Source organism: Dreissena polymorpha, chromosome 15, assembly GCF_020536995.1.
Source record: "Dreissena polymorpha isolate Duluth1 chromosome 15, UMN_Dpol_1.0, whole genome shotgun sequence".
NCBI classification, from domain to species: Eukaryota; Metazoa; Mollusca; class Bivalvia; order Myida; family Dreissenidae; genus Dreissena; species Dreissena polymorpha.
The window spans coordinates 19136909-19281087 of NC_068369.1; the positions used below are offsets into that span (position 1 = coordinate 19136909).

Genomic DNA, 144179 nt, shown 5'->3' on the forward strand with positions numbered 1-144179 from the left:
AGAAGTCCCGGGTTCAAACTGCAATTTGGGCACATTTTGAAATAGCTTTTCCTAAAATGTTATTGTAATTATTTAAACCTAATCCTAATATTTAATTACAGTTTTAGTAACAATTGTCACAAGTTTATAAGTCCCTTCAATTATCCCTGATCTTTTTCAAAATATGTTTACTTTGAATTTACACTCTGTTCTATCAGACATTTTACAACCAGGAGTCCATCTTATTAATATCAAAACATGTAAAGACAAATTTAAGTTATGATGCAATTTGAGAAGAAGTTTAATACCTAAGCAACAACTTATTTTATTAGTTTTTTTTAAAGTAATTATGTTAATTTCCTTTCAATCTTTCACACTGCGTTTATTATAAGAACATACTGATCATACATGTCAGTTTGCTGTGTGATTAGAATTCAGTTGCAACTGAGACGTGTCATAAGTACTTTGATAGGTCAGGGCCCAGTACTTAAATAATCATATTTTAAAAATTGTTGTTCTTATCTTATGCTAACTGATCCCTGTTTCTAGAGGGTGTGAAATTAGGGACCCAGGAGTACCAAAGACCGATGAAACTGTGCAAATTCGCCAGCAGCGCGTTACAGTACGAGGACGCGAACACTGCCATAGACAATCTTACCAAGGCTCTGAGTCTTCTGACAACTGGGAAAGAGACATAGGGACTGTGATTTAATGGTGTCATTTAATAAGTTGATCAAAAACATGATCTTGGACAGGTTAAAATTGTGATGTTTTGTGTATTTATTTTTGTTTTTATAGTGTGATGTATTTTTATATAGGTTCTGAGAAATGATTCATGTATTAATAAAATTAAGAACAAAAATAAATAAATATGTATATATGTGAGTCTTACTCATATGGTTGTTACGTATAAAATTGTTGTTGTATTCTTATCTCAATATATTTATGTTTTTATTCAGCGTAGCTTTATAAAACTTCTAACGTAACATTTTTTTGCAATAATGTATGCAGCGTTGAAATTGAACATTAATCAAATTGGTCAAATTTTTATTAATTTAGGAGAGGTTATCTAACTGCAATTGTGTAACGAATATAAATAACCTTTGCATACTTTTGGTAATCCTTTCTGGACGAGACCTATTATAGGCACAGCCTTTGCTGATCTGAGGTTTAATTTTTTATTATTTATCTTAATTTAATGTGTAAATCATGAACTCATCACACGTGGGCAAAAACGCACTGGAGGAAAATGTCCAGCCTGTTTACCGCAATAAAGTTAATTAAATATACAGATAATGAGGTCGCCGTGGTGTAATGGATATGGTGTCCGCCTAGTGACTGGGAGGTCACGGGTTCGATCCCCACCGTGGGAGCGTTCTTTAGATCTCCGCCAAAGACACCAAGTACTGGTTCTAGGCCCAGGAAATGGACTCGAGAGCGTTTATATAAGCCCTAGGCTTTCGATGCAATCAAACTAAAATAAATGGGTTTAAACTAAATATACAGATGCCTACCATCAGAATGCTATTTGAATCGACCATGTGTGTGATTTTGCTAGAAAAGCATTGTTCTCATGAATTATTTATAATCAGAAATTTTTTGCATTGGGTCAATGCCCAAGTCAGCATGGAAATTCAACCAATGAAAACAAAACTGTTATGTCTGGGTGGTTTTAACCTGTACTGTTATCGTGTTTACGGTCACTTGAAACATATTTAGAGCTCCACACATTAGCAGGTCGGGCTCCAAAGACGTCGTGAAGAGGCAGGAAGGTCCTGAAAATAAACTCTGATATACACACACTCGTTTAGAGCTATACTTGATTCGAAGATCATTGAAATCATTTGTGTAAATATCACCCCGTTACAAAATAACGTGAATGTACTTCTATCACCATTGGCGTCTGTCCATCTGTTTGTCCCTCCGCCAACATTCACCTAAAATTTTCAATCGAAAACAACCAAAGAATTAAGAGATTGCTACTAATGATATGAAATTGTTCTAGGTATTTGTATCATCCTATTTAAAATAACAAAAGCAATGCTCCTTTTCTGACTTAGACGTTCTATAACTGCTTAGTTACTAATATTAAGATATTACAAATAACTTCCCGGATATTTGGTTTGTTACATCGCATATTAGTCCTCAACAAAGTTTTGTTTTGTAGTTACATTAGTTTTTATATTGTTTTGCACATGTCGGTCCGTCCGTATGTCCGTCTGTCCACCAGATGGTTTCCGGATGATAACTCAAGAACTCAAGTACATTGATCATGACTGGCAGATGACCCTATTGATCTTTAGGTCACTAGGTCAAAGGTCAAGGTCACAGTGACACGTTCTTGGATGCAGTTTAGGACCACATTTGCAGATTATATTGTGTACTGGTGTCGTGGGGTCTCCGTTCCCACCAGATGGTTTCCGGATGATAACTCAAGAACGCTTACGCCTTGGTTCATGAAACTTCATAGGTACATTGATCATGACTGGCAGATGACCCCTATTGATTTTTAGGTCACTAGGTCAAAGGTTAAGGTCACAATGACTCGAAATAGTAAAATAGCTTCCGGATGATAACTCAACAATACTTACGCCTAGGATCATGAAATTTCATAGGTACATTGATCATGACTGGCAGATGACCCCTATTGATTTTCAGGTTACTAGGTCAAAGTTCAAGGTCACAGTGACTTGAAACAGTAAAATGGTTTCCGAATGATAACTCAAGAATGCTTACGCCTAGGATCATGAAACTTCATAGGGACATCCTAAAAGCATAGCGATGATAAAGGTATCTGTATATTTTACAAACTTTACAATGTTTAAGTGCTTCAACTACGTACTATTGAATATTTTTTTATGAAGGTAACAAAAGAATATGAAAGATGTTGAAAATTTGCGTTGATGTTCATTAGGTTTTTGGCATAAAATAAAATAATTATCTTGAAGCAAACACACTATTTGTCGGAAAATGTGTTTTTAGCTCACCTGAGCACAAAGTGCTCATGGTGAGCTTTTGTGATCGCTTTTTGTCTGTCGTCCATCGTGTGCCGTCAACATTTGTCTTGTTAACTCTCTAGAGGTCACATTTATTGTCCAATCTTCGTGAAATTTGGTCAGAAGATTGGTCTCAATGATATCTTGGATGAGTTCGAAAAGGACTACGTTTGCTTAAAAAACATGGCTGCCAATGGGCAGGGCATTTTTCCTTATATGGCTATAGTAAAATCTTGTTAACACTCTAGAGGCCACATTCACTGTCTGATCTTCATGAAACTTGGTCAGAAGATTCATCCCATTATATCTTGGACGAGTTCGAAAATGATGCCGGTTGGTTGAAAAACATGGCCGCCAGAGGGCGGGGCATTTTTCCGAATATGGCTGTAGTAAAACCTTGTTAACACTCTAGAGGCCACATTTATTTTCCTATCTTCATGAAATTTGGTCAGAAGATTTGTCCAAATGATATCTTGGATGAGTTTGAAAATGGTAACCTTTGCTTGAAAAACATGGCTGCCAAGGGGCGGGGTATTTTTCCTTTTATGGCTGTGGTAAAATCTTGTTAACACTCTAGAGGCCACATTTATTGTCCAATCTTCACGAAACTTGGTCAGAAGATTCATCCCAATAATATCTTGGACGAGTTCAGAAATGATGCCCTTTGGTTGAAAAACATTGTCGCCATGGCGGGGCATTTTTCCTAATATGGCTATAGTAAAACCTTGTTAACACTCTAGAGGCCACATTTATTGTCCAATCTTCATGAAATATGGTCAGAAGATTTGTCTTATTGATATCACGGATGTAAATTCAGTCGGTATAGCCTCAGTGAGTCCAGAGCTATGCCCCAATTATTTATTGAAATTGAGGAATTGTGTCTGTTCGGAGCTGTTTCCCAGTAACCACTGCGTTGACTTTCATTAAACATAAAAAATACCTTTTATATTGTGCATTCATAAATTTTGTTGCAATCGACTTGCTAACGCCAGAGTTGGGCACCATTTATTAATTGAACGGTTTCTCAGCCATAACAAAGAAATGCATACTAAATAAGTATCAACTATTTGCTTCAGGATCTTTATTTCCATCGACAATGATCAAGACCTGAAATTAACAATGATGATAATTAGATCTATAAAATGATAATTAGAGAAATGATGCTATACTATCCTCTACATACTAGCAGGGCGTTTCTAATCAAATATTGTTTGTCAAGCCACCTTTCGGAAAGCTCAATATGGCAGTCACATCGGTAGATTTTATATATGCACATGCGTTTATCTGCCTGCGCTTTTTCCGTAGTGTAACTTGTGTCATTTATTTATCGTGCAATTAAAAAATAACTTAAAAACAAATTATTGTCCAAGTATATAGACAGTGTTTCACATGTAAACCCGGTCCGCGCATCCCAAAGGTAAAGGTCACACTCATTGGTCAAAGGCTCACTTTTGAAGTATGTGCAGACTATCACTTCATCATTCAACATGCGATTTCAAAATACATTTGTTTACCATATATGTTCATCACGTGGAGACAGCGTATCACGTTAAACAACGGTCTCCCGGGATCTTGGGTCCATGTCACAAATAGAGGACGTGAAAGGACGTGTCTTATATACAACTTCATCACTCATCATGCAATTGTTAATTAACTTACAAATACGTTCAGCATATTATTACAAAGCACGTCTCTTGTAAGAGCCATGCCTCTAGATTCTAGGTCAAGGTCACATTTAGAATTCAAAGTTTGTAGTAACCAAATGAACTAATGAAAGGTTGTGTCATATTTGATAATCGTTGTACCCTGCACATTGATAAATTATACTCAATCATAACAATTCCTTGAATTTCAATAAGCAAATCGGTATAAAGTTTCACGGCATTTTGAATCGCGCGACGCTCGAGAGACGCTGTGCACAAACTTCGTTGAAGTTTAACCCATTTATGCCTAGTGGACTCTCCCATCCGTCTAAATTGGATCAATTTATTTCCAAAATTAGGGATGTCTAGTATATTTATTTCTATATTTAGAATATTTCTTACAGAAATCCCTTTAAGCAAACCCATTTATGCCTAGCGTCTAGAAAAGAGGCCTTGGCAAACAGACCCTGATGATGCGACGTCTCATCTGGGTCTGTTTGCCAAGGCCTCTTTTCTAGACGCTATAAAAGCCTATTTTTCTCGCAAGTTTAAACTCTTAAGGACGTACAATCTAGTGGCAAAATGCTTCTACCGTAACAATGGTATAATATACATAGCGCTATTTGGAACAAATACGTGTTATGTACTGTCAATATTCACGTTTTTATACAATCATGTAATCGCAGCCATTTATTTGCACACCGCGGATCTATTGACAGGATCTCTCGTCCCATTATCGACACACAATGCAGATATAATGGTTATCCCTTGCCAATTTTCTGCTCGCTCATTGTATTTGATACGTTTTGATACCTGCTGAATGGATAACATTTATTTTCGTGCGTTTGGTTGTCGTGCATTGTCCCTCAGGTGGTCAGAATTGAATCGAACTCAAACAAGACGCATGTAAGTGATGAAGCACGAATCTGGCATAACACTACGCTCTCACATATTGTGGATTAATATTAAAGTTAATGCACATATATTTTGAACCATTTTAAATGTGTGCGTGTGTTTGTGGGTTGCATTAGTGAATGAATCTATCGTTTATTTATATCTAAACCGTTGAAAATTATGACATGATGAGCGAGTTATACGTGCATATAAAAAGCAAATTTCAGACGAAATCGTAGTTGGTGCCCGACATTGGACGTGCGATATGTACTTCTGTGTATATATTACAAACCCTGTGAAAATTCATAATCTGCACCATTTCAATAATAATAATATGACATATGATCTGGACTCAATATCGCACCCATACCCACCGTGCTCGGCACTTTTTTACCATGCATCAATACTGGACAACGAAATGGAAAAGTTACCCAATAATGTGTAACCATGTGTGATATCCACACTGACAGAGTGCCCGTGATTCTATCAATATACGTGGTCTTCAACCTCACACGCCGTGACGCACATCCGGCCACATGACGGGCTACACGAGCCGCAGTTCCGTGGAGCTCATCTCGTCCCCCGAGCGAGTGCTCATAGGTACATATGCGGACACTTCCGCTAGCCGGGTTACCAGATCCAATCATTCTCGTAAAAAATATGTTTGATAGTTTTTACTTGTCGTAAAAAAAAAATACGATTATCATAGCAGACGTTATCACGTTTTTCAGATTATCGATACTTTATTTTTAGATTTGTTTTATATTGATAGCATTCGTTACAAATCAATATTATGTAAGAAAATTAATACAAATATTTCATAAAATGGAATGCAATGTGTCGTTATATTCGATCATTTCTTACTACACAAAGGTTATTCACAAATATCTAAATACGGAATGCGTAGCCCGAAACAACCGTCATTTACACTTATTTCTGCTAGCACGTGCTGACATGTAATGACTTTAGAAAGCCGAAAAATTTATAAACATCGCAATATCCATATGTTTATTCAAAGATGCTATAGTAAACGTGGTATTGGTTATGTATACATACAATATTATCGGAAATCTGCAAATATATAAGTGTAAAGAAACTATAGATTCCATTCAAAATACATTCATTGTTTATTTCCCTATCCGTTCTATACAGAGGTTCCGAAGATTGTATGGGTTTCAAACAGTAGTCAAACATTAATCCGTCGCTAAATATCCTGCTTTGAAATAAAATTACAATGAGCAATTCAATGGTGTGGTCCACAATGGATGGCGCATGTAACGCCGTTAAGGTTAGTTACATTGATTTACAAATATGAATTACTTCCAGTATTTTTTTTCACTCATTACTACAGTTTTATTACGTCTGTATTTTATTTTGTCGATGTGAATTAAGCAATAAGAAAACGTTCTAAACGCGCTGCAACTTTTAAGTTACTTGTATCATCGGCGTCATTGTAACATTGAAATCGTTTGAAATTTTCTAAGCGTGTTTAGTACAATGTAGGTTTAATATATTAGCTAACATCCTAATGATAACGTCAATACAATGATTTCAATTTGTTGCGTAGATTTTTTTTATTTGATGGGTTCTTACTTTCGTAGCGTCTATAACACACGCATACAAACTTGGCAATTAGATTTGACCATAAAAATCTGACACTGTTTTTTTTATACACGCTGTCATTTATATAATATTTTATAAGACTAATTATGAACATCAGTACTCAAAATCATGAGAGACTTCATCAACGTAATACACGTACACTATTATAACCGTGCGCGTTGTGAGACTTGCCTGTACGTGTCCATAGACGTGAAAAGCTAATCTGAACACTCTTTATGTCAGGTCGGCAAGATGTGAAGGCGGGACGGGAGGAGATGTTTATATCGCCCCGCAGCTTCCAGACGGACTTCCACCCTATACGCAGATCGTGTAAGTAGCTACGTCATATGTGGATGTGATTGAAGTTATACGAACTCCGGGTGCTCCGAGGTTTCTGTTTGTCTGGAGTAGCCGATTCGACAAGTGGTTGTCGTTGGCATCACTTTGGTGATATACATGTACTTGCATTCGCCGTCCCTTAGCCGAATTGCTGAATGCATATTACCTTATTCCGACAGTAATTTGAGAAGAATTTCAAAATATCAAATATGTGAAGTATCTTCATAAAAATTGGTCTTCGCCGGACATACTTTATCTCTCGTTTATTTCGGTTCCAGACCCGGACCCCGAAGTGGAGCGACGTATAGTTCTTCTAGGGCGCGCGGGCGCCGGAAAGAGTGCGAGCGCCAACACGCTCGCTGGCCGCCACGTGTTTCTGGAGGCGCGATGGGGCCGTTTCCACACCTCAGAGTGCCAGCGCACGACCGTCTCGAGGTTCGGACGCAAACTGGACATCTTGGACACGCCGGGCTTTCTACTGGACGCGGACATTAACGGGCCGAAGGTCAAACGTGAGTTCGCTAAGGCTATAGGGATATCTTCTCCAGGACCGCACGTGTTTGTGTTCGTATTTCCGACCCCGCACATGCATAGGTGCGATTTTGAGATTTTTCAAAAATTCATCCACGTGTTCGGACCGGAAGTTGTGAACTACACGATCTTGCTGTTCTCCAAGGTGGACGATTTGGATTATTTTTCTCTCACAAAGCAGGCGTTTATACTTTCCGCGCCCCCGGAATGGAAGGCGATCATGAAAGTCTGCAACTACCGGTGTGTCTGGTTCCAGAATCGCTCTCCGCAAGCGGAGAAAGAGCTCATGGTCCGCACGTTCGTGGAGACGCTGGAAAACGTGATCAACCAAAACCTCGGCCAGTATTTCTGCAACGATCTCTTCTGGACCGTCGAGAAGACGATCATCGAACGAGATATCACGAGAAGTAACCAGAATGCCAGACTGAACTCGCTCAGACGGAAGCTCAGGGTGAACTTGGACGCCGGTATACAGCACAGATACGGCGACACCACACGGAAAGACCCTAACAGGACTCGCGAAGACTTCCGAAAAGATTTGGCGGGAAATAATATGAAACTGATTGACACCATTTGGCATTCGATCAAATACTTCAACTGTATGAAAATTTTACGAATACCCAAACATTTGTCAGAACATCAGCATGAGGCGGCGAACGAGGGTTTCGACCTTGACATTTCCAACCCGGTACGTGTCAACGAGGAAGTGAACAAACGTCACACGACTACTGCGCAGCCACAAGAAGTGCAAAAGCGCGGGAGATTTCCGCGACTACCGAAAATCGACACGAGCAAAAATCAAGGCCCGAGCCACAGACTCGAACCTCTTACTGAGAGAAGTGAAGGAACAACGAAACTACCGAAACTGGTGGCGAAATACAGATAACCAAGTCTGTTACTTAGCATATATTTTTTCTGCCGACAATGTCGGCTTAGTTGAAAAGACAAGGGTACGTCATGCACACAAGTAGGAAAGAGTTTTGGTTTTGGTCAAAGGGTCTTAAATTATCGTTCACAGCACAAAGATGGAGGCGGAGAAATGAGATGCGCTCTGGGAAAGCGGGGCTTAATGCATGTGAGCAGTGTTAGAGCAGATTAGCCTGTGACATCCTCACAGGCTTATCAGGGACATTTTCCGCTTTTTTTTCGTTCAAAAGAAGTCTCTTCTATACGGAAACCCAGTCGTGGATCAAGAAAGTGTCGCCCCAGATTAGCACGTGCGGACTGCACAGGCTGACAGGAGACGACACTTTACACACAGGAATTAAGCCCCGATTTCCCACAGCGATGCTCCTATATTCATGTCTAAATGATTGCGCTCAAAACAGAAATTGCTGCCCATGGTATGGTGCCTCAGTTTTTATGCATCTATGACGGATTTGTTAATTGACATACTACATTAATAATAAATAAAAGTGTAGTTGATTAATGTGCACATAGCACTATTTTGTAAGCAGGAATGCAATTGTAGCTTGAATGATATACCAACTTACAAGAGAAAAGTTCAAAAAAATGTATCGTGCATAATGAGAAAATCGTCAATTATCTTTAAAGCACAGCACTTTTAATGCTGCTCAAATACGAATGTAAACCAAGACATTTAACATTTGTCAAAATGGGGACAATTGGCTTGATGACTAGTCAAAATGGGTGTCTATTGAAGTTACTTCACACTGCCAAAAATGTAACACTAGACTGATGTTTTGTTTACTGTTCTTTGTCTCTAATCAATTAAAAGGTTGTATCAATAAGCCAGAAAACTGACGTAGGGTATACAGAATTTCATGAAGCAATGGCTATCACAATGTATTGAATAATGATAATGGTTAAAAATAGTTGGTTTATCAAAAGAGAGGTACATTTTAAGGCAATAATCACATTGTTACAATTCACCTCAGCTTTTCTTGATATGTCAACTGATATTAAATAACCATGTCAATTATTAGCATTTTGTATTAAGAATTGTTGATGATAGCAAGTAAGTCTATGTGTGAGGTATTTCGTATGCAAATGGCGCCATTGTGAAGCGAAAATTAACATCATTGAAATGACAAATAGCAATCGAATTGTCTGTGTGTTATTGTTTGTTTCAAATACATGCATTTTTATAGGTATCCTATTTGTATTACATAATTACATAGCTAAAACATTAACTATGCAAAAAAGTGTACTAGTAAGATTAAACATGATCACCTACAATACTCTTTAAGTATATTTTATACAAACACATAGAATTGCAACATATTAAGCTGTCTTTAAATAAGAAATACTTAACAATTAAGTTTTAGCGCATGTGCAAGATTTTACATAAACCCAATAATCTGGCAAAAATAAATCCTTTCAAAACGCAAACTCTATCAACTGTAATTAAACAAATAAAACTACCATTGGTAATTAAATTGGCCAATTGCTGTATGGATTCGTGGGTTAAAATAAGCGCATTCCAGGATAAGTCCATAGATAAAACAAAGCAATTTCTATTCAATAACAATCTCTTATCTCTTATCCCATGGAGAAACAAAAACTACATCCATTTGCATACACATTTTATTCAAAACTCATATTATGATTGATCCAATCATCTAAGAGGGCTTGGCGCTGGCAAAGTTATACAAGTACATCGCTAAAAACTTCTCAAACACTTGCGGATTGTAATCCCATAACTTCGGGGGCCCATACTTGCGCTTCGAATGTAGCCAAGGCTTGCACAAAGTCTTTCTTATGAGGTGATTGGCCGAGTCGGACCAGACAAAGTTTTTGATGCCGTTGTCGGACGTGAAGTCAAGGGTATTGAGCTGCACCACGAGAAAGTTGAAGGTAAGAGGGGAACAGTTGATGTTCAAGATGGTCACTGGCTCCTTGAGGACACCTGCACTGGGCTGAAAATGGGCAATGTCATCCCAGATAAGTCTGCGCACGCTTATCAGGGACATTACTTTCCAATTGTATTCTATTTTTTGTTTAATTTTCTTCTTAGAAGAATTGTGGTCTAGGCATAAAGTGGCATCCTTGATTAGCCTATGCAGACTTCAGACAGACTCCTTGAGGACATCAGCACTGGCCTGCACGGTCGTATGGTGACAGTCTGATCATTTGTTAATGATGATTGAGTCTCGCTTTGGAAAAAAAGGGCTTAATGCATGCGCGTAAAGCGTTGTCCCAGATTAGACTTGCAGTCTCCACAGGCTAATCAGGGTAGACACTTTGAGCTTTTATTATCATTTTTGAAGGAATTCTCTTCTTTGTGAGTATTATGTTTGTGCAGAAAGTGTTGTCTCTGATGAGCCTGTGCAGACACAGGCTTATCTGGTACGACATATTAAGCACATGCATTAAGACCCATTTTCCCACAGCAAGGCTCAAATTGACAGTTTTTTTAATGTGGAGAGGGAGGGAAGGGGGTGATTTTCCTTTAAATATTGAAGGGCCAAAAAGTTGCGATAACAATTACAATGTGACCTTGAGCATTGAGCTCAGGTCACAAGTACTGTCTAAATAGAGGCATGATATTTTAAAAATGGCCGGTTTATTGACAATTGAAGTCTCCATAAGCTGTATCATGCCCTGATTTGGAACACTGACCTTTAAACATGACCTTGACATTTGAACTGCTGATAAATACCTTACACAAAACAGATCATTTGAATGTTTAACAGTTGAGGTAGGCAAGATGTAATATTAACAGATGGATGAAAAAGGTTATAATCTACTCCTATTTGAGCATTAACATGTGAACTTGACCTTTGGACTCCGAAGTAAGATCTATCATGTGACATGCTGTCTCCATATGGAGAACAGTTGTGGGAAGTAATTGTAAAATTAACTGATGATTGAAGAAGTAACTGTCTGCATTATGCTCAAATTTTATCTTTGACCCTTAAGTGTGACGTTGATCTTTGTGCTAGGGACATGGGTCTTCAATGTGAACAGTTGCACCTAATTATTGTCAAAGTGCCCGATGAATGATTAAATTACAGTGAGTAAAAGCATGGACGGACACGAGCAATTGATGCAAATAACATCAAACTGGCATTAAGATAACTTACCGGTACTCCGAAAGTAATCAGAGCTTCAGATAAGGTTCGTATTTTCGTAATTACAAATTATTTTCAAGTCCGTTGCGTATTTATTTTAAAATCTTGTCGTACCATTAAGAATTACAAAATCAATTTACGAATATTATTTTAACATCGGTTCGTATCGATTTTTATTGAGTTCTTTTCGCGTATTAAAGATCTTTTCGGTGCTTATATAGAATCGTTATCGGGTTTGTTTAACAAAGCACATTTTTTTCCAATAAAAACGGCGTGTACAGTCTATCTGTCAAAAAGCAATGGTGGCGCCCAGAGAGCGTCCTAAAAAGCTGCAAAGCGCGAAAAAACACGCTTTTAACATATTGTACGCAAAGTGAGCCGAAGTTGAATGTTAAGAAACACATTATAGAAAAGATCTTATACGATGTTGTATGGTCAGTTGCCGACACAGTCGGAAAAGCTAAAAAAAAACGCGACACGACGGGTCCTAACTTAAACAAAAAACAAGGGACAAAATTGTCACAAAACCAGGTTTTCATTGTGAAAAAAAAATCTGATAAAGGGAGAAAACTCAAACTGAACTTTTGAAATGACCAAAAAAAATTAACCCCCTTTGTAAGTTTTTTTTTTTTTTTAAATCTATTTTTAGTCGTGGCGACCTTGACATTGGAGATATTGACGTGATTCTTTCGTGGGACACACCGTCCCATGATGGTGAACAAATGTGCCAAATGATTTTAAAATCTGACGATGAACGACATAGTTATGGCTCGGACAAGCTCATTTATGGCCATTTTTGACCTTTGAACTCAAAGTGTGACCTTGACCTTGGAGATATCGACGTAATTATTTCGCGCAACACACCGTCCAATGATGGTGAACAAATGTGCCAAATGATTTTAAAATCTGACAATGAACGACATAGTTATGGCCCGGACAAGCTTATTCCGCCAGCCCGCCAGCCAGCCAGCCAGCCAGCCAGCCAGCCAGCCCGCCCGCATTCGCCAATCTAATAACCAGTTTTTTCCTTCGGAAAACCTGGTTAAAAACATTGAACGAGTGGAAGGGACAATTCCCGTGATTGAAGGGGAGACCCGCTTTAATTGTGAAATATGTAAAAATTCATCGAAGGCATGCAATCTAAGCACAGTTTGGGCATATGAGGGTATTTGAAAAACAAAATTGTATAATAGTAATACTGAATAGACACTGTTGAACTCGAATGAATAAAGTTGCTAGTATGTTTATTATGATTTTTTGCATGAAAATAACCATTATTATTTATTTTTAGGTCATTTAGAAAAGTTAAGAAATATTTTCCAAAACTTAGTAGTAACGTTAAGAATAAAATTTCAGCGTTAAGAATTATTTTTGAAAATCTGGTAGTAATGTTAAGAATTTCACAAAACCTTATCTGGAGCTCTGGTAATTAAATATTTAAATTGTTGATACTTTCTTTCAAACAAATAATACAAATTATAAACAGTTAAACCCAAACCACGAGTTTTTATATTGAACAAGCAAATACGTTGAATCGATATCCCCCGAAAAATAAATTGTGTTAATGGATGAGTGCACATTTCCTGATATATGGTATACAATCATTAAAAATAATCAAGTGTAGGGCAATTGATTTTATGAATTGCTACCCTCTTTGATAGCTATACACCCATGAAGTTTCATGGTGAAATCTTGTAGCATATCTGAGATATAGCCTTGAAAATTTACATCATACAAAAACAACAAAAGGCAATAACTCTAAGTTAAAAAAGTGCAGGGTAATGGTTCTTGTGCATGGCACTTCTTTATGATTTTTACACACCTGTGGTGTTTGATGTTGAAATGTTGTATTGTATTTGAAATATAGCCCTGAAAAGTTCTATCAAGCGAAAACAACAAAGGGTAATAACTCTTATTTAAGAAAGTGAAGGATTATGGTTTTTACGCATGGCACTTATCCTCATTAAATAATATTTATACACCTATAAAGTCATATTGAAGTCTTGCATGGTATCTGAGATATAGCTAAAAAATTTACATCATACAGACAAACAAACAAAGGGCAATAAGTCTTATTAAAGATAGTGTACAGTTATGGTTCTTGTGCATGGCACTTTTCCTCATAGGATTCATACACCTATGAAGTTTCATTTTGATAACTTATATAGTTTCTGAGATATAGCCCTAAAACGTTTGGCGACAGATGGATGGATGCACTGACTGACAGATGGACAAGTCAACACCAATTCTATTACCCTCCGCCTTTGGCAGGGGCTAAAAAGCAACAGAGTAGTCAGAAGTCTAATTACCCCAAAGCAGTCTCATTATCCCAAGGCAGTCTAATTACCCCAATGCAGTCTCATTACCCTAATACAGTTGAATTACCCCAATGCAGTCTTATTACCCCAATGCAGTCTCATTATCCCAATGCAATCTAATTACCCCAAGGCATTCTCATTACCCCAATGTAGTCTCATCACTCAAATTCAGTTTAATTACCCCAAATCGTCTCCTGGCCTCTTCTACAGCAACTGCGAATGTGTTTAGGAAGCTGAAAGGTTGGGCAGTCTTGTCCATGTGCAGTAGCTTGCCTGGGAACACGTTCAATGTCAGCTGGGGGTAGCAACAGCGTACACTGCTGTTGGGCCGCAGGACTGGAAACAAGGAAAAATACGGTTAAAAGTTTGGTAGGTTCTGTTGTATACACTATACAGATTAATTTTTCAATAACAAGAAGACTAAATACACTCTACAGGTGATTTTTTTCAGATAAAATACACTACACATATGAATTATTCAAGGTTTACCGTAATACTCTATAGATGAATTATTCAATGTTGAATACTCTCTACAGAAGAATTATTCAAGACTAATTACACTCTGGCAGTCTGCACATCAATTACCCATTCAAGGTATATAAAACTCAACAGATCATTCAAGGCAAAAAAAACATTGCAGGTGCATTAATAATGGCGAAATACGAAAGAGACGAATTACTTCAGGTTAAATAGACTCTACAGATGAATTATTAAAGGTAAAATAGACTCTACAGATGAATTATTCAAGGTAAAATAGACTCTACAGATGAATTATTCAAGGTAAAATAGACTCTACAGATGAATTATTAAAGGTAAAATAGACTCTACAGATGAATTATTCAAGGTAAAATAGACTACAGATGAATTATTAAAGGTAAAATAGACTACAGGTGAATTATTCAAGGTTAAATAGACTCTACAGATGAATTACTAAAGGTAAAATAGACTACAGATGAATTACTCAAGGTTAAATACTCCTCATGTGAATTATTCCAAGTTGAATACAATATACACTCTACGTGTTTATTATTTAAATATCAAATAGTCTAAAGATGAATATCCAAGGTTAAATACACTCTACGGGTGATGTATTCAAGGGTAAATATACTACATGTATAATGATCAATTGTTCAAGGTTAATTAATGTCATACAGATTAATTATTCACGGTAAAATGCACTCTACAGGTGAATTATCAATATCAAATACGCAATATGCAGATTAATTGTTTGAGGTTAAATACACTCTACAGATGAATTAATACAGGATAAATACTCAACACATGAATTATTCACTGTTAAATGCACTCTCAATATGAATATTCACGATAAAATAAACGCTTAATTATTAAAAGTTAAATACACTATACAGATGAATTACTCAAGGTTGAATACACTCTACATATTAATAATTCGAAGTTTAATACACTCTACAAATGAATAATTCAATGTTAAATACAAATCAATTATTAATGGTGAAGTACACTCTGCAGATGAAATATTCAAATTAAAATACAATCTACATATGAATAAATCAATGTTGAATACCCTACATATGACATATTCAAGGTTAAATATACTCTGCAGAAATATTATTGAAGCAATTATACTATTAAATTATTAAAGGTTTGAAATAACGTTCTGATGAAGAATTACTGATAAGATTAAACACATTTTACTAATAAGTTATTCAAAGTTTAAACAAGAGCACCGCCTTGCGGGTGCAGACCGCTCATCTATTTTCTTTTTAAAGGTGAAGGGACTCTCATTTTCAATCACAAAGGAGGGAGGAGTGGAGTGAAGAGGGGTGTATAGTGTGGGGTTGTGGATATTTATTACATTATCTTCCAAAAAAGCGAAAAAAAAAAAAAAAAAAATCGGGGGGGGGGGGGGGGGGGGGGGGGGGGGGGGGGTTTTGGGTGCGATGGTTGGACGGTATTTCAAACATAACCGTTTTAAAAAAAAAATGGGGGGGGGGGGGTATAGTGTGAGGGTGTGGTGATAATTTGTGAGATGATCTTAAAAAAAAAAAAAAAAAAAAAAAAAATCAAAAAAAAAAATTGGGGGGGGGGGGTGGGGTGGGGTGGGGGTATAGTGTGAGGGTGTGGTGGTCATTTGTGAGATGATCTTAAAAAAAAAAAAAAAAAAAAAAAAAAAAATTAGGGGGGGGGGGGAGGGGGGAGGGCACGGGGGAGGGGGGGAGGGCACGGGGGATGGTTTGGGTGAAGTCTATTGTGGTATGTCAGGTAAGAGTAGTTTCATCAAAGTATCAATCAAATCTAATCATAAATAAAGAAGTTATGGCAATTTTAGCAAAATTTAATAATTTGACCTTGAGAGTCAAGGTCATTCAAAGGTCAAAGTAAAATTCAAGTTGCCAGGTACAGTAACCTCATGATAGCATGTAAGTATTTGAAGTTTGAAAGCAATAGCCTTGATACTTCGAGTGGATCGAAACACAAAATTTAACCATATATTAAAAGTTACTAAGTCAAAAAAGGGCCATAATTCCGTAACAATGACAACCAGAGTTATGCAACTTGTCCTTTTACTGTACCCTTATGATAGTTTGTGAGTGTTCCAAGTATGAAAGCAATATCTATGATACTTTAGGGGTAAAGTGGACCAAAACATAAATCTTAACCAAATTTTCAATTTTCTAAGTATAAATGGCCCATAATTCCGTCCAAATGCCAGTCAGAGTTACATAACTTTGCCTGCACCGTCCCCTTATGATAGTTCATAAATCTTGCAAGTATGAAAGCAATAGCTTTGATACTGTATGAATAAAGTGGACCTAAACACAAAACTTAATCAAATTTTCAATTTTCTAAGTATAAAAAGGGCACATAATTCTGTCAAAATGCCAGTCAGAGTTACATTACTTTGCCTGCACAGTCCCCTTATGATAGTTAGTAAGTGTTGCAAGTATGAAAGCAATAGCTTTGATGCTTAAGGAATAAAATGGACCTAAACACAAAACTTAACCAAAATTGTCAATTTTCCAAGTATAAAAAGGGCACATAATTCTGTCAAAATGCATGCCAGAGTTATCTAACTTTGCCTGCCCAGTCCCCTCATGATAGTAAGTAAGTGTACCAAGTTTGAATGCAATAGCATTGATACTTACTGAGAAAAGTGGAACTAAACGCAAAACTTAACCAAAATTTTCAATTTTTTAAGTATAAAAAGGGCACATAATTCTGTCAAAATGCACGCCAGAGTTATCTAACTTTGCCTGTCCAGTCCCCTCATGATAGTAAGTAAGTGTACCAAGTTTGAATGCAATAGCATTGATACTTTCTGAGAAAAGTGGACCTAAACGCAAAACTTAACCGGACGCCGACGCCAACGCCAACGCCAACGCCAACGCCGACGCCGACGCCGACGCCGACGCCAAGGTGATGACAATAGCTCATAATTTTTTTTCAAAAAATAGATGAGCTAAAAAATCATAATACACATTATTTTATTTGGTAAAGATTGGATGAAAATTGTCAACCGCAAGGAGTGCCATAACTCAAAGATATTATATCAAGCTTTAAAAATTCAAGTCCGTGAAGAGCAAATTTAGTGTTTGCACAAAAGGCACAAAAACTTAAAAAGGCATGATAACTTAAGATAATTCAAGGCATTCTTGGGATGATGTTGTTGGTTACTGAACTGAGTCCTTCAATTATAATATTGATGTTTTCAAGAAGATTAGTAAAAATGTTAGAAGAAAACAGCTTACATATCAACGTATTATGAGATATCATGGTAAAGGACATTATTAAAATCTCACTCTTGAGGACTTTGTGCTATTGTGAGTTGAAATGACAGATATAACAGACTGCTTGATACATGTAGATGTATGCCAATTATAAGTATATCAGCAGCGCTTTTGAAAATTTGGCTAAATCCAAATGGGTAACATATCGTCCCAGATCAGACTGTGCAGTTTGCTCAGTCCAGCCAGGTATGACTGTTAGACAAACATTTCCGTGTTTATGGAATTTTGCTTCTCTTCTCAACAAAAACCCAGTCTAAGTGGAAAGTATCCTTTTAAATCACCGTGTGCCTAGCAAAGACAAATGTGAGGAGATACTTTAAAAACATACATTAAGCCAGTTATTGAGAGAACGACTCATATTTAGGTACAAAACTGTGTTATTTTAAATCTGAGATTTTCCCACACAGAGTCTGCAGGCAACCATAGCTTCAGTTTAGCTGTTAATTGTATAAAATTTAGTGATACACTTAAAACAATAAACATTAAGTTTTTAAGCAATGAAAACCATACACTTAAGAAGGCGAAGACAAAGCCAGTACACAATACATACAGCCATGTGTTTCCTTTGTGCTCAACACCTCCTGTTCCTGTAAATCCACCAATGGGCTGATGGGATACATGTCAAAGGGGGTGTGTTCTTTGGAGGCCTCAACTAGGGCACTGTCTCCCAGGGGTGTCAGCGGCCTTGACCCCATGACCCCTGCCTTGAACTTGCAGGCCATGTGGATATTGTCCTCTGAAGATCAATATAATAGATTATAGGGCCAAAAAAAACTTCTTCACAAGGGGCCTCTCTATCTTCCCCTTGACCAAAAAAGCCCTATCCCCTTCAGAAATCTCTTTAAAATCATGCATTTTTCTCTAAATTTCCAATCTACCTCAGTATTTTTCATTCCAAAAGCTAAAAAATTGTGTCTTTATTTCCCCGAAAACAATGCTGTGGCCCTTTCCCGAAAGTTGGTGTTTTGGCCATGTATTAATAGAAACAGATATGTTCAGGTTGTAAATAATGACGTTTGATGTACAGCAGAGTGAATAGCCTCCTAGTAGGAAAACTGAGAAGACAAAATTTTGTCCAAGAAGAAAATCAGGACACCAAAGCAGATCCTCTGAACAGTACTGAAAATATGCCCCACTGGGAAAAACACAGAAATACATTAACATCTGTACCAAATCTGCTAAACTGGAAAAACGCAGAAAAACATCAACATCTGTACCAAATCTGCCCAACTAGATAAAATCACAGAAAAACATCACCATCTATACCAAAGTCCCCAATTTCACCACAAAAGATGAACATAGTGCCGGGGGGCGGGGGGGGGGGGGGGGGCAATAAAACCCCTAATGCTGGCCATGCTTGAAGAAAGATACCCATTGAACATGCCTTCACAGGTGGGTCAGCAACATATGCAGCAAAGAGAGGGAGGGGGGGGGGGGCTTCTGTGTACATGCAGTGCCGAGACAGAAAGGCAGGAAGAAGCAGTACCAACAGGCCTTTATGGCACAAACTACAGAACTGCGGTGGAAGCCTTCATCCATGCTGCAAACACTATAAGCAGCAAAGTAGGCCACAACATATTGTCCTCCTAACAGATGCTTTGTCAGTCCTGGATTAAGCCACAGACAACAAAAAGCTTCGACTCATAGCAGAAAAGGCCCACAGGACAACTACCATCACCTGACCAGACAAGAACAGGTGATCACTTTCTTACTGCTAACATGGCACCGTAGACTTAGCCAACACACCTAATAACACCTAATGCCATCTTTAAAGTGTCCCTTTGGAAAAGCCAACCAAACAGCTTCACACATCCTCCAGATATGCAGGGATCATTAACAACTGAAGCAAAGAGATGTGATAAAGAGATGCATAAACATGGTTCAAACAGAAATCTCAAACCTAAATTCAAGCACTTTTCAAGGACTTTTTAAGGCCAAATTTTCATTTTCAAGGCCGATTAACACAGTATATATCATTTATTTTCTTGAACACATTAAACTTATTTCACAATAACTCATACATGTTATTTATAGTCATTACATACAAATACACATTATCCATCCTTAACTCAATGAGTCTCACATATGTATTTACTTTTTAAAGTTATTATAAACAAACACATTGTCTCTTTCTATGCTCACATCAAACAGACTAGTTCATTTTATTTAAACACTAGAAATGGCGCGGCAGAGGCCGACGCGTATCCCCACGCCGAATGTTTGACCTAGGTGTGCCCCAGGGTTGGTAATGGGGCCATGCATAGCTGAGATTGACCGTATTGTCATAAGAGAAGTTCATCATCAATTAGAAGTGAATTGGTGTAGAAATGAAGAAGTTATAGTAAAAGGCAATTTTGGGTGGGTGTGACATACTGTGAAACCATTTATTTTCGTCGGCACAAAATTTCGCCCTTTTCATAAAAATGACTATTTCGTCCGCTCTTAAATTCGTCCATTTCTGGTTTTGAAAAAACAAAACAAAAAACGTCCGATTTGTTTGTAATACATGTAATACGCGGTTGCGAAAACATTGTGCTGGGGAAAGAGAGGTGCAGCACTTGGTAGTCACTTGCAGGAGGTGGGCCTTGTTTGGCATATGCCAATTAGCAAGTCTGTTATTTTAGGTGATAGTAACTGTCCCTTATCATTTTATGTCATTGACACGTTCTTTGTTATGATTAGCGGATAAGTTGGACTGAATAATCGTTAACAAGTGTTTTAAACAACGAAGCCAATTGCCAATTAGTCTTTTTCCATTACTATCACGGTCAAACTGATTACAATCTTACCTTTATCGGCGCCAATTAGAGAAGGTGCGAACATTATGGGTTATAATTGGCGTAAGCAAATTATTTTGGTCATATTTCATTAAAGTTTCAAGCGTTTTGCATCGTAAATATTTGAAACCAAACAACCAAACACAAATCAAAATGTTTTTTATTAATTTGTAACAAAGCGCATAATATATTTCACACATCGTCATATTTTAATTGCGTTTAATAGTATTGTCTTTAATCCGGATTCGCCGCGTGTAGGCTGTATAATCTGCAACACCCCTGAAAAACACAATACACACAATGGGTAATAAAGTTGTTAACAATTAGCGCTAATCAACACTATTATACCTAAACGAAGTCGACGCATTCGATACAGCCTTATTGCATTCGCGTTTTACAGGAAATGTCAGTTGTCAGTACACTGTATAATGAACACCCCTTTGTGTCAAAACCGGATTTAACTTGAGTGTGAATAGTCGACTGTTTCATGTTCTTTGTATCAATACCATCTGTGTATCTGTATTATAAGTATACCAGTCAACAAACAAGTTGCGCGCTTCCGCATATGGGTATTCGGACGTTCAAAAAATTGACCTACGGTTTAGCGTTCATGCCGTCGAACGCATTAAAGCAATATAACTCGTTTTTTTTTTCACTATTTCTTTATATGCAAAAAATACTAGTGGCTTATAACTTACCTTTCAATCTTTTTTTCTCGCATGTTGCGAGTGTGCGAGTGTTAATTTCGAGCCGTGTGTATATGCGTGGATTACGCTGGATTTAAATGCCTCATGCCCACGGTAATTCAGTCTTATTTGTTTCAAATATGGGACATGATTGTTCGTTAGGATCTTGAATTCGTCCATCGGTCGAAGGACGAAAAACGCGAAAAATAATGTCGAACGAATAATAATGGTTTCACAGTATGTGGGCAGGGCGCCCTAGGGTTGGTAATTGTGCCATGCATAGTTGAGATTGACCGTATTGTCATAAGAGAAGTTCAGTATCAATTTGAAGTGAATCGGTGTAGAAATGAAGAAATTATAGTAAAAGGCAATTTTGGGCGGGTGTGGTCTATGTGGGCGGGGCCCCAGGGTTGGTAATGGGGCCATGCATAGTTGAGATTGACCGTATTGTCATAAGAGAGGTTCAGTATCAATTTGAAGTGAATCGGTGTAGAAATGAAGAAATTATAGTAAAAGGCAATTTTGGGTGGGTGTGGTCTATGTGGGCGGGGCGCCCCAGGGTTGGTAATGGGACCATGCATAGTTGAGATTGACTGTATTGTCATAAGAGAAGTTCAATATCAATTTGAAGTGAATCGGTGTAGAAATGAAGAAATTATAGTAAAGGCAATTTTGGGTGGGTGTGGTCTATGTGGGCGGGGCCCCAGGGTTGGTTATGGGGCCATGCATAGTTGAGATTGACCCTAATGTCATAAGAGAAGTTCAGTATCAATTTGAAGTGAATCTGTGTAGAAATGAAAAAATTATAGTAAATGGAATTTTTTGGTGGGTGTGGCCTATGTGGGCAGGCGCCCCAGGGTTGGGATTGGGGCCATGCATAGTTGAGATTGACCCTAATGTCATAACAAAAGTTCAGTATCAATTTGAAGTGAATCCGTGTAGAAATGAAAAAATTATAGTAAATGGAAATTTTTGGTGGGTGTGGCCTATGTGGGCGGGGCGCCCCAGGGTTGGGAATGGGGCCATGCATGGTTGAGATTGACCGTATTGTCATAAGAGAGGTCCAGTATCAATTTGAAGCGAATCGGTGTAGAAATAAAGAAGTAAATGTAAAATAACCTAAAAAATGAGTGAAAATTTCTGACGCGGCCCCACCCCAACCGCTATAACTTTTGACCCAGGGGTCAGATCAAAATTCCAAATAGTGCAGGGTCGCACATATGCTCATAGCTACCATGTGTGTAAGTTTCAAGGTTCTAGTGCTTTTAGTGTAGGAGGAGATAGTGGCCAGGACGGACGGACGGACGGACGGCGGAGATAACCACAATATCCCCACCTTTTTTTCAAAAAGCGTGGGGATAATAAATCAGTTACTATTACATTTTGTATTTCACAGGGCTGTTGTTGTTTATGACTGTTTTAGATTCAACAGTTTTAACAATAGTACCTTCCTGTTTCACCAAAAAACACATTGCTTTTCAAAGCGCTTTCCCCCATTCCCCCGACCCCAATGGTCTTCATATAGACCAAACATTGTGCTTTTCGAATGTCATTTGTTTTCTGTACCCAGAAATATTCATAAGTTTCGCGCAAAACATAACGATTAACGTCATTTTGACAACTTGTTTATGACCAGAAAATAGCGCCATGAATATTCATATTTAAAGAATGTTGACGTTTCGTATAAGTGGTAATTATTTAAGCATTTTTTCTGCATTTCATCAGTGTTTATGACCAGAAAGTAGCGCCAGGAATATTCAGTTAACCACTCTGCTTTGAAACGACACTACCCCATCGCTGCATTTTTACTCGCGAAAATAAATCACAACGGAGAACCTCTGACCTAGTACACATAATCTGTGACGTGTACACTTAACGTTTCGTACCCAATAGTGTACCAAACTTATATTTCGTACTCAACTTTTTGCGCAAAGGAATTTATGATAAATTTTCGTAATATTTTCCTTAAGAACGATTAAAATTCATGGCAATGATAAAAGTAATTTTGAACAGAAATAAACATTTTCAAGGCTTTTTTACATGAAATAAGCACTTTTCAAGCACTTTTTCAAGGCCAACCTTAGTTTAAGGGCTTTTCAAGCCTAGGACTCGTTTTCAAGCACTTTTCAAGCCCTGTGCGAACCCTGATAAAAACACAAGAGCACCGCATAACTGGTGCCAACGCTTGGCGGGTGCAGTTTTGAATATATGAAAGCTTGTCAGATTTTATATTTTTAGAGGTCACAGTGACCTTGACCTTTGACCTAGTGACCATAAAATGAGTGTGGTGTGTAGAACTCATCAAGGTGCATCTACATATGAAGTTTCAAAGTTGTAGGTGGAAGCATTTTGATTTTAGAGCAAAATGTCAAGGTGTTGGTACGACGCGGACGGCACGATGAGCTGGCTATGACAATACCTCGGGTTCTCTCTGAAAACAGCCAAGCTAAAAATGGCCCCCATCTGTGAGTCCGCAGGAGATGCTGTAAGGACAGGTAGAGGCTCTGCAGAAGACAGCTTTTCCATTCTTTCCTCCGCTTTCATATACAATGGCCATCAAAAAGGAGGAATCACCAAATATAGATACCACAAAGACTCCAAAATCATTTGATTACGTTCCTCTATCATAAATAGAACAAGAGTGCCAAACTGTCACAAGATATGCCTGTTTGAAGGTTTTGGACAACTTGATTACTTTACCGTTTGAGTGGAAAAACACAACTATTTGAGATACCATGCTAAATCCTTAAAATGCACTAAGTGACCCCGTGACCTAGTTTTTGACCCGGCATGACCCATATTTTAATTTGACCGAGATATCATTTAGAAAAAAACTTATGATGAGATTGGGTGAAGATCGGATGAAAACTATTTCAATTAGAGAGCGGACACCATGCTCAATGCTTGAAATGCACTAAGTGACCTTGTGAACTAGTTTTTGACCCGGCATGACCCATATTTGAACTTGACCTAGATATTATTTACCACAACTTCTGACCAAATTTGGTGAAGATCAGATGAAAACTACTTCAATTAGAGAGCTGACAACATGCTTAATCGTTGAAATGCACTAAGAGATACCGTGACCTAGTTTTTGACCCGACATGACCCATATTCAAACTTGACCTAGATTTTGTCTATATACAACTTCTGACCAAGTTTGGTGAAGATCAGATGAAAACTATTTGAAACACTGCTGTGGATGCCCCCGCCGCCCACCCACCAAGGGTGAAACTATTATACGTCCCCTTTTCAATGTGCATATAAAAAGTGATAAAGAATCTGTGTTTGACAAACTCATAAGCCTTAAGTAGGTGCTAGACAGAACCTTTCTGAGACAAAAACAAGGTGAACATATATTGGTATATCGGTATACATGTACAGAGAATGATCATAAGCAACAACTGTAAAAGTTTGAAAACTTTGTAGCAAGCCATTTTGATGCAATAAGAAACAGGAAAATATTGTTAACCTTACACAGACTCAGATAAAAAGACAGATGTCTGGTGCAGTTAAAAGTCATTTCATAGTCAGCCTTAGCATGTTTCTTTTCTGAAAATACATTTACAAAGTAATATTTGCTACTCATATTCTAAAAGGTTCAGCCAAAAACATTAATACCTTTGTATTTGTAGAAGGTTGAAAACTGAGGCTCGTACACAAGCAATCTTTCGGTATATAGTTCTGGGAATTCTTCATTCATGGCCTGTGCCATTTGCAGGAATCCATTAAGCAAAATCAATCTGAAAATTCATAAAAACACTCACAAATTAGACAATTAGAGCACCATTTGATACGATCAATCAAGATTTTACCTTCCAAAAGTCTTGCAGACTGTGGATAAGGTAAGATCCGGAAAACACAGAAAGTGAAAAGCTCCCTGGCAAACACTAGTCACTGCAATACTGCTAAACGAATATCATGCATTGCTGTAGATCTACAAGAATATTGATCAAAACTTGCAAAACATGAAGTAGGATCATTATTAATTGATTACAAATAGATGTTATCAGCAACGTGTTTGGTATTATTGGTGAGTTCACAAAGAAATAAAAGTCAACAATCCGATGTTTTTTATGTGTACCTGAATGTAAGACAGCCCAAACAATCAGATTGGAAGTTATTTATAGATATATTAAATTATAACAGGTAAACCAATCAGATTAGCAGTTATTCATAGCTATACTTATTTATAACAGTCAGATGAACCAATAAAAATAGCAGTTATTTATAGATATATTTATATATATGATATTTATTTATAACAGTTCAACCAATCAGATTAGCAGCTATTTATAGACATCATACGAGGATTTATTCTCTGGAATGCCATATTCTCTGCGGAAAACCCAATCAAGGTTCTCCAAATCAAATCTCTTTGGAAGTTTCTCTCTTGTGTTGTCCCACACTTGTGATGCCAATATTTGTCGCTTTGCTTCATCATCCTGGAACAATTTTATCCATACATGAACATAAACAGTTGTAAAGTTTCATCACTTGCACAAATACTTTAAAAAGACATACAAAACAAGACCAAAATTATCTTTAACAGGGCCATAACTGCACCAAAATATACAGGTGATCAAGTTTACAGTGTGATTAATTCTCTTATAAAAAAAGTTTCATCCCTCCAGCAGCTATACTTTTTTAGTTAAAGCAATAAAAAAAATCTTGCAAGAAAGATGGAAAACGACAAATTCATATGCCTCTCTTTCAAATGGGGATTTAACAGTAAAAATCTAATACCAGTTTACATAACTCTTTATACTTGCATTTAAAACCAACATCGCTAAATACATTTTGCAAAAGGGAATTTCTTCACAACATTACTAGTAAACAAAATTGCGCTGACTCTTGCCATATTTTATGGTGAAAATGGTAGCCCTACCTGATCGCTGACTCTGTACTTGCCCACCAGGTCATTGATAGCAGGGGGCAGGCCAGTAAACAGCTGAGACTTTGTGAGAAGACAAGCTTGCTGCATACCTGGAAACATGAGGAACATAAAAACACCTTCCCACTGAAAGTACAATGCTTGTGAAAAAGCTGCTGACTTTAAGAAAATGACAAAAATGATTTTTTTTAATTTATAGAAAATATTGGGTAGGGCAAAATTTACCCAATGGGATGATTTGAGTTGCGTTCTGAGAAAACTGGGCATAATGCATGTGCGTACAGTGTCGTTCCAGATTAGCCTGTGCAGTCCGCACAGACTAATCAGGGACGACACTTCCTGCTTTTATTAATTTTTTTCGTTGAATGAAGTCTCCTCTTATCAAAAATCCAATAAAGGCGGAAAGTGTTGTCCCTGATTAGCCCGTGCGGACTGCACAGGCTAATCTGGGACGACACTTTACGCACATGCATTATGCCCAGTTTTCTCATAACACGCCTCATCTGAACAAAGTTAGTAAAAGTCCACCATACAATGTCACATTCCACCTACTGAATCTTGATGCCTTGCAATTACAGACAAGACATACAGGGGTACGATTTGAACCAACTTGGTTGAGGACCGTCATACATCCTTGCAGATATAAAGAATATGATAAATACATTTTTCAGTACATACATATGAGGGAAACAAGTGAAACCCAGGGTAGGACCAACTTTGTTCCCAAGTTCATTTTTTGAACAAACTCTGTAGAAGAACAAACCAAACAGTCAACCTCTGAGCCTTGCGGTTTCATGAGATTTGAATAGAAATGCGCGGCGCTCTGTGAAAAGGGGGTTTAATAAATATGGGTAAATTGTCATCCAAGATTAGCCTGTGCAGTCCACACAGGATACTCAGGGACCACAATTTCTGCCTAATCTTGATTTTTGCTAAGAAGAGACTTTCTTTAAACAAAAAAATATAAAAGCGGAAAATATCCCTGATAAGATTATGCAGACAGCACAGGCTAATCTGGGACAACACTTTACGCACATGCATTAAACCCCCTTTTCACAGAGCATGGCCCCAATTTACTGTTAATAAACTTATTTTCATCCAACCTTCAGTGAATGCCGACAGGCGATGTACGTGCCACACTTTCTTTTTTTCACGTACGTCCTCAACCGCGGGTCTCTTTGCCAGCCAGTTGTCTGGTATGTCTTCCGGTGGGACCCACTCGGGGGCTGGCGGGTAAAGATAGGTCATCGGATCGACCACTTCCACGCCCTTCTCTGCAAACAGATCGCACAAGACAATCAGCCTTGCTCTTGGAATGTTGGACTTCATTCATGTGCGTAAATAGAGAATATTATGTGAGTTTGGGATAAAGATCAAGTTTATCATGGGAGGCTTAGAACCGATGTAGCGCGAGGTTTGCCGGGCGCTTACATGTTTTGAGCCGAGCTTGATAAACTTGATCTTTATCCAAAACTCGCATAATATTCTATTAATCCTATTATTTCCTCCTTATTTTCCATTAATAATTATCAAATATCGCATTTTTTTTACCATTTTGAATTTCCGCAGTTGACAAAAATGTATTCTCGAATTTTTGGAAAACCCCAAATCTGATCCAAAAATAGCGATAGTATAAAGTTCAAGTATATACGATCTTTGTTATACTATCAATTTTCATCTGGTTATAGGATAGAGTGTTGTCTCAGATTGGCAAGTGCAGGCCGCACAGACTAACCAGAGACAACGCTACGCAAATGCATTAAGCCCAGTTTCCCAGAATGAGGCTCATATAGTAGCATAATACAATGTACCGTTATTGAGCATAATACAATGTACCGCTATTGAGCATTATGCATATGTACCGTTATTGAGCATTATGCATATGTACCGTTATTGAGCATTATGCAAATGTACCGTTATTGAGCATAATACAATGTACCATTATTGAGCATTATGCATATGTACCGTTATTGAGCATAATACAATGTACCGTTATTGAGCATTATGCATATGTACCGTTATTGAGCATAATACAATGTACCGCTATTGAGCATAATACAATGTACCGTTATTGAGCATAATACAATGTACCGTTATTGAGCATAAAACAATGTACCGTTATTGAGCATTATGCATATGTTCCGTTATTGAGCATAATACAATGTACCGTTATTGAGCATAATACAATGTACCGTTATTGAGCATAATACAACGTACCGTTATTGAGCATAATACAATGTACCATTATTGAGCATAATACAATGTACCGTTATTGAGCATAATACAATGTACCGTTATTGAGCATTATGCATATGTTCCGTTATTGAGCATAATACAATGTACAGTTATTGAGCATAATACAATGTACCGTTATTGAGCATAATACAATGTACCGTTATTGAGCATAATACAATGTACCGTTATTGAGCATTATGCATATGTTCCGTTATTGAACATAATACAATGTACCGTTATTGAGCATAATACAATGTACCGTTATTGAGCATAATACAATGTACCGTTATTGAGCATAATACAATGTACCGTTATTGAGCATTATGCATATGTTCCGTTATTGAGCATAATACAATGTACCGTTATTGAGCATTATACAATGTACCGTTATTGAGCATAATACAATGTACCGTTATTGAGCATAATACAATGTACCATTATTGAGCATAATAAAATGTACCGTTATTGAGCATAATACAATGTACCGTTATTGAGCATTATGCATATGTACTGTTATTGAGCATAATACAATGTACCGTTATTGAGCATAATACAACGTACCGTTATTGAGCATAATACAATGTACAGTTATTGAGCATAATACAATGTACCGTTATTGAGCATAATACAACGTACCGTTATTGAGCATAATACAATGTACCGTTATTGAGCATAATACAACGTACCGTTTTTGAGCATAATACAACGTACCATTATTGAGCATAATACAATGTACCGTTATTGAGCATAATACAACGTACTGTTATTGAGCATAATACAATGTACCGTTATTGAGCATAATACAACGTACCGTTATTGAGCATAATACAATGTACCGTTATTGAGCATAATACAATGTACCGCTATTGAGCATAATACAATGTACCGTTATTAAGCATAATACAATGTACCGTTATTGAGCATAATACAATGTACCGTTATTGAGCATAATACAATGTACCATTATTGAGCATAATACAATGTACCGTTATTGAGCGTAATACAATGTACCGTTATTGAGCATTATGCATATCAATTGTTGATACATATCTTGCAGTTTTGGAACACGCTAATGGCATGTACATGTAACATTCAGGTGATCATAGTGAATTACCTATTTGTTTAATACTGTCTAGTTATAGATAGAATTTTAATATTTAGTACTAGCATTCATGCTTCTAATGTCTAAAAAAATACTTTTGCAATAAAGAAAGTACAAGAGCTTTATTACAAAGGCGAATTCTAAAATAAATCCAAAATTGATGGTAACAATAGCAATTTTGAAAACTGTAGAAAAATGCCATAATTAGTTTCATTAACTTTAAAATTGTATCAAAATGAAATGGAATAAACTGATCAAATATCAATAAAGCAGTTTAGAAATACAAAAAAGACTAAAGCTATCAAGGAACTAGAAAAAAAGGTGCTGCGAGTCCATGACAACAACAAACCTTTCAGGATAGCATCTGCATAGCCCTGTATTGTGCCCACTCTATAAATACCCTTCCTTGCAAACGCATCCTTGATCCTCTTGGCTGTTCGGGGTTTGTACAGACTGGGGGAAACTCGTACCATTTCTTTGATTTCAACTCAATCTGAAATGTGATCAGTGAACATACCTGAACAAATATACCTTATCTCTGAAATGCCTGGTCGGGTGCGCATTGGCTGGTTATTGAACTTTGCCATTGTTTTATGTAAACAAACATTTTCAGAAAGTTTGGTGAAGATTTGGTGAAAACTGTATAAGTGAGAGAGGAGAAACTATGGATTTAACATCATTTTTACAAAACAAAGGGAAAGAACTGTAAAGTAAATTGAATATGGCTTTCATTTTATGCCAAAACAACTGCATGACTTAATGAGCGCCTAGCTGCTGTCAAACTGCCCCTCCACCCAGGGTGTTCCCATAATATATCTTGTCAAGAGACAGTTGCACATAATATATATATAGGCCTAATAAAAGTTATATTTATGAGGTTCATTTACAAGGAATTTTCATTGGCAAACTGGTTTTCGGTAGAAACATTGACTGCTGGATTTTATTGATAATTGACAAGTGGATGCAAGGTGATTATGAGTTAAATTGTAAAAAAAAAAGGAATTCTTTGTTAAGGAAAGACATCTGTTTGCAAACCAAAAGATCACATCCTAAAATCCAACCCTTTTACATGTTTTTTTTTCATGCCTACAATTACAATTAATTAAGCTTTTACCGATCACTTGTAAGTAAGCGGCTATAATTACTGCTGAATTTGACATGCACATCACTGGTTGTGTTGTTATAAGGACTGCCAAAGGGATTAACTGTCCACAGACTGAATGGTATCATTAATTATTTTTATTGATATATTGCATCTGGGCTACAAAATGTAGGTACTTTCAATAATTCAACTCTCAGCTTTATAACCCAAAGGGTTGCTGAGAGTTGCAATACCCTGTCAATTGTCCTTAGATGCAAAATTTGAAAACCATTTCATGGACTAATGAACACTTTTACTGCAAAAACATATCAATATTTACCTGTCTTAAGCACAAACTCATGCAAATGGAACCATTAAAGCAAATTATTTTGTACGCTCTATGCACCATATTGGAAGACTGTCATAATGTTGCCGACTTAAAGTGTCACTATTGATTAGGTCCCAGTCATACACGCCATACATCCCGGATTGTCTGGGATTGTCCCGGAAATGCAGAACGTGTCCCACAGTCCCGGAAATCTGTCAAATGTCCCGGATTTTACATCAATGTTGTCCTCGTGGAAATTGTGCATTTCATGCATTATTCAGTTATATCAAAACATTTATTTTTACGCGAGATTAAATTTAAAAAAAAACTACACACAAACAATGTGTATCTTTACCGTCTTTAAGATAATTAATTATTGAAACAATTACTGCATGTATCCTAATTAAACAAAATGCGAATCGTCTATTAGGAGGATATATTAAACGATTTTACGCACTAGGCGCACCTGCCGCTTATATCATTTCAACGAGAAGGTGGACTTAAATAGTGACTCTGCAAACATGGCAAATAAATAATAGATCGAATTAACAATGGAGATCATACACATAGAAAAGATTAATGAAATGCCTTTGATAATCAATGATGCATAAAATCGTTTTAGATGCTAACAACATATTTATTAGTAATGTACTCAATTTACGATGTGAAAAAAAAAAGAACCAAAAAATGCATATATGTCTATTTATATCGCGATATATATACATGTCCCGGAAAATCGGCAAATATCCCGGAAAATTGAGCTCAATTTCCCGGAATTGATCTGAAAATTTATGGCATGTATGTCTCAGTGCACCAATCTTTTGCAAATCTTGATATTTGATGTAGCCTTAGTCAATAACGATGTTGAACAGATGTCTAATATATAAACACTGTTTCGAATTTCAACATAAACTTGTCAACAAGAATAGTGTGTTGAAACATCGTTATTTTTTTTTTTAAAGGGTGCATGTGAAGAATAACTTCTGTGGTTGCCATTTCGGTTAATGTAATGTGTTTTATTCATTGCTTTCGTTTATTGGTAACAAACGACATCTATTTAGCGATGTTCACGGAATAGCTATGCAGAAGTGGGCTTGTGTTTATGAAGGGGTGCATATGGACTCCCAGAGCTGTCAAAGCAAAAAAATATCAAAGGCTCTGGGAGTCCATTTATATGGACTACTGGGGTAGGACAACAGAACAAATCTCACAAAATACAGACAATCTGGGCAAGACTGGGATGTATGGTATGAACTGAATTGCTTAGTAGTTTCTTAAGTCTTCATGATGTAGCAGTTTTAATTCATTATTCTGATCGGTTAAAGCATTTCCCTGATAATGTAAACCAGGCAAAATAAGACTAAAATATGTTGATGGATAATTTCTTGACCAAAATAATTGACTTTTATACAACAAAAGAACCTAATTTTTACCTATTAAAACTAGCTTAAAGAAACTCAGTAATCCAGCAGCATACACAAAATTAAAAAAAAATCTCTATAAACAATACAAATACTCAACGACAATTTGTCCTCTTGGTTAAACAAGTTTTGCTTAAGTTAAGCCGCTTAACCAAAGTCAACAAAATAGTGTGTAACGAAAATGTATTGCAATAGAAAAACCAAACTCCACATAAACAAATGAGCTCACAATTGGTCTAATATATTTTTAAAAATTTGTGTATAAATGCAGACCAAAAAGAATAAGATGCATATACATGATCACGATCCGTACCAATTCATTAAAGCGGGTATATACGATTTTTATATGTGCTGAATTGTAAAATATTGATACAAATATGTTATAATAACACACACTATGCAAGAAAAATGATACATTTAAGACGAATTTCATAAAATACAGCAAATACAAATTAGCGCCCCGAGCCGATTGTGACGAAGATAATTCGTAATTATTTTCCTACAATAACCGATGCATTCGTCTTTTTTGTAAGTGTTCATGTGTCGTATGAATCGATATCGCTGCAGAAATTTCAAATGAACCGTTAAACTAAATTTAGATTCACATCGTACATGCATGATATACATGCTGGCGAATTCGGCTGTACAGCCTTTTTCGATTTCAGAATTAAATATCTGGCTTATTTAGCATTTTTCGACACATGTTCTTCTTAACTTTTATTTTAGTTTATATTGAAATATATGTATAATAAGTTTTTTACACATTTTATATTTATTACTAAATATTTGACAAGATCGTATATACCCGCTTTAAAACATTAGGATGCCCTTGCTTTCAATTTCTTGACATGATCGATGCAGTTGAGAAGCTTGCGTCTTGGAACAACAACAACAACAACGAAATTACACTGTGCAACAAGATCGTAAAAACAGGTGTTATTATGTTTACCTTATCAACAGCAATTAAATTATGAGTATATTTGTTACAAAATATCTATAAAATGTATTTGGATATAGCAGACAATGCGCATGAAACATTTCCTGTCTAAATTTAAAAAGAGGAATGGTAATTCGGATACATCTATTGAAGGTTACACTGCAATGGAGTTGGAATGAATTTTAAATCTAGCGATGATGACAGCGTATATTAGTTAGTTTATGTAAGTCAGCCACCCTGGCAGTGAGAAGTCATCAAACACAATATTCAAGAAATTATCATTCTACCTTTCCACAACTCCAGACAGGCACATTCTGTTATTTCACAATATGAATCAAGGCTAATCATCTGTGAGTGCTTAATGCATATAAATATCATTTTTTAATAAATACAATTTTGTTCTTGTTTTCAATGCTTTGTCACTACTTTTTATACAAAATTTGATATTGCATTGACCAATATAAATTCTAGTTTAGGCCATAGAAAATAAATAACTAGATTCTCATCCTAATTTTGGGGAAAATTGGGGCGGGTGGGTGGGTTTTATTTTTTAATTTTTATTTTATGTGTTGGACCTTTATATAAGTAATGCAATGTTCACAAATTTGCTGGTTTATATGCATACCGGTTTTTTTTTCCTTCTTTGTGACCTGCCGAAAATCGGCCCTTTCCTCTCCGATTTTTTGTTCCCCTCTGCTGGTAAATTTTCCCCTAGAATTCATTTTCCCCTCCAAAAAAAAAAAAAAAAAATATTTTTTTTTTTTTTTTTTTTACCTTAAAATATATAAGTTAACCTGATCCAGTGTAGAAAATAGAAAAATATTGCATAATTAAATTTAATATTTCCTTGAATTTCTTTTAAAAACAGTAAAATATGCTAAATTGATTATTTAAGACTTTCCTTATTTTCCCCCAAAATCCGGTGTTTCGTGTGATTTTTTCCCCCAAAATCAGGCGTTTTGCGCGATTTTTTTCCCCTCAAAAAAGGCCTGGCCCTTTCCTCAAAATCAGATAAAAAACCCTGGCATAACGCCTATATGTATGTATGTATGTTAAATTATATAGAATAAAAGAAATACATTATCAACATTTGACTTTTGTGTTTAATTTTACCCTTTTAATATCATGTTCAACATATTATGACATTCAATAAAACACTGACTTGACAAAACATTGACTAGACAAAGTATTAAAGAAAATACAAATCTGTAACAGAACCCTTTACATTATTGTTTCAGTATGACTAGATATCATTTATTAAAACATGGTATGCATTCAATAGACAGCATTTACTATTTCAAGTTCAGTTTGTATTAATTGGATGAAGATGTTGAATATGAAAATGATAACATTTAATATGGGAACTTTCAGGAGGTCTCTAATACTAAAGTCAGTAAAATTTCCTATACAGCCAACAGTTTGACTAACTGTAACATCGGGTGACACCTTTGTCAATTCTAATTTATTTCGGCCGACGAAGGCACAGACGATTTTAGGGTGGTCAGCTTTCAATGGGGCTTGATCATACGAACCACAAATTAACTCATCATACAGGTCCGCGAGAGTTTAACTTTCTGCACATTTTGACACCCCGTACCAATCTTTTACGGTTGTAACGCCATTTCTATACCTCAAAATAAGAAACATTTTGTTGTTGTTTTTACTCAATCACTTAAATTTCAGACGATGCTTGTGCGCCGTTAAAAATCTATAAGTGTCTCGGAGACATTTAGTTGCCGATTCGCACTTCGCTTTTTTCGTACTCATTTAGCCGTTTCGACCTCAGTATTTTGCGGCTCGAATTTTTTTACGGAATTTTAAAAAAAATAAAAAACGTTCGTGCGGACCATTTTCGATGGGCGGGCGGGGATGAGATTCTAGGAATTAATTTTATGTGGCCTTGAGGGACAAATCTTAACATTTGTTGAGGTTTTTCAATAAAGGCTTAAAAATGATACATGTAAGAATCTGACCTAATGAGCCCCCGTTTATAGCAAGTCTGTAGAATAGAATTTTAAGAAAGAACCAAAATTAAAAAAACAAACACCTTAGCTTCAACCACTGACCTTCAGATAAAAAGCTCTAACTCCACTCAGCTATCCTAGCTATTCATTTCTTAGTTCATTTTAAAACTTGTTTTAAGCAATTTATGTATTGTCACAAAATATAATAAAAGCAATAGATACACTCCACATTTTTAGCTCACCTGAGCACTTTGTGCTCATGTTGAGCTTTTGGGATCAATTTTTGTCAGTCGTCTGTCGTCATTATTTCGCCTTGTTAAAACTCTAGAAGCCACATTTTTTGTCTGATCTTTATGAAATTTGGTCCAAAGATTTTTTCAATGACATCTTAGTTGAGTTTGAAACAGGGTTACATGAGGTCAAACTTTAGGTCAAATTAAAGAACAAGCTTGTTAACACTAGAAGTCACATTTATTGTCCAATCTTCATGAAACTTGGTCATAACAATTGTTGTAGTGATGTCTCTGTTGAGCAGTCGAAAATAGTTCCGGTTCATTACAAAATCTGGCTGCTAGGGGGCGGGGCAGTTTTCCTTATTTAGCTATTTTAAAACCTTGTTAATACTCTAGAAGTCACATTTATGGTCCAATCTTCATGAAACTTGGTCAGTACATTTGTTCTTATCATAGCTCGGCTTTCACTTATCCTCATATCACTTATCCAAAATAAATGTTTATTTTAAAAATCATAAACAAATACAAAAACCTACATACTTATTATGCATATATTTATTCATCTTCCATAACAAAAACCCCTTTATTTTCACAAAACAATATTAACAACCCTTGCTTAACATTACTACTTGTACTCAGGTGAGCGACCCAGGGCCACCATGGCCCTATTGTATATTTTTTGTGCATTTGTAATGCTTTATAATTTTATCAATATCTTATTATGATTCCTCTGAAACAAATCGTATTTTTATGCCACCCTTTGAAGAAGAGGGGGTATATTGCTTTGCTCATGTCGGTCTGTTGGTATGTCGGTCGGTCGGTCCGTCCACCAGGTGGTTGTCAGACGATAACTCAAGAACGCTTGGGCCTAGGATCATGAAACTTCATAGGTACATTGATCATGACTCGCAGATGACCCCTATTGATTTTGAGGTCACTAGGTCAAAGGTCAAGGTCACGGTGACCCGAAATAGTAAAATGGTTTTTGAACGATAACTCAAGAACGCATACGCCTAGGATCATGAAACTTCATGGGTAGATTGATCATGACTCGCAGATGACCCCTATTGATTTTGAGGTTACTAGGTCAAAGGTCAAGGTCACGGTGACCCGAAACAGTAAAATGGTTTCCGGATGATAACTCAAGAATGCATACGCCTAGGATCATGAAACTTCATGGGTAGATTGATCATGACTTGCAGATGACCCCTATTGATTTTGAGGTCACTAGGTCAAATGTCAAGGTCACGGTGACCCGAAATAGTAAAATGGTTTTCGGACGATAACTCAAGAAAGCATATGCCAAGGATCATGAAACTTCACAGGTAGATTGATCATGACTCGCAGATGACCCCTATTGATTTTGAGGTCACAAGGTCAAAGGTCAAGGTCACGGTGACCCTAAATAGTAAAATGGTTTTTGGATGATATCTCAAGAACGCTTTTGCCTAGGATCATGACACTTCATAGGTACATTGATCATGACTCACAGATGACCCCTATTGATTTTCAGGTCACTAGGTCAAAGGTCAAGGTCACAGTGACAAAAAACGTATCACACAATGGCTGCCACTACAATAGACAGCCCATATTTTGTATATTTTGTATATTAAATATTGTGTTAATGTTTAATTTTGTTGATTAATACAAATATAAGCAGGACAGGGGAGGTAATACACTATTATATCTACCTATATACAGGGGAAACAAATGCAATAAGTTTAAATTTATTGTTACAGCATTTGCCTAACTGCATTTTTGTAATCCATACTACTACTACTACTACTAGTGCTGTTGCAGCTGCTGCAGCTGCTGCTACTACTACTACTACTACTACTACTACTACTACTACTACTACTACTACTACTACTACTACTACTACTACTACTACTACTACTGCTACTACTGCTACTACTACTCTACTACTACTACTACTACTACTACTACTACTACTACTACTACTACTACTACTACTACTACTACTACTACTACTACTACTACTACTACTACTACTACTACTACTTACTACTACTACTACTACTACTACTACTACTACTACTACTACTTCTACTACTACTACTACTACTACTACTACTACTACTACTACTACAACTACTACTACTACTATTATTTCTTCTGCTGCTACCACCACCACCACCACCACCACTTAAATTTATTGTTACAGCATTTGCCTCCCTTGTAATATATTTAAATTTTACCAAATGTAAGGCTAATTGCATTTTTGTAATGCATACTACTACTACTACTACTGCTACTACTGCTGCTGCTGCAACTGCTGCTGCTGCTGCTGCTGCTACTACTACTACTACTTCTACTACTACTTTTACTACTACTACTACTACTACTTCTACTACTACTACTACTCTACTATAAGTACTACTACTACTACTACTACTACTACTACTACTACTACTTCTACTACTACTACTACTACTACTACTACTTCTACTACTACTACTACTACTACTACTACTACTACTACTACTACTACTACTACTACTATACTACTACTACTATTATTATTTCTTCCACCACCACCACCACCACCACCACCACCACCACCACCACCACCACCACCACCCACAGTGACAAAAAACGTATTCACACAATTGCTGCTGCTACAATTTAAAGCCCATATAGGGGGGCATGCATGTATTACAAACAGCCCTTGTTAGTATGAGTCTTTGTCATTTGTGTTAATTTGGTGTACAGTGTTCTTTTGTTTGTTGAATCTGTGACAATTTATTGAAAAAATGTCTTGAAGACAATCTGTGAACAATTTTTTTTGCATACAAGGGAAACTGTTGAACTTAAAAACTTAATCATGTAAGCACACTTCGACAATGAGTTGGGTTGTGATATTTTAATATGCATTTATAGTTATGTGTTTGAGAAAGATAAATTCATTTAATTTTGGTCCAAATTTTATCAAAACACCTGTCCAAATGAACAGCATTTGTTTTGTTTGTTTTAATTTAATTTAACAATTTTTAGCGTAAAATGTAAACTCTGTACTGTTTTCTTCTCTTTGCCAGTATTCCCCCCACCCCCCAAAAAATTGTGTGGCCTTTTTACTTGATTCCAGGATTATCCTAATTCTAAATTCAGCTTTATCGTCTCAGGAGTTGTTTTCTTATGAATACAAACCTACTCAGATCTACAAACCACTCTCTAAGGCTGATTTGAAGCTGAACTGTATTTTTTTTTCTGCAAATAAATTTTTGTATACATGTAGTGACAATTGTCAAGCATATGACTTGTGTACCTGTGAGGAAAATATGCCAATGTGCCATGGCTGCATACTGTGTGGAGTGAAAACAATTAAATTATATATACCAGTGATAACAGGTTATATTTGAAATTTGTTTGAAGATGTCACCTTGTACCAATACCAGAATTTAAAACGTTGCCTTTTTATCCCTCGCCATAGGCGGAGGGATATTGTTTTGGCATTGTCCATCTGTCCTTCCGTCTTTTCGTCCGTCTGGAGCCATATCTTGGAAGTGCTTTGGCAAATTTCATTGAAACTTATGAGTATATATATGGATAATAGGATGATGCACGCCAAATGGCATTGTACACCATCTGAAAATAACAGAGTTATGGCCCTTTGTATCTTGAACAAATGCTTTTTTGTGTGTCCAGAGCCGTATCTTGGAAGTGCAATGGCGGATTTCATTGATACTTGCTATGAGTGTCCAGAAGCATATTGGTGGGGGATATCAATTCAACGAATTTGCTTGTTTTACATTTAACTTCAAATTATAATATAAACAGTTTCATGTTTGTTTTTTGTTTTTAATTTTAAAATAAATAACACATGGGTTTATAACTGCTCTGAAAACAACCTATGACATATTGTCTACTTTTACTTGGAAGGGTCGACTATATATTTTATTGGTACACAAATAGGTTTATTGAAAAATTTAAAGTAAATATTAAATGTTAATGTTTGTTTTTTCAGACCAAATGTTTCAAAGAACAGCATCATTGATGGCTTACCGAGTTAGGAGCTTAAGCATTTGTTTGTCGACCAGAATCTTTGGCAATTGCACAACACAAGTAACAAGAGGACAAAGTTCCAGAGATTGTCAAGACAGCTTTGTGTTACCAACAAGAAGTGTGTCATGGGTATCCTCATTTAATTGTTCTACAAGACTAATGGTTGTTAACAAGTCATGTAATCAATGTGTTCGTCACTGTCATAGTGAACCAGAGCAAATTGTGGTGACAGAAAGTTTTGTTGACTCACTGACGGATTCTGTAATTCAGACGGCTACCGCAAAAGATGTGATGGTTAAGTCCATTGCCCGTGGACTTATTAAGGATGGAATAAAGGGACTGCTGGGATTGGGCATATCTGAACAAACTGTGAGGAATATATGTGCCAGTTACAATGTGCTGAAAAACATTCATAATGTTGTTGAATGTATGCAGTATTTAATTGGGATAGGGCTTGATCAAAATGGTGTGCATGAAATGTGTCAACAATATCCAGGTATTGTAAATGTTCCTCTTTCAGAAATGAAAGCTAAAGTGGACGAACTGCATGGTTTAGGCTTTCACTATGAGTCTATTGTGAAAATATTGGTACAAGAACCAAAGGTATTAGAGAGGGACTTTAACATGATTTCAAGTCGAATTGAGGAGCTTAAAAAGCTGTTCAAGAGATCTGATACGTTAAGTTTACTTGAGAAGTCCCCAAAACTGCTATTCTGTGAAAGTGAATTCATTCATGACAGGTTTAACTATGTGTTCCGTGAAATGGGTGTCTCCCAGAGGCAAATGATGTACTCAAACTTGTTCCAGCATCCGATGGAACATATTCATGCAAGGCACATGTTTTTAGTACGAGCAGGATTTTTCAAGAAAGTAAATCGTGAAAAGGGACAGATCGATTCCAATCCTAAGTTAGAAGTTATACTGGAAACATCTGATGAAGATTTTGCCAAAATGTTTGGAGGGATGTCCCTGCTGGACTATCAGACTTTCAAAACCCTTCTTTTGCAAGAAAACTTTATCTTGAAAGAACTGGAAAATGAAAATGATGATGATTAGAGTGGTTTTTTTTATGTCACCATGACCATGTTTTTATCACCTTTTGTCAGTTGTGTGTCTCATATCATCAACCATGAACGTTTGCATATTAATGTCACATTTACCGGTATTGGTCAATTTTCATAAAACTTGGTCAGAACATTTGTCCAAATGATATTTCTTCAAGTTTAAAACTTGGTTACATCAGTTCAAAAGCAAGGTCAGCTGGTCAATTTAGAAAAAGTGTGTGAACAATCAGAAAGTCAGTTTATGCACAATTAATTGAAATTGCTCAGAGCCTTTGCTCTAGTGATATCTCTGCTGATTAAAAAATGTTCTGGTCTGTTGAAAAACATTGCAGCCAGGGTTTGGAGAAGTTTTCCTTATATGGACTGGTTTTAGTGAAACATAATAAAAGCTGATCAGAACTGTTTGGCTTATTCTGTACATAGGTGAGCGCCCTAGGGCCTTAAGACGGGGTACATTGCGTTATCAGATTTTAAGAAAAATGTGTTATTCTTGTGGTAAAACAATAACATGTATATGTTATTTAGTCTTAATAATTGTTCTTTATTAATGGCAAATAGTGAGACACAAAACAAATGCACAATACAATACAAACAAGTGCATGCTAATCACACAAACATTATCAAAACTGTGGGGACACTTGTAACTAGGGGTTTAAACCGGTTTAATAGAGCCCCAAACCTCATACTTCTCAGAATTATACATTAAACATTTAAATTTTAATAATAATGATAGCATCGAAATTAGCCATTGAGAAATTGAGTGGCAATTAAATCAAACTAAAAATCCTCTGTAATTGCTTTTTAATGTTTAACCACAATACTACGAGGTTTATTTTTTATAGAAACGTGTGTGCTATTGATTAATTATCTATTAAGTGTTAGGTTCGATGAATCATTCAACCAGTTTGAAGCCCGTTTAAAGCTTATGTTCCAAGGTGGTTTTCCCAGCCTTTATCATTTTGATCTTGACTTAAAAGTCAGAGCTTAACTACACACTCAAATGTAATAGTTAGGTGAACATGCAACATCTCAATTTCACTGTGTCTACTAAAGGTGTTCAGTTGAAACTTAATGTGTGTTTGGTGTCTTTTTGTTGGGTAACTGACTAAGTTCCATAACTCTTTGCTGCAATTTACAAGTATCATATTTATGCATCCCTTCTCTGATTCCAGAGTTCATTAAGGTAAATGCCTAACATCTCCTTTATCACTGTTTCTACTACAGGTATTTAATTGAAACTTCAAACATACATGTATATACGGGGTTATGGTCACATTGTGTTAGGTCACTGAGCAATTAACTTAACTCTGACCTGCACTTTAGTTGAATTATGTGCATGAGATTTTCAAATTATGCTCCTGTCAGTGAAAGTAACCCAACACCAGGAGTCTCGATGATTGTACCACTTGTCTACAGAATCTGAGGCGAGCTTTCAAGAAGCCGCAGGGTCCCAGGTCCGGATTACACATAAGGCAGAGAAGACAACTGCCTATGGGCCCGCGACTTTAAAGGGCACAAAAAAACAGTAACGATTTTTTTTTAACTTACTTAGCATGCAACACGGCATTCTGGTGGTACTTTAAGAATAATCATTCACGCTCAAACACCGTATTTATATATCGGATAAAGTTTTGGATATTAATTCATATTTGACGTTACATCATTTCAGAAATACTTTTTTATAATGATAATCCGGCGGCCGGGCACCAAAAGTTTCACGGCCTTTGGGCCACCACGGTGCTTAACCCGGCACTGCATGGTCCTTTAAAGTATCATATACATTGTGTACAAGTGGTCTACAAGCATGTGACTTCACGTGTTCTCATCAAAAACTTCATCATCGACGAATCGAGTACGGTAGTTATCACGATGGAACTTCTTCTACGACTCTGTATGCGTTAACCCTACTGTAGTCGCGTTTTCTTTTTACAGTTCTTAAAGGTACCTGTTCACGGTTTGGTTAATGGACAAAGTTGAAAAATTGTGTCCGATTTCGCAAATGTTCGTTGTTATTATGTTATTTGCTAGAAAACAATAATACTGAACGTTTTTCATGCTCAAGAATATCCATTATATGCATCTTTTGACGGTTTAAAAATCTGAGAATTATAAAGCGTTACAAATGCGAAACGATTGAATTATTTGGAGACTACTATTTTTATATTTTGGGACACTACCTGGATTGTTTATAAAAGCATACACTTCTCCGTGAACTACGACAGCACGGACGGTTTAAGCGCTAGACCTTTATACAAGGGTCAGTGGTTCGAGCCCAGGTATAACTATTCATTGTTTAAATCTTATATTATTTTTTATTTTCAGCATTCATCTTACTATCAATGCACACATTAGTTATTCAGGGTTATGCTAAAAACAATAATATCGTTATGTGATTAAACATCCATGTTTTTATGCTTTACAGTATATCGTTACCAGATGTTTTTTGAGACGATGCTATAACATGTCATTCATTCTTTAACTTTATTCTTTTTTATACAGAAGCATTTTAGTTCCGATGTTTACATTTATTAATTTATAGCATCTCCTGACAAATTTCAAAACATGCAACTGTGGAAAAAGTCCCTTTAAGGAATTAGGAAGTTCAAGAAACAACCCTCACTTTTTAACATTAGGTTTATTTACAAATTTGTTGATTCAAGTGGCATTACATCAATATCTAGTATGTAAGATGTACATGTATTCTCTCATGATACTCGTCTATTTTAACAAGGGAAGAATGAATATTAATGAACTTCCTTTAATATTAGCCCTTCCTAAACCAAAACACGTCATATGAAATAGGTCTAGCTAAAGTAATAATTTCAACAGCAAGTTTGAAATAATGAATGAATATATCCAAATAAGCGAATTCTTGTTGTTTTTCAACCAATAAACCCTGATGCATGACAATAAGATTTTTTTCGTGCTTTGTACCTAAAAATAAAACTTTAATTATTTCCATTTAACAATGATTTTCCTCTCTTTATACTGGTGGCGATTTATTTGTTTATATTGATTGGCCAATGGAGGTGTTGTTTTACAACTCATGTTTTTACACCACATGCGTTAAAACAAAAATACGAGTTATTCAATGTTCAGAAACTTATTTTGACGTCATCATTTTAGCCGCGTTCTGAGAAAACTGGGCATAATGCATGTGTGTAAAGTGTCATCCCAGATTAGCCTGTGCAGTCCGCACAGGCTAATCAGGGACGACACTTTCCGTCTAAACTTGATTTTCGGCAAGGAGGGACTTCCTTGAAACAAAAAATACCAAACAAGCGGAAAGTGTCGTCCCTGATTAGCCTGTGCGGACTGCACAGGCTAATCTGGAACGACACTTTACGCACATACATTAAGCCCAATTTTCTCAGAACAAGACACATTTAATTCAGCCGTTAAATGGTGTCATGACAAAGGTGAAGCTGATGCATCTCTTCATTAAACCTATAGGCTATAATAACTGCATGACATTTTCGGAATAAGTTCAGCAAAGATAGTCTCACAATGTAGCATAGGAAATTTATTTTTTTACATATTTGATCACATAAAAGGCCACATATAAAAGCATATGCAAGCACATATATAAAGTGATCTGCGTGACGGACTAGCAGATCCCATATTTGATAAGCGCCGCACGTTAATTGGCGGCGATTGCCAAAGGCGGCATAACTGGGCGACATAATATTAAATTAAAATTACATGCGCGCGATACTAGCTTGAACTTTTACAGCCCCCCCCCCCCCCCCCCCCCCCCGATAAAAAAATTCTATAGCAAACATTTTCGCCAAATGGATTTTGTGTCGCCAAATTTTAGACACTGTAGCCAAAGTTTTAGCAAAGCATTTGGAACTGCCTGTTGCAAGTCTATAATTAGACAGAGACCTATATTTGTTTTTATACGTCTCTGTAATATGGCACTTGACTTATACCGGTACCATGCACGTACAATGTACCGCAACTTATGTCATTGGTAAATTGTACGTTTAATTTTTTAGCATTGCATAATTTCCAATGTTCGTAATGCACAAGAGCATGTTTTTTTTCTATATATGCAGATGTTGCATTATTGCATCTTTTGAATATATGGTTAAATATTTTATGCATCAACCAAGCAAACCCGACTTTCATCTCCTTGTTAGTTTCATAATTAGGACATATCCCACCCCCAAATAAAACTACGTATCGACTTTTTGGGAGAAAACGTCGTATAGGATGGAATAGACTGCAGCACTTAAAGCTTCCATCTTTTATACAAAAGTGTTGAATTTCAAACAACTTCAACATTTGATCAACATGAAGGACAAATTAACGCATTCATGAGATCAGTACGGATGTACCGGTAGATCTTCATCAGTGTAGAACGGTAATACAGTCGGTAGGAAGTGAATAAATAACATATTTAAACGACTGAACCAAAGCGGAAGTTCACTTTTCACTTGTACATGTATGCATTGAAAAGTGAGTTATGAATTTTTGGACGAGTGTTACAGTGTAAATCGGAGCAAACAAACATGCAGGTACAACAACATCCGCTTGTGAACTCGTCTATGTCACCCGAATACCGAGCACTTCCGTTGCGGGGCGCTGCGGGAATCTGCGCGCCGGAAAATGGCCAAGTATCTTGACCTGGAGGGGAGTCTCACGGTGACCTTGGTCGATGGACAGATGCTGGATGTCGTCACTGACTACATGGGCATAGCCGAGATGGCGGGGTTCGATACCCTATACATCAATAATTTGAAGGTATTTGTAACTATTTGCTGCGCTTTCTTCGGGAACGCTGCGCCTTTTTTCTTAGTGTAGGTGCACGGAAGTGTTTATATGAACAAGATTGAACTTTCTTTTTATGTGATCTTTTTTTATTGCAAAGTACATGTTCTTGTCAATGGCGATCGGTCGATTATAACGATGGTTTTTAATACTGACTGTCCTTTTGCCCGACTGTCTTACACATACATATACCCAGGTTTCCTAAAAATATATTAAATTAATTTCATAATTACAAAATTGATTCTGTAAAAAGAAATTTTATGTTAAAAAAAACTTTAAAATCTGCAGCTATATTTCACAATTCGTCATAGCCTTCGTTGGTGTAGTAATTTAATTAGGTTAGAGTTCTGGGCCACACTCCGCGTCCTCACATAATGCAGCCTTAGGCGCAGAAAGACCACATAAACTTGGAAACACACACACAGAAAATATACATTTACGCGTATACTGATAAACATACATTATGTATATTTGTTATTTATATTGTGTTTGTGTTTTACCGTAACGTCCGTTTTATTGAATTTATTATCTTAAGAAAGGCAGTATGGCAGAAGTTAATTTCTAAAAAAAATAGATAGCTCTGTTGATAAATTTCTTTTTACAAATAAAATATTGTGATATATGTGGTTGTGGTAAATGGTACAAAATACAGATACATAGGTCCGTTGCGCATCGTTAACGTTCATAACCGTTTTGAATTTTTAGGTCATAATAGTTTGTTTATGAAACATAGTTACATACAAATATACTACTGGGCGTATATTACAATGTGTTTTGCGATATAGAAATCACTCCGTAACGCCATACGTCGTGTAACCAATTCGCCTACGTTTAATTCATGAGTGTTTTAATGAGAATTGAGTCGCTTCCATATTAACCCAAATTAACGTATTTATAAGCTGTTAGCAATGGGATATTGAATGAGTCAGTTGTTGATTGAGAAATTAAATGAGCCAGTTCTGAATTTAAGTTACTATGAAGTACAAGCAATCACGTTCATTTGTTCACCGTTTAGCAAAATTGCAGGATTAAAAATAATTGTCATAGAATAAAAAAGATGCTATACCAAAACAGATTGTATGCTTTATTTTCAAACAAGTAAAATAACACTCATGACGTAGGAAATATTGAAAATATAGATTCTATGCCAGTAAAAAAAAATCATTTTCGATTTAAATTCATTTGTGCAATATACTATAGAGATCTGAGGCCCGAATTCAATAATTCAATACCTTGAACTATTTGGAAAAAAATGTCATCAAAGTCTGTAATACAAATCCGTAAAGTATCGATCCATTTTGCCATTTTTAAGCGAAACGTTATCAATTATTCTTTTATTGCTTCCTAGTTGTTTTAAATTTCTTCACGTTACTAACGATTATAGTTTGTTATATTTACTTGTTTTTTTTAAATATGTTTATATCATATATAGATATGTATTGCATGCTTTGAATAACTTTTATATACCTTTAGTATAATAATCAGAATTACCGTATACATGTATACAATAATACTTTGTAAAGCCGACCGTCGCCTCACTGCGTATCTGTTTTAACAATACGATAGTATTTTGCAAAGAAGTCGAATTTTACATCTTCAAAAGGGAAATATCTGCTTAAAAAACACTATCATACTTATTTAGTTCTGGTAAACCGCTTCCTAAAGATCGGCTAAGTTTGATATAGAAAAGTGTAAGAGGATTACATACCCGCCAGTATATAATTAAAAATGACTGTAAAGCAACGCGAAAACACTAACAGACAACCCAAACTACCGGCACTGAACAACTGCGTGTTTTCCAGCGTCATCCCAGTCCAACGATGAGTTTCCTCGAACAGTGGCAGGGACCGGCGGCTACCGTCGGCCGACTGTGGGACTTCCTGCTGCAGCTGGAGCGATATGACGTCATAGAAGACTGCAGACGGAGAATACGTATGATTTCTTATTTGTGTGCCAAAGGCGTCGGAAAAAAACTGCAAGTTTACGCCTTGTTTAAAATATCTTTCTCTCATATGAAATTTGAAAATTTTAATATTCAAACTTCAAAATTTCAATAAAGCAAATACTTGGGGGCATTGACACTATGCTATGTTCACGCTCGATGTAACGTGTTTATAACCAAACACGCTTATACTGGTTGTCAGCATTATGAAAGGTCTTCATTTTATTTTCATGCTTGATATGTTATAAGTGTTCTAATAATCATAAACCTTACTGGTAAATCATTGACATCTATATTTCCCCAAACATGTTAATTGATAGATTACAAATTAACGCGAACCGTTTGCAATTTAACCATATAAGGGGATGTCCAACATCCACCTATTTTCATCAAACCAATTTTTAGCGTAATGTTTTATTTAGTATTTGAAGCAAATGAATTAATTAACGTTAACAAATGTAGAATTCAAACATGTCATGATGCCTATCAATGGTAATTCCCCTTCTTCTTAAAATCCTCAATGTAGCGGGCACGTAGCCTACTTTCATATAAATTGATAGTAAATTTACTATAATAGGCAGCGAAATACAATACGCCGAGCACTTTTTATTAAATGTTGTTATGGTTAAAGCTAGTCAGATTACTAGTATGTTAACCGATTTGTTTGCATGTATAAATTCTTTGTAAGGTAATATCAAAATAATCAGGATAAGTAACACCGGTTTTTAGTGTTCTTCACAAATAAATGTTAAGCATGAAATAGGATCTTAAATCTTCCTGCATCCTGATGAAGAATTTACATATAGATTTATGTTTCTTATGACTAACCGTTGTTTAATCGAATTTTTCAACCCGTAAAGTTAGAAAGTCTTATTCGGTTCAACTATTTCGAATTGAAAAAAATTGCCGTCTATATACTACTTATCTTAAAATGGGCGTACATTATATATATGAAGAAGCGCATAATCTACATTTGGCCTGAAGAAAACTTGTTTTTTTTTAATGTTTGTCGCGATGAAATATATCTCGGTAACAATAACATTGATGAGTTGGCATACTCTTTTTCACTTTTATGGATAGGTTGATTTACCAATACCAAGAGCGCATACGTATACCTGCATATTAATTGATACACAGTCTTACATTTGTGTTTTGTTGTCTGGTTTGAATTAATCTTGAACAAGAATCCACCTTATTACCAACATGTTAGTAAAAACACATAGTAAGATGCTGTTACAAATATGTTTTCAGTATACGACTGTGAAATATTTTTACAAAGTCAGGAAATCGCTGAAGCAGCCGTTGAATATGCAAACAACAGTTCGGTTGACAAAATCAGTAAGTATGGCGCCCTATGATTGCCAAAAGAATATGTTTTATTTCGGAAAAGGCTCATGCAAGTGTATAATTTACAGTTATGTTAAAATGTCATTTAAGACAAAATAAGTGTGTTTTGATTAGCATTAATAATATCAAGAACAAGTTATTGTATCCACGCATATGACGTTGTGCATCATTTTCAGTGTCAAAAATGGTTGATGAGGAAACCGTTACAGTGTCGATAGAGGACGGTGAGTACAAAAGATGAAACCGTTACAGTATTGGTTGGGGCGGTGAGTAATAAAATATGAAATCTACCAAATCGATAAAGGCCGGTGAGTATGAAAGATGAAACCGTCACAGTATCGATAGAGGGTGGTGACTATACAAGATGAAACCGTTACAGTATCGATAGAGGGTGGTGAGAATACAAGATGAAACCGTTACAGTATCGATAGAGGGTGGTGAGTTACAAGATGAAACCGTTACAGTATCGATAGAGGGTGGTAAGCACACAAGATGAAACCGTTACAGTATCGAAAGAAGGTGGTGAGTATTCACGATGAAACCGTTATACTATTGATAGAGGGTGGTGAGCATACAAGATGAAACCGTTACAGTATAGATAACAGACGGTGAGTCTAAAAGACATAACCGTTACAGTATTGATATACTAGTATTACTGCGAGGTAAAAAGATTAAACTTTTACTGCATCAATACAGACTGTGAGTATAACATATTAAACCGATACATTATCGATTAAGGAAAGAGAGTATTAAGGATGAAACCGTTACAGTATTTATAGAGAACGTTGAATATAAAAGATAAAACAGTTGTTGTATGATAGAAAACGTTGAATATAACAGATAAAACCGCTGAGTATCAACATAGAACGTTGAATATAAAAGATAAGACCGTTGCAGTACCAATAGAGAACGTTAAATATAACAGATGAAAATGAAAGATAAAACTGTTGCAGAATCAATAGAGAACATTGAATATAAAAGATAAGACCGTTGCAGTATCAATAGAGAACGTTGAATATAAAAGATAAAACCGTTGCAGTATCGTTAGAGAACGTTGAATATAAAAGATAAAGCCGTTGCAGTATTGATAGAGAACGTTGCATATAAAAGACAAAACCGTTGCAGTATCAATAGAGAACGTTAAATATAAAAGATGAAACCGTTGACAAATCGATAGAGAACATTGAATATAAAAGATAAAACCGTTGCAATATCTATAGAGAACGTTGAATGTAAAAGATAAAACCGTTGCAGTATCAATATAGAACGTTGAATATAAAACATTATACGCTTAAGTACGATGGAGAACGGCGAGTATAAAAGATAAAACCGTTGCAATATCGACAACGGACGGTGAGTATAAACGATCAAATCTTTAGCAAATTGCTTTACTTTTGAGTCATCCCTGATATTTACCACCTGTAACTTCTTCATGTAGAACATTTTGTTAATGACACAATAACCAGTAATAAATAGCCTATATATATATATATATGCAATCGCTGGGAGAATTTCTCTCGGTTGTACTATTTTTATGCTTAAATCTATAAATTGGTAGATGAATACGGGTCCTGTTGACTGTTTTATTTGCAGCAGTTTCGTTCTCATTTTTAATGTGCGCACTTCAATGTATCGTTTGCAATATAAATAAAATATAACGTAAGACTGATGTTGAAGGTAACACTAAATGTTTTCCGAAGTTTCAATAAAATACTATTTAGTTGTGTGTATAATCTTTGAATGCAGTTAAATACAGAAAGAAGACCTTGTATCACGCCTTTGTGAGTTACACAGACGAAGACCCGCGGGATCGAGACTTTGTTAAGACACTCATCCGAGAGTTGGAGTTCAAACGAGGCCTCGGCCTCTTCGTCCCCGGTCGGAATGACCTCCCTGGGCCCGCGAGACACACCGTGGCGGCGTACCTTATTGAAAAAAGGTAATGAAATTATTTGGTTCTGAAATCAAAAGCTTTTATTGTTATCAACTTCAACTTATTTATAGAAGCATTTACTTAACGGTATTTACGTGTGTCTGTATTTAGCTCACCTGAGCACACCGTGCTTCTGGTGAGCTATAGTGTGTGGTGGCTCTCCGGCATCCGTCGTCCTCAGTCTTCAGTTGTGAGTCTTCAATATGTTTTTTCAAGCGACTCCTTATTGATCACTCTGAATATTTTATTGTTCTTTGACGCGAACGAGTCAAGTCAATGCTTTGTCCGTGAACATGTCGCTTTAAAGACATTAAATATAATATTATGTAATTTTTTCTTTCTTAAACCACGATAATTCTGATGAATTGTATAGTCATACAAACTATGCCTATGTGTAAACGTATAAACCATATGGCATGATTTCTTGTATTCTTTGTTTTTGCAGATGTCGCCGGGTGATAATAGTTTTGTCAAACTCGTATACAAAAAGTGATGCTTGCAATTTTCAAATGAAGTTCACCCATGCTTTGTCACCAGGTATACATACAATTATAAATATAACCTATACATTATAGAAATGTTGGATATATCCTACTGTTTTTTTTCTCTCTATTTGGTGAACATATGGTAAGTGTGGCACTTTCATTATACACACTTAAAACAAACTCTTGATGCTCCTAACAGAGGTAGATTTATAAGAAAGTATTATTAAAAAGGGCTGAATTTGTGACTGGAGTGACTGCCCCATTTCACAACATCCACTTAATGATGAAAACGAATCAAAATTCGTCCAATCCAAATCCAAACCAGTAGATATGCATGTGGTAACAGATTGCCATGTATGTTGTCCTTAAACTAAGCACTTTTTTTAGTTCAGAAGTTGTACAGTACTAGTACACTAATTCTGACAATTCCAGATGCAAGAAAACGCAAACTTATCCCGGTGGTGCGCGACAGCTGCGTGAGCATTCCGAATATCCTCAATTTCATCTCTGTTTGTGACTTCTCAAAAGAGGACGACGTTGATTGGACTTGGACCCGGCTCTTCATGGCTCTTTATTCACCGATCGACGACACGGCGAATGACCAGACAGATTTCAATGAGTTAGAAAACAGTCTGAAAGATGTTCCGATCCCTCTGTGGCGACCTTTAAGTGTGAGTGAAACGGAACGGTATTGCCCAGAGAGGCCAGCATGCTTGCCGGTCATGAAACCGGAAGAGTTAGAAGTTCAAACATGTCCGACCCATGATTCAATGACTGTGCCAGATCAGCAACGTCCTGCAATAAACCACAAAGATCATACATCAAATGAATTGTATCGACCAGCAACAGAAATAGTACTAATAGTACTAACAGCAACAGTACTATTGAACTCTAGCCCCCCCCCCACCATAAGAGCGTTCGTGCCTCCACGAATAATTTAAATTAATATAATTTCATCGATAAGTTAAACAGTAACTTTATAGAAATAAACTTTCTAAACCCTGTAAAGTAAGTGCATGGGAAAGGTAAGACGACACAAACAACGCGTAAAAACAATAATACATAAAACACCCCGCACAAACTTTACCAATAATCACGGGATACTTTTGTACCGTTGTAACTTTTTACAACTTAAATGAGTATAGGAATATTCACAAACGACGTTTTACTCGTTCAGAGTTCATTAGGATTTGCGCTAAATGTGTATCTATAGTGCTCCTCGAGCAATTGAAAAAGTACCTTCGTAAACGCACAATTCAATGAGATTGACCTATTCCGAACTGTAAAAAGATACATTTGCACAAATATTTTGTATTATAAAAAGCTGTTCTAGCTTGGGCAACTTTAGTGATAGGGTACAAGAATTTGTGTAAGTCGGTATATTCCAATAATTAACACAGCCATACTTAGCGCATATACTTTTACAGTAACAGACAAACATTCGACTTTAATCGGAGGTAGAAGAAGAAAAGGCGGAATCAATGCCTACGTACAATGCCGGGCCTACGAGAAGACTCCATAAGCCCATATTGACTTTCTTGACAGTTACTAACTGGGCTATTCGGTCCTCTATTAATCTGTAAATTATTTAAAAAAACACACCGATCGAACTTAAAAATTCAATTGCGACTTTCCTCCATAAACACAAGTAATGAAAGTTATATCATAGTGACAAATTGTTTACCTTCAATTCCCTTCGAATTCAGCCAATCCTTTGATTAATTCGTCACGTTGCGAATAAATACCACCGATAATAATCAGCAAACATTTAATAAAAATTCGTCTCTCAAATTAACCAAATGAAGTTAATTATTATGTGATTTATTCTCGCCAAAAATGTGTCGGTTACGAGACATCGAGTCATGGACCGTTGTGTTCTGGTCCCGTTTTGACTAACACCGACTGGATTGGGTATTACGCATGCGCAGTCTGTATTTGAAAGCGGAAACAGGTTGTTTATATTTTAGTAAATTGTAATTAATTAATTAACAGGTAGGTTGTTGACTGTTTTTGCTGCACACGAATACAGTTTTTAATTTAGAAAGTTGTTGATTTCGTTTTCTGGAATGCTTTTCACTAATTGAATATGTATGCAGATAAATGCATTGTACTTTTTTAAACACCGACCAAGCCCCTTTTCGAAACTTGATTGAAAGTTTTGATTTAAATGATATTTTACTGCATTATTTGTAACGTCAGTAAAACAGTTTTTTCTGTTTGTATTAAATTGTATAGTCCAAATCAGCCTTAAAAGTTTCAACTGTAAGTTTGATTATTGTAGATCTTATAATTGTGTCTAAATACAAATGACTAATTTAGAAAGATTTCAACATCAATATTTTTTATTGATGATACTCATTCTGTAAAATTCATATCACAAACTTGCATTTAAAGAACATATTTTCCAGAATTGTCAAAAATAAAGCATTAATCAATAGTTGTTCTGTTAAAAAGGATTCTTAAAACGAAACATTCATTCTTCTAAAATGGAAACTAATGCAGCGGCATACAGTTGTATAACAGCATTGTTAGACCATCCTTGGAATATTGCTCTAGTGTGTGGGACCCTTACCATCAGAAAGATATTGATAAAATTGAAAATGTTCAGCGTCAAGCTGCCAGATTTGTAACGAATAATTACAGCAAGACACCGGACACGGTCACAAATATAATTAAGGATTTGAATTTGAATACATTGCAATCAAGAAGACAACAAGCTAGACTCATTTTGTTCTATAAAATAGTATATAATCATGTTGACATCAATCCCCTTCACTATCTCACTCCATACATTAGACACGCCATCACCATCACATGGCATACCAAATACCACCAAGTACAGCTGATTACCACAAATTTTCTTTCTTTCCAAGAACAGTTGTACAATAGAACACACTTCCATCTTATGTAGTCAGCGCTGATACCATCCCTGGATTTAAATCAGTGCTGTCTACATCCGTGTTCCTTCCTTAGATCACATGTTTCTGCTTTTATCCTGTTTTTAACTCGACTAATATTCTCACCACATGCACAGTTGTATATGTATATATTTAAGCCTTAAGGGCTTAAGGTATTAGGTTTTGCACCTTTTTTATCACTGATGATAGGATTTTCTGAGTGGATTGAGTAACTCGATAAAACCTATCAATCTATTTCTTTTTAACCCACGCATGGCCATAATGTATCAGTATTGAACATAGCCATTATTATAAAAGACAAAGAAGAAAAAAACACACACATTGAAAGTTAGTTCTGGCTACCATAACTTTAAATGTCGCTTTTTATGATTTTTAACTGGCGCGACTTTATAGTTATGGACCAACCCTATTAGGAAAGTCAACCAGAAATTCCCGAAAAGTTGACAGTTAAAAAACTGGTCCAAAACAGCTTTTAAATGCAGTTATTGGCCCAAATCAACCACTTGATCGGAAAGATTGCCATTTTTCACATTTAACTTATATATTCTTTCACAAAATACTATTTTAAACATTTAAAATTTATCTACCGTATTCTGCTCTTACATATCGAGAGTAACAGAGATGTGACAGACTTACTTGAAATGCGAATCTCCCGAGATTTCAAGGTCAAAAGACGTTATTTCTATTTTTAGTAACATACCATGTGCTCAAGTGTTTTCAAATTCAGAATGCCATTTACCGGTATTTTAGATTATTCTGGCTTGTTTTGTAAACAAATTGTAGTGTAAATACAAACTCAAAGTAAATATTATTTAAAACTACCTGATTCACACTGAAACCAGTCTTATAATCCACCTGACGTAAGTTGTTAATCACAGATAATAGATTTCAGAAAACGAAAGTAATGTTTACAATTTCAGCATAAAATGTCAAGGTCTATCGGAAAGTATCCAAATGAAAACTCGTCACGTGACAAAGCGACAATTGCGTCAAAATTGTGAATTTCAGACTGCTGAGAGTTATTTTCATCTATTGTGTAAGATGCATTTGAAACATTTGAACCTTAAATTATTCCCTGATGCAGTAATTTATATTCATTCACTAATATATGTAGAAATATGTCCAAGAAAATAAGCTTTCTTTAATTTATAGCGTGACATAAATATGTTACGACTCTGGTTGATATGGGATTGGCTTCAGCGTACAGGACTACAGGTCTGTCAATATTATATAAACTGTACGCTGAAGTTTCTTAAGCTTATTCAAAGTAGCAGACTGGCTTATGAAATTCCACCCTGAAAATACAACATCCTCTGCATTACTCAAAAAAACAAACCCTATAATAATCTCATATAAATTACATGATCACATCCTTGAAAAAGTAAATCATGCCAAATACTTCAAAGGTCTTACACTTCAAAGTAACCTCAAATGGGATAATCATATTCAGTGCTTTCCATAGGCCATTTAACGATCCCTCGCCGGGGCGCTTGAAAGTCGCAATCAGAGTCCGTGGGGTGCTTGAAATTTTCTGATCAGTGTGTATTTTTATGTCCCCCTTCGAAGAAGAGGGGGTATATTGCTTTGCACATGTCGGTCTGTTGGTCGGTCCGTCCACCAGGTGGTTTCCGGATGATAACTCAAGAACGCTTGGGCCTAGGATCATGAAACTTCATAGGTACATTGATCATGACTCGCAGGTGACCCCTATTGATTTTGAGGTAACTAGGTCAAAGGTCAAGGTCATGGTGACCCGAAATAGTAAAATGGATTCCGGATGATAACTCAAGAATGCTTAGGCCTAGGATCATGAAACTTGATAGGTAGATTGATCATGACTCGCAGATGACCCCTATTGATTTTCAGGTCACAAGGTCAAAGGTCAAGGTCACAGTGACCCAAAATAGTAAAATGGTTTCCGGATGATAACTCAAGAACGCTTAGGCCTAGGATCATGAAACTTGATAGGTAGATTGATCATGACTCGCAGATGACCTCTATTGATTTTCAGGTCACTAGGTCAAAGGTTAAGGTCACAGTGACCCAAAATAGTAAAATGGTTTCCGGATGATAACTCAAGAGCGCTTATGCCTAGGATCATGAAACTTTGTAGGTAGATTGATAATGGCTGGCAGATGACCCCTATTGATTGTCAGGTCACTAGGTCAAAGGTCAAGGTCACGGTGACCCGAAATAGTAAAATGGTTTCCGGATGATTACTCAAGAACGCTTTTGCCTAGGATCATGAAACTTGATAGGAAGATTGATCATGACTCGCAGTTGACCCCTATTGTTTTTCATGTCACTATATCAAAGGTCAAGGTCACGGTGACCTGAAATAGTGAAATGGTTTTCGGATGATAACTCACGAACGCTAATGACTACGATCATGAAACTTCATAGGTACATTGATTATGACTCGCAGATGACCCCTATTGATTTTGAGGTCATTAGGTCAAAGGTCAAGGTCATAGTGACCCGAAATAGTAAAATGGTATCCGGATGTTAACTCAAGAACGCTTATGCCTAGGATCATGAAACTTCATAGGTACATTGATCATGACTCGCAGATGACCCCTATTGTTTTTGAGGTCACTAGGTCAAAGGTTAAGTTCACGGTGACCCGTAATAGTAAAATGGTTTCCGGATGATAACTAAAGAACGCTTATTCCTGGGATCATGAAACTTGATAGGTAGATTTATCATGACTGGCAGATGACCCCTATTGATTTTCAGGTCACTAGGTCAAAGGTCACGGTCACGGTGACCAGAAATAGTAAAATGGTTTCCGGATGATAACTCAAAAACGCTTATGACTAGGATCATGAAACTTCATAGGTACATTGATCATGACTGGCAGATGGCACCTATTGATTTTCAGGTCACTAGGTCAAAGGTCGAGGTCACAGTGACAAAAAATACTCACACAATGGCTGTCACTACAACGGAGAGCCCATATGGGGGGCATGTATGTTTTACAAACAGCCCTTGTTCATACTGCAACTAGGCATTCTTTAGATCAAAGCGATATCGACTACGCCTAAAATTGTTAGAGCCGATTTATGATCCTCTGTCAAATACGTCATGTATCTCTTTACCCACCTAAAGCATGCCTAAAGGCAGATCGTCATTGAATTGGAAAATCTATATTGGCCAATGAGAGCGCACGCTTTGAGTGAGCCACAACACTCTTAGGCAGTAATACCTGCATTAAGATCATGCATACAACGAGTCTCGACCACTTACTAAGAAGACTGAACAGATGGCAACCGGGTGTATTCCTCGTCAAAATTGTGCATTTCAGGAGCTACCCTACGGGCGACTAGAACTTTAACGCCCGTGATATCGCCCTACGAGCACAGTAAAGCGAAGATCGCCCGATTTTTTTAGTCAACAAGAAAGGAAAAGCGAAAATCATGCCGCCCCATTATTTTTGCTAAGGCGTGCTTCCGCCCGCAGGCGATTAGCAAGCATATTGTTTGTTGTTTATCTAACCGTTACACAATTAACCCCCACACGGATCGTTAATTGACCGTGACATAGCAGTCCCTTAATATTGGTTGTAATAACAACACACTTGTGCCTCTTTGCGCGTGCTGTAAGTTGTCTAATGATAACGTGATAATTGATTGACCATCCGATAATTGCAGGTTTTTTGGCAGACAGCAAAATTGATCAAAGGTCTATTAATTACGTAGATCCACTATGAAGTCCAGCGAGTTTTGTCAGTTTGTTAATCCACCGATAATTACGAGTATTAAACACCCATCTTATATAAACTGAAAAAACAGATCATTTTTTATACTAACAAGTCATAATACTACTCATAAATATTGAGATAACACATTTCCACGATTATGAATCAATTATCTGAATATAATTAAATTGCTACGTCATCACCTTGGACATTGCAAATGGCGGACGTATTCTGACGTTCAACCCGCGTTCAATTCAAAGCTGGCGATTCAAATTACAGTACAGCCAACACGGAACAAACATATTTCGTGATCCGTGGCGGCAAGGCGCAACGAATCGATGCCAAGTCGGCCGTTGAAGCCGCGTCAGTATGCGGCAGCAAGTCGCATTTCGCTGCGAAGTTTCGCATCTGTCCGCCAAGACATGCTGAGGCTAGCCGCGATCCGCGACATGACGCCGAAGCCATGCGCATCTTTAAATCAAAATCTTTTTTAAATGATTAGTTAGTCAAAGAAATTTAAAAGAACAATTATGATAATATTTAAAATCATAATTAATTTAATGCGCGGCGAATTCAAAATAGATAAACTAGTTAATAAAAAAACAAGCTGTTGTTTTGTTTTTAGTGATTGCATTCCCGTTTCTAAAGAAATTGCTGTCATCCGGATAGAAATAATAGTTATTTTAAAAGAATGCAAATAAAAAAAATCGAATTTATCAAAACAAAATACAATTTTTACGGGCATGTATTAATAAAATTCTAATAATCATTTGCCATTTTCATTTTTAGAATCAGCTAAAGTGCTTTAAGTTACTTTGTGTGCGTTTATTGCGCCGTATGATTATTGTCTTTATATTAAACGATCAACAAACACATTTGTTTTGGGTTTAATTTTTACGACAACATGTATTAGCATATAAGCATATTTAATGTGTCTGGCCAAGTAAGTTTGTTTCCTGCCCGTAGTGTATGTATTTCACACATAAATGTCACGTAATTATGTTTTGGCACATATGAGTGGTCAAGACTCCAACAGTTGGTGGATTTATAATTGTTTGTCGTTTTGCTATTATATTGTAGCTGAGACAATTAGCAGTTTGAAGCAACATCAATAACCAACACTTAATTGTTGATTTTGTTAATTATCAGCTTATTATAACTATTGTTTGACTATGCGTATATAAATAAGTTTAATTTTTTTATATTATACAGTTGATATCGCTAATCATTACCCGATAATCCAGTATATTCCAGTTTTGAAGCAAATTCCGGTAAATATTTACGATAAAAGTGCTCAAGACACACACACATTTGCAATTATTCTTAAGTATCAAATACTTGGCATTTGTTACTATTTAAAGATGTTATGAAATAACATCCAATCGAGGCGTTTTTTCCCCACTGAACACGCATAAATCGCCTGACGTGATGTACATATTTTTATACAACACAAAATACACCCAAAATTTCCATGCAACGTTGTACATGTCTGCATAATTTTCGCGCGCTTTTTATGGAGACAAAGGATATTTTAGCACTGTTTATTTGATGCTAGAATTTGTTAATGTCACATTAGCATTAACATCCGGAAGAGTGTTTCGGATTACAAATTTAATAAAGCTCTTTTCAGAATCGAACGAAACATTAACATTGTGCGTAATTTATTGACAACAATAATTTGTTAAATCGCATTACATGCCATATCGCTTCTTAAAATGTGAAAATAATAAATATGAAAGTAGCTTAAATCTAGGTTTCTATGCTACACAAATGTACATGTAGGTGTATATCTTTTCACTCAATCCGCCGCGTACGTATGCGGCGGATTTACTCCGCAAAAATACTCGAGGTTAAAACAGGCTCGGCGTCATTGCGTGGATTGATGCCGAGTGCCTCCGCGATACGCCGCGTGAACACTTGACACGGCCGCCGCGTACTAAATTTCTGGCCGTGGCGTAGCCGCGGATTATGTTTGTTCTGTGTTGGCTGGACTGTTCAAGTAATGGTGATTCAAAAATGGAGAAAGCATAAACTGGATTTAACAAACATTTGATAAATCAGATTACAACAAGGAAAATTGGGATTATTAAAGTTTAAACAGGTAAGGCATTCTTAAGTGTACATATTTCGGACATGTATATTATTTGGATAAACAGTAATAGATATACTAGATGTTCTATGCATTAAGATTGTGTTTTGTTACAAAAGCAGTCATAGGGATAATGATAATATAATGAGGATAAATATGTGATGAAAAGGTGCTACCGGTACATATCTTTATTATTATTTAAATGTGTTAAATGACTTAAATGTGTTATGATGAAGTAGATTTCAATGAGAATTTATTGTTTTATTTACAAATCAACATAGTACTATAATGATAGAAATAATTTCACAATAAGTTGTGAAATGAACATGTTTTGTTTTTTATATTGTTCGCACAAACGTCTCCCTGATTTTCCAAACTTCTCCCTGTTTCAGAAAAAAGGAGAAGTCACTTCTCCCTATTTTTAAGGCCTAGGGTAGTCCCTGGCATTTCATGCATAATATGGTCAAAACATTTATTCAACTCGTAATGCGCTTGAACAAATTATCGTTGAATAATTACGCACAACTGTAAATGTTTCGATCGATTCTCAAATGAGCAGTATTGTCCCCTACCGGTTTCACCGGAGGGGACTTACGGGTTGCGCTCTGTGTGTCCGTCTGTCTGTGAGTCTGTCTGTCACACTTTTCTGGATCCTGCAATATGGACATTATGCACGTCATTTCATTTTGTTCCTAAGTCAAAAATTGCGGTTGCTATAGCAACCAAATTTTTTTTTTCTGAAAATAGTGGAATTTCTGACAATGGTGGAGCTGGTAGGGGACCATATTGGTTGACAATAGCCTTGTTAAATTTGTAATCCGAAACATGCTTCCAAATTTTAATGCCATCATTACATTAACAAATTCTAGCATACAATTAACAGTCCTTTATCCTTTGTCTCAATAAAAAGCGCGCGAAAATTATGCAGACATGTAGAATTTGCATGTAAAGTGTGGGTGTATTTTGTGTTGTATAAAAAGGAGAACATCACCTCAGGCGTGTTCATAGGAAAAAGACACCTCGATTGGACATTTCATCACATCTTTTAATAGTTACATATGCCAAAATTTATTTGATACTTAAGAAAAATGGCGAATGTTTGTGTTTCTTGAAATTCTTGTGCACTTTTATCGTAAATATTTACCAGAGTTTGCTTCTAAACTGGAATATACAAAATTATCCGGTAATGTGTAGCGACAGGAAAAGTAATAAGTACCCCCCCCCCTCCAAAAAAAGGCCCCAGGGCGTCTGAAAAAAATCCTGTGGAAAGCACTGATATTAACTCAATCACTAATAATGAAAACCAGGCACTAGGATATTTGCCACAACCTAACAATAAGGTCAGAAAAAGTTTAAGATCATGCTTACAAAGCAATAGTCACTGGAGGCTGACAACTATGAAACATTGTGCAGCGCTTCCGTTAGCTTTCAAAAGTTGGAAGTCCTGACCTCCAAGCCTAAATTGTAGACGTCTGAGACATACATTTTGAATATCCACTATTATTTCAGAATGTTTAATATACATACATGTTCCAACTCTATCCATCACCCGATATATATTATAATGTTTTCTATTTTCAAAACCTAAGTACGGCTAATATTAACGTCCGCAAACTTCCGCCATTTTACGCAATTGCATATACAAAATTAATTGTGGGATGGGAGAATTCCCATTGAACATGCGTAAATCACGTGACGTGATTGGATAGCATAGAGCGCTGTTCATATTTAGTAATTACGACAAATGAACAACTAAATTTAAAATGTTACATGTAACTCCTTTCAGGAAAACTCTGAATTTAAGCACAATGACATTTCATAGGTCTGTTACATTAAATTATGTTCCAACATGTGTCTGGTTTATGCGGTTGAACATGAAATTAACCGCTGATTTATCAAACCGAAGTCAAGTTTTAATTTAACAAATGCAATAAAAGTTTACAATTGTGTTTAATTGACATAATTTTACAATTTCCATATTGATCTATGTATCGTTAAGCCACTGGTGTGTTTAGAAATGTGTAGTGTGAGCCAGTTATCAGAAATAAAGGCTGAATAGTATTATTAGGCATGATCATGACTTTGGTTCATTGGGAACTCTTCGTGGTTTGTTTAAAATTGGGAAATTAGTATTGTTGTTGTTTTGCTAAAAATTGCTTCAAATTTCAGAATACAAGTGTTGTCAGTATTATAATTACTTAGGTTGAACTGTATGGATGGAAACCTTCCATTTGGGAATTTTGAGCTCCCATTTGGGAAAAATAAATACGTTTTACCATTGGGAATGAAGCCGATTACTCAACTGGACCCCATTTTAAATGAAATAAATACACATGTACTGATCAGTGTCAATGCAAACGGGCATTGGGGTCTATTGTTTTGACTTTGACATTCTCACAAGTTAGAGTTGTATTCAATAGTCATGGCCACATACATATTTATTTTTCAGGTTGGAAGCATTGTTCGGCACACAAATAAAAAATGGCAGATGAAGAAGGTTGGTACTTATTATTAGATTCATTTCCGAGTACTGAATCTTTATAAGGATTTAGGGAAAGCTCTAAAGTGAAATGGCAGGGTTATGTCCCCTTTCTGACCCCACACCTTGCCTTTTTAAACTTCCATTTGACCATTAAATACCACATTTGAAAGGACTCTACACCTTTCCCAAGTTCCCAAAAATGGCTCAATATGGATAGTCGTAACTTACAGCTTCCACCTTATCTTGATATGCAAATATAACTTCGATGACTAATTTGACTATGTCCCATGGTACAAGCATGGAGGTCATTGCTGGCTAACCAGTGACTTTAAATACGTTTATTACTCTCGTCTGATCAGAGTCTGTATAATATTACCTTTCAAACTGAGGCATGTTGCATCAGCATATGCACTGGTATGACTTTTCTATGTTCACAGTTAAAGCTCACATAGTTATTGCAGTATTCTAGCTATAAAAATATCATATTATAATGCAGACCTGTCAACTTAGTTACATTATGATTGCAGTTATTATTCTAATAGCAAGACACACGTGTAAATGACATGCATAGAAAAGCAGCATGTTCACTGCTTTCTAACTTTTTTTGAGTTTTGCCTAAGAAGTGATCTGTTTGCATACAAATTCAGTTCAATACAGACTTTGTGATAATTTACCTTGTTTATATCTGAATCAAATGTGTGTGGGTATGGATAAAACGTACAAGAACATTCAATAAGATTGTTTTTTATGTTGCCTGCAGTACGTGTCCCAATTAATATTACTGAATTGCAAATGTTATAAGTTCAAGCAGATGTACTATTGATAATGCACATTCTATGATTTATGTTTATACACTGTATTTAATTCTCTTGTTTTCCATGACAAATGGAGCTATTTTGTCCACTTATTTCCCATTTAAAAAAATAGAAATGAAGAAATTATAGTAAAAGGCAATTTTGGGTGGGCGCGGCCTATGTGGGTGGAGTGCCCTAGGCTTGGTAATGGGGCCATGCATAGCTGAGATTGACCGTATTGTAATAAGAGAGGTTCAGTATCAATTTGAAGTGAATCGGTGTAGAAATAAAGAAATTATAGTAAAAGGCAATTTTGGGTGGGCGTGGCCTATGTTGTCGGGGCGTCCCAGGGTTGGTAATGGGGCCATGCACAGTTGAGATTGACCTTAGTGTCATAAGAGAGGCTCAGTTTCAAATTTGAAGTAAATAGGTGCAGAAATGAAGAAGTTAATGCAAAAAAACATTAAAAATTGAGTGAAAATCTCTGACCCGGCCCGCCCTAACCCCCATAACTTTTGACCCAGGGGTCAGATCAAAATTCCGTCACTGTCACCGTGGCACATATGCTCATAGCATATAGTGGGGATAACAAGAGCAGACCGCTGTATCATGTCCATTTTGACATAATTATGGCCCCTTTTACACTTAGATAATTGAACATTTTGCTTAAATTGCCATAAATTCTTTATTTATGATCGCATTTTATTATTACTTTGACAAAACAACACTTACCTGAATACCACAATGAATTCCACCCAAACAATACCCCACACCCCTACCCAGAATAACTCCCCCCCCCCCCCCCCCCCCCCCCCCCCGCGGTTCATATGAACGATTTCCCCATGATGGCTTGCGTTATACTGTCAAGCAATCGAATAGTTGAGCGCGCTGTCCTCTGACAGCTCTTGTTATATGCCCGGTTAAAAAAAAACGTGACGTATTATTGTTTCACCTTGGCCTCGTCGGGCGGTGTCCACAGCAGTGCCTACTCTCTAATTCAAATAGTTTTCATCCAATCTTCACCAAACTTGGTCAGAAGTTTTATCTAGACAATATCTAGGTCTAGTTCGAATATGGTCATGCAGGATCAAAAACTAGGTCACAGGGTCACTAAGTGCATTTCAAGCATTTAGCATGGTGTCCCCTCTCTACTTGAACTAGTTTTTATGCGATCTTTACCACCACCACTGCCGCCGCCGCCCACCACCACAACCACCACCACCAACATTTTTCACAGTGACAAAAAAATGTATTCACACAATGGCTGCTACTACAACTTATAGCCCATATAGGGGGCATGCATGTTTTACAAACAGTTCTTGTTAAAGGGGTTTTTCACTGATCTTCACCAAATTTGGTCAGAAGTTGTGTCTAGATGATATGTAGGTCAAGTTCAAATATGGGTCATGGTAAAGTTATCAAGGTGTCCAAAACCTTCAAACGGACGTATCTTGTGACAGTTTGGCACTCTTGTTCATCTACATGTCCCTTCTAAATTTGTATGCCCCCAGATCGAAAGATCGGGTGTATATTGTTTTTGGCCTGTATGTCTGTCATTCATTCATTCAACGATGTGTGTCCCAAAACTTAACCTTGGTTAAAGTTTTATAACTTTTGCAATATGGAAGATAGCAACTTCATATTTGGCATGCATGTGTATCTCACGGAGCTGCACATTTTGGGTGGTGAAAAGTCAAGGTAAATGTCATCCTTCAAGGTCAAAGGTCGAATATCATTGTATTTTTCTTTCCTAAAACTGTAACCTTCATTAAATTTTGGTCATAACTTCTTGAATATTGAAGATAGCAGCTTGATATTTGGCATGCATGTGTATCTCATAGAGCTGCATATTTTGAGTGGAGAAAGGTCAAGGTCATCCTGCAAGGTCAAAGGTCAAATTTATGGCTTCAAAGCGGCGCAATAGGGGGCATTGTGTTTCTGACAAACACATCTCTTGTTTAGTTTACTTTTCCAAATTTAACTACAGGTTTTTTTATCTGATTTTGGGGAAAGGGCCTTGCCTTTTTTTGAGGCGAAACGCCAGATTTTGGGGGAAAAAATCACAGGAATCGCAGGATTTTGGGGGAAAATAAGGAAAGTCTTAAATAATCAATTAAGCATATTTTACTGTTTTTAAAACAAATTCACGGAAACAGAAAATTTCATTATGCAATAGTTTTCTATTTTCTACACTGGATCAGGTTAACTTAAATATTTAAAGGTTTAAAAAAAAATTTTTTATTTTTTATTTTTGAGGGGAAAATGAAATCTAGGGGAAAATTTACCAGCTGAGGGGAACAAAAATCGGAGGGGAAAGGGCCAATTTTCGGCGGGTCACAAAGAAGGAAATTAAAACCTGAACTACCTGTGCACATGAGACAGTATTGTGTATATAATCTAGATGCCATTTGAAATACATCAATGATTCAGGCTATCATTTACTTAAACGTCTAGTCATTAATATATGTGCCAGCATAGCATACACATAAAGGATATTTTAAGCTCCATTTTATGTATACATATAATGTATTGCAGCTCGAAGTTGTCATTGCCAAACACAATTATAAGCAACATATCAAGATAGGGATACGTGATCAAAACACATACATGTACACTGCCATGGATTTCAGAAAGAAATATAATATTGAATGGCCAATGAAAGACTTGCCAGGCATGATTTCATTATGCCATCCTGTCTCAGTGTTCCAAGAGTTCTACAGATGACCTGTATATGAGAATGGCAAAATTGGTGTTGGGTTTGTGTGTCCCCATGTTAAGTATCTATAAGGTTTTCCCAGTAGCCTTTGAAGTCATTATAATGAGTAAAATTGCTCAATGGTTTGTGGGAATTGTTAAATTATCACTTTTCCTCACTTTAGTCTTGCTTGAGACTTATATCTCAATTGCAGATATTTTTCACTGACCTTTTAACATTTTTCCTCACTTTAGGCGTGAGAATTATATGTCAATTGTAGATATTTTTCACTGACATTTTAACATTTATTTTGGTAAGTTTAACTGGAACATTTCAGAGGTCAATAACCTTTCTACAAAATATGCAGCCTGTTGGAAATTATTATCCCCCGCCATAGTGGGACACACCCTTTTGTGTGTCCGGAGCCATATCTTGAAAGTGCTTTGATGGATATCATTGAAACTTGGTGTGAGTATATATATGGATAAGAGGATGATTCACGTTGGCATTGTCCTTCCGTCCTGAAAACTTTTGTGTCCAGAAGTATAATGGTGGGGGATATCAATTCAACGAACTTGCTTGTTATAAATAATTGTCCCCTCAATATTTTCCTTTTTGATGGTTATGTTTAAGGTCCTAAAATGGCCAGAAAATATCAGCTTATCTAATGTGCCGTGATCAAAGTTTACAATGTAGTTTGTGGAGACAAACTTCTGATTGCGTTTATATGTTCACTATTAACCCTTTCCCACTCAGATTCAAAGTAAAAATTGCTATATGTATTTTGACGTGTTTGAAGCACCTTAGAAAGTTAAAATGAAATGAAAGACCTTTCTTACTAGATTGAAGTTTTAAAGGCTTCATTTCCAACCCTTCATTACTGATGAGAAGCAAACAGCATAAAACCTGAACAGACTGCGAGATACTCGCAGGCTGTTCTGCTTTTGTGCTGTTTGCACATTGCCATTTTCACTTTACATCGAAGTGGGAAAGGGTTAAAGTGTGTGTCAGGTTTGTAACTTACAAAAAACGGCTGTGAACACAAAAGTGAGCATGATGGTAAAACTCTAAAAGTTGAGAAAAAAATCGAAAGTTGATTCAGAATAATGACTGCAGTATGTTTAGTATACTTTGATATAATAGGCCATGACTTGTAACTTAAGTAACCACCTACTTTAACCTATTTATTTTAGATTGATTGCATCGAAAGCCTTAGGCTTATTTTAAACCCTCTCCTAAAGAACGCTGCCACTGTGGGGATCAAACATGTGACCTTTCGATTGCTAGGTGGAAACCATATTTATTGAGCTAGGGCGATCTTAAATATGTGATCTTAAAGTGACCACCTTTTAACTGCCTACTCACAGAGGTCATCATGCCCCCTTATTAAGAAGTTGAAGACAAAGACACAACCCTTAAAATCACCTTTTCTTTTAGTTCTGAACCCACCAATAAACAATTTATTTGGCGAGGGATGTAAATCAATGAATTTTCCTATTAACAGAGATAATCATGACCCCCACAAAGAAGGGGAAGACGACTCATATCCGTATTGAGCGTAAGAAGAAACTGGACATGAACGGGGCGGAGGTGGAGAAGAGGCACTATGTGGCTGGGGGAGAACACAAGGGGCTGGTTGTGAACAAATCATCACAAGGTATGTGGCTGGGGGAGAACACAAGGGGCTGGTGTCGAACAAATCATCACAAGGTATGTGGCTGGGGGAGAACACAAGGGGGCTGGTGGTGAACCAATCATCACAAGGTATGCGGCTGGGGGAGAACACAAGGGGCTGGTGGTGAAAAAATCATCACAAGGTATTTGGCAGGGGGAGGACACAAGGGGCTGGTGGTGAACAAATCAACACAAGGTATGTGGCAGGGGGGAGAACACAAGGGACTTGTGGTGAACAAATCATCACAAGGTATGTGGCAGGGGGGAGGACACCAGGGGCTGGTGGTGAACAAATCATCACAAGGTATGTGGCAGGGGGAGGACACAAGGGGCTGGTAGTGAACAAATCATCACAAGGTATGTGGCAGGGGGGAGGACACAAGGGGCTGGTGGTGAACAAATCATCACAAGGTATGTGGCAGGGGGGAGGACACAAGGGGCTGGTGGTGAATAAATCATCACAAGGTATGTTGCAGGGGGGGGGGAGGACACAAGGAGCTGGTGGTGAACAAATCATCACAAGGTATGTGGCAGGGGGAGGACACAAGGGGCTGGTGGTGATCACATCATCACAAGGTATGCAGAGATTGTGTTGCATTCTGAGACATTTCATTTTTGTTTTGTCTCTGAAAAAGAAGTCTGTTGAATGCAGTCCATCTAAATGTGTCCTTGCACTGAAAAGTAACCTTACATTGTAACTAATCAGGCATACTTTGTAAGTAATACGATGAAAAATGGATGAATCATTGAATTTACCATATCTTGTTAAAAAGCACCTTACAGTTCCTTTTGAAAAAGGAAAATTGGCCTATCATTTCTTGGTAAAAGCATGAACAGTTGTGAACCCTTTGATGTTTATAATTTTTAGCTTACCTGAGCTGGAAGTGATGTGTGCTATGTATGGCATCAATTGGCATGATAAATGGAAATGTTTAGTGATTATTGATTATTTTTGATGACTGATCATGATTTCCCTATATTTGCACATGACTGTCTTGTTTTAAAATGTTTTGCTAAAAATCACTGTATGGTGTTAATTGTAATATACTGTAGTGAATGTAAATTAGAGATCCTTTGTTGCAGGTGATGATGAGGAGAATCTTGGAAAGCCACAAGTGCAGTTAGCCTTTAATTGTTTCATGGTTGATGTCAAAACAAAGAAAAATGCAGTGGTATGTAGCCTAACCTGTGTTTATTAGGGACCAATTATTATAATAAAACTGTTAATAGTGGCAAATCAACTCTGTGTGTCTTTTCAAAAATATACTGTAGATATTGTTGGAAAACCCTGACATGTGTCCCAAAATTAGGTCACCAGGTCAAGGTGAGAAAATTTGTTTACCTCAAAGTCAAACTCTGGTGAGCACTTCAGTGCTTTTGTTGCATATAGATGAAAGAAAAAAATCATAAACATTGTCATACATATGTTTCAAATATAATACTTTGCAAGGATGTTTATGTCATTACCATAGTTCTGTAATTTGCTATGTTTTATTGTGTTCTTTTAATACTTGTACACATTGTCTGTGTATAATTATTAAATTGTAGTCAAAATATAGTTCACAGACAAATTATAATATTATACAACTTTTTATGCCCCAGGTAAAGTGGCATATAGCAGTTAAACTGTCTGTCAGTCTGTCCATTAGTCAGTCTGTCCGTCCGTCCGAAAACTTTAACATTGCCCATAACTTTTGCAATATTGAAGATAGCAACTTGATATTTGGCATGCATGTATCTCATGGAGCTGCACATTTCAAGTGTGAAAGGTCAAGGTCATTCTTCAAGGTCAAATGTCAAATATATGGCTTCAAAGCGGCGCAGTAGGGGGCATTGCGTTTCTGGACAAACACATCTGTTGTTTCATACGAATTTCAATTGTCATTAGTTCAGAGCTCCAGATAAAAATTTAATAGAAAGGGTATTTCACCCCCTGACATTATTGTTAAAGCGTATTTTACTCCTTTGTTTCAGCCATAAAGGGTATTTAGGAATATTTAGGGATATTTTCCATTTCCATAGAAAACTGACAAATTACATGTAAATCGAGTGTTTAATCTAGAAATATATATTTTTATGCACCCGGTAGGGTGTCATATAGCAGTTGAACTGTCCGTCAATGTGTCAGTATGTGTGTATGTCAGTCTGTCTGTCTGTCCGAAAACTTTAATGGCCGTAACTTTTTCAATATTGAATATAGCTACTTGATATTTGGCATGCATGTGTATCTCATGAAGTTGCACATTTTGAGTGGTGGAAGTTTAAGGTCAATGTCATCCTTCAAGGTCAAAGGTCAAAAAAAAGAAGAAAAAATCAAAGCAGCGTTCTCATGAAGTTGCACGTTTTGAGTTGTGGAAGTTCAAGGTCAAGGTCATCCTTCAAGGTCAAAGGTCAAAATAGCAAAAAGCGGCGCAATAGCATTGTGTTTCTGATGAACACATCTCTTGTTATTTGTTATTTATATTATAAAATGCAAACATAATAAATTTAAAATGACAATATGAACATACTTTCTTTAGAACTATTTCCCTTTTTTGATCCACAAACATGATGGGCAGCTATTTTTATTACAAGCTTATTTTGATTGACTTACTTAGTGTTTTTCCCAGGTCGTTTTAGCGTGGCGCTGCGCAATGCCCTTTAGCGCCGGGCTGCCGTTTTCAAAGGCAGCCGCCCTGCCCTTTTATGACATGATCACCCACTGTTTTCCGCGCCCTTATTGATAACATCTTAATAGCCCTTTGTCCAAACTACTTTGCCGACTATATCAGAGTATGGCCCCAAGGCCGCGAAGATTCGCTCGGTTATGAATTAGTCATGCGTGAATAACCCCGTGTCAATATTTATCGATAACTCAGTGGCTTATACCAAGCACACTAATTGGTCGGTAATGTGCACTCGTCCACGATAAAATCGTGGACAGGTACTTCGGAGACTTCTATTGAAAACCTAGATTTTCCTCGTGGAAAATGTGCATTTCATGCATAATTCAGTAATATCAAAACATTTATTTTAGATTTAGATAATTAATTATTGACATAATTACTGTAACGTTTTCTAATTTAACAAAATGCGAATCGCGTATAAGGCAGACATATTATACGAGTTTACGTTGCTATGCCCACCTGTCGCTTATCATTTTAACAAGATGCCAGACAATACAGCAAATAAATTGTGATTCTCGGCAAAAATAACAAATGGCGATCGAATTACCTATGGAGATCACACATTTAAGCAGGGATTAATGAAATGCATGAGATAATGAACCATGCATTAAACGTTAAACACAACGACAACATATGTATTAGTAATCTGTTCAGTTGATGTATGTCACGGAAACGAGTGTTTGCAAATTATTAGCGTTCAGTTTACTCATTTTACTGGCAAAACTTCTGACAAGATTATTGTTAGAAAATGGGATAAGACAAACATGGTTTCATTTATATGTTAGTGGATCTGTGTATAATCAGTTTCATATGCATATATTGCTTTAGTATTTTTGTCATTCTGTACAGTTTACTGCAACAGCATGCAACTTAAATGGAGACATAGCAAGGTCAATGTATTAATATTAATTAAAGTAAGTTAAATACACCAATGACCATTAAATGTGCTTGTTTATATTTTTGTGTATATGTTTCTCTCAAAACAACTTATTCACGGAACGTTTTTGCCCTTTTTAGCTCACCTGAGCACAACATGCTCATGGTGAGCTTTTGTGATCGCCTTTTGACCGTCGTGCGTTGTCCGTTGTGCGACGTCAACATTTGCCTTGTTCACTCTCTAGAGACCACATTTATTGTCCAATCTTCATGAAATTTGGTCAGAAGACTGGTTTTAATGATATCTTGGATGAGTTCAAAAATGGTTACATTTACTTGAAAAACATGGCTGCCAAGGGGCGGGGCAATTTTCCTTATATGGCTATATATGGCCATAGTAAAATCTTGTTAACATTTGCCTTGTTCACTCTCTAGAGGCCACATTTATTGTCCAATCTTCATGAAATTTGGTCAGAAGACTGGTTTTCATGATATCTTGGATGAGTTCAAAAATGGTTACGTTTGCTTGAAAAACATGGCTGCCAAGGGGCAGGGCAATTTTCCTTATATGGCTATATATGGCCATAGTAAATTCTTGTTAACACTCTAGAGGCCACATTTATTGTCTGATTTTCATGAAACTTGGTCAGAAGATTCATCCCAATAATATCTTGGACGAGTTCGAAAATGATGCCGGTTGGTTGAAAAACATGGCCGCCAGGGGGCGGGGCATTTTTCCTTATATGGCTATTGTAAAACCTTGTTAACACTCTAGAGGCCACATTTATTTTCCGATCTTTATGAAACTTGCTCAGAATATTTGTAACACTGATATCTTTGATGACTTCAAAAATGGTAACCTTTGCTTGAAAAACATGGCTGCCAAGGGGCGGGGCATTTTTCCTTATATGGCTATAGTAAAATTTTGTTAACACTCTAGAGGCCACATTCATTGTCCAATCTTAATAAAACTTGGTCAGAAGATTCATCCCAATAATATCTTGGACGAGTTCAAAAATGATGCTGGTTGGTTGAAAAACATGGCCGCTAAGGGGCAGGGCATTTTTCCTTATATGGCTATAGTAAAACCTTGTTAACACTCTAGAGGCCACATTTATTGTCCAAACTTGATGAAAACTGGTCAGAAAGTTTGTCTTAATGATATCTTGGATGAGTTCGAAAATGGTTACGTTTGCTTGAATAACATGGCCGCCAAGGGGCGGGGCATTTTTCCTTATATGGCTATATAAGGCTATAGTAAAATCTTGTTAACACTCTAGAGGCCTCATTTATAGTCCCATCTTCATGAAACTCGGACAGAAGATTCATCCAAATAATATCTTGGACGAGTTCAAAAATGAAGCTGGTTGGTTGAAAAACATGACCACCACAGGGGCGGTGCTATTTTCCTTATATGGCTATAGTAAAACCTTGTTAACACTCTAGAGGTCACATTTATTTTCCGATCATCATGAAACTTGGTCAGAAGATTTGTCCCAATGCTATCTTGGATGAGTTCGAAAATGGTTTTGGTTGCTTTAAAAACATGGCCACCAGGGTCGGGGCATTTTTCCTTATATCGCTATAGTAAAACCTTGTTAACACTCTAGAGGCCACATTTATTGTCCAATCTTCATGAAATTTGGTCAGAAGATTGCTCTCAATGATATCTTGGATGCGTTTGAAAATAATTATGTTTGCTTGAAAAAAAATGGCTTCCAAGGGGCGGGGCATTTTTCCTTATATGGCTATAGTAAAATCTTGTTAACACTCTAGAGGCCACGTTTACTGTCCGATCTTCATGAAACTTGGTCAGAAGATTTATCCCAAAAATATCTTGGATGAGTTCAAAAATGATGCCGGTTGGTTGAAAAACATGGCTGCCAGGTGGCGGGGCATTTGTCCTTATATGGCTATACCTGTAGTTAAACCTTGTTAACACACTAGAGGCCACATTTCTTTTCCGATCTTCGTGAAACTTGGTCAGAAGATTTGTCCCAATAATATCTTGTTATCTCAGTTGAGTGACTTTGGGCCTTTCAGGCCCTCTTGTTATTACCTAAACTGCGCGTTAAAATGCTCTTTTTCAAAGGAATGCGCCATGCCCCTTTTCCCTCCTGGGAAAAACACTATTACTTTTGATTCAAAGGTTATCTTACACTTAAAACTCAACTGGATTATTGTTTAAAGCAGTTACGCACTTTAATCGATTTTAAATATGTACCAAGATTTGTATTGCGTTTTGTAACGTACTGGGCCGATTTTTAATGTGTTTTTATATTTTTTCAATGCGTAAATATGCAACTACGCCTCTTATCTGGAGCTCTGGTCATTACTGTTAATTGTCAATAATCACTATGGTCACTGTGTTAAAAAGGGTTAATGAAACCATGACAATCATTGACATTTAATAAATTACAATCATTTTTGGAAATGAACCAGCCTTTTACAAAACATCCACTTTAGTTAAGTCTATTCAATTAAGACTTTACCACATATATAGTTACACACTTTGACATGTTTGTAGTCCCTTATAAAATCATACAAAATTTTAGACCTTCCTAGCAAGATTCAAGTTTTAAAGGTGTCAATTCCAAACCTTAGGTAGTAATTAGCAGCGAACATCACACAAACTATAACTTACTGCGAATGACTCACAGGCTTTCTGGTTTTATATGCTGGTTGCATATAGCAATTTTCCCCTTTTATATTTTCACATGTCTTATTTTCACATTCCATATTTTCACATTTCATAGTTTTACATTCCATATTTTCACATTTCATATTTTCACATTCATTTCTGATTGTACATTGTATGATCATGTACTGGCTGTGTGTGGTTTCAGGAGAGTAGAAAGCTGAAGTTCTGGTTCGTAGACGAGGCAGGATATTTGGATCAAATGGCAACAGCTTTCGAATTCTTCAAGGTGCTGTTAAAGCCAGAAAATTTTCCAAAAGGTATTGCACTGGGACTAGGTCTAAGCCAAACAATTATTGAATATATGCATATTTTATTTTATGCTTTGCGGTGTTTTGTAGAGAAATATCAGTGAATTAAAACTGATAATTTGACTGTTTCAAACAGTCAAAATTATCAGTTAACATTATTTATAATTTTCAGTTTACTGTGAAATGACGTCTTTTTTTTATATATAATTTTCAGTTTACTGTGAAATGACTTTTTTTTTTGACGAAATGACGTCATTATCCAAGCGAAATTCTTTAGTTAAACTCTTTAACAATGTATATTAACTGTGATAAAAGCGTAAAATAAAAAGAAAATGTGTTGGATTCGGTGGAATATCGATTTTAATTCACTCGTGATCATAGAAAAAATATATTTTTACTCCTGGCTGCGCCACTTGTGAAAAATATTATTTTCTATGATCACTCATGAATTAAAATCAATAATCCTCTGAATCCAACAAATATCCTCTATATAATTATTTCATGCAAGCAAGTTATACAAAGAAACATTTACAGAGCAATCATCACATATCCAGAAACACAATATCTAGACTTCAGTATTTTGACCCCTGAAAAATTTCATTTGACCCATTTAAATTTCAATCATGTAGTCATTTCAAGAGCAGACCACTGTATCAAGCATTTTGACATAATTATGGCCCCTTTTACACTTAGATAATTGAACATTTTGCTTAAATTGCCATAACTTCTTTATTTATTATCACATTTTATTATTACTTTGACAAAACAACACTAACCTGAATACCACAATGGATTCCACCCAAACAATACCCCACGCCCCTACCCAGAATCCCTTCCCCCCCCCCCCCCCCAACACCCCCCCCCCAAATTTTTTTTTTTATGTCCCCCACTTTAGTAGTGGGGGACATATTGTTTTTGCCCTGTCTGTTGGTCTGTTGGTTGGTTGGTTTGCGTCAACTTTAACATTTGCAATAACTTTTGCAATATTGAAGATAGCAACTTGATATTTGGCATGCATATGTATCTCATGGAGCTGCACATTTTGAGTGGTGAAAGGTCAAGGTCATCCTTCAAGGTCAAAGGTCAAATATATGGGTCAAAATCGCTCATTTAATGTACACTTTTGCAGTATTTCAATATTCAAGATAGCAACTTGATATTTGGCATGCATGTGTATCTCATGGAGCTGCACATTTTGAGTGGTGAAAGGTCAAGGTCAAGGTCATCCTTCAAGGTCAGATGTCAAATATATGTGGCCAAAATCGCTCATTTTATGAGTACTTTTGCAATATTGAAGATAGCAACTTGATATTTGGCATACATGTGTATATCATGGAGCTGCACATTTTGAGTGGTGAAAGGTCAAGGTCAAGGTCATCCTTCAAGGTCAGAGGTCAAAAAAAAGAAGAAAAAATCAAAGCAGCGTTCTCATGAAGTTGCACATTTTGAGTGGTGAAAGGTCAAGGTCAAGGTCATCCTTCAAGGTCAGATGTCAAATATATGTGGCCCAAATCGCTTATTTTATGAATACTTTTGCAATATTGAAGATAGCATCTTGATATTTGGCATGCATGTGTATCTCATGGAGCTGCACATTTTAAGTGGTAAAAGGTCAAGGTCATCCTTCAAGGTCAAATATATGGGTCAAAATTGCTCATGTAATGTCACTTCTGCAATATTGAAGCTAGCAATTTTATATTTGAAATGCATGTGTATCTCATGGAGCTGCACATTATGAGTGGTGAAGGGTCAAAGTCAAGGTCATCCTTCAAGGTCAAACATCATATAGGGGTCAAGGTCATCCTTCGAGGTCAAACATCATATAGGGGGACATTGTGTTTCACAAACACATCTTGTTTTTCCTTTTTTTTCTTTCAAAGATCGTCTAATAAATGACCCTACCCCACATTATACCCCCTCTCAAGAATATGAACAATTTTCCCATGATGGCTTACGTTATACTGTCAAGCACTCGAATAGTCGAGCGCGCTGTTCTCTGACAGCTCTTGTTTTATTAGTGGTAAGCAATTTTGTTCGTCTTAAGAAGCTCGGTGACAATCTTTTAAAACTAAAAAGGTTCATTGGAATGGCAGGGCTTTTGCAGCTAAGTTCACAGCCTAAGTGCCGTATTAGGTGATATTTCCAATTGCTCACAGACTTTTTTCAGAATTCCAGTCCAAAAATTCTTGTTGCTGAACAGTATTGCAGATGTTTAATGATAAGTGTTTATTGTAGAAGTCAAAAGATAAAATAACTTTTAATGCTTTGTTTATGTTCAGAATTTGCAGCATGTTTTGCAAATAAATATTTAACTATTTTTTAGCAAAAAAATATTATTTTGCCAAATGTCAAGTTAATTTGAGCTTCTCAATTTTTGAACACTTTCTGCCTAAATTTGGATTATTGTTAAAAAAAAGACATCAATTAAACGAGTTCCACAAAAGCAGAATGCACAGGCTAATCTGGGACAACAATTTAGGCACATGCAGTGAGCCCATTTTTCCCACATCATGGCTTATTTGTTTAGGGGCATACAAGCTCACATTAATTTTTTGCTTTCAGACTATGTTGGCTTCATCAAGAAATGCATGAAACAGATGCAGAATTCCCGTTATAACTTGATCCGTAAACTCAATATGGAGATACAGGTCCTCGGGGATGATGAGGTGCCTATGACGCCAGGTATGTGTGACAGTGTGGAAATATTGGCTACAGTTCTTGAACTTTTCTTGATATTTAATTCTATGTTCCAAAAAAATGGTTGTTTGCTTCTTGTTCTAATGCGATGATTTTTATTGGTCGATACTTGGGGTTAGCTGATTTTCATTGGTCCTCACTTGGGGTAAGGTGATTTTCATTGGTTGATTCTTGGGGTAAGCTGCTTTTCATTGGTTGATAATTGGGGTCTGTAAGCTTTATTTGAATTAATTTATGGATACTGAGCGATGAAGGTTCTTCGTACAATTGAGTGTTTTTTTTGTAAGCTGCTTTTTATAGTCTGAGTACCAATATCAAAATAAAAAGAGCCTTTAAAACCGCCATTACATGTGAATATTGAATGTCATTAGCTGATGTGAAATGTATCATTGCTTTCCGCAGGTTCCTCCAGATGTTAATTTTTCTTACATATATGCATGACATTATTTTGTGTGTTTTGACTCTTCAAAAATAAAGCCCAGCTATAAAGTCATTGGTAACAACATTTCAGAACGGGTTTTTCCATATGAAAATGCGTAAATCGCCTGACATGCTGATTGCGTTTTTATATAACAATTAATATACCCACACTTTTCACATGACCTTGTACATGTCTGCATAATTTTGGCGCACTTTTAATTGAGACAAAGGAACGGCACAATGCATGAAATACATGAAGCACTGTTTATTTAAAGCTAGAATTGGTAATATTGTTTTAACATTACGATTCGGATACATGTTTGGGATGACATCTTTTATTATGCTCATTTGAGAATTCAACAAAACATTGAAAGTTGTATTTAATGGATTCAACAATAATTTGTAAAAAAAAACTTTATGAGGTGAATTAATGTTTTGACCATATAATGCATGAAATGCACAATATCCATGAGGAGTAAACCATCTTCAGACTTTTAAGTAACTTGCCAACATTTCATTGTTGAGGTGTACACCGTAGGTCACAAAGCCAACAAACTGTCACAAAGCCACACACTTATGGCAATTACGTCACTTGTCATCTGCTGATTTTACTGCAGGTATTGAATGCCTACGAGTGCTGTCGCTCATTCAAAGCGTGTGCTCTCATTATCCAATATCGATTTTCCAATACAACCATGCTCAGCCTTTAGGCGGGCTTTAGTTGGGTATTAAAGCAATACATGTTAAGGATCGTAAATCGGCTCTAAAAATATTCGGCTGAGTCGATATTGCTTTGATCATAATAATGACTAGGTACAGTTACTGAAAAATACACAAAACGGCCAAATTTAAGCGCCCTGCAGACTCACATTTCAAAATTCAAGTGCTCCTGCGAGGGACTGTTAAATGGCCTGTGGAAAGCACTGATATATTTAAACAGCAAGACGAGTCTTTAATTTCTGTGGTAGGTATCAAAGAGATGGCTTTAATTAAAAAAATGTTCTTTCAATTGCCTTTGAGGAAGCTCAGTGAAGGTGTCTTTTTCTGTCACTGTTGCTCTTTCATTAATGACATATGTTATGTGAAAACGGGACTTAATTGACGTACAAGGTGTCAACCTGTGCATTCCGACACGGCTGTTTCATAATGGCAGTCCGTACATACAGTGGATTGTGGGCTAACGAAACCTGTGTTTAACAGAAAATAAAACTTTTTTCACCCATTTCTTATATATATATATATATATAGCCATGTATATATACTAATTATTTCTTTCTCTGCAGACAAATGTACTGTACATGTAATTTAATGAAACTTATGATTTCTATTAGAGCAAAATCAGGACGTTGGTAGGTGGTCAGTGTACTTGAGGACATTTCTCTGACAGAGAACCTGCCATAATTCAAACAAGGAGGAAAAGTTTTGGATGTAATTTGCTTGAGGAGGGGAAATCATTATGTGTTAGTTATTGTAAGATTTTGAAGTTTACGAAACACACAGTGTGTTTAATTCTTATAGAAGTGTAATAATGGTCTGTTAAGTTGAATCATGATAATTCATTTTGATTTTGACTGACCTTCTAGAAGATGTTTATAATCGGTCATTAGTCAGATCTTTCCTTTCAAAATTTGTTTTAAATTATATATTTAAGTCATGATGCAGTTAATTTTATCTTACGCCATAACTTTGAAAAGTTGAAAACGATGTAGCAATACTACCAACTGACCAACCATCTAAAAAGTGGTGATCCGTGAACAGTGGTCACCTGTCGACAATGGTCACTTTTGCCATTTCCCTCGACTATTCTCAGTTTTATCTGTAATTATTTCTGCAAATGGTACATGCTAATCTGAACCACATGGTATAGAACATTTTGATATTAATAATGTGTTGCTTGCTGGGCCAATAACACCAACACAGTTGGCTTTCTTCAAAGAAATTTAAATTGCCATATAATAACAAAAAATAACCTGATTTATTGAGTAACCGTAGATACATTTTTCACCCCCAAATTATGAATGGACTGATTTCTGACTGAATATTTACTGATTACTGTAATATGTTTATTTTAAATAAAAGCAAGTTTAGAAAATGGAACATGTAGTAAATAATGAAGACAGCTGATATTAAACTCATAATCTTATTAGGCAGTTCTCTGGTGGAGTTGTCTATTTAGTGCATGTCTGACATGTGCATGCTGAGCAGAATGCTCTCCCCATGAATGTTCAGTTGTTCTCCTGTGATAGTCAGGGTGCTCTCCCCCAGATAGTCAGGGACAGGATGCTCTCCCCTGAGTCTGGGTGGTCTGCCCTGATAGTCGGGGACAGGTTGCTCCCCCCTTAGAGTAAGGGATAAAGTACTCTCCTCTGATAGTCAGGGTGCTCTCCCCTGATAGTCAAGTTGCTATCTTCTGATAGTCAGGGTGCTCTCCCCTGATCGTCAGGGACAGGGTGCTCTCCCCTGATAGTGAGGGTGTTCTCCCCTCATACTCAGGGTGCTCTACCCTGATAGTCAGGGACAGGGTGCTCTCCCCTAATAGTCTGTTGTGATATGTGTAATGTACATGTTAGTATAAAACACCGTTTCTATGCGTCTATGAATGGTGTTCAGTATGTTGTTATTTATGTCAACGAATCTTTTGAATGTTGTATGTTATGTATTATTTTGCTTAACTAGGCTGAAAAACCGCTTAAGAAAACAACATTTTGCCTTTCTTTCTTTTTTTGTTTTCAATTGCATGAAGTTGCACTAAGTTATACTGTTATAAGACCTGTTGTAGTATCCTTGAGGTAAAGTATTATTTTGTGGGTATTTATGGCTACACTTGTGTTTAAATATATTTTGCTTAGCATTTTCCAAACATTTATTTATGTTACCAATGTACTTGTATAATGGTAGTTATTGATACAATACATAATGAGAAAGTAAAGGATATTGATCACAATATTGTTCACATTAAATTATAAGTTATGCCAATTGTAAAGTGTTATTGTATTACATATACCAAATATGATTATGTAGTCAAATTCCTTACACAAATGCCATCTTCCTTTGTATTTGGAATTGCATTCTCTATACAACAGAAAGTAAGTACCATAACCCAGATTTTCCAAATAACTTTTAACCTCACAGCCATTTGATTTGCATGCTATTTGTGATTTTATTAACTAATTAAAGGAGGCACTAAGAAATCAACTGAAATGTTTGGTAAGTATTGTACGCAACAGTTTTAATCTGGTCTCTGATAGGCCAATCACAGATTGCTCACATTTGATTGGCTAAAATGTAACATGGTTTCTGAATGGCTAACATATTGTTCAGAGGTGGAAATGTTTGAACGCAGTAACCATGTTCTATGCAAATCCAGCTTTTTCACATTATAAAATTATTTTTGGTAATATTTTGTTTATGAATGCCTGTTTGTCTTCTGCTTTGAAATGATAAATTGCCCCATTGGTGCAAAAAGGTACCATGTGCCATTAAATTTTAATTACACATGGTACCTTTTTGCACCAATGGACCGATTAATATTGTGAAAACTCTTTCAAAATTGTTCTGCATTTTATAATATTATGCTAGTACAGTAGTGTATGAAAAAAATATGGGCTTATGGTTAAAAGGCTGTGCTTTTGAATTGCTGCAACTTAACAAACTTCAATGAGATTTTTGGTTATTTTACATGTTTGATTTCCAAACTGTACAAGTACATAGTATTTATGAAGAGTAAAAGCTTTCAAAATATATTTTTAGCAGCATAATCTTCAAGTGTCAAGTGTCAAAATTTAAAAGCACCGGAACTTTTGTATTACTGGAGTGTATTTGTTACTATAGTTGTTAATATAATTAAAAAAATAATAATGACAAGTTATGAAGTACATGTGCATTCATCAAACTTAAAATTTGTGAAAGTGAAAATTCTCAATGAGTTCCTAACGGGAACATTGCTAATAAAACAAGCTGGATGCTATCTGTTTAACTGAAGCTACATGTAACTTGTACTTATGTGTTGCCATCACCCTCATTTGCAAGTGCACCGCAATTGTTTATCTTGTGTATTCTTGTTATCCTGTGAAGAAATATTTCGTCAAGAAAAAAACAACTGACGTCCCCAAAATCTATAACCTTTGAATCTTTATAAGCATTATTTATTATCTTTTGATTTATTCAATCCTACAAATTTCCGATCTTTGTTGTTGCGCAAGTAGGGCTTTTATTTTGTCTGATATTCCCATATATTTGTAGTAAGTTTTGTTGATGTTCGCTGTGTCTTCAAAATTGAATGCTGGACAATATAAAAATGAAAAGATATGGCGTGTTGTGGGATTCAAAGATTTTTTGATCCTTTTTTTAGCAAGGCTGTTTTCGGAGAAAACCCGAGCTATTGTCATAGCCTGCTCGTCGTCCGACGTCTGCCGTCCGCCGTAGGCGTCATGCTAAAACCTTGACATTGGCTCTAAAATCAAAGTGCTTCCACCTACAACTTTGAAACTTCATATGTAGATGCACCTTGATGAGTTCTACATGCCACACCCATTTTTGGGTCACTAGGTCAAAGGTTAAGGTCACTGTGACCTCTTATATCAAACTTTAACATAGGCTCTAAAATCAAAGTGCTTCCACCTACAACTTTGAAACTTCATATGTAGATGCACCTTGATGAGTTCTACACGCCACACCCATTTTTGGGTCACTAGGTCAAAGGTCAAGGTCACTGTGACCTCATATATCAAACTTTAACATAGGCTCTAAAATCAAAGTGCTTCCACCTATAACTTTGAAACTTCATATGTAGATGCACCTTGATGAGTTCTACACGCCACACCCATTTTTGGGTCACTAGGTCAAAGGTCAAGGTCACTGTGACCTCTAATATAAAACTTAAAAACCTTAACATTGCCTCTAAAATCAAAGTGCTTCCACCAACAACTTTGAAACTAAATATGTAGATGCTCCTTGATGAGTTCTACATGCCACACCTATTTTGGGTCACTTAGTCAAAGGTCAAGGTCACTGACCTAAAAAAAAAAAAATCTGTCGCAGCCGAGCGTGGCACTGGTTATGCGGTGTTCTTGTTTTAATTTAAATTTTGCTTTTATTAATTAATGATTATTTGGTAAATGCATTCTTGAGCTTTTAATTTGTCAAACATGCAGAAAGACAATATTGGCGCTTATGGCTGTAGTATGAGATTTAAACTTTGCAAGATTTAGAAGGTTGTGGGTTTAGTCAGCATGATTTATCTGTGAGTTTGTGTGAAACTGTATGTGTGTTACATGTAGATTACATGCTCTTATAGATTAGAAATGAGTGATGTGTTATATGTGTATGTGTTAAACATTAGTTTTATGTTTTCTCACATAGACCAACGTATATACACAATGTTGTTATTGTTTCTGTATTAAGCAACAACACTAGATATAAACATTAAATGGATCATGGTTTTCTCAAAGACATTTAATTTAAGTTTATTTAATTTAAGGCAGATTACATGGCATTTCTAATTCACTATAGAATTCAAGCATTGATCTTGCAGACAATAATGACGAAAAAAATAATTGTTTGATGTAATGAAACAAAAAATATATATGTGCCGCGCTCTGTGAAAAAGGGGTTTAATAAATGCGCGTTATAAAGTGTCGTCCCAGATTACGGTAGGCTGTGCAGTCCGCACAGGGTAATAAGGGATGGCACATTCCGCTTTTATGATATTTTTCGTTTCAAGAAAGTCTCTTCTTATCAAAAATCTATTTTTTGCGAAAAGTGTCGTCCCTGATTAGTCTGTGCAGACTGCACAGGCTAATCTGGGATGACATTTACGCACATGCATAAAACCCCTTTTTCACAGAGCTTGGCTCATATGTATCAGGCACATTAGTATGAGGTTGATATGAGGGTAGTTGTAGGATAAATTTGCATGAATGGCTTGTAAGAATTGAAAAGGATTGTCTGGCTATCAATATTTAAACGTAGGATATGTCCCATGATTGAATATCAACAGTGGCAAATGTCAGTTAAAAACATCCTTAACCCTTTACCTCTCAGAAATGAATTTTGACCTGTTTGTAGTCCCTTAGAAAATAAAATTAAATATAATGCCTTTCTTACTACATTCAAGTAAAAGACTTAATATCTAAGCAAAAAATACTTATTAGCAGCAAACAGCATAAAACATGAACAGACTGCGAGTTCCTCGGAGAAGTATTTAATTGAATTTAACTTTCTATGGGACTACAAATGGGTCAAAATACGTTCTAAGTGGTAAAGGGTTAAAGCAGCAAATATTTTATTGGGGTTGGGATAATGAGGCTAGATTGTGTTGGTTTGATTTCCCTTGGGGGCGGTCCTGTGGATTGTGGTGATGATATGGATGATTGGAATGTGTCAGTCAGCATCCATCGTTGGCTAATATTGAAGCATGATATTAGTGAAAGTAGCTAATTGCTAGTTAATTGAATTGTGAATGTGTTAACTCATTGCAGAGTATGTAGATGAATATTAAATGTATGACCTGTGTCATGCAAAAGTAAGTCATATGCCATATGCCGCTAGCGTAGCTCAAGCCCAGCTTTCACTATCGCGCAGTCTGGTAAAGAGCTACAGTGTCCGCTATAAATTGACACAAGTTTTCATGGTCACATTAGTGGACAGGGTAGCTTTTGATCATACTGTGCATATGGCATGAGACATTGATAAATATGACTTGGGTGACAATTAATTACCATTATGAGTATTTCGTGGCCTAATTGTTTGGAATTGCTTGCTCCTCAGACTTCTATTCTGGTTGGAGTAACTTTTTTGAGACTCGAAAATGTTTAAGTTGAATATTATAAAATAGCAAGATGATGTACAACTCATAAACGATAATGCATATTATTGATGGCTTATCTTTGTCTGCGCCATCATGTGGAATATCATTATTATCAATGTAAAACACAATCAGTCTTATAATTATTATTTAATTATGTAAGTGCTTACATTCAAACAAAATTGCTGACCTTGCTGCATACATAATTGTAGAGATTTAACCAGACTAAAAAAAGCCAGGAGGGGGGGGGGCTGAAAAGAGGCAGAGTGAACGATCATTGAAGAGGAAATTGGTGACTTAATTGTGCTTTTTTTTTTTTTTTAAGTCCATTAAGTATTTAAGCACACATTTAACATATTTTCCATTAGGTATGATCCTGTAATAAAAATGATAGGATGTAAATACCAAAACTGTATGTTACTCTATAATAGTGTCAATAGCCAATAAAAACAAGTGGGCTGTGTCTGTTTTTACGTGAATATTGACCAATGAACATAGAACATAAAATAATGGAATGTCATTTATAAGGGAATGTATGGAAGGGGAGCCACTTTTTGAAAAAAGCGGGGGACATAAAAATGGAATAAACCGCTCCCCCTCTGGCATTCTGCTTTAGCTACATGTAAATCTCTTATTATTTGCAATATGCACTATTAAAGGATAATAAAGTGTCCAAGGTTGAGAGTGCAATGTGACCTGGTTCTTGTTTTATTGCAGCCTTTGGGAAGGTGAAGGATCCACGGCCCATACACGAAATTGTGCGCGAGAAACTCCTTTCCATTTTAGAATCAGCGTACCCCAATATTCTGACAGTAGAAGATCTCTTAAGGTTGGTATTGCAGTGTATTTCACCATTTTGTGAATGGGGCCAGGTCGTTTTGGATTTGGAAAAATTGCTTTGTTCTGATGTTTTGAAATCACACCCCTTCCAGTCCGGATATTTCCAAAATCACACCCCTTCCACCCCTGATGTTTCCATAATCAAAATTCTTCCACCCATGATGTTTAAAAAATCATACTCCATACGCCCCTATTGTTTCTTAAATTGTATACCTTCCATTCCTGATGTTTCCAAACTCACACCCCTTCAACCCCTGATGTTTCCAAAATCACACCGCTTCCACACCTGATGTTTCTTATATCACACTCTCTGTACACAATGCAGGATATTGAAGTCTGATGAGGCCACGGCAGAGGCAGATGACTCGTTGGTCCATGCTCAGCTGCAGGAGTTACAGGACCGAGAGCTCGTCAAGCGTCTTGAGAACGGCAGCTTTGTACGACACGTGCGGGACGAAAAGGGCGGACACACAGGTACAAACATAGACATTTGGCACTGGTAGGAATTTTTTATGTGGGAAACACAGGCACAAACAAGGGCAAAGCATGATTTATGTGGTTAGGACCAAGAGGTACAAGCATTGAGATTGCATGATGGCACGTGTCATAATGAAAAAAATGAAATTAAAAGGTCAAAATCAAATATTATTTTGTTTGATAGACAATTCTTTCCAAGGCCAGTCTGTGCCGATTTTAATGTTACTTTAATACGCTTAACAGTAAAATCACAGAAAATTTAAGGCAATCTAAACAAAATTAAGCGCAAGTTTAGCGACTTCATTTCAAATGAGTTTTTCTCATTATGACACTTGCCAAATTAGCACCAAAAGTCTCAGAACACGCCACATAAATATTATACATAAAAACCCCATATACACTTATTAAGACATCATTTTTATGTACCTAACCAATTAATGTATGCGACAAAGCAGTCAAGTCTTTCTTTATATTTTCGAAAATAGTGTTGGTAAAAAGAAATAAAACTCAAGAATGCTGAAAAGGCACTATTGATCATATATAAGGCATTAAAAGTACACTTTCTGTAGGCCTCTACAAAGCAAAGAAATTGCAACAAAATGGTTTCCTGGTCTTCCCCAGATGGTATCAATGTTTTCCTAACATGGTCATTAAAAACGCAAATTTCTCCACAATAAATAGTTTTCTGGAGAAACCCTGCTGAGAGATTATGGCAGACATGTGAAAATTTGTATAAATCCTTTAATTATTGTAGTGGCTTGCAAATTAAAGCAGTTTTTTCTCCCCTAAATGCCTGAACATGGCCCGTTTTGCCCGATCTTCTACTTCAGGGAGCCACATTTCGCTCATTTTTTAAGAAAATTTGTCAGGATTTTTTCTACACGTAGGCCAATACCTTTGTTATCAATGTTAATGCACAGTTGTTTCAAATTGGACTTTGAAAAAATTAATTTTTCCAATTTACTTACCCTATGTAAGTTCATGCCAAAATGCACAGCACTGTCCCCTATGGTATTACACGACCCGCAAGGTATCGGGTTTCCTGGGGTGATTTTCAGGATTTCAAATTTGGGACAATAGACACCGCTGTTAAATGTACCTGTATAAACTTAATTATGTTTGTACTTTGACAAGTACCATAATGATTGTTTACTATATTGAAAACTGTGTGTTATATTATGATATGTGATATGCTCTTGTTGTCATTAAAAGAAATATAACAAAGTTGATAGTATATATTATTATTTCAAAACCAGTTTTTGCGCGCCAAAAAATGAAAACTGGTTGGCTCAAAGAAATTTTGGGCCAGCGCTAGCCCTGCTCTCCTTCACATAATGGTTGTATTGTCAAAACTGTATATAGCACTCACAATTCTAATTCCTCTTATCACGCAATGTGTGAATATTCTCCTTGTGTCCTCTCACAGAGGTGCAGGTGGTGAAGCAGATGAACCAGGTGGTTACGAAAAACAATCAGCCCACCATTGCCATCATCACTGCCAACTACTGTGAGAAGGTCGCCGTCGACGCCATGATGGAGAACAAAACCACCTACGTCAAATACAAGACTGGAGGTGCCCATTTTGACTTTGTGTTGGCCTAGATATTGGATTGGTATTTAGTAAATGTGGATGCATTGATAGGAGATTTAGAGTATGACTTAGATTTATTGGAGATTAAGAGTATTTCTTACATTTACAAACAAAAATAAGGTTGATCATTTTGAAATTGTTCTGCAAAATAAGATAAGGCAAATGTTCTGGTCCGCTTCCTTCTTTGTAGAGACTTAAGACTTCTGGCTTACCCCTTCCCAATCACCCTTAACTTGCATTTAATTGCAAATATTCTTAAAAACTTGTGTTTTGATACTTGCATTAGTTGTATAGGCTTTAACAGAAACTTATCAATATTTAAACATTTGTTTGTTAACTTAAAGAATGAGTGATGATGTCTTAATGAAACTGATGATTCCTTTGCCCATTGTTCAATTTTATAACAGTAACTTATTGAACTGTTTTGTTTTGCTTAAAATATCTGTACACATTATTAAGGTTATCACAATTAAAGATGTTGTCTTGCAGGAGAATCAAATGCATACACGATAGGGTTCATTGGTAGCCACCGATGCGTGTCCACAAAGTTACCTATGATTGGCCATGACAGGTCAGCCATGATTGCTGCAGGCAACACCACTACTAGATTGTTAGGTAAATGGACACATTGGGAATATTTTCACTCAACTTTGTGTTAAAGAAAATATTATTGATAACATGCTGTCCATGGCTGTGTAGTTTTGTAGTCAATTTGAATTGCTATTTGGGGGATGCAATAATGTAGTGTAGAAAACCTAATGAACAAGTCAATGCAACTAGGCGCGTACTGTTGTGCATTATTGTCCACTACCGGTAAAACCAGAAGGGACTTCTGGTTTGCACTCCGTCTGTCTGTCAGTCTGTCAGTCAGTCCGTCACACTTTTCTGGATCCTGTGATAACTTTAAATTCTTCATATTTTTTCATGAAACTTGAAACATGGATAGATGGCAATATGAAGATTATGCACGTCATTTCATTTTGTTCCTACGTCAAAAATTCTGGTTGCTATGGCAACAAATAAAAAAAATAAAAAAAATACTGACAATGGTGGAGTTTCACCGGTAGGGGACCATATTGCTTGGCAATCTCTTGTTTTAAGAATATCTGACAAACTGCTGCTTGATATTTCCTTGATTGGAGTTTTTTCACAACCTGTACTAAACTCTGACCTATTTATGATTTTCATGTTATGGTAAATCATTGATCAAATGTTTATTTTCATGTCATATGAAGACATTCATATCAATATACCTGTGTAATCCCGATTTCAACAACTGTGGAAAAAATCATATCCGTAGTTATACCAGATTGAAACTTACTTTCAAGTAGTGTATGGATTGTTACGATTTGTGATTTCTAAGGGATTTTGACCCTTTCCCACTCAGAGGCAAAGTGAAAATGGCTACCGTAAATTTGCGGCCATAAGTCGACCTAAAAACGCTCCCAAAATTGACTGTAAAAGTGAACTCAAATTATGGATGAGGTACTTAATACAAAAATAACATAAAAACATATTTCTGTGCCGTTTTTTTTTTTAAGTAATAAATCTCCAAAGCGGAGGAATGATGACTGTTTGCGGTAAGGCCGATTCGTCTTTTACTTAAATGTCCGCCAATAACAAAATACTCATGTTTACATTGGTTTTTATTCATTAATCTTCATAATAAGTCCAAACAAAAACATGTAAAAATAACTTTGAAAATATTAAACATTTGTGACATACGGTAAAGTGGCGAAATTTATACATAGCAATTGGTCTATCGATACATCGTCCGTTGTCTGCTAAGAACAATAGAAAATCGACTGCTGACACTTGTACCCATTTAAAGTTAATCCGTGTAAATACAATCTGTCAACAGGTGCAGGTGTCTTTATGCCACCAATTATCGCTTCTCGGCCTTTTGGCTAAGATCAAAGTGTAAAGTGTAGTGTTGGCATCCTTTCGATCATTTGTCTTTATTGCGTCTCGCCTAAAATAGTTATCCGTTAATGATATGCACAACGGTTCTGCTACAAACTACTTCTATTGTTGGAAACTCCTTTAACCAATAGCTATTGTTCAACTTCACATGGTATATTTTTTGATTGGATGAAGGTGTGGTTTCATTGATTTATTCACAACTGTCCCACAATTAATGCATAATCGTTTCGTTAATAAATAGATCTTATCTGAGTGAAGATTTCATTCATTGTTTGATTATAATAATATTACGCACTCACCCTGGATTATTAAAAAGTGTAATTGGACATATTAAATATACAATTACTTTCGATTTTCTGCTAAGTATTATTAGATAAGACGTTTTTCCTGAATGCAGAAATTATTCCTCGGGTATCTCGTGATTTACGAATATGTTTATAACAGTCGAATAGCGAGCGATGCGAGTTTTGGTAAATTCACGTGTTTCACGCATAATGGCAAAAGCGTTGTTGATTATTTGAGAGCAAGTAACAATTATTTTTACCATATAATGAATTTCTGCGTTGTTCCAAGATTTTACTGAATAATATAAATGCTGAAAGTTATTACGTTAAATGGGATACTAATTTTGATTTGTGAAATATATATTAAGTTCGAAATAATCAATGATATGTTATTATGTTTTTGAACAATAAAATATATTTTTCGTGATAATAAATAATTGAAACGTTGAATGTTTAGTTTTAAATATAATCTTATAATTAATTTCCCAAAAAATGTCAACTGCCGTTACAAAAGCCATCAGAACCATGACTAAAAGGTCACTTAAACATGTCCGAGATATTGATCATTTCAATGTTATAAGATAAAACTTGCTTGATACCTACCCTACACTATTCTTATTTCAGTGAGGAAAATTTCATTAAAGCTTATTAAAGAGTCAGTGTTTACCTGTGATCAGTGTTTTAGGATTCAGAAAACAAATTTCATGACATATTAACTCTTTCAGTGCTGGAACCGAATTTTGAAGGCCTTTGCAAACAGTTTGGATCCAGATGAGACGCCACAGAACGTGGCGTCTCATCAGGATCCAAACTGTTTGCTATTCTGATAGTATTCTTTGAAAAAAATAGAAGAAAATGCTAATTTAGGAAATTCAGCAGAAGACATTTTAGCAGACATCAAATTTCCCAGAATGCAAAGGGTTAACCTGGTTCTGGGAAAACTGGGCTTAATACATGGGCATAATGTGGACCCTGATTAGTCGGCACACTCTTATCAGGTAAGACACTTTCTCAACTAAATGGTCCACATTATGCACATGTATTAAGCCGCATTCTGAGAAAACTGGGCATAATGCATGTGCGTAAAGTGTCATCCCAGATTAGCCTGTGCAGTCCGCACAGGCTAATCAGGGACGGCACTTTCCGCCTAAACTTGATTTTCGGCAAGGAGGGACTTCCTTGAAACTAAAAATACCATAAAAGCGGAAAGTGTCGTCCCTGATAAGCCTGTTCGGACTGCACAGGCTATCATACTTTACGCACAGACATTAAGGCCAGTTTTCCTAGAACCAGCCTCATATATGACTTTTGTATGCAGGTGTTTTCCAAGCGGTAGAACACGTGTTCGTGGTGGGTGTGGGCGGAGGTGTTCCACATTTCACGGACTACCACAAGCACCCCAGGCTGGGCGATGTGCTCATCTCACAGTGTGACAGCCAGGGAAATATCTACTACTACTGCAACGGACTCTATCAGGTCTGATTATTTTGGCTTCAAATAGTGGTCAGAAATAATGCCTTGGTAAGTCATTGGGGGGGTCACATTGGGTGAAACCAAAAATATTTAAAAAATAGTTCCGGTCAAACAATGAAAATTATCAATAATTTTCACTGATATTTTGGAAAAACAGTTTTAATTCACTGATTTTTCTCTATAAACCCTTTGAAAGCATAAAATACAAGGTGATATTCATCATATTGAAATATCTTTCATGTTCATATTCAATTATGAATGCTTATTGTGCTGGTCTCACTGGTTGTAGAAACTGGGACCATATTCACCAATTCATTCTTAGACTTCAGAATTAAGAAATAACCGAGAACCAACAAAAATACACCCAGTGTTTAAATGTATACATGCTTCCACTGGTGATTATGTGATAAACACAATGTTCTTCACGAAGAATGATATAGAGATAGAGATGGTTAATGTCAAGTTTGACTCAAATTCTTGAATGTTGAAATTTAAAGAAAACTGTAAATGTATAGAAATTCGTCGGTATGAAATTTCGTGGTTTAATAAAAAACAACTAATTCGTTGACACGTAATTTCGTGGCATTTCAAATAAAAATCAACCAATTCGTTGATACGTAATTTCGTGGATTTCAAATTTTCGAGGAAAAGTGACCGTCATAATAATTAAACTTTTATTTAAACAATCTGAGTAAAAGCGAAGCATAATCTGCTAATCTGTGTTGACAGCAAGACTTGAGGTTAATGTGCACTGAAGCATGAAAGTGTTGATGATAATTGTCGATAAGAGCGATAAAGCGGCGCACTTGTGGGTCCCCGCTCCCTAATTGCCATCAATGTTGTTTTGACAATATTTGCAATTATCAGCGCAATCGGTTCCCTAGTAGTAACAATTGAGTAATAAGGTCCCCAAAATACACATGTGAAAACCGTTATGTATCTTTTAATTTTAATTGGCACTAATTGACATAATTATGTGATAAAGCTGATAGCTGTTAGTTTGACGACGTCACGTTAAAGAGAACAAACGTTGATGTACAGTTTAAATACCGTGCCTGATTTCGAAAGTATTATTACCCTAACACTTATTAAGAAAACAACAGATTGTATTAACTACCTTATATAAATCAAACAATCATAAACATCTTCGTTCAAACATATATAATTTACGTCAAATGGGTGGAAAATAACACCATTTTCAATCCAGAAATATATTTTAATTAGTCAAGATATAGTGTAATGTGACCTACTAAAGTGAAGTAACTATTACAAAAATATCTCGGATAAGGGACAACAAAAGAAATTGTCGGAAATGACATTCGCAAAATGACCGATGTCGGATTAAAAAATGTATAAATAATCGTTGGTACTTGAATTCATGGTTCAGCGGACCAAAGAAATCCACGAAATTTCGTACCACACGAAATTTAATGGTTTTACAGTATGCTTTATTCTTATGTAGAAGAACTGTTTTGTGAAAACAGGCCTAGGTTAATTGATGTTGAGGCAAAATAGAGAAATGTTTAAGCTATCCAAGTCTATTTTATTAATTGTTGTTGTTATCGTCATACAGCTGTCCCTGTTTTCCAGGCTATCCATATGCTTCTGACCTTGGCAACCCAGGTTCAATTCTCATTACTGAAGCATATGAATTTGGTTGGTGGTCACAATACGGGACAGGTGGGGTTTTACTCCCAACTTTCCCCCCAAACCACAAGACCGTACCAAAGTCGAAACTATTTCAGTGAAAAATATATCATTGGAAAATGCAGCTTTAATTTGAAATTATCCATGCGATGTTTTCCTTAGCTGACAGAACGCGCGAAAATTACGTCATGCAATTTTTCAAACTGTGTCACTATTTTTTTCGGTTACAAAATACATATATTTAAGTAGTCGTATTTTATGTATGTTGCATTTAGGATTTCGTTGATGAAACGGAGTTTATGTAAAATCGTAAACTCTACATTAATCTCGGTACATAATTTACGTTCGTATAAAAATACGTAATTATTGATGAAACAGCCCCCAAGTACGTTAATTAGGCAGAGAGGCTGGTTTCCTCTTATTATGCAGCCTCTGGAATGGGAGGACCAACTTTGAAGTTCACACTAACATAAGTTTCTTCAAGTCATTTTAAAGACAAGGCTGGGGCAGAACCCAGTTGCACATGAGCTGTGTCATGAAATAATGGTTCTTATTTGAGATGTGTCCAATCTAGCTGTTGCCCAATAGTATTTTCTGTCTAGGAGTTCCCCAATTTGCAAATGAGACCACACAGCCTTGCATAACTTAACAGCGGACAGGCTATTTCCAGACCAGACTGCACCAATGTTCCCTAGTATCTGTCTTTAGTATAACACTGTTGTTGTTGTTGTTTTTTCATTCAAAATCGTGTCCGCTTATCCTAAGTATATATTTTTCCCAAATGGGAGGAAGGTTTCCAAAAGACAACAACTTTTTTTTTAGATCTCAATATTTTGTTCAACTCCCATTTATATAAGTTGAACCTTAGTCAATATAATACTGGAAACACTTGTATTCTCAATTTTGAAGCAGTTTTTAGCAAAACAACAACACCAATTTCCCAATTTTAGTCAAAACGCCGCACATTTTCCCAATCCAAAGCCACCCGGCCCCATTCCAAAAATGTTGAGAAAAAAACACACTGTAAAATCAGCAATTTTCTGTTGACAGGAGAAAGATCAAAGCCTCCACTACAAGACAAAGTCCTTCAAACCCAAGGACAAGAGTCTGCAGGAGGTGGTGAGAAGGATCCAGGAGACGAGAGAGAGGCGTGCATTCTCGCCCTGGGAGAAGTACATCACACAGGGACTGGAGGCGCTCAGTGTACAGGAGGCCGATTACAACAGGCCTGCTGCTGCCACTGATAGGTACGTTGGGAGGGTTTGTGGAACAGAGCGGAAGGACTCCGTGTACAGGAGGCCGATTACAACAGGCCTGCCGCTGCCACTGATAGGTACGTTGGGAGGGTTTGTGGCACTGAGCAGTAGGCTCGGTGTACAGGAGGCCGATTACAACAGGTCTGCCGCTGCCACTGATAGGTATGTTGGGAGGGTTTGTGGCACTGAGCAGAGGGGCTCAGTTTACAGGAGGCCGAGTACAACAGGCCTGCCGCTGCCACTGATAAGTTCGTTTGGAGGGTTTGTGGCACTGAGCAGAGGGGCTTGGTGTACAGGAGGCAGATTACAACAGGCCTGCTGCTGCCATTGATAGGTTCGTTTGGAGGGTTTGTGGCACTGAGCAGAGGGGCTTGGTGTACAGGAGGCAGAGTACAACAGGCCTGCCCCTGCCACTGATAGGTTCGTTGGGAGGGCAGTGTTTTTCATTCATAATTGGGTCTGGTAATAAGCCTTATTCCCAATAGAAAAAAGTATATATTTTTTCCAAATGGGGGCTAAAAATTCCCATTGGAAGGTTTCAAAAAAAAAATGTTTTTTTTTAGATTCCAATATTTTGTTTAACTCCCATCTAGGGTATTGAAATTGGGGTCTCTAGTTCAAGTGTCAAGGTCACTGTGACATTAAGTGTTAAATTTGTTTCTGTTTGGTATATCATCAAAGGGTTGAGTGATGGGTGTCAAGGCCCTGTTTGGGGGGCATCTTTCTCAGACCGCAGAGCTCTTGTTTCTATTAAAATTGGGAGGTAGGGGTGTGATAAAATAAAAACATGTAACTTGTACAGTGTTGTGTAATATATCAGGCTTGGCATGGATAAAAACAAAGGCCTTGCAAGCCTCGTTGTTCTTTTATTCTCTAATGATGTATTACACAACGATAGGACCATAACTTATTATTTCCTATGTTTATATATTCCAGATTGACACTGACGATTGGAGAGGGTAATGTGATTGAGATGCAGCATCCCCAACACCCAGAGGGCCTTGATGAGCGCCAGGGATGGCCCAAGATCCTGTACGGGGCCATAGGAGCAGGAGCTAAGTTTGCCCATGATGATGACCTGCGAATGGACTACGCAGCAAGAAACAATTTACAATGCTTCGACTGCCAGTTTGACCAGGTCAGAAATTGCATTGGCCAAGTTTTACTGCCGAATGAAGGCAGTTTCCAATGGCAATAAACTTGTGTATTTGTTTGAATTGCCTTTTTTTAAATATAAGAAAAGAACAATCGTCAAATTTGTATGCTTTTCTGTATCTCAATTAAAAGAGATATTTTAATTGCAATATTTTTATTTTCTTGAATACTGGTATTGGAATTTAAAAATATTGAAAGAAAAGCAATGAAAATCAGTGCAACTTTCAGGTAAGTCAAGTGTGCAATTGCCAAATCTAGGTCAGGAGCTACGCTGGAAGCTACATGTAATATAAATCATGCAAGGGTGCCTTGTCTCATCAGTTTACAAGACAGCTCAATCTGTTGCAATAGTTAATCTTTTAAACACTAGAAGTCACTTTGAATGCAGTAATCACAAAAAAGCGTGTAACATTAAAAATTGCATTCTCTGGGTATTTTGTCTGACTTAACACATGCTTGGTGCCCTTGATAAGCATTATTTGTTTAAAGTGAAACTTTGTGAATATTACATTCTCACAATGGTTTAGTTCCTTTAGGTCTAAAGTGGATGCCTTAGGGCCTTCAGCCATTGAATTGAGAATTTTGAAGAAAAAAAACCCCTCAAAAGTGATATTTTAAAGTGTTTTGTTGCTTTTTTCTTGAAATTTTGTGACTTTGATTTAAAACATTTCAGAACGGTACAGGCATTTCAAATTTTGTATGCAATTTTCAATAACATACATACAATAGAAGATAACTACATGTATTCTCAATAACTTAACAATGTTTTCTTACTTACTGATTGTGTTGTTGAACTATAAATAATGTATTTTAGCAATTTATGTTATATGATTATCTGGGGGAGGATCCAAATATCGTTGCAAAAACTTGTAATCCAATCGCATGCATATTTGATGCAATAAATATGTTTAAACTAATTTAAAACTTTTATCTAATACATAGAGAATAACAGGTTACTGCCTGATCATTTTGTAAAATATCAGGCAAGGCTTTTAATAGAATAATATAATGTTATTTAATTTTTCGTGACGATGCCTGGTATATTACACAAAGATCAGGCAGTAGCCTGTTTTTATGCCCCCGGATCGAAAGATTGGGGGTATATTGTTTTTGGCCTGTCTATCATTGTATGTGTGTGTGTGTGTGTCCCAAAACTTTAACCTTGGTCATAACTTGTGCAATATTGAAGATAGCAACTTGATATTTGGCATGCATGTGTATCTCATGGAGCTGCACATTCTGAGTGGTGAAAGGTCAAGGTCATCCTTCAAGGTCAAAGGTCAAAAAAACAAATTCAAAAACTTCAACTAAAACTTTAACCTTCTTCATAACTTTTGCAATATTAAAGATAGCAACTTGATATTTGGCATGCATGTGTATCTCATGGAGTTGCACATTTTGAGTGGTGAAAGGTCAAGGTCATCCTTCAAGGTCAAAGGTCAAAAAAACAAATTCAAAAACTTTAACCAAAACTTTAACCTTCTTCACAACTTTTGCAATATTGAAGATAGCAACTTGATATTTGGCATGCATGTGTATCTCATGGAGCTGCACATTTTGAGTGGTTAAAGGTCAAGGTCATCCTTCAAGGTCAAAGGTCAATTTATGGCTTCAAAGCAGCGCAATAGGGGGCATTGTGTTTCTGACAAACACATCTCTTGTTCTGTTTATCATACCTCCACATCCCCAATTTTAAAGAAATAATGAAAAAATCGCTTACAGCTGCAGTTTTAGCCAGGAAAGAATATGACTTTTGTCGTTTGACGTGTTAATAATGCCTTTATGAGCATGCGCGCTTAATTTGTCAAAAAATGTTTCTCTGTTTGTGTTGCATGTTGTGTTTAAAATATATTACATCATGGTATCAAATTGTTTGTTTTGTTGAATCTGATTCGATTTTACTAAAAATGATTACTTTATAGTTGGTTTTGAGTAATATGACCATCCTCCACACATGACTGATAAGAACTTCCTGTTGACCATGATATAAAAAAATATATCAGGACAACGTTATATCAGGCAGATATAAATGCGGTGATATGATAAATAATTGTATGCGTATGTAAAGAAACAAGTGAATGAATTCCTATTGCTCCGTGTTTCAGGTCCTGGAGGGTATTGTGGGGAGTGTAAAGGAGAGCTTCATGTTCATCCGTGGAATCTCGGACTACAGCGACGGCATGCAGAAGAAGGAGTGGCAGCCCTACTCCGCCCTGGCAGCAGCCGCCGTCATGAAGACCATCATCAAGTCGTTTGACGGGCCTTACATTTCAGAGGACGAACTCTAGGCACTGACAGGGAGCTAGATTTGTTATGTCAGCAGCAGAATTTTTTTATTGAAACCTTATTTCATGTTTTTTTTACTATCAACACATGTATTCGTTGTGTGATACAATTGTTATTTAGATGGAGGATTTCTTTTTTTTCTTTCTGGCAAAACTGTTGCTTTTTTTCCTGTGAAAAAGGGAAAAGAAAAAGATCTGCCTTTATGAGAAATTTTGCCTCTTTAGCAAATGAACAAAGCAGTGATTGTGGGTAAATTTTAAGATGTTATGTGAAGCAAATTATTTTAAGAAATCTAATTGTAAGTGAATTGTTATGGCCATTTTTACATGGACAGGGGTAAAGTGCATGTATCTAATTTACAAATGAAGAACGGATAGAACAGCCTTGTGTTCAGCTGTCAGGATGTACATATAGCCTGTATTGTTGCTATGGATACGGTACTATGTCACACATACCATGACACTGCAGCTGTAAAAAATCATTCCTTTAATATTATTTCTTGTTGATTCTTGCTGGAGATGTTCTTTGACTTGGTGCATTGTGTTATTTGAGAATGGTCCTGTGTTATGTTTGACTATCATGAAATACACACTAAATGTCGGCAAGAGTGGTAGCGATATTTCGTAATGTTTTGACTGGCAGACATGTTTAGGTAGTTACTCTTGCCTCAATTTTGTATGGTAAATTTTGTTTAACACTGTACGCATACATGTATGCTTTTCACTTGATAGCACAGCATTTTATTATACAGGCAAATCAGAGGCTTGTTTTAGAAGCACGGAGATAAATAGTAGAAAATAAAATTGTTTTTTTCTTGACATGGGTCAATACTTGGTAGATAAATGTTACATTTAATGAATAATTTTTAATTGATTTCAGAATTTTTGTTATGCATTTAAAATTTGTTAACGTTTTCTTAAATATTTGATAGATTTTAAACTTGGCTTCCAAATGAATGTTGTTGTTTTTTCTGAACTTTGCCTATATATGTTCTTTATCATGCATTTTCATAATTTTTCTTGTGTGCAAATTGTATTCACTTGTTTTACTGCATTATCCAACAATAATACACTAGGCCATGTGTTCACAAAACATTTTGATATCAATTTTCAATTGCATGTGACATTGATTTTTTCTCTTTTTTTTGTCACTAATTTTTATAATTTGATGTTCATATAAAAAAATGTATGGCAAAAGTGAAAATCAATGTCAAGGAATTTACATTTATATAAGTTGTTATTATAAAAAGCCATATTCAATCAATATCATTAAAATAAATTGTAAGTGCCAGTTAAAATCTATATCTCTTAAAGTATTTTTGTTGTTGCCAATGGCAATAAAAGGTTTTGTGAACATATGGCCAGTTTTGTTAAGCTTAGTGTTTTCCTTTATAAGGCTTTATAAAAAGTATTAAAAAATGCTTGTAAATGTTGTATAGTTATTTCAAAAGAATCAATTATTCAATCAAATATTCAGAAAGTTTAGTCCCATTTAAGCCTGTGGGGATTGTACATGCTAATCTAAAACAAAAAAAACAACAATACTTTAGACACATGCATTAAGTCTGTTTTCTGACACATCAGCTCAAGTGAGTGGCATCATGCTAAAATGGGTCTTATGCCATATGCAGTCAGCATAGCTCCGGCCGAGCCTGCATTCGCGCAGTCTGGTTAGGAGCTACCCTATTCAGTGTCGGTTAATGACACCACAAACCGTACATGACCTTTTGCGGACAGTTTTGCTCCTGAGCTGACTGTGTGATTGGGTATGCTTGTCTTGGGCTACGCTGTATTTGGCATAAGACCCATTTTGAAGGATGCGAGGCATACAGGTTGCACTGTGGGAAAACAAACTTTAATGCATTTGCAGAGATCAATTTATTTTAATTATATTTAAAGGGACTGTCAACCTTGAATGACGAAAAAATAACAGTTCTAAAATACCGTTTTTTTATACAATTATTAGTTTATATTGATTAAAATTTCACGACTGGTATATTACATTACTTGAAAAAAGTTCATACTTCAGTATATTTGTAAATACAATTTCGCAATGTGAAATAGAAAGTACATCGCGAAAATAGGTGACATAACGATATACACACTATAAATGACGCAAGTAGATTGATCATTTTATATATAAAATATATACAGTTCACTATGCATGCACAATTTGCATTACTTGGTTTACCACGTGACGATGATGATCAATCTACTGGCGTCTTTTATAGTTAACTGGTAGTTACCTGGTACACATACCCAGTAAAATTTAATACCGAATATACTGAAAATATGAACAACTTTTTGCAAGTAATGTAATATACCAGTTGTGATATTTTAATCGATATAAACTAATAATTGTAAACAAATACTGTATTTTACAACTTTTCTTTTCTTCGTTGTCGTGGTTGACAGCCCCTTTAAAGTTCGATTTCATGTAACTGAGTTGTACATACAGAAACAAATAGTATTCTTGACAACTGAGCAAAATAATCCCACCTAATTTTGTGTTCTGATTCTTGTACAAAATATCCAATGAAAACTGTTTTCTTGATACCTTTGTATTTATCTATATACCATTTTGTTGAGTTTCATATAAAAGTATTTAAGTCATTTTCGCATTGTATCATATCATTCAACTTTATTTCTTCTTCGTTGCAATACACTGAGCCGTGCTCTGTGAAAAGGGGTTTTAATGCATGTGCGTAAAGTGTCATCCCAGATTAGCCTGTGCAGTCTGCACATGCTAATCAGGGACAAAACTTTCCACATAAACTTGATTTTTGCTGAGAAGAGACTTTGTTTAACCCTTTCAGTGCGGGAACCAAATTTTGAAGGCCTTTGCAAACAGTTTGGATCCAGATGAGACGCCACAGAACAATTCTGATAGTATTCTTTGGAGAAAAAAAAACGAAGAAAATCCTAATTGTAGAAATTCAGCAGACGACATTTTAGCAGACAACAAATTTCCCAGCATGCAAAGGGTTTAACGAAAAATATCATAATAGTGGAAAGTGTCGTCCCATATTAGCCTGTCCAGTCCGTACAGGCTTATCAGGGACAACACTGTACCCACATGCATACAACCCCATTTTCACAAAGCGCGGCTCATTTATAATTACTAGTTTTCGTAGCAGTCCTCTCAAAACGATTTACATGCTTGTATGGAATTTTTGAATCTCCGGATGATTTTTATCAACCTAGCTTTTGAAGTGTGCATTAAAATTGTATCTGCTTTTACAACAACCTTGTTGTCTTTGGAAATAGTTTGAGGATGCCCGGATAATGTTTCAATAAGCTCTTGGGTCTTGGAAATGTAGAAACAATGCAATCCATGCAATAGTTAGTATCTGACAAGGGTTTATTGAAACCTCTCTTAGGATAGTGAAATTGGGGGGTGATCATATATACCTTCAGCCGTATACCCTGCAGTTTCCATGGAAACCAAATGCGAGTGTTGGATAAATTTTTGTATATATCTTTCTTTGCAATTAGTATTAGTCTGCGGGTATACATGTTTTATGTCTACCCGCTGTTTCATTGTCAGGTTGTGTTATATTTTTATATATGTGTATCTTTACTAAAATTGGTTGTATAAAATCATTTGCGACTATATTTTTTTTTCGAGAAAATATATATTGTTATTTGAATGTTATTTATCCAACATTAGTAATTATGTATGCTATTAAGCATACTAAAGTCTACATATGTAAACATACTTCCATTAACCTGTATAATCAAGGTGAGATATATCCACTTCTGTGTAAATGCCTTTATATAGATATATTCGCAAGTATTAAAACCTATTGCCTCCAAATGCCCAGAATCTCCTTATTTTCTTCAACCCAAAGTCCACACAAGGTTCAAGTGTACAGTCCTTAATGATATCTACTGTTTTGTTTGAAACAACATTTTCTCACATATCGCAGTCCCATACAAATAATACTGTTATGTCCATTGGCCAGCTGGAGTACTGTCAAGGTATTTGTACTTGTATTGTTTTTGCAAACCATCGATTAATATACCCTACTCATTATTTAGAAGTAGTTTGTCAAATATGCCGCGCTCTGAGGAAACGGGGTTAAATGCATATGCGTAAAGTGTCGTCTTAGACAAGCCTGTGCCGACTGCAAATGGTAATTTGGGGCGACACTTTACGCACATGGATGAAACTCCGTTTTCTCCGAGCGAGGCAGAACAAGACAACATCTAACCGTAGTTGTAACTTTTATCGCTACTCTCGGTGTCGACGGCATCTGCTTCGCTAGTCCGGAGTAAAACTCTTTAAGACTATTAAAGCAACAAACTGGAAACTTCATAGGAAAATACACCTGGGAACTTAAGGGAAGTATGAACGAATACTCTGCACTTCGTACTTGAAGTTATTGCCCTTTGATTATTTCCATGCGTTTTGGATAAGAATTCTAAGACCAAGGTGTTATTTGCGACATAATCTTCTAAATTTTATATTGGCGTCATACTGACGTCAAACTGCAAGTCCAAAACATAATTAGCTTGTGCAAGCTCGAACTTCCATACTTTGACGGATTTTTCTATGACTTGGCATCTGCATGAGACGGTTTATATCTCGCTTGCAACATGTAAGGTCACGGTTTTACTATAGGTAAAAGCTGACAATACCGCACCTTTATTGCCCAAACCCTTTAGCTGTGTCAAAGTGCAGATGCAGAATTACCTTTGGTGATAACTGTAGTTGTGACTGATAAACGAAAACAGGTTACAGACATGTATGCCTCCGCTGAATAAACAAACATTATGAATATATTTCGAATGTCTTTAAAACATAAAGAGCACAAATCGCAAAACAGGACAATCTAATATTTTGATTTCATGCTAAATGCCCAAAATATGTATACTAGTATACTTGATTATTAAATCTAACTTGAAATACACAGAAAGCAATTGAAAATAAATATCCGCGTGCATCATTGAGTTTCAGTAATAATACCGGTTTCAATGGAAAAAGGTTGTCAGTCACAAAACAAAACAATAATTTGTCATTCATATGTCAAATGTGTGTTTTTGTTTTGTGACTGACACACGTTTTCTATTGAAGTCCGTCCTACCGTCCGCCATACCGGTTGATCATTACGAGATCTAAGACACAAATTACTCGAATTCGATGCAATTTCATATGCAGCATCATTATAAGGTGAGCACGTGCATTCCTGTCAGGTCATTAATGTCCAATTATTTTTTTATCAAGTTTTTGCCCCTTGATTATAAAATGCGCGTCCTCATCAGGACTTTCAGGTCCAATGATTTTTCAGGGAGTTATGAACGTGCTTTTTTTTCTTTCCGCGCGAGATCTCGGACACTAGTGATCTGCATTTGATGAAACTTTGAAATGCAGCATTTTCTGGTCGCACTGGTCCAATTATTTTCCAGGGAGTTATTACCATATGAATTTTAATGATGATTATGTAATGTTCTGAACGGATCGTTCGTTACCCTGCGAGATCCCTGGAAGTAAGGCCTAAAAAGTATTGTTTCCGCTGACATGGCCAAAAAAATAGGGTATGTAGCAGGGCTTTTCATCAGGAAATTGGGAAGAGGCCCTTGCCTTTCAAATTGGGAATTTCTTGCGCGATAACTGCTAATTTTTGGAAGACCGTGTTTTTAAGTTTATGCAACAGGGTCTTTTTCATTGTGCAGAAGTATTAAAAGATACATTGTGGTGCATTCTTAATCATATAAGTGCTAATTGCTTACAGTTTGGGAGATGCCCAATATGTCTAAGTAAAAAAATTTTTTTTTACAATTTGGAAAATTCCTCTATCAATTGTGGGAAAAAAACACCTTATTTTCAAATTGGGAAGGGGTCGAATTTCGGCCCCGTTATATAAGGGTGAAAAGCCCTGGGTAGGTAGGCAAATTATTTTATTTTTTTTATAGAAAATGTCGTACATGGTGCAGCTTCTACTCATTTTTTGTACAACTGTATGTACAATATATTTGATGATGTATGTAATGCTATATGGCTGTATTTAAATAATTTTATGAAATAAAAACTTGCTGTTCATTAATATTGCATTTGTTGCTTTCCTTATTTCCTAGTTTAATATTGACTTCTGACAACGGCTTTAATAGTCCAGTTTATGACCAATTAAAGGCATAACTATTACAAGTCACAGCTTGGTCCTGAGTGTATTTAGGGATTCAGTGTTGTTATACTTTCTGGTCCTTTGGGATCATGGAGTATATACTATATTATTTATAATATATTAAATACCTCAAAAGCGATGCTAGGGGAACGCGAGTGGTGTTGCATTTAACATTATCACCATGAACAGACCCAATCAAACCAGGTGTGGTATTATATTTCTTGTATGATTTTTTAGAAAGGCTATTCAGAAACAAATCTAAATTTTATACCTGTAGTAAAAAAATTCCTCTAAAAAAACAAAGTCCAGCCCTCTGAAAAAATCGGGCAGAGGTTCCCCATGGGCCCATGCCAGCATAGCTCAATCCCCCATCCCTTCACCCAACTTTGTCCCAAGTCATACAAAGTTTTAATATTTAATAAATAAGTGGATGGGGTAATATGAAACTACTGCACCATATAAACAAACGCATACGGTCCGGGTTTTTCCCTTTTTTGAGACTGGCCGTGGAAGGACATTTTGACACGGACAATTAACAAATCTTAAAGGCCGCGAGTTTTTTTTACAAAAATTGCGATGTATAACTCTAAAAACGGACATTTTTTTATGCTCAAAATTGTCAAAAACGGCAATTTCACAATTTATAAAACGTTTAGTTTCACCGTTTTTCATTCCGAAAAATTCGCAAATTTTTTTTCTAATCGTTTAACTGGCGTTGCTAGTTTTACTCGATTACAAACGTGAATTGATTAAAATATTATCACTATTAAACAAACAAAAATGCGTCGCGTAACTCGCGTTGCTATGTTTCTGCTCCTCCATATCTTGGCATTTTAAAAATGTTAACGCAAGAACTGAGGATGCAGCGACCAACGAGCTGGCGCTGGGCGCCGCAATCTTGTTTATGTTAAAGTTTAATGTACGGCGCCGAAAAAAATATGCGGATAACGTTGAAAGTTTATTTAGCGGCGCCGAAAAATACGCTGTCCCGATTTCGTCGAATTTTGGCCTAACAAAAGATTCGGACCGGCGGCAAAAAAATAAGTAGGGTCGGGCCTCCGGAAACAAACAATCTATTTTTTACGCCTAATGACCGGAACTGCATGAAACTTTGCATGCAACTTTCATTAAGATTTGGGCACATATTGTCAGGTCGTTCGGATTCCTTGAATTTTAAGTGAGTGCAGAACTAAAGATTTGAATTCGACGAATCTTTATGGGTAACATTTTGCTAAATAATTGAGTCCTGTACACAGGTATTTGAATTTTTTTTGGTTCTTATAAAAAAACGACCGACACATTTTTTCGAGTACCTGTGGTCCCGTCGGTTTACTATACTTTATAAAAACGAATATATTTTCCTCGAAGGCATGTTTTACAGTTTGACAGACATTTGTTCTGGTTTTATCTTTTTAGCGAGATTGATAACGTAAGAATTTGTGTTCACTACTTAATGCCTTCAATAAAATAAAGTAAATAACGTAAGAAAATAATTTTGCTAAAGCGGGTTACACTTCACTTGAAAACGGCCGTACAAACAAGGTATGACACGTTTAACATTCTATATATGTATCCTTACACGACGTGGATCTTCGAAAGACACGTGTTTCAAGTCAAAATAATCAATTATTGGTTACGATAACATTTGGAAAACAAATGCAACAGCTGTCGACAACAAAATGTTGTGCGATTACAAGTAATAAAGATATTGACCAAGTATTGGACAAAATACTTCCCCTTTCATATGTCAGACGACATGTTGCACATCCGGTGTTGAGTGCGCATGCGTTTAGTGATAGTTTTACTTCCGATAATCAAAATGTCTTTCGTTTTTAGATTTAAAATTATACAATTATTTTTATTTATAACAAGTAGTTTTAACTGTTCATTTTCACTGAGTAGTGATGACGTGGATAAGCGTGAGTTCTTTTACGTTAAATAATTGGGCCGTGCTCTATGAAAAAAGGGTTTAATGCATGCGCGAACAATGTCGTTCCAGATTAGCCTGTGTAGTTTGCACAGGTCAATCAGGGACGATACTTTACGCTTTAATGATATTTTCCGTTTCACTTAAGTCTGTTCGTACCAAAAACAAGTTTAGTCATGAAGTGTCGTTCCTGATAAGCCTGTGCGGACAACACAGGCTAATCTGGGACGACACTTTACGCACAAGCATTAAACACCCTCACAGAACACGTCATTAGGTTTGTGTTTTGAAAGTGTTCTTATAGATATAACGGAATATATTGTTTTGCTTTAATTGGTATAATTTTATTAAGCTTTTTTAACTACAAAAAAATAAAATAAAATATGTAGATGACTTTTTCTTAATCTTGAAAAATACTACGGTAACTACAAGATACATATTTTAATCAGTCAAATTCTAAATGTTTTGCATTAAAAAAATGCTTTCCAAACAAACACAACAGAGAAATACGATGGATGCAGAACAGATCGAATGTAATTTCCTATAGTTCGAAACTGAAATGACTTTAAATCAATTTGGTGTCACCAAAACGTAACAAAATGCACGTAATGCACATAGCCCACACGTGCGCATATGGCAGGTTATATGTTACGTTAAACGTTTACTCTGTGAAGACGGGTTTAATAGTCGGTACCTAATGTTTGCCTCTCGAATCGTTTTATACATTTCCACCCGATATGAACGTACGTACTTATATACCCACCTGATAACACGTACGTTTTTTCTCAAATGATAATAATCAAAGTATTTTCGCTTTATAACGCATGCGTGTATTTTCAACAAATGATACTTATGCGACTTTTCACCTCTTTACATGTTCATTTGAGACTCGCCATATAAAAAGGGGTTTAATGCATGTGCGTAAAGCATCGTTCCAGATTAGCCTGTGTTATCCGCACAGGCTTATCAGAGACAACACTTTCCTTACAAACTGAATTTTCGCTTAGAAGGGACTTCCTATAAACGAGAAAAATCGGAAAGTGTCGTCTCTGGTTAGCGTGTGTAGACTGCACAGGCTTAGCTGGAGCGACACAGTACGCACATGCATTAAATCCCGTTTTACCAGAGCGAGGCTCATTTTTTTTCTGCAGTTCTACAACAGCACTATGACTTCAAGGACTCCATGCGTCAACAGTTTGGGGGTCGCTTCACCATCGGTATTTGTAGTGACCGTTGTCGGCTCTGGTACTACCTAAAAGTATGCCGGTCACACTTAACCCATTTATGCCTAGTGGACTCTCCCATCGTTCTAAATTGGATCAATTTATTTCCAAAATAAGGGTAGTTTAGTATATGCATTTCTATATTTAGAATATTTCTTACAGAAATTCCTTTAAGCGAACAGCGTAGACCCTGATGAGACGCCGCATGCGGCGTCTCATCTGGGTCTACGCTGTTTGCCAAGGCCTTTTTTTCTACACGCTAGGCATAAATGGGTTAAGTAACTATATTGTACTCCGGGAACAAAAATACGCTTAAGGGCACCCGGCCATTACCGCGGTACCTTTTAGTATAACTTTCGTACGGGGTACTTTTAGGTTGTACCTGAACCGATAGTGACCAATCGAGCGTAAGTAAGTAAGTAAGTAAGTAGATTTGTCACGCAAGGAGAATTAATGAGAAATAACACCATAAGAATAATGGTCCTTATCCGAGTTAATAATTGCAATTTAAACAAGACTATTGCCAAGCATTATATGTCCCCTACAGGATCCACCATTGTCAGAAAAATTATTATTATTATTTTATATTTGTTGCCATAGCAACCACAATTTTTGAAGTAGGAACAAAATGAAATGACGTGCATAATGTCTAAATTGCCATCTATCCAACTTGTAAGTTTCATGAAAAAAAATAATAAGAACTTTTAAAGTTATCGCAGGATCCAGAAAAGTGTGACAGACTCACGGACTGACAGACTGACGGACACACAGAGCGCAAAGCATAAGTCCCCTCCGATGAAACCGGTAGGGGACAAAAACAACTGACTTTCAAAAGTTTGTATGATATCTATGCTAAACTCTTTGTGAATATGACGGTCTTTATTGATTGACCCCGGAGGTACCATCAGCTTTCGCAGCGGACTGGGTTATTTCAATTTGTACTTGATGGTCACCGTTTCTCATTTTAGGCTTTTATTTTAACGCACACAGTCGATAAAAACGTCGACTAGTTTAAAATAAGTTCAAAAATATAGTAACGTGGTTTATCATAACATATTGGCATAAGTCCGTATATCTATGTTGGCCTCGCTTTGCGAAAACTTGGCTTAATGAATGAGCGTAAAGTGCCGTCCATGTTTAGCCTGTAGAGTCAGGCACAGGGACAATTTCCGATTTTATTGGATATTCGTTGAGAAGATAGATCATTTAAAAGCAAAATTCCATTAAATCGGAAAGCATCGTAACTGATTAGCATGTGTTGACCGCACATGCACTAAGCCCCATATTCCCAGACCGCACATGCATTAAGCCTCTTATTAACCGACCGCACATGCATTAAGCCCCATATTCACCGACCGCACATGCATTAAGCCCCATATTCACCGACCGCACATGCACTAAGCCCCATATTCATCGACCGCACATGCATTAAGCACCATATTCACCGACCGCACATGCATTAAGCCCCATATTCACCGACCGCACATGCATTAAGCCCCATATTCACCGACCGCACATGCACTAAGCCCCATATTCACCGACCGCACATGCACTAAGCCCCATATTCATCGACCGCACATGCACTAAGCCCCATATTCACCGACCGCACATGCATTAAGCCCCATATTCACCGACCGCACATGCACTAAGCCCCATATTCACCGACCGCACATGCACTAAGCCCCATATTCCCAGACCGCACATGCATGAATCCCATTTTCCCAGATTGCACATGCATTAAGCCCCATATTCACAGATCGAGACTCATATGTTTGGTTATTTCGTGGTCCAGGCATCAACGATCCGCAATCGGACACCGGCGAATATCCGGTCAGGCAGGCGGAGGTGAGGCCATTCTACATGGACACATATCCGGTCACTGTGGCACAGTTTTGGTGAGATATTTATATAAAAGAACACAAGTAAACTTTGTACACGTAACATGGTTCTACAATTCCTGTTTTATGTGTGTGCATGTGCAAAAAAACAAAACACGCAAACTCAGGTTTAAATACTAGTAAGCACATAGTTAATAATTGTGTTTATATTTTCAACATTGTTCTTTCGAAAGTGTTTAAGATTCGAATTTAAACAAGGCGGCGTCGTTACCACTCATATCTTCTCAGTAATAGATTTTCATTTTTACATTACAAGCCCTTATTGACACTTGCCGCTGGAACACATATTATTCTTTGTGTACATGTGTATTTATGACAACACTTAAAAACAAATACAAAATGCAATTTCCATCTACAAACAGTACCAAACAGTATTACGATACCTTTAAAACTAAAATAAATGTTCTGTGAAACACTGACTGAAGTTTATGATGTCATATCATAGTTATACTAGTTTATGTTACCGACTTAAAAAATATAGCGATGATCTGGTACCTAAGTTACACTTATAGCGAGTATATGAGTCGCGTTCTGAGAAAACTGGGCATAATGCATGTGCGTAAAGTGTCCTCCCAGATTAGCCTGTGCAGTCCGCACAGGCTAATCAGAGACGGCACTTTCCGCCTATACAAGATTTTCGGTAAGAAGGGACTTCATTTAAACGAAAAATACCATGCAAGCGCAGAGTTTCGTCCCTGATTAGCCTGTGCGGACTGCACAGGCTAATCAGGGGCGACACTTTACGCACATGCATCAATCCAAATTTTCTTAGAACAAGACACATATTAGGTTCATACTCTGTTTCCCTACCCCCGCCGCTGACTCACAGGAAGTACAAGATGGCAAAGAAGAAGTACCGGACGTCCGCCGAGACTAACGGTTACAGCTGGGTGCTGGCGCGCCTCGTGTCGGATCTCATCCGCCGTAGGTGGAGTTCCGAGTCGGCCGATCCCTGGTGGCTCGCAGTGAAGGGAGCGCAATGGGACAGGGTAAGTGTGAGGGGCATGATTGTACTTAACAATTAGACCAGCACAAATATCATAACACATTTATTTTGTATCATACGGAAATCTCCCCAAATTAATTAAGCATTAATATTTTAAAACACAAACACCCCACCCCACACACGCATTCCAGTAAACAAACATTAGCTGATTACCAGAGGGCGCTGGTCGTCGCATATGTTGAGCTTTATGAACATCAGTACAAGTAAATGATCGTGAAACATTACAAAACACTTTCTTAAGTCAAACAACAACATGCATTCATTTTATATAAGATATGGACCGAACGCGGGACCAACCAACAACGCAAAAATCAATGGATACACATGTTATATTATAACATGCACCTGTGTTTTGATATGTTTTGATAGAGCGATGTACATTCAAGCCAGTAATACCCACACCTCAGATCAGTTAAAAATATAATACTACATGCAGGTACATATTCACAAGGAGAGCTTGTAAGCACATTTATTATTAAATCATAAAGTTATATCCCTTATACGAATATACAAACAAACTGGTTAGTTGAAAGTGAATTTAAAAGTGTGTTCATTGCAGCCGGAAGGTCCCGGTACGCATGCGCGGACGCGGCTTGACTACCCAGTGGTGCACGTGAGCTACCACGACGCCAGGGCCTACTGTCAGTGGTCGGGCAAGCGTCTGCCGACGGAGGAGGAGTGGGAGTACGCCGCCAGGGCGCAGCTGCCGGGTAATTGTAAAAACGAACACAAATGTATGAGCTTTGCTGTATGAAAGCGGGGCTTAATTCATGTGCGTACAGTGTCGTCCCAGATTAGCATGTGAAGTCCGCAACGGGCGACACTTTCCGCCTTAAGCTGAATTTTCTTAAAAAAAAACAAAACCGAATAATTCCATAAAAGCGTAAAGTGTCGTCACAGATAAGTCTGTGCGGATTGCACAGGTGAAATTGCGAGACACATGTAGTTATGCTATCGTTTATAAGTGTAAGTTGTTCATTTATCAAACACTTTTTCTCATTATCATCAGGTCTTCAATATCCATGGGGCGACAAATATAAGAAAAACCGCATGAATGTTTGGCAAGTAAGTACATTCGTCTTTTAAAAATGTGTAGTAAATGCGATAGAATGTTTAGCGTACTCATGATATTTCGAACTCATCTAATTAAACAATGCAACGAATTGCACGCTGAAGTCAATGTATACGTGCATCAATGGTATACATACTCATCATATTTGGTACACCGACAGTTAAACAATATTTTCAGGGTTTTTTCTCTCATGTACATAAACATTAACGTCAATGTATCTCTCTTTATATTGGCCTTTTAAACGTTACATTGTATTTTTATTAATTCTGGCTTTGACATGACAAATCCACCAGCTCGATGGCGCGTAACATCGCATGAAATCGGAATGGCCCAACGGAAAAATATGCATTACTATAGCCTATTCTTACTACAGGTTTCAATGTAAAAAGGCCATTCATTCGCAAAAAAGTGTCACTTGACATTACGTAATGTAGAAAGGCCATACATTCGCAATAAGGTGTCATTTGACATTACGTTATGTACAAAGGCCGTACAATTGCAATAAGGTTTCATTTGACATTACGTAATGTAGAAATGCCATACATTCGCAATAAGGTGTCATTTGACATTACGTTATGTAGAAAGGCCCTGCATTCGCCATAAAGTGTCATTTGACATTACGTTATGTAGAAAGGCCCTGCATTCGCAATAAGGTGTCATTTGACATTACGTAATTTAGAAAGGCCATACATTCGTAATAAGGTGTCATTTGACATAACGTTATGTAGAAAGGTCCTGCATTCGCATTAAGGTGCCATTTGACATTACGTAAACCATCTTATGTGAAGGGGTAATATACTCGTCGCCTATATATCATTTGATTATTCATGTGTCCAAATACTGACCCCAGGGGAAGTTCCCGGATGACGATACGGCTTTGGACGGCTGGGCGGGACTCTCGCCCGTGGACGCCTTCCCATCACAGAATAACAATAGTACGTATGGGATCCTGTATGGTGCCAATGCCTTTAGGTTAAAGGCAGTTAAGTTTAAACATTTTTATTTAGCTCGATTGCATCGAAAGCCGTAGGCTTATTGAACCGCTTTCGATTCCGTTTCCTGGATAGAACCTGTTCTTTGTGTCTTTTAGGAACATCTAAAGAATGCTCCCACAGTGGGGATCGAACCAATGACCCCAAGGTCACTTGGCAGACACCATATCCACTAAACAACGCCTTTAACAATCGAAGCTGTTTTGAAATGATCATTCGATAGCATATAAACACAATGTACATAAAACATTATTACGCATGTATGTTATGTACGAGTACAATATGTATTTGGTGTAAAAATGTGACTTGTAACGCGAATTTAAAACTACTTTTATATTTGGCTAGATTCGGAACCCAATATTGCTCTCGATAAAAATAGTTTAACAATATATCGCATCATAAGAGATAAGTTTATTGTACTAAATAAGTTTGTGGAGTTTACTTTTTGCTTTTTATGAACACTATGCTTGGAAAAGGCCCCATACAGACAATTATATGCTGCTCGGGCTATGTTTTTAACCGAATGTTCCAAGCTATTTTTCTAGCCGAAATGTCTCGGTCTAGATCGGATTCTGCGTTATTCTCTGGTTGAAGTAAACGTTAAACATCTCAATATCACTGTTTCTAATACAGGTACTCAATTGAAACTCTACATATGTGAGGTCATGGTGTGGGGTCACTTACCAAGTTCCGTTACACGAGCTTGCACATTCGCAGAATTATGCCTTGTATTGGGTCATGTCTTTGCTGCTCAAAATGTTTGCAAATTTGAGTTCAATAACTTCTGTTTAAGTGGATATCTTGTGCTGGAACGTTTTGTGTAGGTAAGTTCGATGGTGAAAGTGCACATCATTGCGGTCAATGCCACTGTTACTATAAATAAAAGGACACTTTCCCCTCAGTAACTTGAGTTTGGATGTACGAAGTGTAGCATACATGCATACCTAGGTTTGTATTGCATTTGAAAACGTACGTTATACAATCAGAGGGGTGAATGGCCGAGTGCGCTGTTTTTGTTACAGCTCTCGTCATTTGTCTATTTATGGTATACGTGTTGAAACGTAGTTTTAAACGAATTATGTTAACTACCTAGAATAAACAAACCACTGACAAACCACAATTGTTGTTTTATAAAAGCCAACGTCCTTTCCACAGGCATGTACGACATGTTGGGTAACGCATGGGAGTGGACGAGCACCCGCTACTACGAGCGCGTGGTTGACCGGAAGTTGCAGGAGCTCAAGTACGTGCTAAAAGGCGGCTCATACATGGATACGAAGGACGGATCCGCCAACTACGTCGTCCGTACCGCGAACAGGTGTGTGTGTGCATGTGTGTGTTCGAAGTGTTTGTAAGTCTGATAAATATTTTTTAACACATCTCCGTTATTTGCCACATCTTTAAGACTGTTAGATTAAGTCAACAGTCTTTTTGTAGAACAATTTTTTTTTCACTCCAAAAATTGGATACTAACGCGTAAGGCTATTTTGCCCGTCTAGTACTAACGACTACATATTTTGACTGTTATAAATAGTATTTGCTTTGATAAATAATTAGAAGTCATGAATACATTGTTATTATTTTATTTTATATATAATTATGTTTTGATAGAATACATGCAAAATTGTTACTATCATATATATATTTTTTAATTATGTATAATTATATGTCGTGTTAATATCATTATAGGATGGGCCAGGTCCCCGCGTACAGCGCTCACAACGTGGGCTTCCGATGCGCAGCGAGCGCTCCCCACCTCGTGCAGCGGCAGCGGATGACCGAGCAAGCCAAGGAGACCCCCACTACCACGCGCCGGCCTCCCAAGATTCACCGACTGGAGGAGATGGCGTTCCCACCGCCACGGTCGAACAGGAAGAAGGAAGAGTTATGACGTCATCATTTGTTCAATGCGGGTTTAAAATCTCTAGAAGACACTGTAGGTGTATACGATATGGTTAGTTGTGTAACTTTTCTCTGGATGTCGTAGTTTGTAAGTCAGTATAATTGACTTTTAGTTGTATTGATGTGTTGTTAGTATTAGCATTACCTTTAATATATTCTTATTCGCTTAGCATGAACATGCATATACCATTTGATTCGATAAACACAATTGTATAAAAAATGTAAACAGTGAAACTGAATTATAATACGCATATTTCGCAACATTTACATTTTGGAAACATACACAACCATACTTTTCTAATTTTGTCGTTATGAACTAAGTTTACCGCTAAATATATTTTCATTTGCCTTAAATATAAAGTTGGTGTTTTTTGTACAAAACAATAACGGATGAAACACTTAAAGGGGCCTTTTCACAGATTTTGGCATTTTTTTAACTTATTCATTAAATGCTTTATATTGATAAATGTAAACATTGGATCGTAAAAGCTCCAGTAAAAAATCAAGAAAAAAAAGGAAAAGAACATTGCCCGGAGCAGGTTTCGAACCAGTGACCCCTGGAGTCCTGCCAGAGTCCTGAAGTAAAAACGCATTAGCCTACTGAGCTATTCCGCCGTGTACACATCTTGGCGTATTTTATACGTTATATAAGCAATCTTCGTAGTTTCAAAAAAATTAACGACAAAAACAGAACTCTCCAAATTATTCAATCGTTTCGCGTTGCAACGCTTTATAATTTTGAGGTTTTAAAATCGTCAAAAGATGCATATAATGGCTATATTATAGCATGGTTAATGTTCAGTATTACTGTTTCCTCACAAATATCATAACTAAAACGAAAACTTACGAATCTGAAACAACTTTTTTCAATTTTGTCAATTTACCAAAGCGTGAAAAGATCCCTTTAAAACCCATCAACGATTATTAAGCGGGATAACTGTGCAATGGTGTTGAAATTTATAAACATGAATGCGTTACATCCCTTATTACTCTGTGTAGCTCAAACAAGTGATATTATACTTACCAACATTGATAAATCAAAGCATAGCATAGCATATTATGGCACGTGCAAAAGGTAATATCATATCATAATACATCAAGAAATGTCATAGCACACTATTATTATACAGTACGAAATGTCAAGGCACAGAATAGCATAATAAAGCATGATATAAAAGTGATAGCATAGCATAGCAAGTAAGAATGGCAATTTTCCTACAGTACACTAGAAGCGTTATACCAGACGAAACACATATAACACATCTCATGTGTACCATACACTAGACAAAGCACATATGTATAGTACATAAGACACAGCTCAAGTGTGCCATACACTACACAAAGCACATATGTAGAGTACATTAGACCCAGCTCAATGGTAACATACACTAGACAAAGCACATATGCAGAGTACATTAGACCCAGCTCAAGTGTACCATACACTAGACAAAGCACACATGTAGAGTACATTAGACACAGATCAAGTGTAACATACACTAGACAAAGCACATATGTAGAGTACATTAGACCCAGCTCAAGTGTAACATACACTAGACAAAGCACACATGTAGAGTACATTAGACCCAGCTCAAGTGTAACATACACTAGACAAAGTACACATGTAGAGTACATTAGACCCAGCTCAAGTGTAACATACACTAGACAAAGCACACATGTAGAGTACATTAGACCCAGCTCAAGTGTAACATACACTAGACAAAGTACACATGTAGAGTACATTAGACACAGATCAAGTGTAACATACACTAGACAAAGTACACTTGTAGAGTACATTAGACCCAGCTCAAGTGTAACATACACTAGACAAAGTACATATGTAGAGTACATTAGACACAGATCAAGTGTACCATACACTAGACAAAGTACATATGTAGAGTACATTAGACCCAGCTCAAGTGTAACATACACTAGACAAAGCACATATGTAGAGTACATTAGACCCAGCTCAAGTGTAACATACACTAGACAAAGCACATATGTAGAGTACATTAGACACAGATCAAGTGTAACATACACTAGACAAAGCACATATGTAGAGTACATTGGACCCAGCTCAAGTGTAACATACGCTAGACAAAGTACACATGTAGAGTACATTAGACACATATCAAGTGTAACATACACTAGACAAAGCACATATGTAGAGTACATTGGACCCAGCTCAAGTGTAACATACACTAGACAAAGCACACATGTAGAGTACATTAGACCCAGCTCAAGTGTAACATACACTAGACAAAGTACATATGTAGAGTACATTAAACACAGATCAAGTGTACCATACACTAGACAAAGTACATATGTAGAGTACATTGGACCCAGCTCAAGTGTAACATACACTAGACAAAGCACATATGTAGAGTACATTAGACCCAGCTCAAGTGTAACATACACTAGACAAAGCACATATGTAGAGTACATTAGACACAGATCAAGTGTAACATACACTAGACAAAGTACATATGTAGAGTACATTAGACCCAGCTCAAGTGTAACATACACTAGACAAAGTACATATGTAGAGTACATTAGACACAGATCAAGTGTACCATACACTAGACAAAGTACATATGTAGAGTACATTAGACCCAGCTCAAGTGTAACATACACTAGACAAAGCACATATGTAGAGTACATTAGACCCAGCTCAAGTGTAGCATACACTAGACAAAGCACATATGTAGAGTACATTAGACACAGATCAAGTGTAACATACACTAGACAAAGTACATATGTAGAGTACATTAGACCCAGCTCAAGTGTAACATACACTAGACAAAGCACATATGTAGAGTACATTAGACCCAGCTCAAGTGTAACATACACTAGACAAAGCACATATGTAGAGTACATTAGACACAGATCAAGTGTAACATACACTAGACAAAGTACATATGTAGAGTACATTAGACACAGATCAAGTGTAACATACACTAGACAAAGCACATATGTAGAGTACATTAGACCCAGCTCAAGTGTAACATACACTAGACAAAGCACATATGTAGAGTACATTAGACACAGATCAAGTGTAACATACACTAGACAAAGTACATATGTAGAGTACATTAGACACAGATCAAGTGTACCATACACTAGACAAAGCACATATGTAGAGTACATAAGACACAGATCAAGTGTGTCATAAACTAGACAGAGCACATATCTAGATTATATGAGACACAGTTAAGTGTATTGTTCTGAGTTTCGTCTACTTTACTATGCGGATGTGTCTATCGCACTATGCATTATAACAATGAATAGTTCACTTTACTCGTACACTTTTCATAAGTCTAAACACAGTCTTAACACATCACACAGTTACAGCGCACTAGACACAGCACAACTGTACAGTACACTAGACACATCACAAATGTAGAGATCACTAGGCAAAGCACAAATTGAAGGTACACTAAACAGAAAACAAATGTACAGTACACTTCACACAGCACAAATATACAGTACATCAGACACAGCACAATGCACAGTACGCTGTACACATCATACGTGTACAGAACACTAGACAAAGCACAGATGTAAGGTACACTAAACCGTAAACAACTGTACAGTACACTTCACACAGCACAAATGTACAGTACATCAGACACATGTAAATGTACTGTACGCTGGACACATCACAAATGCTAAGTAAACTATACACAACACAATTGTACACTACAATAGACACAAAATGCACATCACACTAGACACGGAACAAATGTATAGCTAACTATAAACAGCAAAAAAGTACAATACAATAGACAGAGCACAAATGTACAGTATACTAGACAACATCACAAATACACAGTACACTTCACTAGAGACAGCCCAAATGTACAGTACACTAGACACAGCACTCATGTACACTACAATAGAAACAGAACAAATGCACATCACACTAGATACAACCAATGTATAGTTCGAAATAAACAGCACAAATGTACAATACAATAGACAAAGCACCAATGTACAGTATACTAAACACATCACAAATTCACAGTACACTGCACTAGAGACAACCCAAATGTACAATACACTAGACACAGCACAAATGTACAGTACACTACACACAATACAAATGTACAATACACTAGACAGAGCACACATGTACAGTACAATACACATAACCCAAATGTACAGTACACTACACACAACCCAAATGTACAGTACACTAGACACAGCACACATGTACAGTACACTACACACAATACAAATGTACAGTACACCAGACACAGAATAAATGTAAAGTACTCTAGACATAGCAACAAATGTACAATACACTAGACACAAAACAAAGGTATAGTACACTATACACAGCACACATGTACAGTACACTAGACACAACAAAGATGTACAGTACATTAGACACAAGACAAACACGCAGAACACTCGACACAACACAAATGCACACTACACTAGACGCAAAACCAATGCACAGTACACTAGACACGGACGAAACGTGCACTACACTAGACAAGGAACAAATGCACAGTATACTAGACACAGAACAAATGCACAGTACACTATACACAGCACAAATTAGCAGTACACTAGACACATCACAATTGTACAGTACTCTAGACAAGCAAAATAACACAGTACACTATACACATCACAAATGTACAATAAACTAGACATAGCACAAATGTACAGTACCTTTGACATAGCGCAAGTGTACAGTACACTTGACACAAAACACTAGATACAGCTCAAATTTACAGCAAACCCCACACAGCCCAAATGTACAGTACACTAGACACAGCAGAAATGTACAGCAAATCCTACGCAGCCCAAATATACAATACACTAGACACATCACAAATGTACAGTACACTAGACACACCACAAATGTACAGTACACCAAACTCAGCATAAATGCGCATAAAACAAGACACAGCACAAATGTACATTACATTAGGCAAAGCACAAATGTACATTACACTAGACACATCACAAATGTACAGTGCACTCGACACAACAAAAATACATATGACACTAGATACAACTAAAACGTACATTAAACTTGACACAGCACAAATGCACAGTAAAGAAGACACAACACAAATGTACAGTGCACTAGACAATCACACATGTAAGGTACACTAAACAGAAAACAAATGTGTAGTACACTACACACAGCACAAATGTACAGTACACCAGACACAGTACAAATTACAGTACACTATGCACAGCACAAATGTACTATAATGCCTACGCAGCCCAAATTTACAGTACACTAGACATGGCATCAATGTGTATTACACTAGATAAAAATAATCCGGAAGCAAACTGGTAAATGTCAAGCTTTGTGATACAAACTTTGCTTAATTTTACAACAAGGAACAGAGAAGTAATATTAGCGAATGCCCATATAAATACTTAGTGATTTTAACCCGGACAAATCCCCTCCGTAAAACGGGAACCAAGAAAACGGTGCACATAGCAAATGAACCCTGGCGTTGATTACCTTGTTGTAATTAACAAGATATACATGGTGCAGAAACATTGGAACCAGTATATATAAGTTCAATAATAACTTGATATAGTGATAAAATTAAACAAATATAACACCGTTAATACTTGAATATCTGCATAGCTATAGCACGCCCTCAATGTTGTGTGTCATTATAAAAACAAATGCAATGCTGAACAAAATAGCCCACCACGTTTCGCGTTTTAAGTTATATAATAATATACGCATGTAAACAGTATATTCTAGTCAAATAATGAACACACTTTTATGTGAACGTATCGAAAGTACTAACATCATTTTAAGACGATCCATATAGCCATTTTATCTATGAAGGATAAACTATGGATCAACGCTGTGTAAATGCTGCATTGTGTTTCCTCTGTAAATAATATATACGTCCGTTTAAATATGCGATATGTTTTCTATGAAAGCTATACTTAACAAGATGCGTTTGTGAAACACTATGTCCCCCCCATATATTTGACATTTGACCTTGAAGAATGACATTGACGTTGACCTTTCACCACTTTAAATGTGCAGCTCCGCAAGATACACATGCATGCCAAATATCATGTTGCTATCTTCAATATTGTAAAAGTTATGGCCAATGTTAAAGTTTGACGCAAACAAACCAACAAACAAACCAAAAAACGAACCAAAAAAACAGACAGGACAAAAACAATATGTCCCCCAGTAAAGACTGAGGGACATAAAAAAAGAATCAACTTAATTGTAAGCTAGTCATTGTAAAAGCTTTTTGTTTCAATAACCATTTTATTATACATGTACATGCAAGGAAGTGAAAACTTAAACCGTAATCATTCAAGAATAATTGCAACAAGTAAACCACATCTGATAAAACAAAGGTTGACACAAATATAAATAATGCAAGAGACAGAGAAAGTGGATGAAGGTAGGCCGTAAAGGATATTTATTTTGTAATTGCATTGCCTGTCACATAAACAAACCACCAGCCATTACTTGCGCGACAAAATTTGAATAATAACAGACCCACTTTCGTCTTCGAATCTGATTTTTTTTGCATTAATTGTTAACACTGCCATGGCATGATGTATGTTGGCAATGAAAACTACGGATGACATGATACTTTTTTGTGTGGGACGATGATAGTATCGAGGGGGCTGAAAGTCAAGATTAACATGAGTATTGACACTGGTCAAACATAACATATTTACCGAGTATTGACAACGGTCAAACATAACATATTTACCGAGTATTGACACTGGTAAAACATAAAATATTTACCGAGTATTGACACTGGTCAAACATAAAATATTTACCGAGTATTGACACTGGTCAAACATAAAATATTTACCGAGTATTTGCACAGGTCAAACATAACTTATTTACCGAGTATTGACACTTGTAAAACATAACGTATTTAACGAATATTGACACTAGTCGAACATAACATATTTACCGATAATTGACACTGGTCAAACATAACATATTTACCGAGTGTTGACACTGGTCAAACAGAAGATATTTACCGAGTATTTAAACTGGGCAAACATAACATATTTACCTAGTATTGACACTGGGTAAACATAACATATTTACCGAGTATTGACACTAGTCAAAGATAACATATTTACCGAGCACTAACACTGGTCAAACATAACGTATTTACCGAGTATTGAAACTAACAAATAGAACATATTAACTGAGTATTGACACTGGTCAAACATAACATATTTACCGAGTATTGACACAGGGAAAACATAACATATTTGAGTATTGACACTTGACTTGAAAAACATGATATATTAACAAAGTATTGACACTGGTCAAACATATCCTATTTACCGAATATTGACACTGGGCAAACATAAACATATAAACCGAGTATTGACACTGGTCAAACATAACATATTTACCGAGTATTGACAACGGTCAAACGTAACATATTTACCGGGTATTAACACTGGTAAAACATAACATGTATTTAACGAGTATTGACACTGGACAAACATAACAACTCTACCGAGTATTGACACTGGTCAAACATAACATATTTACCGAGTATTGACAACGGTCAAACATAACATATTTACCGAGTATTGACACTGGTAAAACATAACTTACCGAGTATTGACACTGGACAAACATAAAGAATCTACCGAGTATTGACACTGGTCAAACATAACATATTTACCGAGTATTGACACTGGTCAAACATAACATATTTACCGAGTTTTGACACTGGTCAAACATATTATATTTACCGAGTATTGACAACGGTCAAACTTTACATATTTACCGAGTATGGACACTGGGCAAACACAAACATATTTACCGAGAATTGACACTGGGCAAACATAAACATATTTACCGAGTATTGACACTGGTCAAACATAACATATTTACCGAGTACTGACAACCTTCAAACATAACATATTTACCGAGTATTGACACTGGTAAAACATAACATATTTACCGATTATTGACACTTGACACATATAACAAATCTACCGAGTATTGACACTGGTCGAACATAACATATTTACCGTGTATTGACAACGGTCAAACATAACATATTTACCGAGCATTGACACTAGTCAAAGATAACATATTTACCGAGCATTAACACTGGTCAAACATAACGTATTTACCGAGTAATGAAACCAACAAAAAGAACATATTAACCGATTATTGACACTGGTCAAACATTACATATTTACCGAGTATTGACACAGGGCAAACATAACATATTTGAGTATTGACACTTGAAAAACATGATATATTTACAAAGTATTGACACTGGTCAAACATTTCATATTTACCGAATATTGACACTGGGCAAACATAAACATATAATCCGAGTATTGACACTGGTCAAACATAACATATTTACCGAGTTTTGACAACGGTCAAACATAACATATTTACCGAGTATTGACACTGGTAAAACATAACATATATTTAACGAGTATTGACACTGGACAACCATAACAACTCTACCGAGTATTGACGCTGGTCAAACATAACATATTTACCGAGTATTGACAACGGTCAAACATAACATATTTACCGCGTATTGACACTGTTGAAACATAACTTACCGATTATTGACACTGGACAAACATAAAAAATCTACATAGTATTGACACTGGTAAAACATAACATATTTACCGAGTATTGACACTGGACAAACATAACAAATCTACCGAGTATTGACACTGGTCAAACATAACATATTTACCGAGTATTGACACTGGTCAAACATAACATATTAACCGAGTATTGACACTGGTCAAACATAACATATTTACCGAGTATTGACACTGGTCAAACAGAACATATTTACCGAGAATTGACACTGGGCTAACATAGTATATTTACCGAGTATTGATACTGGTCAAACGTAACATATTTACCGAGTATTGACACTGGACAAACATATTATATTCACAGAAAATTGGCACTGGTCAAACATAACATATGTACCGAGTATTGACACTAGTCAATCATAACATATTTACCGATAATTGAAATCTTCAATTGACAAGGGACCAAATGTCAGTCTGACACGGTAGATAAGCATTAGTAATAACATAAAACACCCGGTAAAACCACAAACAGTAACAAACATAACTAGGGTAAATGCCTAGCTAAGGCAAATGACGACCTGTCTGGCCGTTTTGGGAGGGTGTGGGTTCATGAAAGACAACAACACAGAGATCTTTCGCCATTCTTGTGTGTTGTTGGCTGCTAGGAGTAGCTCATCTATGTAGAGGGACGTCTACTTTTTCACATTTTCCATACATCTTTTCTTTTCACGGCCTGGACGGCGACCTGCCTCTAGCGTGCCCTGAGGCTAAGTATTGCACAGGAAGAGGTGCCCGGTGACGTGTCCAAATCAAGCCAGCTTTCGTCGTTAGATTGTCCCAGGAAGGTTTTTTGTGCTTCTGTCATGTTCCGGAGATACTCGTTCGTCGTTTGCTCTTTATAACGGATGATGAGTTGTCTTCGTAAACATTTGTTTTCAAATGGGTTTATCCTGCGTTCTATATCCGCGTGAAATTTACAGATCTCGCAGCCATACAATTAGACGATACAACGAGTGACTTGTAGAGCCTGTACTCGGAAGGGGGGGGGGGGGCGGGGATGGCTGATAAAGCTGCTTGTCCACAACATGTTCAGTCTGACCATCGCTGCGGTTGTCATGACAATTTCAATTAGGACTTCAGCCATACTGGTTACATCTTTGACATAATTGCTCTCAAGTTCTTGAAGATGGACTCTTCTTGCAATTTCACGCCGTTCATGGTTATATCTTAACTGGTGTTATTCATGCTATTTACCATGATCGTCGACTGAAAAGTGTCTCCGCACTGACCTTCATCTTGTATGCTCATTCTCTTTAGTAGAGTCTGTTTGTTAGGTATTGGAGCACATTGCTGGTGCCACCCACGAGGTTAATGACATCAGCGAATCTGAAGTAAGAGATCTGTCTGCCCCCGATGGATATATGGTCGTGGTCTTGGAGTTCTCCTGTCTTATCTGCTAAAGAAAGGTAAAACAGAATGGGTATGAACAAATATCTCTGACGGACACCCACTGACGTCCTAAAGAAGTCAACCATCTGCCCAATGAGAAGTACTGCGCTCATGCGTTGCTGTTATTTCCACAGAGCTTTACACCAGCATTTCTTCAATGTTAATTCCTATCATAACCTGTCATTGGTCATCATACGACACGCGGTCAAGCGTTTTCTTAAAGTCAAAGAAGTTGTGGAAGAGCTCAGTATCGTCTTGCATGTGTGCCTAAACGATTACAATGCTCTCCTGCTCGCAGTTCATTAGGCTTACTTTTTATTCGGTTGACGACGATGCGTTGCATGACCTGGCATGGATGGCTGATGTTTATGATGGGATTATGTGGCGGTAAATCTCACACAGTTTGAGGTTTTCCATTTTTCCATAGAGGGACTAACATAGACTGGATTTACGACTACGGCATTTCTTCTCCTCCCAAATCTTCTAAAATAGTGCCGTCTTTGCTGCAGGCATTTATTCTCCTTAATGCTTTTTCAATTCGGATGTGACGCTGTCCAAGTCAGGAGATTTTCCTGCATTCAGACTGTGCACTGTCATGACACCTCTGAAGTTTGTATGGACTGACTTTCGTTGTTTGCTTCTAGTCTATGATCGTTTTGATGGAAACTGGGTCTGGTTGAAACTGGTAGGTATAGAGGTCGTTTCAATATCCGGTCGACCTGTCCAAGACTGCGGCATTAGCGTCAGGATGTTCCCGTCAGCGTCTGCTATGACACTGGACTTGGGCTGACTGGTCTTCGTGAGGGTCACGATGGTGTTGTTGGCTTTCTTATTGTTGCCTGTGGTCATCTCTGTGTCAATGTTGATTAATTGCAGCTCAATCCACTGGATCTTCGCCTTTTTTTATATTCGTCCTCAACTCCTTCTAAGTCTTCTGGTATTCTGTCCCAGAGTCGTGGCTGGTATTATTCTCATTCCTCAGCTCTCTTCTTTTGTCGCAGAGGTTAATAATCTCGGTCATCAACAAAGGTTTGACCCTTCCTTCCTTCCTTCCTTCCTTCCTTCCTTCCTTCCTTCCTTCCTTCCTTCCTTCCTTCCTTCCTTCCTTCCTTCCTTCCTTCCTTCCTTCCTTCCTTCCTTCCTTCCTTCCTTCCTTCCTTCCTTCCTTCCTTCCTTCCTTCCTTCCTTCCTTCCTTCCTTCCTTCCTTCCTTCCTTCCTTCCTTCCTTCCTTCCTTCCTTCCTTCCTTCCTTCCTTCCTTCCTTCCTTCCTTCCTTCCTTCCTTCCTTCCTCCCTCCCTCCCTCCCTCCCTCACTCCCTCCCAGTTCGAAACTGATCTGTTTGTGTACTATCTCTTTTCTGGACGATTTGTATTGATGCATCGATGCATTGATGGCCAGGGTGAGTTGGTTTCTTCTAGCAAACTCAAGAAGTTTCAGCTCTTTATCGTTGGTCATTCCAATGCAAAATCTACCTACTGTCCCCGACCAGTCTTTGAAGGCGTCTGATCCAAGCTTTGTGTTCCAGTCACCTTGAAGGATAAGGAAACTTGGCACAGAATTACCGTGCTCAAACTTTCAATTAGGACTTGAGTAACATGATCTGCAATTCACCTATGCTTGAATGGTCGATTAATAACGCATATGAAATTGCGTAAAAACTTCCGTATGCGTAATTTACCAGACAATTCATACACCGATGAAAGGCATAAACATAATATACATTTCTTAAAATTTCAACAAAATGAGTATACTTAATGTACTTTAAACACTCTGGTTAAAAGGCATTTCATTCTGATTGTATCCACGTCCAGGACGTTATATCGTTTACGGTACGTTTTTGAGTAATGTTGGTGTTATCGAATGAAATGCGACGTGGTTCATTTTTACAACAAAATGACGTCACTTTGAGCTGGTTGCAAACTATCATGTTGGGCTCTTCGGGAAATAACACATTGGTGCAGTATCCAATCACAATGCGATGTTTACGTGACTGCTCACATTAGTGCATTATCCAATCAAAATGCGGTGTTTACGTGACTGCTCACATGGGTGCATTATCCAATCAAAATGCGGAGTTCATGTGACTGCTCACATTGGTGCATTATCCAATTAAAATGCGATTTTACGTGATAATGATAGACGTTGTTATTATGTGTATATAAGATCATATATTAAAACATCACAATTCAAAGCAATAAAAAATCTGTTGACTTTCCGTTTTACTTAACTTTAACCATACAACGATGTAAATCAAAGACAAAACAATATTTAGTGTATGTCTTATCGACATCTATTTTTTTTAAAGATTTTTACGAATACATCCAAATCGAAACTTCAACTTTGACAGTAAAATAACATTATATAAAAAGCCCAAAGTACTTATAATAGCAAGTGAAGCGTATAAACCATAGTTATTCAATTAAAAGGTGAAACGTACACAACTGACCAAAAGGAACTACAAACAATTCACCTTCAGCAAAGAAATCAATATGGGAGAGACGGTCGCCAACATGTTGAGGTCAATGAAAGTAAATAGTTTTGCATGTCGCGCCATGTTGTTGAGAATACGCTTTTTCGAACGCATTTGGATCAATCAACGTTTCGGCTTCCAAATGGGTGATCATCATCACACTTCACCCATTTATGCCTAGTGGACTCTCCCATCCTTCTAAATTGGATCAATTTATTTCCAACATTAGGGATGTCGAGTTCATTTAATTCTATATTTAGAATATTTCTTACAGAAATTCCTTTCAGCAAACAGCGCAGACCCTGATGAGACGCCGCATCATGCGGCGTCTCATCTGGGTCTACGCTGTTTGCCAAGGCCTTTTTTCTAGACGTAAGGCATAAATGGGTTAAATTGTTTCGTACCAGCAAGCCATTTCGGCTAGATTCGTATTATCAATATTTTATTTTAACGTTATACAGTTCTTTCGAATGTAAATGGTTTTGCAGTTTTCTTGCTAGAGAATGAGACGAGTAGACGATGCGGGGCAATTTGTGACAGACAAGTCTCGTTACCTTCATGCTTAACTGTATAACAGCAAACAATAAAAAATCGCTGAACAAATATCGTTTGACAGTTTTCTAATATCAACTGAAGAAGATAGGAAGACGACACAGCCCAGTGCTGTTTTGTCAAGCAAAATAATCTTTCCAAACAATTGACTGTCTCATAAATAACATATGGCGACTAAAATCAACGACGTTTGTGAAAATGATTTTTGGTTTGAAATCAAATTTGGAATATATTTCAAACACCAAATCATCGCTATTTCTGCACATCGCCACTCTTGCAAAAATATTTCTGTAAAGCTTGAAGATTTGTTTGTATATTGTAGCATTAAGTTAAAGCCGGGCTTAATGGATATGTGTACAATATCGTGACAGTTGAACCTTTCCTCTCCACACAGGTTAATAAAGGAAGACACTTTCCGCTTTTAAGGAATTGTTCGTTTAATCGAAGTGTCTTCTCAACGAAAATCTAGTCTAAGCGGAAAGTTTCGTCCTGATAAGCCTATGCGGATTACATGAGGTAATATAGAACAATACTTAGAGCATTTGCATTAGAGTCAGTCTTTTCCAGATACTGGCTCAAATGTAGATAATATTATTCGTCAGTGAAAATCAAATGGGGTGGAAATTTGAATGTAAACTTTCAGGGCCGTACCCAGAAAATGTTGACTGGGGGGGCCCAAACGGGGAGGGTGCGGGAGGGGTTGCCCCTCCCGAATAGATTTTTTTTATTAGGCACTGTTCAATGTGAATTTTAATGCATATAGCATATGTTGTGTTATAAATTTATGGATATATAACAAGTAAATCAGCACCTTTCTGAAGTCTAAAGCTTTAACCATTACGGGCCAGGTGGGGGGAGGGTGAGTAAGAAAGTGACAGTTTGTGACATCGGGGAGGGGAGTCAGGCCATGTGTGATGTCACACATTTATTTTAAAAAAAAATGTATAATTTATTTATTATTTCTTTCGTAGAATTTAAAAATAATTTTCAAAAATTTGTGGAACATTTGAATTAGTTTTATGTCAAAATAAGACGAATTGCGTATCTCCTGATTCTGTTGTTCGAATGTTTAATAGGCAACTTGGCTGGGCCGGCTTATTCAATAGGCACAACCTCCACACAGATTTCAATGACAAAATAATTGTACTGTTCCATTTTTAGTTAGTAAAGGGTTGAAAGAAAATCTAAATTATAATTTCGTTTTTATTAGAGGTTAACACGTGGATAAATATTCATACTGCTCATCGTAACAACCCTACAGTTATAAAAGCCTGTAATGTGAGTTCTTTTACCGGTAAGTGAAATTTTAATACGGTTTAATAGTGAATTGAGTTTAAGATTAAATTTAAATTAAGTATTAATTTTTTTTAAATGTTCGAAAGTGTGAGTTTGTGACGTACTTTAGGGAAGGGGGTCCAAGATTGTGTAACAGTTTGTGACATCCCGGGGTAAAAATGGTAAAAAAAGCGTGACATGCTTTATCAACTGCCCCTTGGTTTAAAGGTTTAGATGTCAGAAATGTATTACACTTTATAAAGAAGTTAAAGCAACCTTTGAAACTAAAAAACCTTTATTATGAAATGTAACATAAAGTATGACTGTAGAGGAGGTTTGATTTCAAAGAGAAAATGCTACTATGGTTATATGTCAGTAACTGACATATAACCTACTAGTATTTTCTCTTTGAAATCAAACCTCCTCTATATAAAATTTCAAAGTAAATTCATTATAAAATGTTTATCATCTACAAGACAGTTTTCACAGAAATGTTTAATAAGCTATGACTCTAGAGGAGGTTTGAATTCAAAAGAGAAAACACTATTATCGTTCAATCCTACGACCTTTTGTATCAGTTCCATCCATTTGCTGTTTCTCTTTCCTTGTCCAATCAAAAGACGTTTTACAACCACAATCAAAAGATGAAGCATTGAGCACAATGGGTAATTGACAGATCGGGGATGTGTGTACAAGATGATAAGAAAACAATGCCTATGGGCTTATCTCCACTGGCGAGTAAATTAGCGCTAATCCTCTTGTGTATCAGGGGCAATAAAAGACATCTGCACATTTGTATTGCAGGGTAGTGTACTGTGGGCCCTTTCATGTGAGAAAATTTGCAGTAGGCCCATTATTAAAAAATCATAACTCAACAGCCAGCTGGGGGGGGGGGCCCGGGCCCCTGGGCCCAGTGCCTGGGTACGACCCTGACTTTGGCTCCTTTTTTGAAGGAAATTGCTATGTGCCAATTGAAAATACGACACAATACAGAAACATGTTTTAAACGCCGAATACAATTCCCTAGAACAGCCTTTGAATATTAATAAATCTGAATGACATAAATACTAACATTCGTTTAAGACGAGATTCTTCTTCAACTTGGCATATTTTAAGATTCCCGCTTATCTGCTCACAATATACTCGAAAGTCAAAAAGCTAAATACGTGAGATGCACTCGAAGAGGATATAAACGAGTTCGCAGGTGAGACAATGTCGCAACGGTTGAATAACATAGGCATGATATTATTAACACATAACGCCTATAAAAGCGATGTAAAGACGCTTAGTTGGTGCAGCTGGGCACATGTCATATCTAAAGTCAGCCAACCTTTGCCTTGTTTATGTCTGCAAAGTGCTCAGGTTACTCGCCAGTCCTGCGGTTCATGAACCCCAAAGATTGCTCAATGTATACCACTTATGTGAGCTTACTATACCTCTGCGAGTGCTAAGCATTATCCGAATCAATATAAGGACTACGGTTTGGGGTAAACAAAACTACGCTTTTGTGCAAACGTGTGCACGCAAGCTCTTACTGTAAATATTACTGTACGTAAACAATACATTTTCGTGAAACGCTGTCATTTTGGTAAAGGTTACTGTTTGGCATACGCGGGTAATTTGTGCATGCATTTCCGAACATAACCATTGATGAGGTTGTTGTTTGATACGCCAGCATCTAGCTAACATATGAACAAACGCTTTCATGTTATGGCTACGATTGTGGTATACCGATGTACAGTTTTCCTTGACGGAGAGTTATGTTTTGTAAGACCTGCTCATATCATTTACCATCAGTTCTGTATCATGGCAACACGACGGAACACTTAAGGTAACTTATTAATATTAGTTTATACTGCTACAAAGTAAAACTCTCGTGATAATAAAATTAGGTCAACCTCATTATTCAAAAAAGATTTTTCTAAGACTTCATATACGTAAGTCCTGAATTTCCAAGGGTGTTGTATAATCTGATTTATCCCATTTTCACCGCGACATTGACGGTATAACACGTTGTGGAATGTACTTGCTTGTATTCAACACTGTGGAATATACCTGTCGCGTGCACGGACTACTTTTTAAATGACGTCATGCGATATGCGCTAAAATTAGGTCGATATTGTTTGGTTCATTGATCGAATTTTAAGGTCACCCATTAGAAGAAAATGTGCATATTTTGCAGAAAAATATATATACTGACATATTCACCAAAATAAATGTTGAAATAAAATATAAAATTACACGATTTTTGTTTTGTTATTTTTTTTTATTTATATTTACTTTACCACTGAATGATTTTTCATAAGAAACAAAGTCGACAAAACTTAAGCTTAAAAATTATTCGACCTTCAACCTTTAAATCTAGTCATATGACATAATTCTTTGCCATCCGTATAATGAATCAGCTGATTGATGGCGTCATAAAATGACATACTTATTGCGTCATTTTCCCCATTTGTTTTGACGATTTATTATAAACGCGACTTATTTCACATGTCTTCTACATGTACTATATGTCGACATATCTGAATTGTCAATTGATCACATTTTCCTTATTTCGTGTAATGTGCATTGTTTATAACCAAAGCATATACTTTTGACATTTAACTTAAATATTAAGAATGTACAACAAGCCATACACATATCGCACAGTTCGTGAATAATCTGCTATGTTTGCTTTCCTATTTAATTCACGTTAGGCATAGAGCTGTGTAATAAAGTATAAGATGGTAAAAATAGCACCACATTGGAATTGGGAACGTCCCATTTTGTACACGGGTATATTCTACTCATTTATCTGTTGTGTACTGGAATGTTTTCCATTCTTTGTGTATTTATATATTAAATTATTTTCTCGTACAATAAGGGTATTAACCATAGATAAATAAAACATTGTGCAAGTTTAAACATAATTATGTTTGTATGCAGAAATCTGCAAATGCAACCGAGTTTACCAACGGCTATTATTAGATAAACTGCTCCGGTTCATTTGAACAGCAGAAATATAGAGAACATGACGTAGCGTGTGACGAAGAAGAAAGTTTATCGCGTTCGTAAACTCATTTGAATAAAGTGATAGAATGGCATAAAGGTCTTTATTTAACTATGCTAAAATAATTATTAAAGACCCTAGATGCAAAATCGTCAATTATTGAGTTAAATGGATTATTAGATGGATTTTAAAGGATAATTAAAGGTAAGGTACTAGTTCTTACGTGTTTTGATTTTTTTTTGTACTTTTGTCGTTCCATGTTCTCGGGGAAATGATTTTAACATGGGCGCCATTGATGCATCGGATCACACACGGCATACCCATAACATTATATAAAAAACACGTTCTGCGCGTCCTTAAATTCGTCGTCCGAAGTCGGAAAACGTATTGCCCTGTATATTTTGTCAAATAAAGTGTCAGTCGCTGCAATTGTCTGTTTACTCGTCAAAATTGTCAAGGTCTTCGATAGCTAAAGAAACTTCAGCGTACAGTTTATTTAGTATTGACAGACCTGTACAAAGTCGCGCCAGTCAAAAATCATAAAAAGCGACATTTAAAGTTATGGTAGCCAGAACTAGGTCGTCGATGGTGTACATGTATGTTGACATCGACAGCATATTGTCAGGAGCAATCGCCGCCATATTGGATTTTGATCATTTTCATTCGAAAATAAAATAAATTATAGTAAAGTAAAATCTTCTTTTCGCGGTCGTAATGTGTTAAAATTCGCATACTGCGTAAAATTGAATGTAGGCATATGGTGATATTTTTACTTGTTTTACAGTTTGTGTGTGAAATTTTTAAAGACTATTTTGCGTACCAGAACAAATACATGTATATCACTACGCATGGTTACATTTGTTAGATTTTAATTAAAACGCTTTTATGACTGAATTAAAATTATTGTTAAGGTTATTAGATATATTTATGTTAAATGTCACGTTGAAAAAAATCAAATGGGATAAATAGAATACTAGGATTAGCGTTGAATACAGAGAAGTTTATGTTGCTCGGCTCGAACACCGAAAGCGCTCGCCTTAGTATTCTCTATTTATTCGCTATTGGAACAGGCGTCAACCAATTGCGTGCTTGTGTGTATATAGTATATTAGACATAGATGGATTTATTTGAATTAAAAACTTCCGTGTTCGGGTTACGTGACTACCAAGATGAAACGACCTCATCATCTGAGTCTAACAATTTATACGACTCCCTTGCTCCGACTGCTGCAATCACGTGGTGATGATCCTGTTTGATATGACGGAGTTCACATGATTGCTTCATATCAATTAATCTTGATTTGACTTCCGAATAAGCGCCGCGGATATTACTGCGGCGGAAATTCATACATCGAAGTCATATCTGCTATACGTGTACGTACATTAATCGAATCATTTAAAAACACACATTTGAATTAACCCAGTTATGCCTAGCGTCTAGAAAATGGCCTTGGCAAACAGCTTAGACCCAGATGAGACGCCGCATGATGCGGCGTCTCATCAGGGTCTGCGCTGTTTGCTTAAAGGGATTTCTGAAAGAAATATTCTAAATTTTGAAATAAATATACTAGACATCCCTAATTTTGGAAATAAATTGATCCAATTTAGAAGGATGGGAGAGTCCACTAGGCATAAATGGGTTAAATAAGTATTATCCGTCGTTCTCTTCTATTTCGAAACAAACTTCCACACAACAACTGAAACATATAATGATGTCATGTTTTTTGTATTTATATAATTTAATTTCTTTCGTAAAGTAACACTACTACTCAACGAAAATTTCGTAAAATATTTCGTAAAATAAAGCTAAACAATTAAAAAGCATTGTTCCTTATGGCCATTGTCGAAATTTCAACGCCAGATGTGGTCTGGTAAAATAGATGTTTGTGGATACAAAATGCTCGTTTTTATTATGGTTTTAACATGGTACCATTTTAGTGTTCGTGTGTCGTATCAATATATATTCGCAGGAAATTAACATGGAATTTATTGTGGTCACAAATATAAAAAACGAGCATTTTGTATCTACACAAATCTATGTAATCATTCCACGTCTAGCGTTGAAAGTGTCGCGATGGCTATACGGAACACTGATTATTTAGGTGTTAACTTTATTTTACGAGATAATTTACGAAATTTTCGTTGATTTTGAGCGTTATAGAGACTTTAAACCAGGCACCATGTGAATTGGTACTACACGTTTATAGCATTGAACCGAATAATTATTTTTTGTGATAGAAATATACGCACTTCAGTTGTAATGGCAACATGCAAATTATATTTATCATGTGTTGCGTATGTGTATGTTTTTGAGTAAAACATTAATAAATCTAACAAGTGACATAAACGAGAGGATTATCCGATTGAATAATAATACTTTGAAGTCTCATATTACATAGAACATTCGTATGTATTACACTTAAAAGTATATTATATAATACTGCTTGTCTATTACTTTTTGATCTTGAGTTGCTATAATTAAATATTGTACCACACAGAAAATTTCCACTTTATATCTCTATGACTGTTTAAGTTCAATAAAAGACGATATGGAGTCAATACATAATATATGGACACAGCGTGCTTAATAAGAACCGCACATACAAAGTATTGATGTATGACGTCACATACCGTTAACTCACAGCTGACTTTTATTATGTTTGGATTGTCAAAATCTGAAACTATTCATTTGTACTTATAAAATAAAATTTAAAACAAATCTTACATTTTACATGAACGATATTTAAAAATTGAGAATTTGATCTTAAAATTATAACAATTTTTGAGAGTTATACAACTTTTTTCAAACTGTGTCATGGGTGATACAATCGTTGATTCTACATTTCAGCTTCTGCCTATATACAAACTGGCGATGCGTGGCTGGTAACGTTTATGTGCTTATGCATTCAGTACCCGTTTGTTTGTTTTAAATAAAGTACCTCACATTTTTTTCTTATCCTTTTGCCTTCGGCTTCGGTCTATAGATGTAAGTGATCCAATCGATGTAAACCCCCGATGTTTTGCGTTTACCGTTCCAGCAAAGTGAACTCAATTTTTAGCCAATAGTTTATGTTTTACAACATGTTTTTATGTATTGTCATTGTATTTAATAGGTGATAGGTTAACGTGTCTTAAATTAAAGATTGGCGCCGTGTCTTTTTACTTGAAGGTTATGTGTCTTTAATTGGAGATTGGTTACGTGTCTTAAATTGAAGATTGGTTACGTTTCTTATATTGAAGACTTCTTCTCGAATTATAATTACCCTATATAGTATATAGAGTGTACAAACATTTGATAATTTAGCGCAAAACTTTGCCATATTACAAGTCTACATCATTTACTAAATAGCACAGTTTTGTGTTCCTATATGACCTTTCGAATTAAATAACAAAACAAACCAAAAACGATCGTCATGTGCTTTTATGCAAATTCATTCAATTATAAAATAAATTCTGCCCCAACGTCCCAGCTACATCTCGATGATATTTCGTTTTCTTGTGTGTTCGAATTATTTATGTGACAAGCTTCATTCAAAACACTACAGCCATCGTTCATGCAGGCATGGTTGCCAACAATCATTTGCATACCGTATACAGGACCTTCACTTCTTTTTTAATCACTCGCTCTTTATTGTGTTTGTGAGTTGATTGTAACATGTGTAAAGATTGGACAAAATATCAACGCACATTTAAAATGACGTAAAAGTCTGAACCTTAATATAACAAAATGGTGAAAAGTGTTTTATTGTTAATGATACGTGGTAAAACAAAGTTCAGTTGGTGAAACAATCATTTCTGATATAAAATCGAGACCAATATGTATTATTACTTTCCGATTGACTCTTAATTGGCAATACACATGTATAAGTATATATCTTAGGGTCTTTATACGCAAAAAAACACAACGGTCATTGAATTTGCTTACACCTGAAAACTACTTCCGGACGACAAAACTGAATCGTTGACACAGGAACTGAATTTTTATTGACACATAATGAAGGCATCATGTTTTTGTTGTTCTACAGTTTTTGCAACCAGTCGTGGTAGCAATGGTTTTCCTCTTTGTTGCACAAGATATTACTTTGACGAAAAGTTCAATGCATAGTCGGTACAATCGCCTTAGCTGTTAATTCCCTACTTTAACAACCCAGTAAAAATTAATTCAAGTCCCTGTCAGGTCGTGTTTGTTTTGGTATGCGACCTGAAACATACAATGTGACGCAAGGAAAAGAACATGAGAGGCAAATTGCTATTTACGGTCCAATTACGGTGCATCACGAGTGAAAATTACGTCTGTTGAGAGAATGTAAAAGGCATCCAACGCTCACACCAAGACGGGCTTGTTCCTTGGAGATTTAGAACTCGCGGGAGTGAAATACTGGAGAAATGTACGATCTTCCTTACTGAATATGTGATAGGGTTCAGTTGTCGATGAACTTCAAACAAAACTGTATTAAAAAAGCTATCCATGTTTAGTTTAAAATACTTTAAAATAAGAGAAAATTTCATATATATATATTGTGTAGTGTAAAATAGTTATTCATTTTTTACAAAGAAAATAAGGTCAGAATTATGTAATTATTGCTACAATTGTAAAACTATACGTATTTCATGGTGTGATAACTATGTATTAACCTCATCCATGTGATATTCTCACGAACTATGTTCATGAAATTTGTTTATTTCCTGTTAAAAAAGATAAGCTGTTCTTGAAAATGATGGGTTCTGTGTATACATCAACGTATGCTGTTATTTTATACGTATGTTAACGACGATGAGCTTCACATGCTTAAGTCAATAATAAAATAGTCTGTTCTGTTATGTTCTGTGCTGATAAAAAACCTAGAGAAGACGTGTACAACATTGGGCAATACTGATGAACACACTGTGGTACGATATATGTACGAATGTCTTATATGCTTCAGTTTTTAAAGTGGTGTAATTATCAATACAGAACCAGATGATGCGTAGACATTATTGTTCTAATGTAAAGTAAATAAAAATACGTTGCAGACGCGTGTACTAGGTTCGGCCATATTCACGAATTAATTACCTGCTTTACAGATCAATACGGTAATTAAAAATTAATAAGAAAATGGGAAGCTTCTGAAACAATCGCAGCGTCTACACTCTACACTCATGGTAAATATTTCTTGCCGAACTTGAAAGTTAAAAGGCCAAGAACGTGTTAGGTCATTTAACGACCTCGGCAGATATAGTCAGGTAGAAACAGGCGCCAGATAAATCAGCGCCCCTTACACCACGGTTGAAGTGGAGAGGCATAGATCAATTAACACTTCCAGTTGATGGTGCTCCACTGATATACCATGTAAGTGCACATGGGCATGTGTGAGATCAGAAGCTAGCCAACCTTTGCATTGGCCGTGTCTGCAAGGGGGTCGGATTTCAGGGCTTCCAGACGGTTCATTACAAGAGCCGAGAGACTGCTCTGCATTTTACTGATAATGCTCCCGTTTGCCTCGCCCGTCTCGTATAATAAGATGAATATACTTTTTTTTCAAACATCTCTATTTTAAAAGAAAAAAAAGAAAAAAAACACTAACGTAATTCGTAAAGGAAAAACTTTAATAAGTACATATTTAAACTTGATAGGACATCAACATAATTTTGAAGTGACAAAAAAGTCGATTCAAACCTTCATTTAAACATGTTTTGTTCAATATAGACAAGTAGATGGTAACGACGATTTATCTCCTTATTGTGTTTCGTGAATTTCATTTAAGCACTTCTAATGCGGTGATGTAAGACGAAAGTATGTATGGATGTCTTTAAACATACACTTAAGTCTTAACCTATTTCGCATACAACATTCCATTATAGCTTTTACTCGAGTCAAACAGACCATACAGACCATAGGGGATTGGAAAATGTATATACAAAAAACTTCGTTAAGTATTACAAAACAAAACTATCCCAACGCAAGGTTGCAGTCATGCTGCAGAACACAAATCGTAGTAACAATGTGAAAACAGCGTGCAGACATTCAATTCTATGCAATTTAACCCATTTATGCCCAGTGGACTCTCCCAACCTTCTAAGTTGGATCAATTTATTTCCAAAATTAGGGATGTCTAGTATATTTATTTCTATATTTAGAATATTTCTTACCGAAATTTCTTTAAGCAAACAGCGCAGACCCAGATGAGACGCCGCATTATGCGGCGTCTCATCTGGGTCTACGCTGTTTGCAATGTCCTTTTTTCAGGACGCTAGGCATGAATGGGTTAAGTTCAGATAAGTAAGTCATATTGAAGGATCTAGCTTACTAGTTATGTAAAATGCAGAAATCCAATACAAAGTATGTTTAATTAATTGCACATTCAAACTTATAAACTACACGGCACAAGAAGCAATATACTTTGAAGTTATACCAATTTAAATACTGCATGATTATGATATGATTATTACTTGATGATCGAAATATATGGGGTCGAGTTGATGGATCGAAATGTCGACGTAAATAGCCATATTAAGAGGACGATAACACCGTTGATGAAGAAAAAAAACGACATAAATGTTCATCATAAGCAATTAAATAAGTGCTTTCTGCTGATTTGAACAGTGGCACGAAATAACTTTGTGTTGGTTAACCAATAATTTTATAAAAACGTAGTGATTGGCTTAATTTATTGATGATGTATGCACCGGACTGATGGACAACAAAATGTTTGACCAATTGAGTACGTCATAAGCGATCTTTATGTCCCGAATAATTGTTTCTTAAGGTAAATATGTACTTCATCGCATGTAACCTTTTATAATGTAATTATATCGAAGACAGAACAAGAAATATGATTTCCTGTAAATTGTCATTAATGGATATTGAACATTATCAAACTCTCTCTTGTGAATGCAGTTTGACTATCAAACTTATATATCTTTTTATCTTAATATAGCGAAATGTGGAGAAAACACATAACACATTTTAACAGATTATGAATAATTAACTGCATTCGATTAAATGTGAAAATGCGACCTCCACGTGGCCTAAACTACACGCATGTTTAATAAATAAAATCTGTTTTTATAACCGCTGTAACATTGAAAGTTTTAAAAAAACAACAACACTTAACCAATATTTCATTTGTGTACACCTGTCTTTAAACATTCCCTAATCCCGAGACACACATTAAGCTTAAGTATAATGTTACGCGCGGGAGGTAAATGGGCTATAAAAAGCTAACTCCCGGGGATAGCTTCACATCACGAGCGCTTTTATAGTCATCATAGTTGTTCGGACTAGCAAGCGTTTTCTTTAATCGAGTTTGTCGCACTATGCGGGTTTTATTGCATGTTTATACACTGATGACATACTCAATAATAACGTTTGATTGCGCAAAAAATATGACATAGATATCTCGCGATGTTCATGTTCAACCACAGTTTTCAATATTTAATCACATTGCGCATTACTTGAGTGCTCATTATAATATCGTAGAAATAATGCACATTGACTGCCATTATGTATACGCCCACACTATGTAAATCGGACAGGCGGTCTACGACATATTGTCTGTACAATCATATAATCCCAACTTTCTAAATAGCCCATTGAAAGGTCAATAACTCAGGCAATCTGTATGCAACATGTCCATTGAATGGTGTAATAACAGCTTTCTAAATAGCCCGTTGAAAGGCAATAACCCAGGCAATCTGTATGCAACATGTCCGTTAAATGGTGTAATAACAGCTTTCTAAATTGTCCATCGAAAAGCCAATAACTCGGGCAATCAGTATACATGTCCGTTGAATGATACAGTCCCAGCTTTGTAAATTGCCCATTGAAAGGTCAATAACTCGGGCAATCTGTATACAACATGCCCGTTGAATGATGTAATTACAGCTTTCTAAATTGCCCATCGAAAGGACAATAACTCGGGCAATCAGTATACAACAAGCCCGTTGAATGATATAATCCCAGCTTTCTAAATAGCCCATCGAAAGGCCAATAACTCGGGCAATCAGTATACAATGATTCCGTTTCCTCTGTGAGGAAATATTACAAGCAATTGCTGCTTCCTCAATAACTATTTATGTAACACTAATAAATAAATAAATATATATATATATTATATATATATACAAAATTATAACTTGTATGCGCTTTTCGAGTTGTTGTTAATACGTACACGTCTGAACGCAATGTTTGAATACTTTCATAGTAGTTTTTGTTAATTTGCATGTTTTCATTTGTATTGTACTGATGCACTTCGACTATACTTTGTTTACTTGTATGTAAATGGTCAACAGTGTTTTCCGATATTCCAATAAAGTGAACTTGAAACTTGTTAAAATCTCAGCTTTATTACTGACTCACCGTTAGGTTAATAACTCGGGCAATCAATATACAATGTGTCCGTTAAAATATCAGCTTTGTAACTGACTCGTAAGGGCAATAACTCGGGCAATCAGTATACAACATGTCCGTCAAATGATACAATCTCAGCTTTATAACTGGCTCATCGACAGGTCAATGGAAAGCTTTGCTCATCGTTTGCAATAGTTCATTTTCAACATCGCCCGAACCATGTGTATCCTGACCACAACATTTTTGTCCGAGCGACCAAACGACATTATTTTTATACGGCCATGTGCCAGATCATAATTCCAAAGTAACTGCTTTTTCAGATACAACAGAAGCGGTGAATTTTATTGGTTTATACCTGTGTTATATTTGCAGCGTTGTTTTTATTGGCATCCACAATCACGCACTGATATGTTAGCAGTTACCATGAGAAGTTTTATAACATGTAACTTTGGAGGAGGGAGGTGTAATAATGTGCAATGGACCACTTCATAAAAATCGTCACTGATAAGAGTTTTAATCAACAATGTGTAAAACATGATGACAAGATCGTTATCATCGACATCATTATATAGTAATGTTAAGCGCTTTCGACTTTTATGACAACTGTTTAATGTAGTAATTAAACTTGCAATAAATAACAGCTTGTATGCAAATGTTCGAATGTATTCAATCAGTTTCTGCAGAAATGCAAACGAGTCGTTTCATAGACTGCGGATCAGTATTCAATTTCAACAAACCAATGCAATCTCCACGCAGAGTTGTCGTTCCTCGCGCTCATCATTAAAAAATCCTACCAAATTTGGTAGGATTTTTTGTTGTTGTTTAAAGGGATCTTTTCACGGTTTGGTAAATTGACAAAATTGAAAAAAGTTGTTTCAGATTCGCAAATTTTCGGTTTAGTTATGATATTTGTGAGAAAACAGTATTACTGAACATTTGCCATGGTCTAATATAGCCATTATATGCATCTTTTGACGATTTAAAAACCTAAAAATTATAAAGCGTTGCAACGCGAAACGATTGAATAATTTGGAGAGTTCTGTTGTTGTCGTTTAAATTTGTGAAACTACGAATATTGCTTATATATCGTATAAAATACGCATCTTATGTATTTGGCAGGACAGCTCAGTTGGCTAATGCTTTTTTACTTCAGGATTCCAGGGGTCACTGGTTCGAACCCTGCTGCGGGCTACTTTTTTTCCTTTTTTCAATTTCATTTACATTTATCAATATAAAGCATTTTATGACAAACTTCAAAACATGCCAAAATCTGTGAGATGGCCCCTTTAAGTATTATATTATGAAAAGTAGTCTCATTTTCTTTTATATTTGAAAAATCATGTACAAGTTTAGGTTCATTATAAAAAATACATTACCTAAATAAAAAAAGTAAAAATAACAACGGTCATATTGTAGTACCACGTGGCTAAGCTATCATCACGTGGTTGGTTATGAAGGCAGGGATTTGATCCAGCTATGCTGGCTCCACTCAATAGCCCATCTGCGCGACGGTTGAAACCAATCTGTTACATATTCTTTCCCTTTGCTACAATAGAAACGGGCTTAAGACTCATTAATACTTGTTCATTAAAAATCTTTAAGAATGTTCATAGAACATTATAATTTCGATAATGCTATTCTTTTATGCAATGCTTAGTACTTATATATAAATGGTTGATTTCATCGACGTCTCATTGAGTTAAAGCTGAGTAAACGCAATCTCAGAACGTAGAAAATTGCTTAATCATACAGGAAGTGACGTCACATAGTTTGAAATCATAATTTTATATCTTACGAAACATGAGCCCATGCCTGTTGGCGAAGCGTTTTAGAGAGCAGAGTCAACAGTTCTTCTTTCTCACGCTTGAAACTACGTAATTATTGTGCAATTTTCCGAAGTAGAATGAAAGCTATAGTCTGTCATTATCGGAAATTTTGCCAGCATCGAATCGATTCCTTTAATTGCAGAAATTACAAAGAAATCTATATTTCCTCAACGCTATAGGTGAAGCAGAAAATTATTTTCGTCATGGAGAATTATACCTTTTTTAGTATTCAGCCAAACACAGCCACACGCATATGTTGAAATGGTAGAGCTGTCAAGATTTTCCTCCCAACCTCAAGCACTCACTTGTTTGACAACAAGAAAGTAAAGAAAACTAGTAACTAGTTTTCGACACCAGTTCTAACTTAAAACCAAAACATGTTTTTGTCATCTTCGAGTTTCACCGATTAGGATTAGGACTGTAGGTTAACCCATTTATGCCTAGCGTCTAGAAAAAAGGTCTTCGCAAACAGCGTAGACCCAGATGAGACGCCGCATGATGTGGCGTCTAATCTGGGTCTGCACTGTTTGCTTACAGGAATTTCTGTTCAGAAACATTCTGAATATAGAAATATATATACTAGACATCCCTAATTTTGGAAATAAATTGATCCAATTTAGAAGGACGGGAGAGTACACTAGGCATAAATGGGTTCAGAGCCGGTCCTTTAGTCTGTCCGTTCTATCTTGATCCTGCAAGAACTCAAAAAGTTAAAAAAATACAGGTATTTTTATGAAACATAGTATTTGCATAGTGGGCTGTATGGAGAATATGAACGCTATTTTATATGTTTTCTAATTTAAATTGAAGTGTTTTTCGTCTTTTTAATCGTGTAACGATGTAGGGTTACTTAGCAATTTATGAAGTAATATCAAAGAAATAAGAATGCTTACGCCCGATGGAAATTGTTTTTCTATTCGGTGGTAGAAAGGGTATATTCCAAATAATTGTATCACGATATAAAGCATTCAGGCTATTGCAGATCAGTGACTCTGTTGCGTTCATTGTTAAAAGTGTAGTCTCCCTTTGGTTTGTGTTGAGGAAGCCTGTTCTTTTTCTACATGGTGATTCTTTTGTTAAGAACCACTGGACGTTTGCAGAGATTTTCATTTTAGGTGTCGCTGTTTTAGAAATTCATAAATCAAGTTACTCTTTTGTTAAACTTGTTGTTAAAACACTTCTTGATACTGCATTACATGTTTAATAAATATGGTTTTATTTGTGTTATATTCGTTACCTGACCTCAGTTAACAGTATGAAAATAGGTAAGACTTGTTTTCGGTGATTCCTATAAAACTTACAAAAATGTCACTTTTCATAAAAGCTTTGAACAAAAACAAAACCGCAGACATGTTCGGCTGGGACTGTATCTGTAATAAATGCTCATTCTTTAATTAATAAACTAAGAACACACCCAGTAGATTGAACAACGTGTTGTTTTTAAATCTACACGTATTATATAGAATAAAAAACTTTTTTTCTCAGAAATATACATGGGAAAACTATTATGCAATCAGAACAGAATTTATATAATCGATTTCTTCTACTTGTACAATGAAACAGCCTTCAATATATTGATAAATAATGAAGCTCAGGCGCTTCACTCGGTTAGCAGCAACTAAAATCAACATCCGCAGGCAAGTGACCTTAGAAAATAGACGAATGGACAACACAACTTACAACACGGAGATAATTTTAAACTAGAATAATCCAATTGGAACGGTCATGTTTGGCGTATTTCTGGCATACAATAAACCTGACAGTACCCAGATGACAAAGATTATTCCTGTGTTTGTATCAATGGACTAAAATTAAACATAGACGAATAAACAGCATCAAACGATATTTCCGCATAGAGTTAAATATAAAACACACACAATTTAGTGAATACTGTTTTCTTGTGTTTATTTTAGTGTGTTTTTGAATCTGACTTAAATATGCTATTAATATGGAGATCAAAGAGATGTAGATGTTTGGCAAATACAAATGCCATTAAATGAAATGATTATATTTTTATAATCAGAACAACGTCTTATAAATAGACCTTTTATCAAAGAGTTAAAGGTAACATGATATATGGTTCAGATCTAAAATTCGTTTGCATGATCAGTATAAACAACATGGAAAACAAATATGTAATACAACTTTTTACCATTTAATAGTATTGAACACAAAACGATACGTAACGTTGTTGAACACACAAATTAAATTTCAATGAAAAATAAAAATGTTAGTTTTTGTATTCGGTTTATTGCTCATTAGTATGTAAAAAATCTTCATAGTCGAGTTTTTCATAGAAATAAAGCAAACACATTTTCCTAAAAAACAACAACACCACCAATAAATAAACAAGAACACAATCAAAACATATATGAAGGAGCGTCTCTGAAGGATTAAAACCAAAACAAAAGTTCTGATAGATAAATATTCAGTATAACAGCCGCTTTATATCAATAATAAAACAATTAAAACTATCAACACCAACATGAAAAAAATACACAAAAACAAACAGCTAAACAATATTTCTACCGTATTTAAATCAACAGAAACGCGAGCGATGTAGTAGACTACGCCATAATGTGCGCATATTAACTCCGCATTGTAGCACAAAAAATACATTTATCAACCGCGCTCTACACTTGGCGTTGAATGTGTTAAGACAACTAATGGCCGACCGCACGCAAGAAATGTAAACATTCAGGGATATCCCTCCGCGTGAGAAATTACTTCTTTATTTTTCTATTTTAAATTATTAATGTAGCGAGTTATGATCATGGAAGACCATTAACGATGATTTAAAATTGTCATTTGACTTGCGTTTTAACAGTTTTTTAAGCATGTGTGTCACGCATAACTAGGTACATGGCGCGACGAATTTCCGAAATGGAGACTTTGTACACAAAACTTATTCTTCACATCTGTATACTATTTGTATCTGTAAAAAGATGTTTTACACGTTGAACAATAATGTACATGTTCAAATGCTGATATATCCCGCAGAACGCGTTTGTTAATAATATATTCCCGAAAGCACAACAATGTCAACAAAAGAGTTCTTTAGATGAGGAATAGACGGGCGGAATAAAACATTTATCATCATTTGTTAACTGCTTCGTTCGAAACATCTTGTTCAGCCAAACGTCAGCTTAATGTAAGACATTAAATGTGATTCGTTTCCATAAAATATACATTCATTATTTTGTTGAAAATCAGCAACAATTGAAGAAACATATCAATCATTAGTTTTTTTTTTTTAATTTTAATAACAATTAAATAAATTAATTAATTAAGTATTATGTTTGTTAAAAATACGAGAGTAATAATACCAATTACGCAATAACGGTAACAATAACAATAACAACAACAAGGAAAACGACACCAACAACAATAATAATAATAATAATAATAATAATAATACTACTACTACTACTACTACTACTACTACTACTACTACTACTACTACTACTACTACTACTACTACTACTACTACTAATAATAATAATAATAATAATACTATGATAATAATAATAATACTATGATAATAATAATTAT

At 36.3% G+C, this 144179-nt stretch overlaps 8 protein-coding genes across 15 annotated transcripts in view; 7 read left to right on the forward strand and 1 right to left on the reverse strand.

Annotated features, from left to right (window-relative positions):
- LOC127860006 (vacuolar protein sorting-associated protein VTA1 homolog) overlaps nucleotides 1–864 on the forward strand; it is a 172804-nt gene extending 171940 nt beyond the window's left edge. For all 3 annotated transcript variants that reach the window (XM_052397690.1, XM_052397691.1, XM_052397692.1), the window contains one exon: nucleotides 529–864. In XM_052397690.1, the coding sequence (XP_052253650.1) occupies nucleotides 529–677 (149 nt within the window). In that variant the 3' untranslated portion in view covers nucleotides 678–864. The remainder of the gene's footprint in view (nucleotides 1–528) is intronic.
- Nucleotides 865–5183: 4319 nt separating this feature from the next.
- On the forward strand, nucleotides 5184–10149 carry LOC127860103 (GTPase IMAP family member 7-like). The gene is made up of 3 exons (XM_052397917.1): nucleotides 5184–6112; nucleotides 7358–7444; nucleotides 7732–10149. The coding sequence occupies exons 1-3, from the start codon at nucleotides 6049–6051 to the stop codon at nucleotides 8868–8870; spliced, it is 1290 nt and encodes a 429-aa protein (XP_052253877.1). The 5' UTR covers nucleotides 5184–6048; the 3' UTR covers nucleotides 8871–10149.
- A 368-nt stretch (nucleotides 10150–10517) lies between these two features.
- LOC127860102 (39S ribosomal protein L37, mitochondrial-like) lies at nucleotides 10518–32926 on the reverse strand. 2 transcript variants are annotated; one of them, XM_052397915.1, is made up of 9 exons: nucleotides 32904–32926; nucleotides 30150–30293; nucleotides 27567–27737; nucleotides 26458–26555; nucleotides 25878–26014; nucleotides 25191–25312; nucleotides 18657–18842; nucleotides 14518–14672; nucleotides 10518–10863 (listed from the first exon to the last, which is right to left on the reverse strand). In XM_052397915.1, the coding sequence occupies exons 2-9, from the start codon at nucleotides 30271–30273 to the stop codon at nucleotides 10567–10569; spliced, it is 1290 nt and encodes a 429-aa protein (XP_052253875.1). In that variant the 5' UTR covers nucleotides 30274–30293; nucleotides 32904–32926; the 3' UTR covers nucleotides 10518–10566. The 2 variants fall into 2 exon arrangements, with proteins under 2 accessions (XP_052253875.1, XP_052253874.1); XM_052397914.1 differs by lacking the exon at nucleotides 32904–32926 and adding an exon at nucleotides 31222–31398.
- Nucleotides 32927–33495: 569 nt separating this feature from the next.
- LOC127860104 (uncharacterized) lies at nucleotides 33496–41250 on the forward strand. The gene is made up of 2 exons (XM_052397918.1): nucleotides 33496–33563; nucleotides 39750–41250. The coding sequence occupies exon 2, from the start codon at nucleotides 39755–39757 to the stop codon at nucleotides 40841–40843; it is 1089 nt and encodes a 362-aa protein (XP_052253878.1). The 5' UTR covers nucleotides 33496–33563; nucleotides 39750–39754; the 3' UTR covers nucleotides 40844–41250.
- A 4161-nt stretch (nucleotides 41251–45411) lies between these two features.
- On the forward strand, nucleotides 45412–53335 carry LOC127859598 (myeloid differentiation primary response protein MyD88-like). Its single transcript, XM_052397097.1, has 8 exons — nucleotides 45412–45597; nucleotides 47427–47556; nucleotides 48818–48904; nucleotides 49090–49137; nucleotides 50660–50852; nucleotides 51292–51383; nucleotides 51764–52185; nucleotides 53324–53335. Exons 1-8 carry the CDS (start codon nucleotides 45463–45465, stop codon nucleotides 53333–53335), a joined length of 1119 nt encoding a protein of 372 aa, XP_052253057.1. The 5' UTR covers nucleotides 45412–45462.
- Nucleotides 53206–100841, forward strand: LOC127859952 (uncharacterized). Of its 5 annotated transcripts, none has more exons than XM_052397606.1 (15): nucleotides 53206–53282; nucleotides 62485–62532; nucleotides 67511–67663; nucleotides 68764–68852; nucleotides 74069–74180; nucleotides 76734–76853; nucleotides 78620–78637; nucleotides 84811–84922; nucleotides 85259–85407; nucleotides 86837–86983; nucleotides 87491–87616; nucleotides 90527–90684; nucleotides 93379–93575; nucleotides 94521–94722; nucleotides 96845–100841. In XM_052397606.1, the coding sequence occupies exons 2-15, from the start codon at nucleotides 62517–62519 to the stop codon at nucleotides 97025–97027; spliced, it is 1782 nt and encodes a 593-aa protein (XP_052253566.1). In that variant the 5' UTR covers nucleotides 53206–53282; nucleotides 62485–62516; the 3' UTR covers nucleotides 97028–100841. The 5 variants fall into 5 exon arrangements, with proteins under 5 accessions (XP_052253566.1, XP_052253562.1, XP_052253567.1 ...); XM_052397602.1 differs by lacking the exon at nucleotides 78620–78637 and adding an exon at nucleotides 80466–80495; XM_052397603.1 differs by lacking the exon at nucleotides 78620–78637 and adding an exon at nucleotides 80466–80495 and having other exon boundaries at nucleotides 53251–53323.
- Nucleotides 100842–104931: 4090 nt separating this feature from the next.
- On the forward strand, nucleotides 104932–113287 carry LOC127860493 (inactive C-alpha-formylglycine-generating enzyme 2-like). Its single transcript, XM_052398594.1, has 9 exons — nucleotides 104932–105068; nucleotides 106228–106293; nucleotides 108092–108194; nucleotides 109027–109186; nucleotides 109763–109913; nucleotides 110213–110268; nucleotides 111126–111210; nucleotides 112423–112585; nucleotides 112957–113287. The coding sequence occupies exons 1-9, from the start codon at nucleotides 104933–104935 to the stop codon at nucleotides 113156–113158; spliced, it is 1122 nt and encodes a 373-aa protein (XP_052254554.1). The 5' UTR covers nucleotide 104932; the 3' UTR covers nucleotides 113159–113287.
- A 29984-nt stretch (nucleotides 113288–143271) lies between these two features.
- The window catches only part of LOC127861052 (homeobox protein LOX2-like), a 40407-nt gene continuing 39499 nt past the window's right edge, over nucleotides 143272–144179 (forward strand). Inside the window, exon 1 of the mRNA XM_052399412.1 lies at nucleotides 143272–143342. The gene's annotated coding sequence lies outside the window, so the exon portion shown is untranslated. The remainder of the gene's footprint in view (nucleotides 143343–144179) is intronic.

Excerpts from the sequence above, each read along its gene's own strand:
- LOC127860103 (XM_052397917.1), top strand. The coding sequence starts at position 6,049 with ATGACGGGCTACACGAGCCGCAGTTCCGTGGAGCTCATCTCGTCCCCC. Across the intron at positions 6,113-7,357 it reads CCCCGAGCGAGTGCTCATAG|GTCGGCAAGATGTGAAGGCG; the intron begins GTACATATGCGG and ends TCTTTATGTCAG. Across the intron at positions 7,445-7,731 it reads CCACCCTATACGCAGATCGT|ACCCGGACCCCGAAGTGGAG; the intron begins GTAAGTAGCTAC and ends TTTCGGTTCCAG.
- LOC127860102 (XM_052397915.1), bottom strand. The coding sequence starts at position 30,273 with ATGGTACGAGTTTCCCCCAGTCTGTACAAACCCCGAACAGCCAAGAGG. Across the intron at positions 18,843-25,190 it reads AACCTTCTACAAATACAAAG|AGGACAATATCCACATGGCC; the intron begins GTATTAATGTTT and ends ATTGATCTTCAG. Across the intron at positions 14,673-18,656 it reads CACAAAGGAAACACATGGCT|TCCTGCGGCCCAACAGCAGT; the intron begins GTATGTATTGTG and ends CCTTGTTTCCAG.
- LOC127860104 (XM_052397918.1), top strand. The coding sequence starts at position 39,755 with ATGTTTCAAAGAACAGCATCATTGATGGCTTACCGAGTTAGGAGCTTA.
- LOC127859598 (XM_052397097.1), top strand. The coding sequence starts at position 45,463 with ATGGCCAAGTATCTTGACCTGGAGGGGAGTCTCACGGTGACCTTGGTC. Across the intron at positions 50,853-51,291 it reads GCGTACCTTATTGAAAAAAG|ATGTCGCCGGGTGATAATAG; the intron begins GTAATGAAATTA and ends TTGTTTTTGCAG. Across the intron at positions 51,384-51,763 it reads CACCCATGCTTTGTCACCAG|ATGCAAGAAAACGCAAACTT; the intron begins GTATACATACAA and ends TGACAATTCCAG.
- LOC127859952 (XM_052397602.1), top strand. Across the intron at positions 93,576-94,520 it reads CCTGCTGCTGCCACTGATAG|ATTGACACTGACGATTGGAG; the intron begins GTACGTTGGGAG and ends TATATATTCCAG. Across the intron at positions 94,723-96,844 it reads TCGACTGCCAGTTTGACCAG|GTCCTGGAGGGTATTGTGGG; the intron begins GTCAGAAATTGC and ends TCCGTGTTTCAG.
- LOC127860493 (XM_052398594.1), top strand. The coding sequence starts at position 104,933 with ATGCGTTTAGTGATAGTTTTACTTCCGATAATCAAAATGTCTTTCGTT. Across the intron at positions 106,294-108,091 it reads TGGGGGTCGCTTCACCATCG|GCATCAACGATCCGCAATCG; the intron begins GTATTTGTAGTG and ends TTCGTGGTCCAG. Across the intron at positions 112,586-112,956 it reads GTCGTCCGTACCGCGAACAG|GATGGGCCAGGTCCCCGCGT; the intron begins GTGTGTGTGTGC and ends ATATCATTATAG.